At 34.3% G+C, this 111,415-nt stretch overlaps 5 protein-coding genes across 5 annotated transcripts; 2 read left to right on the top strand and 3 right to left on the bottom strand.

Moving 5' to 3' along the window:
* The first annotated feature begins 24,933 nt into the window (after positions 1-24,933).
* On the top strand, positions 24,934-27,504 carry LOC137404755 (receptor-type tyrosine-protein phosphatase mu-like). Its single transcript, XM_068090988.1, has 8 exons — positions 24,934-24,975; positions 25,236-25,384; positions 25,550-25,685; positions 25,918-26,064; positions 26,421-26,576; positions 26,677-26,799; positions 27,109-27,231; positions 27,358-27,504. The coding sequence occupies exons 1-8, from the start codon at positions 24,934-24,936 to the stop codon at positions 27,502-27,504; spliced, it is 1,023 nt and encodes a 340-aa protein (XP_067947089.1).
* A 5,150-nt stretch (positions 27,505-32,654) lies between these two features.
* On the top strand, positions 32,655-55,854 carry LOC137403641 (26S proteasome non-ATPase regulatory subunit 13-like). The gene is made up of 8 exons (XM_068089620.1): positions 32,655-32,837; positions 33,202-33,374; positions 38,818-38,861; positions 42,720-42,806; positions 45,270-45,492; positions 46,873-47,027; positions 53,588-53,731; positions 55,477-55,854. The coding sequence occupies exons 1-8, from the start codon at positions 32,737-32,739 to the stop codon at positions 55,687-55,689; spliced, it is 1,140 nt and encodes a 379-aa protein (XP_067945721.1). The 5' UTR covers positions 32,655-32,736; the 3' UTR covers positions 55,690-55,854.
* Positions 55,828-62,396, bottom strand: LOC137403642 (fibroblast growth factor receptor-like). Its single transcript, XM_068089621.1, has 6 exons — positions 62,327-62,396; positions 61,392-61,534; positions 60,537-60,751; positions 59,766-59,903; positions 57,879-58,010; positions 55,828-55,947 (listed from the first exon to the last, which is right to left on the bottom strand). The coding sequence occupies exons 1-6, from the start codon at positions 62,361-62,363 to the stop codon at positions 55,938-55,940; spliced, it is 675 nt and encodes a 224-aa protein (XP_067945722.1). The 5' UTR covers positions 62,364-62,396; the 3' UTR covers positions 55,828-55,937.
* A 3,243-nt stretch (positions 62,397-65,639) lies between these two features.
* Positions 65,640-76,670, bottom strand: LOC137404756 (uncharacterized). Its single transcript, XM_068090989.1, has 12 exons — positions 76,548-76,670; positions 75,806-75,946; positions 74,879-74,942; positions 72,989-73,170; positions 72,400-72,529; positions 70,889-71,058; positions 70,617-70,791; positions 69,049-69,248; positions 67,785-67,956; positions 67,272-67,384; positions 66,156-66,354; positions 65,640-65,743 (listed from the first exon to the last, which is right to left on the bottom strand). The coding sequence occupies exons 1-12, from the start codon at positions 76,668-76,670 to the stop codon at positions 65,640-65,642; spliced, it is 1,773 nt and encodes a 590-aa protein (XP_067947090.1).
* A 1,505-nt stretch (positions 76,671-78,175) lies between these two features.
* On the bottom strand, positions 78,176-103,791 carry LOC137405513 (solute carrier family 2, facilitated glucose transporter member 1-like). Its single transcript, XM_068091811.1, has 10 exons — positions 103,572-103,791; positions 99,250-99,351; positions 94,867-95,036; positions 91,204-91,328; positions 86,289-86,459; positions 85,112-85,308; positions 84,516-84,614; positions 83,784-83,996; positions 79,372-79,575; positions 78,176-78,793 (listed from the first exon to the last, which is right to left on the bottom strand). Exons 1-10 carry the CDS (start codon positions 103,650-103,652, stop codon positions 78,629-78,631), a joined length of 1,527 nt encoding a protein of 508 aa, XP_067947912.1. The 5' UTR covers positions 103,653-103,791; the 3' UTR covers positions 78,176-78,628.
* Between the last annotated feature and the right edge of the window lie 7,624 nt (positions 103,792-111,415).

Below are 111,415 nucleotides of genomic sequence, written 5' to 3' on the forward strand. Positions count from 1 at the left end.
GACTTTGTGAAGTACATGTATATAAAAAAATTGAAAAATTTATCAGTTTATTTAAATTCTATGACTACAGTTTGATGTGCTGATGTTTGAGCTAATCTATAAATTATTGTTAGCAATTGTTTTTCTGTTACAATTTTTTTCTTTCTTATGTTTTACAGATTGAAGTTTACAGATTTAAAGCAAATAAAATGACTTTACACCTTACACCAACTTATTTAGCAAAGTTATATTTTTAGAACCGGTTTTCTCTAAACCACCTTCTTTTGAAGAGGGATATGATAGCGCAAAGCGCAGAAGACAAGTCATTGTTACAGTTGAGGTGATTATAATTTAATTGTTTTAGTAAAAGAAACAAGCTTTTGATCCGATTACTTACATTTTATCACAGAGTAGTCCAAAAATATGACAGTGTTAGACAGTATTTTTGGCATTATCAGATACTTCAAACTTACTTGATTCAATCAAATTCTACCAAACTGTTACCTTTAGAGACTAGAAGTGTTCAAGGTGGCAGCCAGTTTTTATACGGTTAAAAAGAATACTACTAATGTGAATATTTATATCACGCATTATTGTGGGGCAGGCCATGACTAAACACTGTACAGTATAGTATACCTCTATAAAACGGTGGTTGCACAATCTCTTTAGTCACAAATAAGGTAATTACTTTTGTACAGCATAAATATCATTGCAGAAATACCAGGCTGTGATATTTTCTTATGTATCAGATATCACACAATTTTTTAATACAATTTGATCATATCGTAATCTAATGATGTGTGGATATACCTGTCTAAATGGCTCAAATCTAATGCTAGTATTTTAGCACTGTATGTACATGTAGGTGCTTGTTTAAAATTTCAAATTCTATTTGTGAAAGGTCTTTCTTAGTCAAAGGGATTCGATGTTAGCTCAAAACCTGTACCTATTACAAAATATAATTTTGTTGAACAATTTGTTTAATAAAAATTATGCAATATATTTACCAATGACACTGTATAACACGCTTTGACCCACTTTTAAAGAGTTGTACCACAATGCGCTTTTCCCAAACCTTCAGAGCATAATATATTTACTGATGTGCAATTGAAAACACTGTTATATCTACTTTTAGGGAGTTGTACCACAATGCGCTTCTCTCAACCCTCTGGAGTATAAACTTACTGGTAGAGGTTATTCTACTGACAGGATTATAAGTGACCTGAATGCTCTTACACTCTACAACATTACCATCAGAGCCATTAACAATGACGGTCTCAGAAGTACAAAGTACATCACAGTTACAACTGGTGAACTTGGTAAGTTACTTGTTTAACTTTAGAAATTAGTAATTTTATACTTGGAGTCCCGGGAATATCAACTACCCTACAGGATGAAAATATTCGTTGGTCATAAAAATTCGCGATTTCGCGAGCAGTTAATCCCGCAAATTATTAAATTCAGTGAATAATTAGTTCTATTTTTAATCACAAGAGAGAATAACTCTTGCATCAATTTGAAAACTAGTCGCTAGCCTAGTTTTTAATGTAAATACTAAACGTAATTGAATTCCAAAACATTTTTAAAATCATTGTCTGAGCTTTGAGCTAACACCATTGGCAATGCATCACATTTATTTACAAAATTATTCGAGGTTGTCACAAGATATGCAGAATGGCGTCATCGCGAAAATAGCCGCGAGGCAGAAGTACTAAACGTAGCCGAGTTCCAAAACTTCTTTAAAATCATCGCCAGGCTTCGAGCTTTATTGCCATTGCGTCAAACTTTACAAAATTATTCAAAGTTTTTACAAGTTATTCGGCATGGCTTCAGCATAGCAAAAAAGCTCTCCTAGTCTCTCTACATTAGAATCAACTTCATCAATCTCTAATACCGAAGTCAAGGACGATCATGATTCTGATCTGGATATTATGGTATGTATTTGATTTGCAGTGCAGATACGTTTTTTCATAATCAACTGCATTAGTTAATTCTTTTGTTTAAAAACTGATCGCTTTCATCAAATACTTCAGCTATTGTTTTTGTGCTTCCTCAACACTCGTTAATATTTTTTCTTTTTTGTGTTTACTGCAGATTGAGAATGAAACAACCTACTCCGATTACGAAAACTAGAGACAAGTATTCATCAAGGCAGGAATTTTGGCAGAAAGGCAACCAGTCAACCTAGACCCCTTCATCGACAACTCCTTGATATCGCTGTAGCAAACATGATTAAATTATATATTTTATTTCATGTATAGATTATAATAATGTAATGTAATAATATTATGATTTATTACAAACTTGAGTGTACAAATAAAATATTTCAAATACAAATAAAATTTTACAAATGATGAATGGAGTAAATATAAACAGTTTAGTCCATATGGCGGTTGTCTAGCAATAAAATTAAACTGGTACTCTTGATATGTGAATACTAGCGTGTAATGGTGCTTTCTGACTAGTTATTTTACTAATAGCAGATCTGTCACTGTCTTGGGTAGGTGTTGAAGGCGATTCTCTCGCTACTACATGGCTGGTAAGGAAGTTATCATCAGAACTCTCCTCGTGGCTTACTATTGCAAAGTTCTGCCGGTTGGCCAAAGATTTGTGCTCGTAAAGGCGTTTTTGTTTCTTTTTTAAAACAGATATATTCTCCTCGTAAGTAGCTACGGTCACTTCTACCTCAATTTCCAGACCTCCCTGAATGATTGGTGATCTTCTAAGAATGACATATACCACCCTTGCAGTCATTGTGCTTGCGTGTATGATGAAAAATCTCTCTCTCGCACTAAAACAAATAATGAAGCAGTAGGGACGGAAAAAAATACGGTAGTATTGCGTTTTACCGAAGAACCAAAGTAAAATTCAACTGATTTAGTAAATGTAAAAACTCATTACTTACCACAAGTTGTTGGCTTATCAAAGGCCTCCAAAGCGATGAATATTCGTGAAAACCTCTGGACGCAGCAAAAATTGTTTACCGTAGAATAGCATGATCGCCTCGCAGTTGTAAGCTAATTATAAACCAGAACACGCGGTGTGCGCATGCGTAGTAATAACTAATACTAGCCGAAATAGAGTTAACTTTTCCTAGAGAGCGGCAGTTTTCAGCCGCGAATAAATTCATCCGCGAATATGCATGAAAAGACAATTCTCGCGAAATATAACTCCGCGAATAAATTCATCCTGTAGGGTAATTCATGTTCTCTTTCTAGCAAGTCTCTTCATAATATATTCTCTGACAATGCAAGAAATGTTAATGTTTTAGGAAATGTCGGGAACTCGTTTTTAAAAATGACTTGTGATGCAGTTTCATCATGATTCTAATGGCATAGCTAGCATATAAATTAATTTGACCCCAGCAAGGAAACAGTCCATATTTTACTATTAAACTTATGTTAAAGAACCTTGGAGTATACCAAACCTTACAGACAGTTACTCTGTAAACATGAGTTGTGTTCTTGCTGAATGGAAGGAGCCTCTTCAGCCCAATGGAGTCATCATTAAGTATGAGGTAATATTTTCTTATTCAGGTTTGAACAAATACATATATGAATAAAATAAATTCAGAATTTATAATGAAGAAATTATTAAACAGAAGAATTATCTTTACGATGTTATAAATTGTTAGGTAGCTTTTAATTCCCCCACTTTTACATATTTATATATACATGTATAGTTAAAATTACTTATAGCAAAGTTGTTTGTAGCAATGGTATAAAAATTATTTTAACGACTCTACAGCTGTTTTAATCATGTATGAGGTGAAAATTACTTATATTAATCGGCAAGTTACAAACAAAAACTGTCGATTATATTCTCAACAAAAACATAAACCTAAATTCACTAAGTGTCACATATGTGGAAGTAAATGGTACAGTACTAAGAAAACTTTTTAAGTGGTTTATAGGGGCTGTTAAAACCTGTATTCTCATTCGGTTTATGAATCATTTAACTCTTGTTACGCTATAAGTCTATACAAGTCATTTAACATTAGCTAATTCATTTCTTGATCAAGACATAAGTACATTTTGGTAAAACCTAATATGTGACAAGGGTGCAAATAACTGATTATAACTTGTAATATTAAAAAAATTCATACAAAATTAATCAGCATAAATCTTATGACAGCTGATGCCATAAAAATACTACAGATACTGCGCAGAATGAGTTTAAAAAGTTTTTTTTTCTTTAAAGATCATCAGCATATTTGAGTCAGATTATATAGAATATCATTGCAGTTTACGACATTATTATTACTAATAAAAATAACAACTCCTAATAATACTATTGTTAAAAAATAAAAATCACTAAAAGTATATGACTTAGTAAAAGCACAGTAGCTGTATTGTGTCTGATGTGATCAGTCATCGCTAATCAGAAATTTCAATAAAATACAACATTTTAAAACAGCGAAACTACAATCAGGATGGGTTTTAAAAATATTTCTTATTGGCACAATGCATGGAAATAATTATTAACTTTTGTCTAAGTACAGATGCGATTGGGTAATCAATAAAACGCTATACGCAAACGACACATCTAGCTGTATTACAATGATCATGGTATCAAAAGGGTTAATATAGGAAATTATAATATCTTCTAGTGAAAAATAACTGGTTCTGTTCGAGGTATATTAAAATATCGCATCAAAAACCTTTCCATAGATCGGTAATGATACAATGTTAAATAATACATATCCAAGTACTTTTTGTGAGATTTCTACGGTATTATGTGTTTGGCAGCTAAATTTAATTGTACCTAATGAGTAATCCTGAAATGATTGAAGCGCCATATTATATATTTGTTTAATAGTACTGTTGTGTTAGAGAAGAGGAAGATTACTCACAATGGACATCAACAACAGAGCAAGTCTTAGAGGATTGTGGATATGAACCAGGAAGCATAGTAAAATGCGCAGTACGAGCTTGGACTGCTATCGGATCTGGTCCTGCAAATGAATTCTTTGTTAACATCGAATGTGACGGTATGTACCAAGTATTACATACATGTAGCCATAAGCAAAGCAACTTGAGAGAATAATATTTATAAAGCTAAATATTATTCTCCCTAAATTTTTAAAGTTTTATATTTGCATTTTGGTAGCTGCTTGACTTTAAACATTTACCACAGTGCACCCCCGGGATACAACAACCCTGCTATACAGTTATTTTGCTTTAAAATGTGGAACCTGATTTTTTTGCCCTAGCATATGACATCAACAAAAATTTGTTTGAAAATTCAAATTTAGCAGTCGTTGTGCTAAATACGCTGGAGTAACAAAGACGCTGATATGCTATTTGGCAAAAATCCTAGCACAAAGCCTGAGAGAGATATGATGCTTGTTCATGCTCAGTTCAAAATTATTCTATATGAGATATAGTGAAAATGAAACCGAAAACAACCAAGTGATAAAATTTTAGCCTATGACTAAATCAAAGGTTTGTTTAGAAAAATAAACACTAAAACTGAGCTTTAAATATGTGTTTAATAGGCTAAATAAAAATTCAATTAAGGTAAATTCAAAACTTATGTTATACGTTCATTTCAAAGGTAAGCACTCTCTTTGGTGCATACTACACATAGTGCATTGTAACGTTACTTCTTATTGAAGATCATAACAACTGAATACACTAAGGTTACTGTAGGAAATTATAGTTACTAAAGTTTACATACGATTTTGTAACTAATTTTTAATGTGTACAGTATGTATATAAAACTTTGATGTTTTTTACTAGAAGGTGTTTGCACTGGATAATTTCTACATTTATAATTTCTCTGTAACATCGGAACAAACTAATTTTGTATGTTGGGTATGCACTGTGTAGTTTAGCATTAACCAATATTGTTATGAATAAAACTTCTCTGCAGAAAATGGCAACTGAAACTCTTGCTGCAAAATAAATGCATGCTAAATTTCTATTTGATGCAGTGATTTTATTCAGATAGTATTATTCTGCAAATAAAAGCTTTATTGCATAATTTCGACTAATAACTCATTCAATAAAGTGTCTGCATATTATAATAGACAATTGCATTTACAAATGTCCCAGTATGATATGGCTATAATCTCAATCAATTTTTTGACAGATCCATCTACTCCTTATTTTCTTCTGAACTCTACAAAAGTTTCATCAGAGGAAGCTAGCATTATCATCTACTTGGAAGTAAAGGATGATACACCTATTCATACATTACAAAACATGTTATTTGCAGGAAGTCAATTTATTGAATTTAAAGTGATTTTACTACTCGGTTCATAATTTTAGCATTGAAGTTCTATTGCTATTTTAGATACGTTTTAATTCCTAATGGGTCAACCTTAGTTAAAAAATTTTAAAACCTTGCAAACTCTAACGGGCTGCTGGTATGGTTAAAAATGTATGTGAGAGAAGATTTAGTAAATTTTATAAAAATGTATTGATATTGTTCTATCATTTGAGAATGTTTTTATGGTTAAGGTTATCTGACTGCCTGAAGGTTTCAGGATTAATATGGCCAAAACTTCAATGCTGTTGAAACATAAAGTAAAGAAATATATGTAAATTGACATCACTTTTTGTTATCGTTGCTATAATTGATACGGACAATTGCATTCAAGCTATAGCATTATAGTGTTATAGTTTGTGAATTATAGTGTCTCTATTCTATAAGTTTCTTTGCAACTATAGTTGTCTTAATTGCATTTTCGACCGGAATGAGCATTTTAATTGCAATCAAAATTTATCGATTTTAATCTTGAAACATCCTGGAAACAGATCACCTCAAACATCAAAAACAATTGCAAATGATGGCAAAATGCCGATACTATCTGATAAATCCACTAGAATTTTGTGCAAGTTCTTCCTTCAGTAACTTAAACAGAATATCTTATTAGTTTACTGTAGCAGCTTATTACTTTTACTCTAACAAGCTATAAAGTGTGTAACTAAGAGAGTGGCTTTGTGCAGAGTTTGCTACAAATTACTTTTATTACCAAAACACTTGACGGGTATGTCAACATGAAGTTTAACAAATGAATGAAATATCTGGATGCTGGTTGTTTGTCTTTTTCATTCAATCAGCTCTTATTTTTGTTTCATGGACATCATATAGTTTTTCAATGCAGTAAAAATCATGATGTTTCTCAAAGACATTATTTATTGTTAGATAAAGTTCAAATAATTTTAAATTTTTTAAAAGCTTCAACTTGTCTTTTTAATCTTAATGTAAGTTGTATTGGTCAAAACAGTTTTAACTGAACTTGTAGTAGAGAATTTAGTCATTTAATGTATTAGTGTAATGTTATTATTCATTAATGCTATTTAATGTATTTAAGCTACCAGTTCAGTTGAAACTGTTTTGACCGCTACAACTTACATTAAGATTAAAAAGACAAGTTGAAGCTTTTGAAAAATTTAAAATTATTTGAACTTTATCTAACAATAAATAATGTCTTTGAGATTTATATAGTTCTATATATTTTCTGAGATTTCTGATACCTTACGAGTGTTCTCAATGCTAAGTGATCGGTAACAAAACAAGAATATATCTAAACTCAGAAGTGCCAACAAATTACATGGTACACTATCTGTAATTTTGTAAGTGTTTAACCGTACAGTATTTTTGTTCAGATCTTAAATAGTAGGCAATACAGAACTTTTATATTTTAGGAGTCGCTACACAAATGCAAGTCTCTTAAGAACTATACAGTTCTTATTTATGATCCGGAAGGACAAGTGTTATATTCAGTTACCCTTGCTACAGCTGGTAACATCACTGTTGAGGGAGCACTTCCATTCACTAGATACTCTGTACTCATAGGGGCAATCAATGATGCTGATTTAAGAAGTCAGACAAAGATGTACTTGACTACAGCTGAAACTAGTGAGTTGTACATTCTAAAATATATGGCACATTCCTACTAGGACATACTGTCCAACAAGGTACAATCATTAACATACCTCTTTGATATGGGTATGCTAAACTCCGGATAACTGAGTATTAACTGTGTCAAATGGCTGTTACGATATTAAATTATATCAAGTGTTTAAAGATTTTAATCCCTTTTGAGTGTAGTTTATTAAATTTTGTAATCAGTGACAATAAAAATATTGAAATTTTCATATAACTTCAGGCTTCATGTTTTAATAATTTTTTCATTAAAATCTAAAGCATTAGAATCAATTTGGAGAAACTATACATGTATGTATAGAACTATACAAAGAAACTGGACGTAACATGTACATACCAAATCGTTTAATTAAAAGCTAGGAGGTAAGATGGTACGCAAAGATTTTATATGTCAATCTTAAATTTTCATAAAAACATACAGAAAACTAAAGTTTTATGAAATTTGACCTGAAAAACCACATAGAAATTTTTTTGAACGTATGTAAACAAAATCTTATAAATCCTTTAGAAACTGGTGCATTCCTGTAACAATTAAATGGAGGCAACATAACTGGTAAATCTTTGCTTAATTTATACTTTCAAAATAACTATTTCAAATGATGTTTAGAATGATTCTATATAAATACTCATCCTGCTACTACTGTAACTCTAACTACAAACACCCAACTTTTTGTTTAATTTTATGCATATTATTAACTAGAAGTTAACCTAACGGTTTCCAAGTACAAGTGGGGTCCTCCCATGTTTTGTGACGATTCTGACGACCCGACGACAGGGATATTTAAAAAGTGACAGACGAGATGACCATTTATCAATGTAGGTGACAATGATTGTGTAAGTAGGTTTACTAAAGGTACGGCTACACGTAACGAATTTTTCGTTGGTTCTGAGCTCTGGCCGAAATCACGAAAAACGCAGAATTATTCGGTCAAAATTCACAGAATTATTTGAGCTGTGCATGCCCACCGAGTTCATCGGCGAAACGTTTTTAACGCTTTTACAGATTAAACAAATTGTTAGCGAGCACGACTCTAGCAGCTTTAGCAATTAGTATAGTCCAAGACATGTATCGCGACACACAATAAAAATACCAAAGCAACATAGAACACACGATGTAACTGTTTAAATTGCGCTATTGTTGGTTTAAATTTGCTAGAGCATGACTCTAGCAAATTTTAAGATATATGTAGTCCAAGAACATAATGCCACACTCAAAAAAAATATTACGAAAATTCACCATAGTAAATACGATGCACATGACTTGATTGCGCTAAAGATGGCAACATTTTCTACCACAAAACTTTTGCTGCTAAAAAGGAAATACAATTAAAAAATAAACAGTTTGTAGCTATAGCATCTAAACAATAAATACATACAATAACGCAATCTAAGCAGTTGCATCGTGTGTACTATGTTGAATTGCACTTATATTTTTATTGCGCGTCATTATACGTCTCTTGGACTATACTAATTGCAAAAGCTCCTGGAATCGTGCACGCTAGCACGATTCTCGCAGCGCAGAATATTTCTGTGTGTTTCAATCATAGAGTTATCTCATGGAGATAACTCTATGGTTTCAATCATTTCGTGATTTTTGTTAGAACCAACGAAAAATTTGTTACGTGTAGCCGTACCTTTACTAACTTATTATTTGTCCATAAATCAACACGTTCAACCGAAACTTTACAAGTTTGTGTTTGAAGCATCTGGCCCAGCATTTATAGGCTGCCAAATAATTAAAGTAAACAACAATGAAATGCCACAAAATTGACAGCAAATCCGTTTCCAAGTCTGTGACTGACAGTTATTATTAAAGACAATCTCGGTCTATTTTCAGTACAAGAAATGTAGCCCTAAAAACCCAAGACGGCTGTCACTCTTCGCGGAGTAATCAGCAAGACTCCCAAACATCACTAATAAGTTGGGAGATCGCTGGTTTAGCCATGCTTTTGGTTAGCAGAAGTTCAAACTGAGCAGGTTTCAGGTTTTTAACGCAACCTAGTGCCACCAGAATGGATATTTGTATTAAAATAACGAATGCGAAAAAAGAGGTTGCTTTGGTTACCAACTTAAAAGGTGACAGTGATTTTAAAAGTGACGACAGTGATTTTAAAAGTGACGACAGTGAATTTAAAAGTGACTATTCTGACGACAACTTTGTGTGATAGGACCCCCACAAGTAATAAGTTTAGCAAATAATTTCAGAGAGTTATTCATTGAAATGAATCATTTCATCGAACAAGTATAGTTAAAAATTTCCAAGCTAATGAATTAATTTTAATCCCCTGATGTTTTTTACTAGACAATGTGCTTTGTTCGCCCAAATTACTACCTCAGCGTAAGCAAAACTCCGCCTTGGAAAACACATATTATTATAGCATAACTCAGTATCAAATCCACCTGAGTATTTCTCGCATAATAAATTCCTTATGTGGCAGCCTATACTTGTATGAGTGATATATTTTTTTTTAGTTCCTGTTTGGAATTTGCTTTAAGTTTCCAATTTTTAATGGTCCAAAGGTGGAAATAACACATTGTACATAAAGAGCGTTTAAATGTTACAGCATATCTGATAAACTTAAACTGATTTTGACTTCATTTGTTGTAAACAATGTTGCGTGTGCATGGATAAATAGCTAGTCAAATGACCAGTGCCATAGTATATATACTATATGTACAGTAGCAGTGGTGTAAAAAGTTGGAACACAATTTGATAATACTAAGTTATCTGCACAACTGGCTGCCATCCTGAACATGACTGGTTGCTTGTACTTTAGAGACACCAGAGGAACCTAAAGCCATGATTCAATCTAATACAAGTTGTATTACAGTCAGTTTAGAGAAACCAGATGTACCAAATGGTGTAATTGAAAACTATGAGGTGAGACGGTGCACAAATATGCTATTTAAGTATCAATTTCAACTTTTCTTAAAAACATACGCAAAGCAAAAGTCCCAGAAAATTAGAGCTAAAAAACTTATAAAAGACTGAAGCTGTGTAAACAACAAATTATAAATTATCTAGAAGTTTGCGTATAGTTTGTTACTTTTGAAAATAGTCATTCAAACACTTTTTTGGTGAGGAGTTTTCTCAACTACGCAGTTTTCGTCAAAACTGAAATAAATGTGTTTTTGCGCTCTTAATCAAGTCCTTTATCCCTCTCAATAATTGGTTCTGTTTTACTTTACATCAATGTCATTTGATTCAAAAAATTAAAGTCAATCTTATCTGCCAATTTATTTGTAATTTTAACAACAATAGTTCAGTGACCGAAAAAAAACTATCATTTGTGTGTTAGAAGTAAATATACAGTAGAACATTTAAAATTGCCTAAAATTTAACTTCTCAAACGCCAAATTGTTGCCTTTCTAGCCTTCCTATTTACATATACGTGTTAGCAGGCTCACACAAACACCCTACACAATACACACCACAACATACACCACCTAACACACATCACATACCGCACTACATAACTTTATATTATCCGAATTGCTTCTTATGAAAGATAATCTTATTTTGGCATCCAGGTTTCCTGCAGCTATCCAGAACAAACTGAGATATCGCTAACAATGAAAGCGGATTCAAATGAGTCAGCAAAAGCAGAATTTTGTGCCATCCCATCAGCAACTCTTGTTGAATGCTTCAGTTCAGCTACCAACTCTATTGGAAAAGGAAATGAGACACAAAACAGAATCTATACTCAGCTTAAATGTGAGTTTTGTACACTTCTATGTAGATAATTAACATCACTGAAAAGGAACAGCACAGCATTTAAAAATAAGCCATTGTAAGGCAAAAACAAAAAGGCCCTTTATATCATTTACTGAGTTTCCATGCTTTGATTGTATTAGGAAATTTTTCAACTCCATATTATAGAAGTTGTAAAATCAAATGGATTTGGCGCTGTTTTAATTAGCTAAATTTGTAAGAAGGTATTCATAGTGAAAATGCCATTTGAAATCACAAAAGCGCTCATCACGAACGAATTCGAATCAATCATATCTGAGAAAACTCTCCATAGTAGAGGTAAAAAAGTCATCACATTTCTTCATCATGCGAGTATATTCTAACTACTACCGCCAACGATGTGTTGCTCATACAGCGATGATGAGATAATTATCTTTTCATTAATTTTATTACCTTATTCATTGCTGTACATATTCTCACTTCAATGATGTAGACCTCTTCGTAAGCTTAACTCTTCTATCATGGAAAAAGGTTTTTCACTAAAAGCGACTGTCGTTCATGCAACTTTTGAAGTAATTACTGTATAGCAATTAGTAAACTATGTTGCTGTTTTTTCACATGAAAGGCAGCAATGAAAAGAATAAAAAGAAAACTTCCGATCAGGAATCTGGCTGAGTTAGTACAACAAGTATACGAAGAGTGAATTCAAAAGTAACCGTGACTTAAAAACAAATATGTTTTAACAAGTTCTGGTTTGAGGAGTAGTACATTGCTATTCTAGAAAATTTTGATAAAGTGCTACTCCAAATGGTTAAAATGGCAGGGTGCAAATACATCTGCAGAGGCCAATTTTTAATTCATTCAAAGCATGGACATCTAGTAATAGGAAATACAGTAAATATTGGCGGAGTATTACAAAAGTAATATTAGTGTTTTGTGATCAGTCGTTTTAGGGCTAAATGTTTCCCTTTTTTCATGTTCGATAAAGTTCCATTTTCCCTAGAGCACAGTATAATTAATGACAGAAAAATTGCAAATAGAATTTGGATCACACTTACAGGTATGTTTTTTTATTTTGTATTAATTTTTAATTGTACGTTTCAAATAGCTAATTGGCTAACAGATTAAAAAAATGCAGCATATTGCAGCTAAAACAGAAAAATTATAAAAAATAATGATAGCCAGAAGAGAAATATACAAACAAATTGTTATGCAAACATAATAATAATTTGAGTCCAATGCTATTCAGTTTATCTTACTGTACTGTATTTGATTTATCAGTGAATATAGAGCTGCACTGTTGCACTATTGCACTAATATTGCAATGTTGAATGTGTTGGATAAAATACTGAGATGTTTAATTCTAACTAATATTTCTATATATATATATATTAGTTTTAAACATTGAAAAGCCAATTTTGGAGGAGGCTGAAAACCCACAAAAGGGCACATCTCTCAAGATAAAGATAAAGAAGATCGAAGCAGAAAAAGGAACAATAGGGTGAGACACACATTTATAATGGTTACTATTTGTACACGTACATTGTATACAACTGTATAAACTTATATTTATTCATTTCCATCTGGTAAAATATTTAATAACAATAATAATAATAATGATGGTAATAATAATAATAATCACCTCTACAGTCGTTCGCTCTTCCTCTGTTGTTTGTACGATCAGTTGTTCATTCTCTCGTTGCCTGATATCATCCAAATCCTCGTTCGTAAACAATTATTTGTTCATAACTGCCTTAGCCTGCATTGTTAATTCATTCTCCATAACCTCAAACCCTCCTCGATCATGCCAGATCTTTGTCATCCTTGCTAAGTATTTTCTCCTAGCAAGTTTACTGGAGTAGTAGGATTCCATGATCCTGATGTTAACATCCCTCGAGTAGCCTCATGCGTTGAGCTGCTGTTCTTTCTTTGCCAGTAGTAGGATGACAACTGACCCCTGCCTGATTAACTACAGAAAACCTTCCGGGTGCGGCAGATCGAGCGTTGCTTTCTCTCCTATTCACACCAATTTCTATTTAGTATTGTATTGTTTATATTTATCATAAGGCATGAGTGTAATTTTCTGTCCGGGTTATTTTCCTTAAGTCTAGTGAATCGTCGGGTACCAAGCTGATATTGATTAATTCTTCATAAAAACTCCCCACCGGCACGTAAACAGTGACAGAACTAAGAAAAGACATAAGCAGAGTAATACAAGCAAGTAACAAACCACACAATAACAGATGCAGAAGAAAGATGAAAAGGAAACACAAAATCAAACGAAAAAATTTCCGACTTGTATATAATAGCTGAAAGACGGACTGATAGCGACAGTGGCATAGATAAAAAAATATGATGATAGAGTGAAAGAGTACCAACAGATCAGAATTTTAGAAAACAACTAGAAGAACTTCTTTGATGACATACAGAAAGAAGAGGACAGAGAGAACGAAATACCAAATGGGGATGAATCTAAGGAACTCTGAACAGGAATTTGGGGACATGCCGCCGAACATGACAGAACAGCGCCATCTATTGAGAGATTAAGAAAAAAACTAAGAGGAAAAAACTAAGATAAAATACTATTCACATAGAACACGCTGAAAATTCATTTATGAAACTACCAAACTGGAAAGCTCCAGGCCGAAATTCTGTACTGGTTTCTTGGAACAAAACCTGATAAACCTGCACAGGAAGCTTGTAATATACCTGAATGAGTACCTGGAGATAGCATAGACACTCATTTGGATGACAACGGGAAGAGCTATTCTTATTCAGAAGGATAAGACCAATGGAAAGGCACCAGGAAACTATAGGCCTATTACCTGCTTACTGATTGTTTGGAATCTGTTGATACTCATGGTGACCAAAGAATCTACAGACTTTGTGAGAAAAACAATATTATAGGAGAAGAGCAGAAGAGATGCAGACCGGAATAAAAGGTAACCAAAGACTATTTGATGCTGGACAAAGTGATACAAAAGGATGTAAGAGCTGGAAATTTTGATTAACCGTGGGCTACCAGAAAGTTTATGATATAGTGCGGCATATTAGTGAAGCACTGGGAAAGGCGGGGTACAGAAGAGGACTTAAAAGTTGCTCAAGGAGAGCATGAGCAAGTGGAATACCAACTTATACAATCGCACACTTGCAAATGTAGACTTCAAGAGAGGGATATTTCAGAGAGATTTTTGTCACCATTGCTGTTCATGGTGTGTCCGATTCCTTTAACCGTGATGCAATGGAAGACAAGGCAAGGTTTTTTTGCTAGACCACGGTCAAGTAAGATAAACCACTTGCTCTATATGGATGACCTAAAACTATATGGGAAAAACTAAAATTAGCTGGAGTCACTTGTAAAGACAGTGAGGATTTTTACCCAAGACATGAATGAAGTTCAGAATACAAAAATGGGCGACACTGGTTATGAAAAGAGGTACACGTGAGCAGAATGAGGAATATGGCTACTTAATGGACGGATTATGAAATATCTCAGACAACAAGACTATAAGTATCTAAGGGGTTAGAAACAGATGACATAAAAATGAAAGAAATGAAGGACAAAGTGAGGAAGGAATTCTACTGAAGAACTAGATTACTACAAGAATCTAATCTAAATGTAGAACATGTAATGAGAGCAATCAACACATAGACGGTTGCTGTCCTCAGATTTTCAGGAGGAATACTTTAGTGGACAAAGGACAAATTACAGGCGATTGATAGGAACATAAAAAAATTGATTTCTATGAACAATGCGCTACACTCTAGAGCTTCTGTGACAAGACTGTATTTGACAAGGAGTAAAAGAGGAAAAGGACTAAAAAATGGGGTTGAAACCATCCAAACGGAGGAATATGAATTATCTGACTACGTTAAATGTGAAAACGACGGACTCAACAAATATCTGAAGAGTTTTGAGAAGGAACAAACCAAGCAAGAGTATAAAGACACCAAGGCAGGAGAGAAACAACAAGAATGTACAAACAGAGCACTGCATAGGCAATACACCAAAATTGCAGACAAAACAGACACAAAGAAAACATACAAATGGCTAAAGGATGGACTTATGAAGAAGGAAGCGGAAGGACTACACACTGTGGAACAGGATCGGGCACTACCAACACGATTGAAAAAGGTTCATATCGAGAAACAAGGAAAAACATCATTGTGCAGAATGTGTAACAAAAGGGAAGAGACAGCCTTTCATATACTCGGCGAGTTTTAAAAAATGGCACAGACCGAGTATAAAAAATTACACCACAAGACTGCACAGCTGATTTATTGGCATCTTTGCAAGTGGTATCGTTTAGATCACAAGAGTAATTGGTACGAGGATTAGGCACACACTATGACAGAAATTGACAAAGCAGAGATACTGTGGGACTTTTCTATACAAACATACCAAATCATACCAGCCCACAGATCAGACATTGTTGTGCAAGACAAAGAGATTGACCACACAAGATACAATGATAACAAAAGAGAGAAGGAGAAAGTGGAGAGGTATCAAACCTGGAAAAAGATATAAGAATTAAGAAAACATCAGCGACTGTAGTACCAATGATCGGGGGAGCATTGGGAGCAGTGGGAAACCTGCACGAGCAAATGCTACTGCTGGACATTGAGAAGAACGACTTAAATAGAGTGCAGTTCACTAGGATTGGCGAGGATACTGAGAAAGGTGTTAGATATCCCAGGTTAGGGGACCTAGCCCGACATCAACATATCACCAGCTGAAGAGCTGTGAAAATCAACAAGGACAATACTAATATCGATAACGACAATGGCAATGACAACAATAATGATAACACTAATAATAAAAATAATAATATAAGCAACAATGACAATACAATGATACAAAACAGGAAACTAAATCACTCATTATTACCAATTTAGCTGTCTAAAAGGACAGGAATGACATACAAAACAAAAAAGTAATGCCACGACATACTAAGTGTTGGTCGAAGAGTTGCAGAAAACCTACAAAACTGCTATGACAGATTATATTTCTGTAGTGAGACAATGGGTACACTCTGAAGTCTAAAACAAGAGCTGGGTAAATGAAAATCAAAAATCTGATCTCATCAGACAAATCTGAAAATCAGCAAAATTATCTTAAAATTTAAATTTTTTATGCGTCTCAGCTAGGTTGTACCTATCTGAGATGCATAAGAATTCAATACAATTTAATGTAACTGCCTTCAAAATATTCAATGAAAAAATAGTAAGAAATAATCAGCAGTTACATATCATAACACACTTGACTTTAACCTCAAAACTTATCAGTAGTTCACATAAAAATCCTCAACTTTTTCATTTGAAGGTATCAAATAAGGTTTTCACTTACCATTGGAAAAATGGGAGAAGTTGTTATTTACTTAAATCTTACACATCATCCATCATTAGAGAAAGATAAGTGACAAACAGCTATCATTTAGAGTTTTTGTCTGTTGAAATGTTTGCTAATAGTTTAAGAGTTTTGGTATTTTAACTATGCAACAACCAAAGGGTCATTTCTCTTTATTCTTTCAGATGTGTTCATACATCTAATTCACTGCTAAAACCTTGTAACTTATCACAAACATCCTGTATTCAGATCATATCTAGTGCTGCTATCAAAGCAGAGCAGCGGAAGAGTAACGCGGAGTGTAGCTGACTGTGGATGTACAAAGGAGTCAGTAAACCAAAGGTATATAGATGGAAGAGAGTGCTACTGCTATACAACAGCTGAGTTTACTGCAGGAAAGATTGGAGAAGAGCTGATATTCAATATGGGAGATGGCAAAACTTATGGAGGATTTGCCAATGTTGAGTTGGAGGCACAGGCGCAATACAATGTTTACATTGCTGTAACAGTAGACACTGAGGTATATGTCATATACGATTGATGATATATTTCTTGAATTAGAAGGGATTCCACCTGTAGTGTCTTCAAACAGCTTATGATAGCAACAATGTACTATATCATTGTGTACTGTCAATACATGTCTGTAGGTACATATACCGGTATATTATGTTAGATATACTGCTATGATACTACTCAGATCACCAAGACTGACTCTACTGTATTTTTAAAAACAATCTAGGTATCACATACATTTTCATTGCACTGCGTGGTCAAACAAAATAAGATAAAGCCTAGTTTTTTTAAAAGCATTGTAGCTCCCTGATTTAATATTTGCTCAGATTTATTGATTTAATTTATCAATAGTCAATCAGTTCTTATAGGACATGTGATAAATATTTAAAAATTCCTCTTATTTGTAGGAAGGCTTTGCCCCGCTAATTGAAGTCCATCCTAAATTCATTACCATTGTGGGTGAGTATATGTTTTACATGATCATTGCTTGTGTATCCTAGAACATTCTGGAAATCTCTAAGGCATTGCTTTGCTGCAATCTGCTTTCGGCAACGTTCATGGTCACTTCTATGCTTCGGGTTGCTTCACAAATCCCATAAACTTAATAAGTGCTACTTCTTTATGTAGTAAAACAATCATGAAAGTTTCACTAAAATAAACTTCATTGTAGTTTGTCAAAACTAGTTTTATTTGCACATTTATCTTTTCCCCTTTTTCTTCACAGCTTCAAAGCAGGGATCGGGAGATGGAGTCATAGCTGGAGCAGTTGTGGGTGGCATATTTCTAGCCGCTCTGGTGTTACTGATTATTTTCCTAATATGCAGAAGGTAAACATTCATCTAAGTTCACTAAGTTTGGAGCTTAAGTTAATTAAGTTAAATGGTATTAGTTCCAAAACTTTTAGAATCAATTATATAAATCAAAGCATTCAAAATCTACTTGGAAACAGAATAAGTTACCGCAAATCCTCTATTTGAATGCAATAGCGTTCTGTTTTACAACCCTTCATATAGAGTTGTTTTTTTATCAGAGGCTACGTTCAAATAAAGATTAACATTGTATTTTTCCACAAGCTCCTAAGAATTTTGGAAAGATAAATTTATATTTTATATACGATCAAACCAGTGCTAATGTCGCCTATATTTTGCTCACTTCTTTAGATGAATCAACATTAATGCCGTCAGCCTCACCATTTTAGGTAAATTGTTTTTTGTACGTGTATGTGTCGAAGAATCAGACTGAGTTAAACAAGGAACTGCTTTGGTTATAAAATGATACAGTTATTATTTATTTTGACGATATCCCTTTCAAAGTTTAAAGGAAAAAAACCGTAAAGCCTTGGAGCTAGAAAACTAACATAACTTTTTAATTTGTAAATATGTTCTTAATGTTTTAAAATTAGAATATGCCATCACAATGGCTGCTTTTACGATGTGCGATTTTTCTGAACAGTATTTTTATAGTCCACCAAAATGATATAACATTGTCAGTTGAGATTGGAGTTATATTTTTGATATTCCTATTAACAAACCCATATTTAAAAGTTCTGTAAAGATGAACTAATGATACACCTCAAGCTGTTAAACTAGCTAAAATATTTAAGTTTAGTGACGGCTTAAAAAATAACTATGGGTCCAGCCAGTCATTTAATGATATGTATAAATAATGGCACATCATGGCTTTAAGCAACTGACCATCTATATCGACAGATTTGAGCCTTTTATACAAGCAATCGCCAAAAAACCTGATATTTGTGAATTACTACATTAATATATCATATTAGGTAAAGCAAAATCATTGCTGAGGTTAATAGAGAGCTACTTTCACTTGTATCTCTTTTGATCATTTTTAACAAAAAAGGACTTATTTGACTTTTATAAAATTAAACATTAATTTTTAGCAAAGTGTGAAAAGATTTTTTCGCTGAAGGTTAGATCTTCCAAGGTTCGCAGTAAACTTTATTCGCCCCTATGCAAATGTATCAGGAAAATGATCTGCATTTTAGCATATTCTGCAAACCTACAATTTCTAGTTCAACAATAATTATGAAAGGTCATGGCATTTAGGAACAAAGTATAAGTTTGTAAAAATAATAGCAGAGTCATTTGTAAAATTTTTAAATTCACTTGACAACACTTCAGTTGTTTCGCAGGCACATTATAGCTAGTTACAAGAAATTTAATGTTTCAGATGACTAGAAATGTGGAGATCCTGCTTATATAAAATACACAACTTTAAAACAACATGATACTAGCAGACTTTTTTTACATGACATGGCCTACCAGTACTTCAAAAACAATTCAGCCAGAAAAAGAGACCAACTTCCATTTAACACAAATTGTCAATTTTCTTTGAAGGCTACGCAATCAACCAATTGAGAAAGAAGATCCCCTAGAGCTGTCAAATGAGCCTGCAGCATCAGCATCAGCATCAGATCCACCAGGTAGCACTTCATGACTCTCTCTAGTGACTTTTTGAAATTGCAGAAACTAGGAGTAGCTAATAAAAATGATTAGTTTTCTTTCTGAAAAAAACTACTAAATACAGTTATTTGTTGTTGAGATTAAATGCTACTGAAATATGGCTTTCATTGAAGGTTAAGTTGATAAGAGACCCTAGCTGTTTTATATAAGTTGATTATGAGCCATAGCTAGTTGAACAATAGTACATAGATAATTGTACAATATTTTCTGTTATAGCTTTACTGTTATATCTGATAGCTGCCATCTTGTTCAACTTTGTATGTTCTTTTTTCTTAAACGTTTGGTAATGCAAATCAAAACATGTGTTTAACTAATTTACAATCAATTTACTTTCTTTATCAAGATATAGTTGCATATTTAGTAAAATCTGCTACTTGAAAAAGGTGCATATACATTTTTATCACCTTTCTATAAAACTGTTAGGATACCAAATTATTCAGTGTAAGATACCTCACATCAGCTGATGCCATAAATAATGATACAAATGTGTAGTGGAATGAGCTCAGCATGCAAACTTCTTCAAACATTCTCAACACGACTACAACCACTACCGTGTTAGATGATTCATCAATATTATTAAGGCTTACATAATTATTATTTTCAGTGATAAAAAAAGAAATCACTCAGTAGTACAATTATTCAATAAAAATCACCAAAATTCCAATGATCTAAATTCAACGAAGCCTCCATTGATGTAATGCGTATGACACAACTGGTCACTGCTAAGAAGAAATTGGGAGAAAAAGTAAGATTTTTGCAAAATGACAATACGGTAAGGATGAGTTGCAATCATATTCTAATTGACTCAACGCATCAAAGTAATTGTTTCCTTTCATTTAACTATAGAGATGCAGCAGGCTAATTAACTACTAATCAGAAATATTTTGTTAGGAGCCTACTAAGGTTGCACTATGCAGTTTATAGCCAAAAGCAAATGCTTTGCAGAGTCGTAGCAAGAGGAGTCGCTAGCGAAATAATTACGGTTGATTAGAGTCTAGTCTATCCCATATGATAAATTGTATTTATAGCTGTTTGTGTCAGAGACCCTCAAGAGACCTACCAAAACCTTGATGAAGTTCATCGATCAAGTATATCAGAGTCTATACCAGTTCAGCGACTAGAGTGGTACACAAGGAGTAACAAGGCTGTTATCAGAGAACAGTACCAGGTACATCATAGATAATTACAGCCAACTAAAGCATTGCTAATATCAAAGGTAGCTAATAAAAAACACCATTTAAATCCTCTTAAAAAAAATCATTTTATAATTTTTTGCAATTTTATACAGTTACGGCTTTGAAATAATCATTTTCATAAAACATAATTATGAACAAAAATAATCATTAATAATCATAATAATTTTTGTTAATAGCAATGGCAAACTGACAAACAAACGTGAATAGAGAATAATCTTCTTCAGTAAATGCCTATCAGTATATTACTGCTCTATTCCTGAAACTGTTTTTTACCATTTATGTGTTTTCTACCATTTTCTAGCATGTATGTGTTAATGAACCAAAAAGAACATATTTTATTTTTTTTGAACAGAATACCGATAATTTCGAGGGATAAAACTTTAACAGTAAACAGCAGTTTACTGCTGTTTAAAATATCTCAGCAATACTTTTCAATAACCTAATGAAATAAACAAAAAATGAGTTTATTGTCAAAATTACAGGTGGGTAATAATGTTGAACCTGTTTCACTTCAATGGTATATTGCAAAGTATGCCTCAGTATTTTTTCTATTCATATGAATTATATCTGCTTATTTTTGAAAAGTAGTATGGCAATCTTTGTCTAAGATAATGCAATAAAAAGAAATCTACCAGAGTCAAGTTTCAAGTTCTTGTATAATCAAGCTAAAACTAAATATCTTACTATGTAGTTGAAATGGGAGCTATTCTATCCCGATTGTCTGTGACAACCTGGAAAAATACTGTTAGATAGTGTTAATGCTTCCATCGCTTTAATACTTACTCATTCAACAAATTTTAAAAGTTGTGGCCATATGGAACAAAAAACAATTGTATTATAAAAACAAATTGTTAGTTTATAAATTCTATAACCAAACTGATGGTTTAGTTTACCATGTTGCTTTTCCCAAAAACAAAGGTCCTGGCTGGTTTGCTCAATCATCTTCTCACAGGTGTGAAGCAAGATGCAAAATCCTCCACCAAAAGTAATAATATAATAATACCTTACCCATACATAATCAAAGGTTACATAATCATAAGTACTTATGTAACCTAACATAAGTACTTGATAAACAACAAAGTAATCTAGGAATAAACAAAGTAATCACTGTATAACATCTAACTAAAATATGTTCGAACAATTCTATAGGTTTTTGTTTCAAGAAATCTAGAGCTGTAAAACTGAGAGCTAATTTTTATTATTGACCTTTTTAATATAATCGAGTCAGTTCGATTACTTATGCATTTTTACAATTAGTGTCATTGTGATTTAAGAGAGCGTAGGCTATTTATTCTTTCAAGTATCTTCAAAAGTTGCTAAAATATGCTTAGTGTTCTGGGGCAGGCTTTTTATATCACACTAAATATCAGAATTCATCACTGAATTAATGAGTTTATTATGCCTTGCTGAAATTTAAAATAATAATTTGAGCTTTTTGAAGAACTGCTTGTGCATCAAATGCTTAGTTTGAAGTTGTTTTTGTTTCTCTTTTAGAAACTTAAAGACATACCCGCTCCACAGATGGATGTTGCAAAACAGGCAAAAAACAAGGGAAAGTGTAGATATTTGAAGTTGTACCCAGGTAAGAGTGGTCTAAGCAATAATTGATCGACATATAAATTTCTGTCTAACAAACTATAGAAACCTCCAAAAATTAACCGCTGCACAATTGATGATTATGGCACCTTAAGAACAAGTTTGTATTAACTACTTTTGAAACCATATGAGACATATCTACAACAACTTTACAGGTGATGACCACAGAGTGAAACTTCGTGAAGTCACTGAAGGGCAGACAGATTTTATCAATGCATCATTTCTAAAGGTAATTATCCACATGCAATAAACATAGTAGGACCTTCCAGTGTAGTTGAAAACTGATTCATGATCTGAAAAGGTGGTGTTATTAAAAATTGTTTATTGCATTTTTTTATCCAGTAAAAAATGTAGAACATAATAAATAAAAAAACGTTTGATAAGGTTTTATAGCTATCAAATATGCTTGCAGGGTTATGGAAGAGACAACCAGTATATTGCTGCACAAGGTGAGTCAATTACTGTAATGTCCCTCATACTGTCTGTTCGCTAACTGATAGAATGTTTTAGCTAATTTTGTAGAAGAGGCAAGTATAATTCAGCAAGATGAATATACCTTGGGTAGCATGACCTGTGTCGATTCTCATCAAAGCTATATGACACAGATATGCACAGTAATGAAATAAACATTGGGTTTTTATAGTCAAAACAGCCAACCAAAGTGTCAGATTGCAGCTGGTTTCTCCTTTTTTATTTAATCCTTTTGATAGTCACCTTTCTATTATTTAGATTGATCTCCTTCTTCATACCACATTCAAACTCTTTTTCATTTTGGCTTTCTTTTTTTTCTTGGTTTTATCCCGTTCAATATCTTCACTGTCGTCTTTTGACTTCCTGTTCTCATTCTTCTCTTTCTTTTTGGCCTTTTTTCCCTTCATCTTTTCTTTTTAACTACTTTATTCGTTTTTCCTCCCAACAAGCAATTAATATAGTACCCAGCAGCAGGCCCGTATTCCCTGGGGCGGCTGGGCCGCCCCAACTTTTTAGGAACTTTCCACGGCTAATTACAGTCAACCTCGGATAACTCGCCCTTGGATAAAATGTAACATTTCATCTCAAACACAATTTAACTCGAACGAATTTGTTTGGTCCATTCCCATGCAATAATAAATTGCTTCAGATAGCTTGACCTAAACATCATTTATTCAAAAAGTTATTTGCCCAACGGTTATGGAGACGGTTTTTATTGCTGTAGAATATCACTCTATTCCAAGCCATAGAGACAAACATCAACTTTTAGTAGTTCTTAGGCGTCATTATTATCATAATCAGCGGCAAAATATTCTTGTTAACGACTTTTATAAAGGTTTGCAAAATATCAAGTTTTACCAAACATCTGCTTGGCCATGTCCCACTTAATGAACTTAAAATAAAATCGGCAAAATTGATCTTTGTTAAAACGCTCAAATGAAAAAGATGTCTTTTTTCTGAGCGTTTTAACTGCATACAAGTTTTGCCTATTTTAATTTAAAAACCCCTCGTCAGTCACATCACCTAAAACAAAACAAATCTCAAAAAATAGAAAAATGTTGATACTTTCCGATACAAATTTTTAAAACTTCACATGAGAGGCCCGGCTGAGGCCCTACATAAGAGAAACCTGATGGGGACTTACACCACCCCCTCATTTACATCCCCAGGTTTTCATAACTAGTCGCCTAACATTAGCCACCCCAACTTGCAACCAGTGAATACAGGCCTGCCCAGCAGATGTGCGAAGGCATTTCATGTTAATGTAAATTAAATGTAAATGTAGCAATCATGAAGTGAAGTATAAGAACAGCATCCAGTAGCTATTCATTCCACCAGCTTTGAACACTTTAGGTAAACAAGGTAGCACTGTAGGTTTTTCTATTTGAATTTGAAACGCATATAATGATCTATATTTTATTTTGTTCTCAAGGTCCTTTCACTGATGAAACTGTCAAAGATTTTTGGCAGATGATATGGGAGCAAAGACCAGCTGCTATTGTTATGGTGACTAACACAATAGAAAACCGCAAGGTAAATTGCAGTAATTCGTCAGTTACTATCACACTGTATTGAATTACCCTAAGGTTTAATAACAGTACTTTGATATCAAAACCATTTTCAGTTTAAACCTATGTTAAATCGGCTGGCATGTTCTCATTGTCAATAATTTTGTAGGTTAAATGTATGCAGTACTGGCCTTTGGAGCAAGGAGTCATCCAAAGTTTTGGTAGCTTCAAAGTTTCCCTGAAAAGCACGGATATGTTTTCTGAATTTGCTATAAACCGGTTAGAGGTTACCCAGGTACAGAGTATTTGTTGATACTATATGTGCTTTTGTAATCTGTTGCAAAAATAAACTTAATAACGCTGCCAAAACCAGCATAAAGACAAAAAATAATTTGATAGTCAATCCCTGATGACCTGCTGATACAAACTAACAAAGTCTATAAAATATTAAAAAAACATATTTTGGCCATTTACTAAAGGCGCATTTTATTATAATACTATCAGAAATATGACAAACTTTAGTGGTTGGTAAACATAAACTGCTTGCCTTTTCAGAATGGAGAAACAAGACAAATCCTTCACTTTTACTACTTGTCATGGCCTGACCACGGAGTACCTGATATTGAACTATTTGTATCCTTCCACAGACTAATCAAAGCTTCTATTCATCTCGGCAGAACTCAGCCCTTGCTTGTTCACTGCAGGTAGCTTTCCTGCTATATACAGCTCAAACTTTTTAAACGTTCATATTAATAGAATTAACAACTCAGCTGAAGTCTTTCTTTCATGCTTGAAAACTGTTATAAATATGATCAACAGTTTGAATCGTGCTGGTTTCTTGTCTATTGTCAGTGTGCATTTGATTACAGCGCTGGAGTAGGGAGAACCGGTACTTATGTAGCACTTGACTACCTCTTAGATCAGGCCGAGGCTGAGGGTGTAGTCGATGTGTTTGAGTGTCTAAAGGAGATGAGATCCAGACGACCATGCATGATACAGACTGTGGTAAGAGTTGTTTTGGTATAAATAATTTTAAGTGGTATCGGCAACTTATCAGATCCATCGGCAAAGTCCTATGTGTTCAAATTTTTGATTGATAAAAATTTTAGTTTGGTCTGCACGGGCTTAAAATCTTATTCAAATTTCATTTTATTTCTGCATGACAAGTTGCATAGCTAATTTAAAACTGTTTTAGCATAAAGCTGTAATGTTCAATAACCTATAATTGTAATTACAGGATCAATATGAGCTTCTACACGATGCCTTGAGTGAGGCATTGGCAACACAAAATTTTCCTTGCCAGCCAACTGAAGTTGAGTCCAAAATATCAATGCACAAGCTACAACCTAACAGTGAAGCTGACCTCATTTCAGTTGAGTACCAGGTAAGTAAGTTATTACAATGGTGGAAGATGTCGAGAAAATGCTAGATTAATGCAAAAGTTGTAATCATTAGAGGGTAATACCAGTGGGTCTGAAATGATTACCCACATGCAACTGTCAGCATAGTGCATGTTTAAACAGATAAAATGGAAAAACAATAAGGCTGTCTGGCAATATTTTTCAGCACGCCATTACAAGAGCTGCATCTCTGGATCATTCTTATGCTACAGCAAAAGATGCAAAAAATCAGCACAAAAACCGATTTTCTGAAATTCTCCCAGGTATGGTAGATGTGAGGGCATGTTGCACCTAAAGTTCTGAGGGTTCAAATGTTATTGCAAATGAAATCCAATTATAGAAAGGCATTGCTTCATACACACATATGCATGTCCTAATTTCTACTGATCTGGTAAAAATGGTGATTGCTACTTTCGTTATACTTCTAGCGGAGAGTGCGATGCCTTACCTCATAAATGGAGTGAATGGTAACTACATCAATGCTGTGATTGTGGATGTGAGTATATTTACCAATATGGGTGTTACCCATCTAGAAAAAGGTATTAGGACCCTGTTTACAGCTTGCGGCTCATCTCTGATCTCTTATTTTACTTTAGGGCTACAAGAAGAAAAAACGGTGGATTGCTACCCAACTGCCATTGTCTAACACCATTGCTGATTTCTGGCAGTTGATTTTAGAAAATGACATATCAGTTATTTTCCAGCTGGATACCAGCCCAGTAAGTTGAGTGTTGCCGACTTGAACAATCAGAACTTGTTGTCTTGACATTTACACTTACTTCCTGTAGCAATTGAAACTTTCATTAGTATAGAATTGAACACATAAACAGCAGTCAATAGCTAATTTTTATTTGTTAATGGTTTGAACACTGAGACACGTCCTGAAAGTCTAAAGACTCGATTTAACTTACACCTTATTGGAATCCTAGGCAATAAACTTTGTTACGAGCAAAATAGTTTTGTAACATCACGATGATAACAGAATTACAATGTTTACAACCAATTTCAATACGTAATGTTTGTTGTAGACCTTGTTCTATCCTAACAAGGACTCAATGGTTCTGGAAGTAGAACCATTTCTAATCACCAGAGAAAGAACCGTGATAGAGGGTACTGTAAAAGTCATTAACCTTCAACTGGAAACTGAGAAGGTATAAAGCTGCCAAACTGTGTTTAATAATTGCTAAGAATGAGTTATATGAAACATCTTGACAGCTTTGAGTAGTTATTTCACTCAATACAACAAAGTCTACATAACAAACCTTTGCATTGAACAGAGCAAGATAAGTGTGCAAGTGTTGGTAATGGATGCCTCCTTGGTTGAAGATCTGCCAGACACCAACCACATTCTCTCAGTGCTGAAAACATCAGAAAGGCAGGAAAAAGGAGTGGCTCTCAGGAGAATGTGTGTTACCTGCATGTAAGATTTAGTTAGTAAAAATTAGTTGCATTAAAACAAAAAATAAATGACGTCTAAGAAAATTGTTTAATTTTTATTAAATTATCATGAAAATTCAAATACGTAAATTATTTGCTCAAAAAAGTATGTAAGTTTTTTGAGACAGGATTAAAGAGCGTATCTTAAAACACTATATTTGGGCAGTATTCTAATAAAATCATATACTAAAAAAATTATCATTTTAAAAGTATGCACTAAATCAAATCGAAAGATTATTGCTTTGACTGTGCTTTGACTCAGTGTATTCAATAACTAAATACTAGCTAATGATTACTGTCAAGGCACTATGAGCCTTGACAGTGCACACTCGGTCACAACTCAAATGCTATTGAATATTTTAGATAAGTAGTCTAATATATGCTAGCTCTTATAATGGTGATGGTTGTCTCTGTTGTTTTGTTCTGCTTAATCTGTATTTTTAAAAAATTGGGCTATTAGGTGACCTTGTCTATTGGTAAACCATTACTCGCCACTCTACATTATTTTACAGGTTTTACTTTTTTCCAGCATTATTATAAATATGCATAGTAACCGGCTTTGAATGTTGAGACAATAGGTTGGAGCAACGATTTTGATAGGAATATGTTGTATTTCATTGAATTTGTTCCGCAGCTCAAAAACCTAGCAAACGATATTTCTGATAATTGGGAGCACTATTCAAAAAAATATTCATGTAAAACTAAATTAAAAAACTTCCGGTAATAAACTAAATTAATAGTAAACACTAAATTAATTAATTAAGAAAACCAAAACTTTCATACCCACTTTATACTCATTCTAAGAAAAAGTGCATTGAGGTGCACTGTTTGCAAGTGGCGCAAAAGACAATGCGTATCTGAAAGTCATTTGATACACAATTAGTCTAATTTAGACAACATCAACTTTAATTTAATTGACTATTGTTTTTGTTTACAAATTTGATACCCGATATTATCATTTTTGTAAAGTATTTCATTATTGATTATCTGAACCAGCTTCACTACTTCAACTCATTCTGCCATTTTTGTCTTAATCTTTGGTAGCTGACTTTGTAGAATTTCCTCATGAAATGATCCAAGGATGACTGCTGATGTTTCTATATTATCTGTGGTTTACATGGTAACAAACTGGGCTCAGCCTATTTCCACTAATACTACTCTTACCAATTTTTTTAAATTCATAATTTTAAAATAGAAAAGAACAATATGATGCGTCATTTAATATTGTCAGAGCAATTTACAACAAGACTATGTTTCAAAGTGAATACATACAAAAACTGATTTATTAAAACTTTGGTGTTTTGAGGAACTTCCTACACAATATGTTAATAAGTACTTAGTATGTAGGGACACATTTTAGGTGATCAGAGATTGAGGTTTGACTGCAAGACTTTTTTATCTGTTTTCATAATCAATTTTATACACTGTACATATACATATTAAATTGAAGGGACGGAAGCACAAAGTGTGGAATCTACATCTGTGCATACAATGCTATAGAGAAACTGAAAACAGAGCAGATGGTTGATATTTACATTCCAACAGTGATGGCAAAACTGAGGCGACCTCAATTCATCTCTACTATTGTAAGTGAAGATGAACCCTTCTTCTATTGGTTATAACAATATCTATTTACAACACTTTCCACTTAGATTCGTTCTTAATCATCTCATAGATGTTGTAGTTAAGGTCTATTTCACTATCTCATAGTATTTTAGGTTCCTTATTTGTGTCTATATTAAAAACTGTTAGCAATTTTTCAACCGCGCAGAGCTTGATCACGTCTAAAATTATAATTGTTTTGCTAATTTGGAACCAGCTAAAATTGCAAAGTTAGTGAGCAAAAGAGAGCAACTATTAAACTGTAATGAGTAGCTTGCAATACATGAAGAAAATCGCTTAGACAGAGAATGGAAGGCATTGACAATCAACGCTAGACATTGACAAAGTCTACACAGTTCATAAAAATGATTGTGGGGAAGACAGTTTTGCGAAAATCAAAAGTAATTGCTTTACGAAACAGTATCAAGTAATTTGGTATAAACAAGCACACACTTGCAAAGGCCAATGGTATATACACTTTAAACATTCGCTGGATAGCTAATTATAAACTTATATTATTGGAGCTTAATTGAGACTTGTTTGAAAATCTTTTCATTGTTTGTTTCTTTTTTCACAGGAGCAGTATGAATATCTGTTCCAAGTGCTCAACGACTACTTGTGTGCATTTGGAGAATATGCTAATTTCGGATAGCCTCAGCAAATCTGAAAAATTCAAGTCTGGTGCGGTTTGTGGTCGGCCGTCATAACTGAAGATACTGTCTGATAAGCATTGATATTCTAGACTTGAATTTCATATATTATTTGCTTATTCCCTTAGTGTGATACAATACTTGAACCTGCACAAAATTAATTAGAGTTCATCAGCAAACCCTTCTCTCCTTATCTATCAAATTTTATTGCAGTTTATTTGTTATACACATTATTTTTCTTTAGCTGTTCTTCATTTCTGTGGATTAAAAAAGTTTCTGTTTTTCTGAATTACTTAGCTAAAACATGCTACTGTGCATATACTTTTTATAAGTATACCCAAATTTTTAATATTAAAATTATTCTGCCATAGCTCTTTTTATTTTTTGTTAGAAATTGGTACATTTTTATCTTTATATGATATTTTTGAACACTACTGAGCATTCACCTAACTTCTGTTCTGTTCAACTGGTGCTAGCACCTAAGCACTTGAATATATATAAGCTAAAATACAGTAGTGAGTATACTGTGACACTGTTTTTGCCAACTCATTGATTTTAAAACAGTATATGTTTACTCAAATGTATGGTCACATGAAAAAATGATAATTATGTACTTATATACAGGAATTATCAAGAAATTGAATTTGTAGTTTCAAATTTTACTCAAATGAAAATGAAACTTGTAAAAGATTTGTGTTTTTGTGGTTCTGTTTAATTTTGTGTAAAAGTAGCACTTTTGACTGAATTTCTCCCACAGCTAATAAATATTTCAAACTGGCAAATTGGCTCCTGCCCGGCAAAGAAAATGCTCGCTAAAAATGTTTTCTACTGTCAATTTAATCCAGCGAATTTTTATATGATCTGTCAGATATCTGTAATTCTGACACTATAGTGGTCTTCTCGTGTATATGTATACTTAACACTTAGTTCACTAGTTGTCTTGCCTCACTTGGGGCCAATGTTCATTCTTCAGTAGAATAAATGTTAAGCATTTCTCTATTACTAATGTATAGTCTATCTTGGGCGTCAATTGCGAATTTTGTATGCCATCTCGAATTTCATAGTCGTTATTGCCATCTCAACTATAGATAAGCTTACCTCAGGCTTCAATATAATGTAAATTCGATATATTCAAAACAAACTTTGTTTGGCCATAGAATGAACAAAAAATACTTGTCCAAATAAATCGTAAGATATAATATATTTATATTCGGAAAAAATATAAGAAAAAAGTAAACTTTTAGTAAATGTGCTACAAACTTGTTTCGTGTGACACACACACACAGACAACGATTGCCGTTTACATAGTAGATATATCGGCGTTGTTAATTAGTTACTTTGGCGATATATAAATTATATATATATATATATATATATATCAGTGATATATATGTATATATATGTATATATATATATACCACCAAAGTGATAGCGATCAAGTTTGTCTTTAAAAACAGATTAGCGTAGTAGGAGTACTCAACTAAAACAGCCTATCTGGCCTGTTTTCGCTTTCTCTTCTTGATAAATAGCAGTAAAGGGTTGTAATATTTTACCCATTTGGTCTGCCTTCTGGCCCTCTCCCTCTTCGTCTTATTTTCCCTCTCTCTCCTATTCTCCTTCATCAGGTAAAACCTTCTTACGCCACTATCTCAATTGCCGAAACTCTGTAGTTATCTATGGACTCTTATGGACTGTCGAGACTCACAGTCATAGAGGATTGAGCAAACAAGCATAGAAGACCATTGGAATAAGGATATAACTTTCATAACCTATTTTACCCTTTGTCATTAAAATTATTGTTTTAGAACTTTGTTAGTTGTGTATTTTAACAATTGGACCTATAAAATGAAGAAGCAACTTTTACTGGTAAATATCAGCACTGCTTACAATAGATTAACACCTTCATTAGTACCTGAACCAGTAATAATCAAATTAGCTCCCGCAAGCTAAGCAAAAGTGCACAAACTAAACATAGTCAAAATATGATAAAATGGCAAAGCAATTTCAACATTGATTTTGTGTGTGAGTTCGGATTAGTTATGTATAACATAATTTCTCCACATCCACCTATAACCATACCTGCCAACTCTCACGCATTGGGCGTGAGACTCACGCAATCACCCCAAAGAAATAATGAAAATGCGTGAGATTTTTGCCCCAATTTCCACAATTTTATATATACTATCATTGATATATCAATTGCCCCAAAACCAAATATCACGCATTGCCCGCTTTCGGGTTGGCAGGCCTGCCTATAACACTATTACACACACAGCTCGAATAGGTTCCGACCGTTCCGTAAGTAATCAACTAACAGAGTAAAACTATTTTAAAATTTACCTCAAATTGCAATGTTTAGTTCACAGCTCACTCTTATTCGTGATTATCGCTTCAATAATACTGTCAGCTTTCAGTATCACGGATTGTACGTCTGCTAATCTAGCTGATGTTACGTTATTTTCGAAATTGCTGGGTATGTAATAGTACGTACATGTATTTTATTACGGTCTTCTAAGGTACTGTTCGAGTCACTGATCGAAGGCTAATACAGATTAGCTGTAATTTACTCATTATTTTCCCAAACAATAATTTAAAAAGAGCTTTTTAATCTTTTTAGCTATCTAAAGTTGGGTAAGCGCACCTCTGTGTCTTAAGAGATCGACAATTTATCTAAGGCTAAATAAACATCGTTAGTACACGTACGCGTAATTTGGCTCTATTTATTTTGGAGTAATGCGCTCAATTACGTTTTATGAATCCATTGCGCATGATTAGCTTAAGATATTTTGTATAAGATGTGAACGGGTCGGCCATTGTCGTATCTTGCTCACGCTTCAAAATACAGCCAGCCTACCTAAAGGGTCAAGTTTATGCTTCATTCTTGCCCATTCATATAGAAAGTATAATCGCAAAATAGTTATACCTTATTAAGAACGTAAAATATTAACGTGCGCGGTCCCTGTAGTAATGTCAGCAAAGGTTGCTTCGTATTTATCACGCCAACAAGCTTCGACAGATGAAGCGACTGCAGCTGTGTATAGCAAACTAGAAGACCTATACAATAAAAAGTAAATTATCTTGTTTTGTGTCGTTTCACAACCTTCTTGAAGTCGGAGTTTGTTAGTGTTACGTGGTATAGTTTAAAATATGTTGTAAAACATGTAGTGAAGAAAGCTGTGTTTTGTTTATTATGCAATGAAATAGATTGAATGCGCATTTTTGGCGGTCTGTTAAAAGGGATTGCAGTACCGCAACAAATCAAGTAAAAACGTCTAACGCTAAATAATTTTATATGTAAATGTTTTGCAGATTCGAAACATGTAATTAAAGTTGGAAATTTTATTTTTACTTTGAAATTAAAAAATGGCAAGGTAAGCTATTCATGTTGTTTTTTCTCTAAGCACTGTTTTTATGTGGTGTGCATGTTTGTAGGTTATGGCATCAGCTTACACTAGCAACGTTGGAAGCTGTAAGATTAAGCTATTTTACAGAACAGCCTGGTCGTCTCAAGGATTTGTATGATAATTTCATTTCTGACTTTGAGCACAGAATCAATCCACTGTCTCTTATGGAAATTGCCATGTTTTGTCTTCTTGACTTTGGAGGTGAGTAAATCGATGCCTTTTTTAATTGAATAGTGAAATTATTTAGTAACTGCTAAAATCATTAATTGATGCTATGTCTTAGGCAACTCTGTGCTTTGGCAAAGCTAGACATAAAATTATTTGCTCAGCAAATAGTCTAACTATTAAAGAATACTGTGCATGGGGTAGTTTAACTATTCTAATTAGCAACAATTTTATGCCACTTTTGATGTGTTGTCTGCATTTCCAGTTAAACAGCTTACCTGTGATCAGTGCAAATATGAGCCATTGAGGGTTTTGGCTTAAAGACTGATGTTCTATCATTAGAATGCTCAAGTCGAGCTAGCTAACATCAGGGTGGGGCACGTTGCAACAAAAAATGCATTTTTGGGTATAACGCTTTCTTAAAATATTGGAATATAATGTAGGTAATCACAAATGATGCGGAAATAAGTTTTACATATGTATGCCAATTGCCAATTCCGCTGGTTGTATACTTTGGAAAATATCACAAAAGTACTAAAATTTTGCATAATTGGTGTCTCAACCTGCCCGATAAGGGGCACGCCACTTATCAGACACCAACTATCAGTGTCAATGCATTATCACGTTGACACACCGTTGTCAGTGCTCACCTAGCGAGGCGCACGGCCTCGGTAGGGGCCACGTTGAAACACACTATGGGGCACATTGAAACGTCTTTGATTTTCATAGTAAATTTTAGTTTCAGAATGGTGTTTTTTGAATTTAGTTTCAGCTAAAGAATTCAAATTTCTACCAATTATCTGAGAAAGAAAAACTTAGAGTTTGCTATGAACTTCAAAACACTGTGTACAACAATCACATCAAACAAACTTCCACAGTAAAACAAAACCTATATATATTTCTCGAAGTTTGCATGTGTTTGTGTTTCCAGCTATAGAGCTATTAAAATCTTGGAAATGATATACCGCATTCTGATAGATTTGAACTCACAGAGATTGCTACCGCAAGTTTAAAATCCAAGCGCTCTACCACTAAGCCATACAAGCGTGATGTTTTAAAACTTTTACATTTACCGTATAGCAGAATGTGCAAGCTAATTATTTTTGCAGTGCGTCCACGCGTTACGACGCCCCTGTTGAAAAATACTTTTCGTAGGGCTCAATTACTATATCTGGGGTCAAGGCCAATTATTCTCACGCAGACAATTATATTGTCTTTGTAAGAAGAGCCTCGACATTCTCTTTCCTTTCGGTAAGACAAAGTACGATATCTCAATTTTACATTTGTATCAGTATCGAGAGGTAATAGTATCGTCATATTCAAATTTTTGATGCATATCTTCTGGTGGAACAGCAACTTTTTTATACACACACTTCTATGCACGAATTATAAATTCAACATATTCAGGATTTTTATTTTGTTTTCTCGGTTTGTATTAATTGTATCATTACCGAATCATATTTTATTGTAATTATAGTAAAACAGACTTACTTTAGCTATGACTTGCTAATTATTTTACATTTACATTTAATTCCTTTTATAGTTGTTTTATTTTTTTTTCTCTGCACAAAACATTTTCATCTTGATATGAAGTTTGAAAGTTACAGTTGTTGGACAAAGTTTTAAAACCTTTGCAGTTGTTTGTATTTTCTCTCTTAATTTATTCCAACTACAGAAAACATTTCTAATGACATATAGTTTGAAAGTTAGAATGGCAAATGTTGTGTTATGTTAAATACAACTCAATTTTTTCTCCAGTTGCTTTTTTATTGCCCGGGCAACGCTGGGTAGTACAGCTAGCACTTATATCAGTACAGCTGATATGAAGATGCAACTTTTCTTTCTAAATATTACTATTTGCAGTCATGATATCAATATTGTCCATAAATTTAGGGGTTCATCGTGGGAATTAACTTTTAGCTACGTCATCAAGTTTTGTATCAAACAGCAGATTCAACGCTACTCGAGCTGTTCCCTTTATGAGAATAGAGGGGCAAGTTGCGACATGTTGCAACTTGCCTCTCTATTCTTATCATTAAAACGTGTTGCAACTTGCCCATACCCTTTGTGTTCCAACGTGCCCCACTTGACATTGAGTAACCAAAATGTTCATCCCAACTCAAGATGATGTAAAATCGTTAACTCGGTGGGTGCATTGTGAAGAGAACATGTCTATAGCTGCATCCACTGACTTTTGTTGACATGGGATGATGTACAACAAAGATATGCAATTCTCTAAATTTGGATATGAAAATAGAAGGGCAAAAATAACCAATAAATTTTACAAAATCATGGCTCACCTAATTTGCTGTTGTTTACATTTATTGCAATCAGGATATTTCATAAGATGGCTTAAAAAGCTCTTTAATTCGGGAGTTAACTATTTAAAATGATATAAACAAGCAAGCAATTTTAGTGGGTGTTTCAACAAGGCCCCGCGTTGCAAGCTGCCTCACTCTCCCCTCTATTAATATGTTCTTTACAATGTTTATAATAGCTAGCATTTTCTATTATTCATAATAGTGTTATATAGTGGAACCTCGGTTTTCGAACGACTCGCAGTTCGAACAAATCGGAGTCCGAACAAAAAATTCGAGAAATTCTTGTTTTGTAGTTTGAACAAAAATCGAAGTTCGAACGCCGGTACGACGCGTGAGTGCGTACGTGAGGAAGGAATGGATGAGAAAGAAAGGATGCCCCGACGTCCTAGATTAAACAAATGTGTAGCAAATGGGCCGAGTTACAGAATTTCGTCGAACTCCACCATCCCGATAAAGCTGCAGCCACCAGAATCATCAATGACTTTAACGACACTATCGTGAACCACTTCCGAAAAGTGCTAAAAAGAAGACAGAAGCAAGTGTCATTGGATAGATATTTTAAGAGAAAAGAATATCCTGTATCCTAAAAAATCCTATTCATAGTTCTTTTTTTTATCCTTTTTTTATTTTTACACGTTCATGTTAGCGTAATCTTTCGTATGGAATATTACGATAACGCGAACGTACGATTAGCCTGGGTTATGTTTATGTTATTTGTGTCTTTGCCATTTTGCTTAACATTTTCTGAGATATACATTGCTTTTTATGTGTTGGTCAGCATTTTAGTGTGCTCTTTCATGCATAAAATAATGTATAAAATACTAAAAAGGTAAACATTCAGGGTGTTGGAACGGATTAAAACGATTTACATTATTTGTAATGGGAAAAATGATTTCGGTGTTCAAACAAATCGCTTTTCGACCAGGGTTTTGGAACAGATTCTGGTCGAGAACCAAGGTTTTACTGTATTACGTAAATTATGGTGGAAATATAACAGTGAAAATTAGGCGAGTTTAATTCTGTTCAACCTAATCATTACCCAACTTCTGTGATCAACTATACATATAATATTTGACTAACAACATGATCATTTGAGCATATAATTGTTTCGGCATTCGAGGTGATTTTTGAAATATGTCATTGAAAATTTCTTTGTTCATCGTAAACATTCGTCAAGTCCTTTTAGAAATGGTTTGATTCTGAGCTGTTCGAATAATATAAGCAATGCTTCATATCTCCGCTTTTCAGTTTTAAAATGATATATCCCAAAAAGACTACCATGGCTGATATTAAGCGTCTGAATAGGAAGAAGGCAATGTTTTCCTAGAATTAAAACAAAGGATAGAAAATAAAAGGCATGGACAAACACCCTCAAATAAGCTCCTTCAAAATTTTTTCTGTTCTGTTTCATTATGTTCTTTTTGTGTATTTATTTAGTGTAGTCATTAAAATGCAATTAATTCAAATGTCTTAATCATTAATCTTCTTTGGCCAGAAAATAAATTAAGTAAAAAAAATGATGCCATTCTGTAATATTTTTTACTCCCACATACGTCAGTCTGGACATATGAAACAAATATTGGAGCAGATTAACTTCATATGTGGCAGTTTGGTTTTCCTGCCACATATGAGAAAATGTTTCTTAAAGTGAAAGTACTATATATTCTGCTAATACGCAGTATTAATCTGTTTTTATTGTCAATTTTATTGTAAATACAAGCTTGTTTTCCGCCGTGACTTTAAAGTTGTATATGCCTTGTCGTAGGTTAATAGTGCTACCATATTTACACCCTAGCACACGGGTCAGCAACATGCGGCTCCGGAGCCGCATGTTGCCGACCCCTGCCCTAGCTAAATAGCCATTTGTGTCTCTGATAAGAGATACGATGCTCTCTCTTCACTTTAAAGGTTGACTTGCAACAAAATTCACATTACAGTTATTTGATATGAAAAGATTCCCCATGTCTTACTCTGCTGTGTTGTAGGTGCCAAATATGTGGGAATGTGATTACAAGCTCTTAAAAGCTCTAAAACGAACAGTTAATCGCAGCCACACGAGACCGCCGTAGTTTGGATTCTCCTTCCAAAACGGCTCAAATATGACGTAGCTGCGGTTGATGGTTTCTGTTTACACTTTCATGCAACCTTATTCGTCGAAATATTTCCACTAATATACTTCACGCATTCAATAAAACCATGTCTATTGTTCTTACGCGTCTGTTTTATCGTCATTGTAATGCTGTCACTTTTAGCAGTGGCATCTAATAGCTTACCGTAAAAATTCATTTAATTTTTTAACCTTACCTCGAAGGAGTACATATTATTGTCTGATAATCATGACGAGCCTGTTGGTCATCTGCAATAATCGAAAAGGGCTGCAAACATTATTTTCGAAGTATTGGGTCACATGATCAGATTACAGTTTGACGATTAGTTCAAACTGAAATAAAACTGTAAAGTAGCGAGCATCTATACTTGATACGGGGTCTTCGGTAAAACCCGAAGTGTTTGTCTAAAGAGCATTTTATATAGCATCATATTGAGCTTTTATTGGCCTGTCAATTCACGTGAGAACATCACGTGAGAAGACAATAACCAAATTTCATGACTACGTCAGAGAAATAAAGAGATTCCAATCTACGGCGGCTTTTCGTTTTTGAGCTTTTAAGAGCTTGTGTAATCACATTTCCACCTATTTTGCACCTACAACACAACAGAGTAAGACATGGTGAATCTTTTGATACCAAATAACTGTAATGTGAATTTTGTTGCAAGTCAACCTTTAAAGTTCTTTGTGTTTTGTAAATGCTTGATATTGTGTGAGTAAAATACAAATTAGTGAAAAGTAAGCAGAAGTAAAAATTATTTGTGCACTTTAATGTTTAATATAATACTTATTATAAACAATCTATACGTATATAACTACATATATAACTTCAATTTGTTAGCCATGGGTCCAAAGGCTGATACCGACGTTAAACGAAGAAGTAAAAATTATAATCATAAGCCGATCATGACCACCAAATACACTACAGTTGCCGTAGATAACTATAGTTATTAAGGTTTGTTGCTGTATCTCCTCTGGTTCTTTATTTTTGGAGAGAAGTAAAATGTTTATTTAAACCTTCTATGTTTACTGTTGATCTTTATTTTCCCAGACAAGGACTTGTCAATCAAGTTTGTGGAAAAGATTAAGCTGAAGGTAAGTCAGACATCCCTCTAAGCTTGGGTTTGATAAGTTCGTATTGCTTGTGGAATGATTTTTACCCTTTCACTGCCATGCACAAGTTTATTGAATTCAATGATCAACTGTCGTAGACGCATTTTTGTGAAATTTATTGTGGTTGAGTAGTAACTGAATATTAATGATTCGAAACAACATAACCAGCAATCATTAGTAATTCTAAGGTGTTAAAAGTGTTGTCTAAATGATTCTCTCAGAAATTAGCTTATATTCACGAAGAAAATTATAATCTTTGATCAGGAAGTTCTAAGTCAAAAACAAACTTTTTTGGACGTTCGAACTGTTTAGTTGTAATATTGCTTCCACAAGCACCTTCCTTTGTTAACCCTTTCACTGCCGAGCATGTACAAATTTGGGTATCTGCCAAGTGCCAGCCATCTTACCGAAAATTGCCGATATTGCTTCATGATATGTAAACAGTATTTTTCCAATTTCTCTATTCAGAACAATTCCATTACATATTTTAATTTGCTAACATTTTAGCCATCATTGCTATGCAAAAATTCAACGGATCTATACTTTGTGCGATGATAAAGCTGTGTGATGCTATGATCGATGCGAAGCTAAAACGATCTTCCATGTTTCTTACTCTTACAAAATTATTACTTTCACCACTCTCAGAGACAGTGCTGCTGCTTTAACTATCTGTATAATCACGAAAATCTGAATCTGAAATGGCTATATAGCCATTTGCTCTGATGACATTATATAATGTCATCAACATTACTAATTACCTGTTTTCTGACTCGCGCGCGGTAATTAATGAACTCACACAAAAAATGTTCGTTATTAAATTAGAAATTCTCTAACAAAAGTTTGAAATTGATTCGTTACTTTAGGCTAATTTTATAGACAAATCTTCAGACAACACTGTCAATTTCATAAGTCTTAAAGACCGTGGGTTATGCTGTCAACGAATAATAAAATGAGGTAACTACACAATGGCTGGGAAAGTCGCAATAATGCGTCTACGGCAGTCGTCCCACGAAAACGCATTTATGCGTCTACGGCAGTGAAAGGGTTAAAAACAGAATAGGTTTTGTTGATGATATTATAGCCAGTTCAAAGTTAATTGAATACTCAGATAATGAAAGTGACAGCACCAACTTTAATGGTGATGAAATTAATAGTTTTGCAAGAGTAAGGAATATTGTAGAGGATCGTTGTAGCTTCTTAACGGACGTAGCTTCACATAGATTTATTTCTTTGCATAGCTTTGTATGTTAACATGTTGGCAACATAGAATATGTAACAAAAATGTTCTAGATAGGGTTTGAAATGGAAAAAAATGGCATACGTATCATTCAGTCAAATCGGCAGTTTTCAGTAAAAATGGCGGGCAGAAGGCTGAGAGGTAAATTTGTACATGGATGGCAGTTGAGGGGTTGATGTTTATAAAGAAAGTTTAAAAGGTTTCCTCTCTTGGAAGACTTAATCAACTACCATCCAAGTCGGGAATACGTGTTTATGAGAACTAGAATGTTCTGCCAATTTATGGTTTCTATTTTTAGTATTTCCTTAGTCCACATTACTTTCCTATACTTTGGTGTCAAGGGTTGTTCTCCAAGGCTTACCAAGATTTGGGCTTGTGTACCCGGAATGTGAATCTGAGCAACTTTCAGCTTATGTTGAAGCCGAAATTATTCTAGCATATATATCTTTTCATTTTGCCAATTTTTGTTGATACGAGGATTTTTTTTTCACTAGTATGCCGGCTCCCGTGCACCGTGAGAAATATCCTTGTGTAATAACTAGGTGTCCAATTATTTTTGGAGGGAAAAAGATGGTCTAGTGGCATAGATAATAGTAGGGTTGACTGGGAATTCGAATATGCTCGTGTTGTGCATTCTTTTTTTCCAAAGCTTGGTTGCCATATGTCTCGCAAGAACCGGTGGCAGGACCGCAGGCTATCGGCGGTGAAGTGGCAACCTACTTGCCAAGTACCGCTGCTAGTTGCTAGTGGTCAACTCAAGAGTTTAGCGCTTTTCAACTGTTGCAAGGAGTCACAGGCCTAACCTTCTCGAAAGGCTCTGTACAGGTAAAGGTCAGAACTTTCGAAACGACATGGCGAGTGGCCATTTTAATGCGATCATCAGCGATGCCACTTTATTTGAACATAAGCCGCCTTTCCTAGCACCGAAAAGGTTTTGTTGCATGAGATTACCGCCAGGGTCTCGCAGCCAACATGATAACCTCGCTTTATGCTCTTATTACGAACTGGCACGACTTTTATTATAGTAACGATTTTTTACCTAAAATTTAGTGTGAATATAATAGCAAAAGTTGTCATTTTTCCTCAAGTAAAGGTAGATTGTGTAATAGCAAAAATAGACTAAAGATAACCACATACCAAAGGCTAATAAATGTCAAAATTTGTAGCTATCAGAAAGCAATTATGCGCAACTTGAAAAAGTGTAGTTTAAAATGTATGACTAACAATTCTGCAAAAACGTGTATTACTCACATGAGATCGGGATACATTACAAAATAGACTAAATGATATGGTTCTTTTCTGAGTAACATGTATAAGAATTGAGGGCATTTCATAGTAGTCATTACAAAATAATTGGTTTCTATCATATTCGTTTGGCCCCTAAAAATATGACTCAGAGATGCATCGTGTCATATTGTATATCAGAATAAAAGTAGTAAGTCCAGGGAGCAGTGCAAAACAGTATTTTTAAAAAGCAAATGGAGTAAAATCAAAAGGTAAATTCTACATTGATATTATCCTGACATTTTGACTTGTAAAACTTTACAGCTAGGTTGTATAGAAAATATATTCTGCCATCTTTCGGACAAGCGATTTTGAGGCTGTAGGAATTAGACAGGAGATGATTTCTACTCACTAGTTTTTTAATAACGTATGAGAGCCAGCTGAAGCTAGTATTGTGACTTGTCCAACTTGAAACCAATTACAAAGCATTACTGACACCTACAACTAAAATACAAGGAAGCTTCTCCTCGCGAAAAGGTCTACATACGAAATTTTCAGGTCGCGATATATCTTGGTAGAAATTTTGCTTCAACTCACCAAAGATGTTTCTAAATATGAAGTTCCTTTGGCTTGTTTGTTTTGGCCTCTTTGCTCCCCATGGGTATGACATCCAATATGCTTCTCTAAAGCCTGGTTCCCATATCGATTGCGAGACTCTGGCGGTGACTTGCGCAGCAAAATATTTGCGACGTTAGGCTTGGTGGCATCTGTTCACATATAACGCTGCATCGCTAAACATAATCGCGTAATCAAATAAAATGTACGCTCGCCATGCCGTCTCTAAAATGGTGACCTTCGCCTGTACATTGCGTTTCGGGAAGGTTTTGCCTGCGGCCTTATGCGAAATTTGAACAGCGCTAAAGTATTGCGTTGGTTCCCATTTCACCGCTAATAGCTTGTGGTGCTGTCGCCGGTGCTTTGCGACGTATATGGGAACCAGGCTTTAGTTTAACCTGATAGCTAAATTCAGTTAACAAGTGTTTTGTTTTCCTTTGTTGTATAATTTGGAGTTACATGTATGTATCACATACAGAGTAGGACACTTTTTACTTCTAGCAATTTAAGTTTTATGTTTTGTGTATGATGATATATTTTTCATTTTGTCGGAATTTAAATCAATCTTTCTATTTACATTCATCAAAAGTTATATTCTGAGCAAAACCTAGACAGCAATAAAATACCTGCCAGCCTCTTCTAACCGCCATTCTTCAACTCCCTACGGCCTTTACTCAGGCTTTATTTCTAAGGTTGGGTTTGGTTGCTGAGACTTCAATAGGCTTGGTTCTACCTGGTATTGATTTGATTTGCAACTCATTTAGATAAAAGGCCAAAAGGAGGCAAGCGTACTGGCAGAAACGGCTCTCGGAAATATCTACATAAGGAGTCGTGAGCTCCCTGAGGTTAAGGTAAGTTATATAAAGCACTATTTTCCTTCTTTCTATAAGAATTGTCAGTTATTTCTTCAGAAAAACAGCTGAAAATGGTTTTAATGCAAATAAGACAATTGTAAAATATGCTCATCAACGTGACCCACTGTTCGTTACATTCAATAATTTTTTTTACAGAGTTGAAATGTTAAAAAGCCCTATCTCCATTCTCCGTTTATTTTTTGATAATTTAACAAGAGAAGTTTGGACACGTATGCATCCGTTTCTTTTAAGGTATACTTGCAACAAAATTGACATTACAGTTATTTGGTACCAAAAGATTCACCATGTCTTACTCTGATGTATGTAGGTGCAAAATACAGTCAAACATGGATAACTCGCCCTCGGATAGCTCGAACACATGGTTAACTCGAACGGTTTCTTCGGCCCGTTCTCTCGTAATGATAAATTGCTTTAGATAACTCGACCTCAACTCTGTTAACTCGAACAGTTTTTTGCCCAACGGCTACCGAGACGGTTGCTATCGCTTTAGAAAATCACTTTATTCCAAGCCATAGAGGTAAACCTCAACTTTTCGTAATTCATTGGCCTCGTTATTACTACCATCGGCAAAATATTTTTGTCAACGACTTTTCTAAAGGTTTGGTGAAATTGGATTTGTACCAAACATCCGCTTAGCAATGGCCCTTCGGAAGCAAGGAAAAGTGAGCTAACCTTCGCATAAACTTCAAGAAAAATCGGCAAAATTGATCTTGGTTAAAACGCTCAAAAGAAAAAGATGTATTTTCTTCTGAGCATTTCAACAACGATTGAGTTTTGCCAATTTTAATCTAAAATAACGTCCTAGCAATAACATCACCTCAAACAAGAAACCAATCTCAAGTGATAGAATAATCTCTATACTTTTTGATAAAAAAAGTTTTAAACTTTACATTAGAAGCATTTAATTTGAAACAAGCCATTTATGCTTTTGATTTATATTATAGTTTGTATATGTGCATGAATCTATTAATAAATAAATAAGTACATGGACTTGTGACAGTGCTCTGATAACTTGAACGCTCTGATAACTGGAACACTTTCGCTCGGTCCCGTGAAGTTTGAGTTATCCATGTTTGACTGTATGTGGAAATGTGATTACAAGCTCGTAAAAGCTCAAAAACGAACAATTAATCGCAGCCATCACGGAAAAGCCGTAATTTGGAATCTCTTTATTTCGATGACGTTCTCAAACATTTTGGTTATTGTTTTGACACGTGACATTATCACATGAAATAAAAGGCTCAATTTAAAACGTCTCGTAGCACTAGTTTATGACAAACATTTCGGGGTTTTACCGGAAAGCCTGTATCAAATATAGATGCTCGCTACTTCACAGTTTAGTTTGGGCTTGCTCTAATCGTCCAGCCGTAATCTGATCATGTGACCCATGCTTCCTGCCAAACAGCGCGAATAATTTTTGCAGCATTTTTTGACTATCACATGTGACCAACAGGCTCTTCATGTTTATTAGATGATCTAAAGTTAGACAACTAAACGAATTTTTATGGTAGGTTTTGAGATATCAGTGCTAAAAGTAACAGCATTACAATGATGATGAAATAGATGCGTAAGGACAATAGGCATGGTTTTATTGAATGCGTGAAGTATATTTGTGAAAATATTTCGATGAATGAGGTTGCATGAAAGTGTAAACAGAAGCCATCTTGTTCAGCTACGTCCCATTTGAGCCGTTTTGGAAAGGAATTCCGATGACGGCGTTTTTGTGATGGCTGCGATGAACTGTTCGTTTTTGAGCTTTTAAGAGCTTGTAATCACTTTTCCACATATTTTGCTCCTACAGCACAGCAGAGTAAGAGATGGTGAATCTTTTGATACCAAATAACTGAATGTGAATTTTGTTGCAAGTCAACCTTTAACGTTTTGTATATTGACTTCCTGTGAACTGCACACTTGTTTTTGTCTGTTATCAATAGTCTGGCGCAGCTTACTGAATAATGTTTGTAAACTCTTCATACTTGTTTGGTCTCTCATGTGCATAGTAAACCTCATTTTGAATGAGGTGGATGTGAAGCCCTCAGGTGGATGTTTAAGAGTTTGGTTCTTAGGAACCAGATGGAGTTATGAAACCAAATTTTTTTTTATTCCGCGGAAGGCACAGAGCATATGTGTGTGCCGTTGAGATGAAATCTACTCAAAAATATAGAACGTATAGGGTTTACACGCACTAACAGACACTAACACAGTGACAGTGTGTGATTCGTTAATGTAGATTAGTGGTTGTCCATATAATTTGAGAGTTTTTTAGAGTTTATTTTTAATTTGGAAACTCAAATTATGGTGATGTCATTCAGTAGCGTGAATTTGAAGAAAAAGAGATGACAGTTTTGTTGATACATTGTGTCATGCAGTCCTAATCTTAGTAGTCCAAGCGCAATAAGGCATTTCTGGTTTCTCTACATCCTGAATTGTATTCTGTAGAAAATAATTGAGGCTACTCAGTCTTGTCTAGATGAGTTGGATGGCATAACGACAGTTCACAGCAGGTTCTATGAGCTTTCTAGTGATTATTACAAACTAGAGGGTAACCATGCATGCTACTACCGTGAGACCTTGCGATACCTCGGCTGTATTGACCTCTCTGAGCTGCCTAAAGAGAGACAATATGAGAGAGCCTACAGTCTCAGTCTTGCAGCTCTGTTAGGTAAGAAAGTGCTCAAGTGAGTTGATAGGAATACAACTTTAGTCATTTTGCCTTTTTCTCTCATTATTTGTCTTTAGTTAATTAGCAAAATTTTACCACAAGTATTATAAAGAGTGTTCAATTTTATATTGGTCTAATTTAAATTAACAAGAATTTTGTACTGCTAGTTCAGCATACGTTGTTAGTTGATGCATTATTTTTGCTGAGGCTAAACCAGTTGCTATGTGCTTCAAAAGCTTTTGTTTAATATTTTTGACAGCTTCGGCTCTAAAAATCACGTAAACTTCATATCCTATTGAGCACTATTGGCAGTACGGCAAATAATAGCCTGGCATGGTTGTTTCAAAACAGTGACTGTCACAATGACAAACTAGTCATTTTAAGAAAACAGCCTATTTACAGTTAATGCGAGTTTCTAGAAGCTCATGCTGTGGATTTTAATCGACCCCATGCAGATAATTATTAGCAAATTCATCTTTACTTTTTTGCTTGTCATAAGGTGTCTATGTGTCTATTACTACAGGCTTCCTTGTGGCTTTTAATGCCGGCTTCCTTGATTTAGTGGTTTTTGTTTATCTTCTATGATCTTTGCATTAATTAACTCTTTTGTTAACAAATTAATTTCTTTATTGGATCATAATTACATGTTCGGTGAAGCCTACTATTTAATGAAGGCGTGTATAAATTGTCATAACTTTTGAACTAACAGTTTATAAAAGAAATATTTCGATACCAAGTTAATCAGCATGAGTTTTTATATAAGCTGTAACGATCTTGCAGATTGCGCTCGGACACTTTTTTGACCATTTGTTCTACAACCGTGAGCGTATTTTAGTCGGACAGTTTATCAATATTATTACAGCTTGCAGCATTATTATTAAATGCAAAAAGAAATAACAATAATCACTCTCATCCTAAAGTTTATTGAACCACATTTAGTAAAAGCACCGCAGCTGCAATATGTCTGACGCAGCAGTCATCGATGAAAAAGTTTTTGATAAAAATAGAGTTTTTGGAAAGCGAAACTACACTCAGGATGAGTTGTAAACATGTTTCCTATTGCCTCAACGCATGCAAATATTTGTTTGATTTCGTTTAAAGGCAGATAGGATAGGTGAAATAATTAGCTTCTCACTAATCAGATACGCTTTGCACAGAACCCACAAAAGTCGCACCACGCATGTACGCTTTTTGTCATACGCAAACATTACGCTGACTAGTTTTATACCGCTCGTGGTAGCAAAAGAGGTAGGAACCCATGCTATAGTGAGGGATAGTTGTCTCCGCCCTCGGTTACATCTAAGAAATATTTCAAAACTTGCGGTTTAGGAAAAAAACTGTTGGGAACAAGATGTGTAATCTGTGCTGTTTTTGTACAAGGTGAGGGCATTTACAACTTTGGGGAGTTGCTTGCCCATCCCATCCTTGAGGCTATTAAGAATACAGACAAGCAGTGGATAGTGGATCTCATGTATGCTTTTAATTCTGGAGACATTAGCAAGTTTGAGAGCAGTCAGGACTTGCTCAGCAAGCAGGTGAGAGGAAGTAATAGTGGTGTCATGTTTCCTGCTAGCTGTTATTTTTAGATTTTAGAACAAATGTTGATATTGACCAATCAAAAAAATTTTGATTTATTGTCAATGCATCCAAGTTTGGTTTTCTTATGAATACTTTTTCAACATTTATTCTGTTACGACAACCTATTTAAAATACTTCAGCATGTTTGGTTTCATTTGATTACGAACAATGACCATTTTCACTTTAAAACATGTCAGGCGGTGGTAACATGCTTGACTGAAATTTTACAGTATAAGATCGTGCCGGGATGTCCTTAGGTCAATTTTATTACAAGCAACCATAGCAATTTCTTCCACTTGTTGGTTGCCAATAAATACTTTAGTTACAAGAAATCTTGAACAGCTGTAAACACTCTAAATGCTAGAGGAAACTGTTCAAGATGTGTAATAGTTGGCTCAGTAAAGTTGGCTCAGCGTTTTAATTGGAAGTAGCAGTTTTATGGAGTTTCATTATGTTCAACTCTTTTGCCTACAAATTAACCTCTTGATCGGGACCTAGTTACATATTCCGTAAAACTTAATCTGTGACATGGCTGCTTATAAATCGTCATAACTTTTAAACCACTCTGTCTATCAAAATTGTTTCGATGCAAATTAATCAGCATAAAATCTTACATCTCCTGATCCCATACAAAATCTCACAAATGGGTTGCAGATTGAACTTGGAAACTTTTTTGGCCATTTTAGCAACGACTGTGATCATATCCAAGTCAGACGATTTATCAATATTTTAACAGCTTATGTCATTATTATTACTGATAAAAATAAAATAATCACTCTTAGTAGTAATATTGTTCAATAGAAAACATGCTAAGGTCATAGATCTTAAACTTAATGAACCCTCGATAGGGGTGATGCGTCTGACACGACTAGTCATTGTTTAGAAAAAATCTTGATAAAAGTAAAGTTTGTGTCAAGAGAACTATGCTTAGGATGGCTTGTAAACATATTTTCTTTTCAGCTCACTGCATGCAGATAATTGTTTCCTTACGTTTAATTACAAATACGATAGGTTTATTAATAAACTACTTACTACTGAGAAACATTTTGTATGAAGCCTGCTAAAGCTCACACCATGCGGCTTCTGACAATATGCAAACAGCTTTTGACAATACGCAAACGATTTGTCAAACTGTTCTAGGTGGGCTGGTGGTAACTTGAAAGATTTAATTAAGTGGTACCTATTATTGTCAGCTTTTATCACAGGTTTAATATGAACAGACAACTCTGAATATTTTTGGCCTGCAAATAACAGGTCAGAGTTCAATTCCCAAAAAGGTCACTAGGCAGGAAGGATTCCATGCCTTGATTAGCTATGTCAAATCTCTCTGTCCAATCAACAATGCATGTAGTCCACTTTCTGACATGCGACTGCCTAACTGCCCAAGGAAGAAATTTATGAAAAGGTCTAAGATTTGATTAATTCTTTGCAACTACTAACAATATAAAAGCATGTCACTCTATCAAAACAATATATTGTTGCCGCGTTTCCTTCAAATTAACTTTTCATTTCGTAACCTCAAAACGAATGAGAATATATTGCTTTCATTTGTGTCCTGTTATAATCAAAATAGTTACCTGAAAATAATGTTGATGATGCATATCGGTGGCGTTATTTACCAAAGTGAATGCTGACATTAAAGACCGAATGACCAATTTTTTGTTGGTTTCGACCAAAATCTCGAAATGAATGAAAAGCACGAAATTATTCGGGCAAAATTGTCAGAGGTGTGCATGCACACCGAAATTGTCGACAAAACGCTTCTAACTGGTTGAACAAATGGGTCACTATCTCGGAAACCATGGTTTAGTCGCAAATCACGAAGTGGAGTTATTCTACTTTGAAGCTGCACTAACTGAATTTATAGTATTGATAACGCTTTTTGCAACACGTGCTTCCCGGACCGATCGAAGAGTGATATTTTTGAATCTGAAGTCAGTTAAGCCAATAGAAGTCTCCAACCTTCGGGAAAAGAAACCTCAAAACCGTTGCTACGCTAAACAGGAAGTACCGAAAAATGGCGCCCGATAAAAGTAATTGTTTCTTTTTTGCCGATTAAAAAAAACTCTCACATTTTGGGTACTTTTAAAGAGTACTTGGTATTCCAACTGATGCCAGGAGCAATGAAAGTTAAGGGAATGTCGATAATTTTTTCCTAACGATTCTCATAAGATTTAATGATAAGATTTAATTATAAGAATAATTATTCAATTTTACAAGATCAAAGTATATAGTGTCCGATGGTGTGCAATATTTTACTGTTGTTATTTTTCTAAAGATTTTGTTGGTGATATTTTGGCTGTGTCCTAAATCGCGATACTGCCAAGCCATTTTTAATATCTGCAAAATTAGGAATAAGTAACACATTTTCTAATAAATATACAGCGATTTCTATGACAGCCAGCTAAAATCTGTTTAGATTTTTAAATTCAGCGTAATATTTTGTATACAAATACAGAAATCTCGATAGATATCACAATTTCTTGATATTGGTTGCTATGACGTTTGGAAATGTAAACAACATTCTGCATTGGTTTTCGTTTCTCAAACTTTAACACCAGTTTTCTCAAAACTCTGTTTTGCACTAATGGTGAATGTGCATTCAGTGTATTGACCATAAAATTTGGTGTAATTAAGCTAGATTCCATAAAAAAATTTTGCAAAATAACTGAGAATTTCTCGTTTTGCTAGTTTAGATTTACCTCCAAATCTTACGCACCCGGAATAACCATGGTTTCTGAGATCATGATCCAAATCGTTAGGGAACGTGATTTGGGGAGATTTTGCTATTGGTATACTCCAAGACGCGTATTACAGCACACAATAAAAGTGCCAGCGCAATTCAACATAGTACATACGATGCAACTGCGTAGATTGTTGGTTTTTTATCGTTTGGACATAATGGCTACGAGTCGTTTCTTTTTTAATATTAATATTTTTAGCAGCAAAGTTTCGTTGTAGAAAGAATTGCTATCTCTAGCGCAATCAAATCAGTTGCATCGTATTTTCTATGACGAATTGTGTTAGTATTTATCTTGCCTGTCGCGTTATGTGCCTTGAACTATATACCGTATAACCTCTAATTGCTAATTGAAAGCCATGGCGCTCTATTTTTCAACCTTTCCTCTAGAGTGGCGGTCAATTAGAGGCAGCGTTAAAATAAAGGCTGGCGGTATATTTTTCAAATGGCGCGTCAGAATTTTCGGAAAATAAATTTAGCTCTATTACCGTCGAAGCGAATGGCGCCTATATTTGCTCTCTTTGCCTATTGGAGCAATATTGAACCCTCTGAATGCAATAAATATGCTAACTTACCTCCAACTTGTCAAAGATATCTTAATAAATGTGCATCAAAAAACATAATATAATCGAGAAATATCTCTACTAGTAGATATCTATTGCTTGGGATGATATTATAGCCTCTGTCTTTCTTGCAATTTGTTGGCATTTTTGATTTTTATTTCATTCTGAGTTTGAAGACATTTTTTTATATCTACCCTACAGGATGAAAATATTCGATGGATTTAATAATTCGCGATTTCGCGAACAGACGATTTCGTGAATTCTAAACTTTCGCGAATAATTAGTTCTATTTTTAAACGCAAGAAAGAATAACTACTGCATTAAATTAAAAACTAGTCGCTAGGCAGAAGTAGTAAACGTAGCCGAGTTCTAAATTTTTTTTTTAAATCATCATTGGAGCTTTGAGTTAACCCCATTGCCAATGCATCACACTTTACAAAATTATTCAAGGTTGTCACAACTTATTCGGAATTCGGCACGGCATCATCATCAAAAAAAATCTCCTTCAGTTCTTGACGTTGAAAAATCTCATAACTTACCACAAGTTGTTGGTTCACCAAAGGGGCCTCTAAATCGATGAACATTCATAAAACCTCTGCATGAAACCAAAAATTTATAGCTTAGCATGAATTATGCTTAGCTTATGAATTAGCTTATGTATAAGTATATTATAATTAGTTACAAACTTGTGTGTACAAATACAATATTTTAAATACAAATATAATTTTACAAACAATAAATGGAGTAAATAAAAACGGTTATGCCCATATGGCGATTGTCTAACAATAAAATTAAACTGATACTCTTGATAAGTAAATACTAGCATGTAAGCTTTCTGACTAGTTATTTTGGTAATAGCAGCTTTATATCGCTGTCACTGTTATGGGTAGATGTTAAAGGCGATTCTTTCGCTACTATATGGCTGGTAAGGCAGTTATCATCAGAACTCTCCTCGTGGCTTACTATTCCAACGTTCTGCCGGTTGGCCAAAATTTGTGATCGTAAAGGCGTTCTTGTTCCTTTTTTAAAGCAGATATATTCTCCTCGTTAGCAGCTGCGGTCACTTCTACCTCAACTTCAATACCTCCCTGAATTATTTGTGATCTTCTAGGAATGACATCCACTACCCTTGCAGTCATTGTGCCTCCGGATATGATGAAAAAGCTGCTTACTGTACTTATTTCACGGGGTAGATGACCAACCATTGCGCAGTCTGCATTTATTAGCTTTACTGCAAATGGTTCGTGCAGATTACTGGGCTCCTCTCTCACACTAAAACGAATAATGAAGCGGTAGGGAACGAAAATAAATAATGCGTTTTACCAAAGAACCAAAGTAAAATTCAATTATTAATTTAGTAAATGGTTTTAAAAAACTCATTACTCACCACAAGTGTTTGGTTCATCAAAGGCCTCCAAAGCCATGAATATTCGTAAAAACCTCTGGACGCAGCAAAAAATTTATAGCATGGTATGATCGACTCGTAGTTGTCAGCTAAATAGAAACCTAAACAAGCGGTGTACGCATGCGAAGGGTTAACTCTATTGCTAGCTGCAATAGAGTTAACTCATAATAGTTGGAGTTAACTCCTGATATGTTTGCCATAGTTTGCAGCCAAAACTAGCTTTTTATGAGCAAGAGAATGTGAGTTATGGGCATCGGTTCATTGTGAGCCGTGTTGAGATAGCCGCAAGGATACTATTAACATGCTATAAATCTGCATATTTATAAGTTATACAATAATAATCTATCAAATGATACAAATATATATTCATGAACAAGTGACATACGCGAACCATACTTATATTGCATGCAGAAACAAAAATTAACATTTTCAAAACAAAACTATTTACATCGTTTGCTCGGATAGCTATGTTCCGATTGTTGCTTTCAATGAAAAGAACATCTTCTAGTTGTGCAATACCTTCCACAATATCTTCTGGCCTCAACTCTTCTGCACTGCTGAACTACTCAATATTAGCCTCCAAACGTTTTTTGACAAGGCGCAACTTTCGCGTGCTGCATGTAGCACTAATGCAACACGTAAAAGTTTGCTCGCTAAACGTAACCTTTGGTCCAGACTTGCAAACTGGTTTTATATGCATTCCCTTTAAAGTATTAGGACCGCGTTAAACAAGAAACTACTATTAGCCTGAGACAGTAATTATTTCTATAGCGTTGCTTTGAAAGTTCATTTACTATCGTAAATTGAAGTCGTTTCTGTTTATATATGTGGGCTACTTCGAAATAAAAAGACCGCGTTAAACAGAGAACTACTACTAGCCAGAGATCATTATTGATTATTTCTATGGTGTTGTTTTAAAAGTTTTAACAGAAAAAATGAAAAGCTTTGGAAATTGGACAACGAGAGAATTAATTGTTATTCATATGATTTATTATTACGATTTTGTGGACACTTCTTCTAATCAGTTGATATTATGGGCTTGTAAAGATCAAATAATGTCAAAGTGGCGGTCAAATGGAGGTGACGTTCAATTAGAAAGTTGCTGTCTATTTTTCAACCCTTCCCTCATGGTGGTGATCAATTGGAGGTGGCGTTGTTTTAGAGGTTTTCCGGTAAATCGTGAAAGTTGCTAAAATCGTGCTCGCTTATAATTTGTTTATCTAATTAAAAGTGTTTCATTGACGATTTCGGTGTGCATGTACAGCTCTGACAATTCCGTGAATTTCGGTAGTATGATTCCATGTTTTTCATCCATTTCGTGATTCTTTACTCGTAACAACATGTTCTAAGCTAGTTTACACACTTTTCTCGAATAATTCAAGTTGTGCTTACCTGTACTACATGATCTTCATGATTTATTTCATTGTAAAGTTTGTCTGTTGGTAATTCCACTCGTTGAGTTCTTCCTTATTAATAATAAATGTCAGCGTTCAATCATTCAGTTGCTAGAGGTGCGGAGTAGTTACATCCAGCACAACTTTTAAGGTCACATACGGCAGTTGTTTAGTTGTAGTTGAGTTGATGAGCTAAAACACCTTAACTTTTGCTAATCATTGTGTGAATCTAAGATGTCCCATCATGTCAAATAATTGTTCTGAAACTTCAAAAAATGAAGACCGTGATGTGATCATAAACAATAAAACACTCATTATTTTTACAAAAGCATATTTTTTGGTAAATGTTTAGTGTTATCAAGTGTCTCAAAGCGTTGGTAGATGCTTCAAGCTAAACATGTTTTTGACATTTCAGCCGGACCTAGCAAAGGCCAACCAAAAGCTCAAGATGAAGATTTGTCTGCTTTGCCTTATGGAGATGACATTCAACCGACCTTCAAACAATCGTCGTATCACATTTGAGGAGATTGCAAAAGAGACGAGACTGGAGACTAATGAAGTAAGAGTTTTCGCGTTACAGTTTTATAGAGAGGAGAGGCATATTTTGTGTGTGGTAATTGGAACCGTCTCAATCTCAGTTAGTGCTTTGGCCATATCAGCCTGGAATGACTTTTTGTTCATATCTGGCTACAGCTCGTGAACAAACGGCGAAGATAACGTCTGTCTCTATTAGGCTTGATAATTGCCAAACTATTCTCGAACAAGTAGTTAAACAAATGTTAAGGTTTATACAGTGTGTTCTCGGATTACGATAACCCTCTTATAAATTTGGTTTATTTGCACTGTGATGTAAAACATGCTGATTTTTGCCCTTTTCAAACGAAATATTTTTCGGCTTTGAAATCGACAAAAAATTTTCTCAAGATTCGTTTGTTCTCAAAGTTTGGCAGTTGGTGTGAGGATGACGTGGGAATAATAAATATGCCGATATGCCATTCGCCGAAATCTCTCTAACAACAAATAAAAGAGAAGCGATGCTCAGCATTATTTGTTATTGTGAAAAAAAAAACAGAAACAAATAGGAGATAAAATTTTAGCCATGAAAAAGTTGAAAGTTCAGTAAACTAGTTGAAAATGCTTACTAAAACTCAGCCTAAAGTGTGTGTTTAGTAAGCTAAATTTATTTAAATTAAATTCAACGTTTATGTTATACATCTCCCTCGAAAGTAAGAACTTCCTACGGTACGTACTGCAAAAATTACTTTGTAGCGTTACATTTTCGTGCAGATCATAACCACTGAATACACTAAAGTTACTGGTGGTAACTGTAGTTACTAAGGCTAACATATTATTTTGATATTAATGGTAAATATGTACAGTACCTATTTAAAATTTTGGTAGTTTTTACCAGGGGGTGTGTGCATTAAATGATTACTATGGGTTTCTATTCGCCTTCATGCGACATTTTCGCCCTATGGCGGCAACACTGGAACGAATTGAAATCCTATGAAGAGGGTCCACTGTACTGAATAGTTTATGGTTATGTATCTGATGAAACCCGCAGCACTTTTGAACCCCCCAAGCTTGCTTAGCTAACCCATTGAATTGTTTTTCCTTCATCAGAGTACAAAATTCTTGCTCTTCGCTTGGGTTCTCGGTCAAAAAAGCAGTCATACCAAAATTATAAATTTGGTCATAATAAATTTTACTGGTGAAAGTCTAACGTTTTAGAATTTCCATCAAGTGTAAACCTTGAAGGTTCATGTCAGTCTAAACTTTGATAGCCAAGATATTGCTGTATCTGTTCACAAACAAAAGGCTAAATTTTGGTGACTGGTATTTATATTTACCATTGCTTTAAGTCGTGTACACATTTAGTCACACCTGGTGTTGTCTCCACTTGCATTAGTGAACTACTTGTTAAGGACACTGACTTTCAACCTGATAAAACTTGTGAAAATTTGCTTTCCATATTTTTCTGCATCGGATCTTTGAACAAGTCGAAATCAAGTATTGCAGTTGTGCCTCGTTTATTTGAAAGACCGACACTGAAGCACACCGACACATTTGAAGCATTTAGAGATGTTATAGATTTTTCACAATAGAAAATTTTTTTGGCTTTATTTTATCAAGCAGGATAGCTTTTCTCGTAGAGATACGTGTTTTCAAAAATGCATCAGCAAGAGAATAACGCACCAACATTAATACAACAATAAATAGCACATTGCATTTTATAACTGAATATCAATATTTGTCAGCAGCTTATTTGAACAGTACTAAAAGATGCACATGGCGTCATTGCAGGTGGAGTTGCTTGCGATGAAGGCCCTCAGCTTGGGATTGGTGCGAGGCACAATAGATCAGGTAGACCAGTGCGTGACCATGACTTGGGTCCAGCCACGCGTCCTTGACCTTTCACAGATCGGTACCATGCAGAAGCGGCTAGCGCAGTGGTGTGAGGATGTCAAGCAGATGGAGATGCTTGTAGAGAACAAAGCTCATGACATTCTAACGTGAGATGCGTGTCTGATGTTGTTGTGGTTACACTTTTAATGTTATTCTACCTATCATATGTATGTTACCTCATGTACATAACTACTACTTGTTGAAGTATAAGTCACTGAATGTTGGACCAGTCTTATGTCATGCATTACTCATGTGAATAAAGTGTTATTATAATGGACGGTATTTAGAATTCTGTAGTTGCTGGAGAGGCTTGTTTCTGGTTTGTAATTCTGGAGAGAAAGACCTTTAATACTCCTCATTCACACAGTCCTGCAACACACAATCATTGTAATATATCATTCAGAGCCTGCAACATTGTTTACTGTGATATTAGGGGGAGTCATACCAACTATACCATTGCGTTTGCTATTTCCGATGCCTAACAGCACATAATATACCACCATACTTTTAATCCAATGTATAAGCCGAGCTTTTGGGGGACGATGTTAAGGTAAAATTTTTCGGGTCAACCTATACATTATTAATTCTTATCGACACGTCGCTGTCATATCAAATAGAATGTGACTATGGTGGCGACCCTTTCTATACAAATATTTTTCCAGACGAGCAACAGGATAATGCAATTATTCAAGGTAGTAAAGTGTCATAGCTTGTCTTCTGACAAGTAATAGTATCGACGACAAAGAGAAAACTCTGTTATTATACATACAATATACACATTGAGGTATGAAGTCTCAACAAACTCACATAATAATGGTACTTCATTATACAAATGTTAAAGTTGCGTCACAGGATTACTGGTATTAAATATCGAAAATATGGTATTACTAGGAAACAAGCTTGCGTTGGTAGAATCAATCAACATTGCAACCGCCACTCTTGTCGTGTATTGCCACTTGCAGGTTTTGTATTTAACCAGTAATATATTTGGAAAACCGCTAAGCGAAATATTAGGTTTAGTTCAATTTTCACATTGCAAACAGTTAGGTTTTACTTTTGTGCATTTTCAACGTAGCAATTGTTTTGTAAATGTTAATTCATTCATTAATATCACACAGATTTTTAACGTCATAACTTCACTTGTCACGCATGTTATCGCTTTTTGTTTGTTTACTGCCAACATGTGATTGAGAACAGGCAACGCGTAATCTGCTTTGGAGTGTGCAGTCATTGTGTAAATAGTACCATAATACCACATTCAAAAGATGTCGGAGAATTCTGTTTATTCTATTGAGTAAAATAACTTGAAATTTTGAAACTCACCTTTTTGGATTAGTAAAATTTGATTCACATTTGATATAAATATTACAAAATTTTCGGGAATAGTGATGTTAACCTATGCATGAGTAATACCTATAATTATGCAAATTTTGTCTTCAAATACATGTTGACTTGAACGCAAAAACTAATGTGTGCATGAGTATATACAGTAACTTTTATGTTGTCCTCATGCATACATCAATCAGCTATTACAGGGGTACTGGCATAGCTTGTGATAGAGTTACTTAACCCTTTGGCTGGGTTAAAGCCCTGCGAAAACACCCGAAAGTCGTGTAATTTTCGTTTAATTCAATAAAATCGGTATTTTATGAACATGCATAGCTCAAACTTGAATTTACTTCTATTGAAAAAATATTTTGTACATAAACATTCATTTACATATGTACTACTACAAAAACGCTACAACTATGTACAGTTGTCCCTCTATGAAATGCTTGAAAGCATTCCTTTCGGTAGAGTCCAATGCTACAGGGTAGCCATGCGAGCAACCATAACAATCACTTTTCTCTGTATATTCATAAGTCCTAAAAGTTTACATGACTTCTATCATTTGAATCTTTTTTATACTGTCAGACAAAATATCACCAACAATCGCAAAATCAAATAAATTTATTTTACCGTTTTGAACATCGAGGCGATGTTGACTGGTTTTTCCAACTTCCATTTTTTCCAAGGAGGCACGATTTCTTTAGCTTTTATCACAAGGCAAGCCTCCCAGATAATCGGAGTAATTCAATAATTACAGAGTACTCCAATAATTCATATTGGAGTTTATCGCTAATATCTTGATGTTTAAATTGTACTGGCGTTCAGATCCTTTGTTTAACGTTACTAAGCGACAACTTTATAAATGTCTACCGAAGGTGACATAAAAGCCGTTTTCCCACGCAACCGATAAATGACATTTTTGTCATTTCCCCAGCCAAAGGATTGAGGATTAGGTATGAACTGAAACTTACGTCACAATGGTGCCAGTAAGGGGCAAGTAGTCGGAACTGTCGGTTAATGCCGAGTCGAGTTTCTGTAGCAGTTGGGAAAATGTAGGTCGATGACTTGGTTCCTCTTGCCAGCAGTCTTTCATCATGTCGTACCTGCGGCAGAAGTCAGTTATAGTAAACAGTCTCAGTAAATAGGGCCTAATCCGATTCTAATGTAGCAGTTCCCTTTCTATACAAGTCCTTATCCTGCCGAGTTACAGGATAGCTAATTATTCAAGTTAGTAAAGTGTCGAAGCTTGTCTTGTTACAAGTAAGATTATTAGCCAAAAATATTTCAAAAATGTTTTCGGTATGGTGAATGGCTTCATATTATTTCAAGTCAAATTAGAGGCAACAAGAATCAGCTTATCCGCTCAGTGAGAGTAAAATTCTCACTCCGTAATTGATTGATTTATGGAGAGAGAAAATGCTGACAATCAAAGGCTTCTCAGAGTTGGCTGTGTTGTGATTTACTGTTAACACTCAATGATAAGACATGGGTTTTACATGGTAAGCCTTTAAAGTTGCCTTTACTTGTTTAGCTATTGCACTCATCTGATGCTAGTCGTATGCTTTGCAATGTTTTCTGTGATAACTAAACAGTGTTAAACAAGAATTACTGGGCAGCTGTGTATTGCGATATATACATTCATCATTTTGAGAATAATACTAGGCACACTTCGTATAATTTCCAAGCCATACAGAACTCGCACCATTTTTTCCATCTACTTTTCACCATTTCTGCAGATGTTCTGATCTGGTCAGACAATGTTGTAAAGCCACAGATTGTCTAATCTGAAGAACATGTGTCGGAGACAACAAGTACAACGAATTTCAAAGTAAATAATTTGTTTGTTCATGGTTATTTTTTTCTGTTTTGTAAGACAAACATAAACACATGATAAGGCCTATGCCATATATTTGCAATAAACAGTTTCCCTGTTTAGCTCAGAATTCCACTATAACCTCCATATTAATTTTCCCTTTGCTGTAAAATGAAATTTTTAAAAAGTGTATTTTGAAGGTTTTACTCAAGTTCACAATTGCAGCATATACAGGTGATTGGCAACAGCTAACTCCAGTTTGTTTAGCTTTTTCAACAAAGGGAAGGCAAATCTCAAGTGTCGTATAATTTCACTTGAAACAGTTGGGAACTCTTATGCAAGGCTATTTTTGGAAAACTATTTATTGGTCTTTTTGTATCATGCTTGAGTTGCAGTTGCTCCTCTATAGCTTCCTTCTACTAAACATCAACTGCTTATGTACAAAATATTGTGAATGTTCGGTTCTTACGATTCTTATGAAAAGACACATCATATGTACTGTACATGTGGTAAAAGAATTGTAAATTTGTTGCATTGGTTTTTTATTCCCAAAACTGAGCATAACTTTTTCTTGAACTTATCACTGAGCAAGTAACTTTTGAGTGTTGTTATGTGAAACACTAATGAAGGCCCCTCTAATCATACCATGTGAGACACTGTTCTTATCTTGATTTTCACAAACACTGCTCATCTATAATATTACAGCTAGAATGAGTGTTTTAACCGAAATCTTGTTCAGATAAGGGTGAGTGAGTGCCTTGTATCTTTGTGACAAAAAACAGTTATTTTGTCGAATCGTGTGCCAATCCTAATCATACCATGGTCATACTCATCAGAAAAAGTTGCAAAATAGGACTTAAAATGTGATTATTTTATTCAAATCAACTCATTGTAAGCTGTGACCTTCAACAAATATAGTGAGAACAGCGTGGTTGTTAGATTTATTTTGATTATTAAGGTTTTGTAATTGTTTACTTTAATCTATCTGCTTCCTGGGAGCTATATAAAACGCATGAATAAATGGTTGGAATATTCAAGTACTCACATCAGGATAGAACAACTCTCTGGCTTTTCCATTCGGTAGCCACGCTTCAGTAGACTGGGTAGTTCATATGTACCTAAGCCAGGGTAGGGTGAATTGCCCAACGTCACTATCTCCCAGAGCACCACGCCAAATGACCAGCTAAGGTTATAAATACAAACAGATGTTGACGGGTTTGTCATTTTTAGTTTAGAAATAGTAAGTGATGATCAATGAGATTAACATGTACCAACTGTTAATGACTTTTTAGGTTAGAGCAGAGGCCTCAAAATTTTGGAATCATTCAGTAAGCATTCATTTTTAAAAAAGGCAAATTTCTAAAACATGTTTTACTTTTGCAATGTGGTATCAAAAGAAATCTGGAAAAATACAGTTTATAGCATGTTTCGCTGTAGTTTTCCTACCTAATCACAGTAGCTAGTAGGGATTACATGCATGTCACAATTTCCATTGCCATAATTCAGTTCCATAACATTTCCCTATTACATTTCCATATTATTTCCAAAACATTTCCATAATTCATTTCCATATTATTTCCATTTCCATACAATTTCCATATTTCTAAAATAAAATTTCCATATCCATTTCTATAAAATTATGGAAATATTTATGTTTATGGAAATGGATATGGAAAAGTAAACATTTCCATAATATGTATAGCGATCCCTGGTAAGCTAGTAGTACTGTTCATGTATAACATACATGTGGTTGTTAGAAAAGCCTTACAAGTGTCTTTTTGGATTGATCCTTTTCAGGTAAGAGAAGATAACTTACACATCACTCTGGCTTGTGTAGATCTGATCAAATATGCTTTCTATTGCCATCCATTTAACCGGTAGTTTTCCTCTATTCAGCTTTGTATAGACTGAGTCCTCGTAGACATCTCGACTCAGGCCAAAGTCTGCTATCTTAACAACATTTCCTTCACACACGAGAATATTCCTTGCTGCCAAGTCTCGGTGCACAAACTTCTTTTGCGAAAGAAACTCCTGCAGAAAAGAGAAACAAAGGTTGGTCAACTCGATGCTTGAATCAAGGCAACATTAGCTAATAGTAAGCTTTGGAGCAGTAGAATTGTTGATTATCAGTCATACAGTTCTTTATGAACGCTAGTAATGTACACAGTATGCAGGGTTTTAAATCAAAGCTCAACCATAATCACATAGCGCTTTCAGCAGCTTTAAAAGTAATTTTTTTGTCTGTTCGTCCTTGATTCATCACTAAAAGGTTATTATGGTTCTTTTGGTATTTACTAAAAGTATATGCAGTTTGCTGCTTGATAGGGGTAGCTTGATGTCTGTTTCACCAGACAAATCGAGCAAAACTGGCAACATTTGGTCTTGCATCAAACTTTATATTGGCTCTATTAAACTAGGTGTGGATTTTCGATTTTGTCTGTGATCTACTGTTAAGACATGTCTTGCACTACTTTTACCCTATATCCTTCTGTAGATATATTTCATTTTGCATCAACCCTGGGCATTCATCTAGTATTGCATATAGTTTGGGTAGCGATAAGACTCCTATCTAGGTTACCATCCTGCCTAACATAAAATTGGAACCAGCAAACTTTTTAACTTTATTTCTTAAAAATGTTTGTTGGAAATAGCAATTACTACCTGGACTCACCATGCCAAAGGCTATTTGTCTGGAGAATGACAAAAAGAGCGTTTGAAAATCTATTGCGCTTGCTTCTGATGTGTGGCTTGATGGAGAAATTGGGTGAGGTATGTCAGCGTAACTTCCTGAGGCTGTTTTTACGCTCTCTGAGGCTGTAACAGGTTAATTGTACATTTTACTACAGCCTACTACCTATGCTCAATCAAATTCAAAATGTCTTTCACTCAAAATCATATACAGCGGAAGAGCGAGTCTTGAACAGTTCCGAACTCAAATGAGAAACTTTATAATATTTTGCCACGAAATTCAAACAGCTAAGCAAGCGTTGACTCAGCAAGATTAGTTTCAGTCAGCCTATGAGTGAGGATAGACTTACATTTTGTGTGCTCTCTGAGCATAGTGCAAAAACCTTATTTCACTTTTTGTGACTGATTTTTATTAATCACTGGTCCCAGGAGAACCGGCAGTGCTGGGAAACCAGAATGGACAAATGTGGGAATCGCTATTGAGTTTAAAAATCAAGATAAAAGCAAAGTTACAATTGAAGTTGATTACAAAACAATGAGTATTGAGTTGCAAATGTAACAACCTAAATTGTCCTCTCCTGGACAGTACTGGGGTTGGTCCATCTATAAACATGGGCCAATCATTAGTGAAGGTGATAGTGAATGCTATTACTCTCTGCCCCGATTTCACATGTCCTTATGTCCATCGTAACTTACAACTAAAAAGACAAGTACATTCACAGCTGCTGAGACTCAAGCTTTATGGCAAATTCTTGTATTGCCCTTTTTTATCATTGGCAGAGTTTGACAGAAACTAATTTGCAGTCTGAATTTTTGAGAAATTTTACAAAAAATGGTCCAAATTTATCAAAGCTTAAAAATCGCAGATGTCTATTTGCTACAACTCCGTATACAGAAGTAATAGAACTGTTGAATAACCTTGAAGTGTCCTTGAGTGGTAAGTAAAAGTTGACATTGAGTCTCGATGACTTCTAAGCGATTGGAGGAAAGTTTTGAGGTCACCCTTGGCACAGTAGTTTATAACAATAAAGGGAGGGGCAGGAGAGGAGGCGAGCATGCTCACTATAGCAGGGTGCTGTCCTACATCATTCATCAGTTTCATCTCTCTCATCAGCGCTGCTTTTTCCTCCATGGTGGCATCATCTGTTGGGAGATTAATAGAATTAGTTGATTCTGTGAAAAATGTTAACATCAATGGCACTGAACAAACCATCTTCGTATTAATAGTTTTTTGTTATAATTACCAAACCTGAGCTAATATTGAAATTTATGTCTCATGACCAAGCTGCAGAGAAAGTCTAATTATCATGTATGTGAAAGCGAGAAAACTTGTCTTGGCTTATAAGTTTTCACACTTTTTAACACTTTCAGTTCAAGGTAGATCATCATAGTTTTGTTTTAGCGATAGAATTTTGCAAACATGTATGTATATGGATAGAACATGTATGTATATGGATAGAACATGTATGTATATGGATAGAACATGTATGTATAGGGATAGAACATGTATGTATATGGATAGAACATGTAGGTATATGGATAGAACATGTATGTATATGGATAGAACATGTATGTATATGGATAGAACATGTATGTATATGGATAGAACATGTAGGTATATGGATAGAACATGTATGTATATGGATAGAACATGTATTTATATGGATAGAACATGTATGTATATGGATAGAACATGTATGTATATGGATAAAACATGTATGTATATGGATAGAACATGTATGTATATGGATAGAACATGTATGTATATGGATAGAACATGTATGTGTATGGATAAAACATGTATGTATATAGATAGAACATGTATGTATATGGATAGAACATGTATGTATACGGCTAGAACATGTATGTATATGGATAGAACATGTATGTATATGGATAGAGCATGTATGTATATGGATAGAACATGTATGTATATGGATAGAACATGTATGTATATGGATAGAACATGTATGTATATGGATAGAACATGTATGTATATGGATAGAACATGTAGGTATATGGATAGAACATGTATGTATATGGATAGAACATGTATGTATATGGATAGAACATGTATGTATATGGATAGAACATGTAGGTATATGGATAGAACATGTATGTATATGGATAGAACATGTAGGTATATGGATAGAACATGTAGGTATATGGATAGAACATGTAGGTATATGGATAGAACATGTATGTATATGGATAGAACATGTATGTATATGGATAGAACATGTAGGTATATGGATAGAACATGTAGGTATATGGATAGAACATGTATGTATATGGATAGAACATGTATGTATACGGATAGAACATGTATGTATATGGATAGAACATGTATGTATATGGATAGAACATGTAGGTATATGGATAGAACATGTAGGTATATGGATAGAACATGTATGTATATGGATAGAACATGTATGTATACGGATAGAACATGTATGTATATGGATAGAACATGTATGTATATGGATAGAACATGTAGGTATATGGATAGAACATGTATGTATATGGATAGAACATGTATGTATACGGATAGAACATGTATGTATATGGATAGAACATGTATGTATATGGATAGAACATGTAGGTATATGGATAGAACATGTAGGTATATGGATAGAACATGTAGGTATATGGATAGAACATGTAGGTATATGAATAGAACATGTATGTATACGGATAGAACATGTATGTATATGGATAGAACATGTAGGTATATGGATAGAACATGTATGTATATGGATAGAACATGTAGGTATATGAATAGAACATGTAGGTATATGGATAGAACATGTAGGTATATGGATAGAACATGTAGGTATATGGATAGAACATGTAGGTATATGAATAGAACATGTAGGTATATGAATAGAACATGTATGTATACGGATAGAACATGTATGTATATGGATAGAACATGTAGGTATATGGATAGAACATGTATGTATATGGATAGAACATGTAGGTATATGGATAGAACATGTAGGTATATGAATAGAACATGTAGGTATATGAATAGAACATGTAGGTATATGGATAGAACATGTAGGTATATGGATAGAACATGTAGGTATATGGATAGAACATGTAGGTATATGGATAGAACATGTAGGTATATGAATAGAACTGTCATGCATCATACACTTAGTTTTCAAATTACAATCTTTCTAAAAACATTGATGTCTCATTGATCTTGAAACTGCTTTAAAAATTTTGAAATAAAATCATCAGAGATTTTGACCTGAACAAGTAAATATGGCGTCTCCATTCAAAGTGTTAGGCAGGCATTGTTCTATGCAAACTTGTTTATAAATAGTGTAATAGTATTATGGAATGTATATATTATGTAAATCGTATTAACAGAACTGAATTTCACTTCAACTTCTCTTTCTTTCAACCTCAAATTTTAAGAAGTTTGGTTTATCCAAACACATTCAAAACTTTTTTTTGTAATATTTATAGAGTATATATTTGTATTTCAAATAATCATACCAGCTGGCCAACTTGCAGCAAAAACCTGCGAATAAATAATGGTGGGCTTCATACCCACATGATAGTCAAGCTAGGTAGTATGCATTAACTGAAGACATCACAAATATTTGCGATTCTTTACTTTAGTATCAACCAAATTTATGTCTAGTGAACTTTGACCTAGAAGCAGGTGAAAATTAAATGGTTGATTATGGGTAGTTTTAAAATTATTCGTATTTCTCAAAACTCCAACACTGACAGTAAGGAATTTCTGCTCAATGTAGTTTTACATTATAATATCATAAAATGGTCACTATCTTCTAGCTATTAAAACTTTGGTAAAATCAAGTTTGAAAAAGAACTTGTTAATTGTAGATGGTAGTAGGTTATTAACAGCTATAGTTTTATTTTCATGGACTCAGCTGAGCAAATCAAAAAAGTTATTCTTGGAAATGAGAAAGCTGTTTTAGGTTACACCAAAAATATTTCACATTTTGAAAACGTTGTTTTTACAAAGTACACCAAAAGCATAAAAGCAACAGATGCTTTCCTTTAGTGTTACCTAGTAACTAGCCATCATAAGCTGGCTCAATATGAACCCTATTTAGTTTTCAGCTACTGCAAAGCTACTAAGACGATGAATGTCCTTTCAGCGTTCATCATCGACTATGTAAACAATAAGCCGATGGTACGATAGTGTCGTTTGATAAACGATAAGCTGATATGTCAGAAAATTTTGCAGCTGTCAAACTATCCCAATACTTCGCCGAGCATCAACGATCACCTGTACAATGCGCACCATTTCAGCAATGGTGAGCAATGGTGATTTGCTGTTCCGACTAGCTTGCTCTGTGTGTATTAGTTGTTTCATGACTAGTATTCGATTTCAGCAAGAAAGAGTTTCGTGAACCGTGAACAGTAAAGTGACACAACAATAGTAAAAAATAAGCACATACGCTGACGCAAAGGCAGGAAAGTTTATGATAGCGTGAAAATTGCTATCACTGACGATCCCCAAAATATTTTGGTATCAATAAATTGCTTGGAGATCGCAACATAGTGTGAGCCAGTCTTAGTAAACCCATGAATAAAATATTTTTATTACAGCAATGTAAGGCCCGGTGCATAAGACTTTCAAGTCCGATCACCTTAATAGATATGAATCTCATCTTTTGCCCACACTAAATCGTTTGCTCTGTTTCCATTCTCCTCAGTGTTGATAATGATTAACAGATGAGTGTTTAGTCTGATCTAAACTTACCTTTAAGCACCTTTATAGCTACTACCATGTTTTTATGGAGTGTTGGAGGAAGTTTAGCCTCATCTTTCACTATTGCTTTCATTACTTTACCAAAAGCTCCCGACCCGAGTTCAGAGAGGATTGTGAAAGAACTTAGGCTAACTGCATTCGCTTCATCAGTATAGTCCGATACATATTCCAGATCGATCATTGAAACGTTCTACAACAACGAACAAGCTGCAATTACAAGTGATTATTCTGTAAGGTCAAGTTTACTTGATTAAATACTCCTTATACGAGTTTTGCTCTCACCAAATTTTTTGTGTCCAGAATGTTCTAGGTAAACGGGCTTTGTTACGGTTTTATAACTTAAAAATTGGATTTATTTTTAATATGAAAAATGCCAAAGGCCAATATATTATAAGTATTGTGTTATCCTACTCATTCCCCTAAGTTCTGCATTGTTATATTAGAACTGATAAAAAATGTTTCTGGCAGCTCAGCACTCATCAATTATAACTCGAGAGGAAAAGATAGCTTGACCTCCATAACGTTGCTGCATTTAGTAATGTATATTGTTTAGTTGCAAATATCACCAAGCTTGCAAGATATTTTCATCTTAAATATTTTGAAAATATTTTATGGAAATATATTTTAAGTCATTTAGAGTTCGAAATAACATAGCTGATTCATTATTTTTACAATTATCATTTACAGACCACACCCATTAAATTATGTACCACTTACATTGTCTACCATTTATTTAGTACCAACTTGTAGTAAAAGCAATTTGCAACTATCTTTGACGTGGCGTAAATTATTCACAACTTAGATTCAGATCTGGCGTACAATGATAATTTTATTTTAATTGTTTCTCTTGCAGTAGCTTGTTAAGTTTCAAAGAGAAATTGATAATCAATGCATTGTAAACAAAACTTCGATTGCCAAATTTGAGGAAAAGCAAATTTTCTGTGGAATTACCCAACGGTTAACTCAGTAAAAGAAAAGTGAGTGCATAGTCTGTAAATTCAGTAGATTTCGTGTTTGTTTGAAAGATTTAAGTTTATAAGTTTCTATTACTCAGAAGAAAACAGCTCAGGAATTTTACAGTCTTTTTAATAAATCATGCAGGTTTACCTTAATAGAGAATGACTTCTTTGATTTATACCAACGATAAATCACTGCTGCAATTACAGACAAGACAACTCCTGTAAGAGGTATATAGATAAACCCCTTGTTCCATCTTTTCCCTACAAAATTACAAAACATTGCAGTAGCCTGACAACCACAATTTGTCTACAGATAGAAAATCAATAATAACTTTTAGGTGTATTCCAAATACAGTTTGGGAAATTTTAATATTTTGTCATAGCTGAATGATGCAGGCCATGCCAAACATACTTGCGCGCTGGTTTAGTGATAAGGTTACGGTTAATACCATTTTTTCTCATTCTATTTTCAAGTGTTTTTTAATATTTGGTCGTTCAGTTTCTTTTTTTATTTTTCATTAAATTTGAACTTGTTTATTTTGTTAAAACTGCCATCGTCTCCTCATTATTCTAGTCTCACAAGATGAACCCTCCCACTTTACGTTTCAAATTTATTTATACTTCCCCGTAATTAAAAAAAAAATTTTCTGAGCAAACTTGCCTTTTGTCTGATTTGAAGCATTTTCTGGATACAATTGTACAGGTAGTTTGGTTTCTCCAGTGAACAGCTCCACTACAGCAGGGGTGCTAATACCACCCGATGATTCAGCGGTAAGGTAAAACTTGTACAGCTGGTTAGGCTGCAAGATGCACGCTGTGAAGTTGGTCGTCCCCTAAAACAAATCGCATCAGTTTTATGCATTTTTATCATTATAGAAATTATGTTGGACCGCTACTTATGTGCATTCTATTTCAAATGAAATGTATTTAGATAGAGCTTTTCCACCCAACTCTATTGTCACATTCATTGACTCTATCAAAATAAAAAATATAAATAATGTGTTGTTGCACTTCCATTTGAAATATTTAACATAAATAACAACAAAACTGAAAAGTCAATGGGTGGTTTTTAGCTAAATATCATAAAAGTTAGAGCTGCAGGTTAACACTGTGTAAGTCTAAACGGGAGTAGATAACTCTCAAAATAGAATTTTGATAGCAGTACTGTACTGCTATCAAATTTCCGTTTTGAGAGTTAACAGGGATACTGGAAGTAAATACAAGTGTGTTTTAGGCTGAGTATTTATAAATACTGAACAAAATGACCAAATATAAAATTTGATTAAACAAACTATTTCAAACTGTTAAACAAAGTATTTTTAATTAAATACCATCTTTTCACAAATTAAAACAAAGACCTCACAATTTTATGTGAGAAAGCATTCTTGTCACTATAAATAACTAGTTTTTATATGAGTAACAATCTGTTTAATTACCAAATTTTATTCAAATAATAATGATTCCAATATATTTATAATTTTAACAATATTATTATACTAAATTAAGCATGCCTAGCATGAGAACCATGATATATACATACTTCAAAACTTGATCCTGTCAACTTTCAAGAGCAGGGCTGTTGGTTTATAGAATAAATATTGATATAAAAATATGATGTCACTTTGTAGGCTCTTGTATACATAAATATAGAAAAAAAATTTCGATGTTACTCAAATAACAGAATTATTATAGATTCAAAATAATGTATCGACTGCAAATAATTATTTGAATAACGGTATCAAGGTAACAGCAGCCGTAAATTCAGAAGTGCTGGTTGTGCTCTATTTGTGTTAAACTGCTGAAAAATAATCTATTTTAAATTTTTTAAGCTACTTCTAATTTCCAAAACTTTTTAACCACCTATAATTTACTAAATACACTGCACTTTCAATAACTCATTCAGAGCCACAAATGATTCGACTAACTTGAGGCAGCAGTAGTTCTCCATGGTGAGGTTGCGACTGTTTCCCTTTTAAGACACTAGCAGGGCTCAACTGGTATTCAAGTTTATAAGTAACATTGGCAGCGTACTCTTCAACAATCCATGTCAGCAAGACTGAGTCTGTGCTTGTACTGTTATTAGAGGGCAGACGGAAGGCCTGAAAGCTCTTTGGAGTCGGTGGAGCTGCGGAGATCGCAAACAGATTGAAATCCATTATTTTACACTTCATAAACAGTTTTTTTTCCAACACGACGAGCTAATGCTGAACATAAAATTATAAATATTAATTATAAGTAACTTGAAAAACCAATCAATTTTTTATCAAAAAAGGCATTGGTTGCGTTTAATTATTTGGGATATCTTAACATATTTTTACTTTGACCTCTTACCTCTGAGTTGATTCACAAATCATTCAACTTTGGCTATAGCCACTATTGCCTGTAGTCTTTGGTTTCATGAAGCATTTATTTCCTACTAGCGTTTTCAAACTACAGAAATGGTCCAAGTTGGCTCGCACTAGCCAAGAAAGAAAATTTTAAGTGAAATCACAATTTTCTATATTTTCAAGGACCTTTCCAATTAAATGTTATTATAGATAAGTATTAACTTTATTATCATTTGTCGATATCTTACTGTATAGCAATTGGTGTATCAGAGTATACATTATTAAAATGCTCAGACTATAAGGTATTTCAAACTCCAGTTCTGACACAAGGCATTACTCATTGCCAGTCAGAGTTTTTCAATTGGACAAAATCTTCTCACTAAAGAATTTGTTCTGCCAAGTTTTCGTCCTTCAGCTAAACACAAACTTTAAACAAAGTAAAAGTTCTACTTTGAGATTATAAAAATTTTTATTGTTGCATTGCGCTTTTTATCTCTGTTACTGATACATGTATATAAATTGACTGTAGCCATTGGTAAAACCTTTCTCTAAGTATGATGTTTTGTGATGATGTACGCCGTCATGGTTTCCCTTACTTCACATAACTATGACTTTTTTGGCAAGTTTCAACAGATATTTTTAAGTGCTTTGTGTTGAGTGTTTTTATTGAAACACCATTGACTTGTAACATTAACATTGACAATGTTACAAGTCAATGACGTTGTCAATTGACTTTGAAAACGTCATTGACTTGCAGAGGAGCTCTTTTTAATTTTGTCAGGGGTTGTTTTCATCCCTGCAGGGTTGTTAGCCACCCTCCTCATCTACGCTTGAGCACAAATGGGGGAGCCAGTTTGGTTGCCCACAACTCGACCAGATTTGATACAGGAGCAATTGTGATCGAATGCGTTTCCTAACCCGACCGATAATTCCGATGTAACTTAAACCACTGACCTATTGACTATAAGCCAGCACCCGACCTACTAAATCATGGCTGCTCCAGTGGTAAAACTTACTACTTTTAAAATGAAATGCTTGAAGGTATAGAAATGCATGCGAAGAATTATCAAGCTAATAATTTCAAAGTTTACTGCAACTGTTGCAGTCTAAGCTTTTCTAACTTAGACATATCTTTATAGAACAGCAGAATCTCGTCTTAAACTCACCACAGACAGACAGATTATAATTGAGTGAAGAGAGACAATCAGGGGTTTTATACTGCACTATGGCTGGGAGACTCTCAGTCTTCCTGCTGCTGCTCTCATAGCCATAGATCCTTATGGTGTAGTTCTCGTTGAATAATAGATTAGTTATCTGGTATTTCCACTGTGGTAGGGGTGCCTGTCCATAACAATCAACTGTTTTAAAATATGCTCAGTCGAAAATACGTTCTGGAGAAGCCGATAAAAACCTGGTGAGTTTAGCATGGAAATAGTACCTCAAGATGGACATAGCCTTGGCTCCCACTGATTGTAGACATCCAGTAAATAGAATAGAAGCAACTCATCATTTGGCCTGGTCTCCAGCTGACCACAACATTTACACCTTCAGTGGTGACAAGTCCAGCTTCCACACGCACACCTGCTGGTGGATCAGCGATGTTCTGATCTGTAAAAGGTGTGATGACAAGAGGGCACTTAAATGCCAGTTACAGTCACTTGCATGTTTCAGTCAACCTTCACGACTAGTGAGACAGGTGCTAGACAGGTTCTTCGAAGGCTAGCCGACAGCACTTAATTTTATTGCATAAACACTAGTTCGTGCTCGACTAATATTGTTTGTGTAGTTCAGACAAATTACCAGGTTTGATCAAGACACTCATGAAAATAGACAAAAAATTTGTAATCAGACCTAAACATCTGCGACTATAAATAATTTTATTTATTAGCTATTTAGATCATCAGAAAGTAGTTAATTAAGTTTTCATCTATAAAAACAGAGCATGGCGTATTAGATTTTAAACAAATGGCTTCTAAGCATAGCTAAATATTGTAAATAATTTATTAAATTTCTTATTCGTGTGAAAGATATTTTTTCTAGCGTACTCAACAAGATGAATGCACAGGAGCATATGTGGTTCTGTAACAAATCTAATAAGGTAATGCTGGCTGTATAAATACAGCAGACTTTTTCAGAATTTGAATAATTCGCTTTGAACTTTATTTGTAATTACTTGACATGTTTAGTAACTAAATACATCGCACTGCAACTAGATACAAAAAAATACCAAAACATAAATTTATATTAGTTTGAAACAGTAAGCTGTTCAATCTCAGTAAAACAATACCTAATTTTTGTGAGTAGAGAATTTCTAAAATGATTTGTCGTTACAGAAGTTGTCCTACTTTTGCTAATATCTTTAGAAATTTCTGCAGCTTCAAAATTTTGGTTTTTGGCCTAGTCATCAATAGTAAGCTAAAATTTCACAAAGAAAATAGCTTACTCGTTGAGTCGTGATACCATGCCAGAATCAGACACCAACAACAAGCATGTGACAATATACGCCAGTAGCTGGCCATAGACAATAAATAGCCTTTAGACTACAAGGCATCAGCTATGCTCACTGAGCAAAAAGTTTTTGAGCTATCGGCACCATGGTAACAAAAAAGTGACTGCCTGGGTTGTCTGTAATTATCACTATTATAAAATCATCTTAGCGGTGTAGATAAAGTTTTGCGCACATGAGACCATTTCGTAAATAAATAAAGGTTTGATAACTGACATGATAGTAAAAACATTCAGGAAGTAAAGGTTCATGCATTAAATGTAGTCTGTGTTCTCAAAAACTGATTTTATGACATGATTGTTTCCGGTAGCTGTTTGAGGTGTAAACAGAGAATTTCACTTGTTTTTGCATGTAAAGCTCTGAAATCTACCTGAAGCATGTCTCAAGATGCTTTTCTTGCAATATTTCAACCCTCTACAAGAATAGTGTGTTAGAGCTCATACCTTCAGATATTCTGATCATCTGGCTTGACACCAAGGGAGAGACGATACCATTTTGTGCCACAGCCGTTACTTGCAGTGAGTAGGTTTGGTCAGCAGAGAGATTCATAAAATGTGCCAAGGTTGAAGTTGTCTGTAATATTTGTATCAACTTTGATGAGTTCTATTAGAAGCCAATACATATTGTCAATGGGAGTAATAATACTACATATACATATATGTTTTAGATAGATTTGAACATAAAAATAAAAAGTATAAGTGATAATACAATCTACTGATCAAACCCAACTTAGACAAGAAAAACAAAGGATTGTGTGAGCAGGCAAAGTTTTTTCAAATTTTGATCCTTTTGCAACACTTTATATTAGTGACATACAATTTCTAATTTATAAAAAAATTTATTTTATGATGCAGTTGTCTAGTAAAAATTCTCAAAGATTTTCCATACTATTACTTTGTATTTTAAATTTTGAAAAAAAGAGCCACCGTAGACAGCAGGAGTTAACATAAGAAACACAATGCTATATAACCTACACTAGCTAGTTACTGGTACTAGTTCACAAGGTAAACTATACACAAGTCAGTCTCTCACCAATCCAACAACAAGAAAGTTATTGCTTAGAACGAAAACTAGAGGAAGGTCAGCTGCCTCGCTGCCATTTAAAGCCTCCCAGCTTATATAAGCAAATGTTCTTTCTTGTAACAAGCTATCATCTATGTAACCTTGACAGTAGAGGTCAGGTGCTGTCACTTTTATGCTTTCTGTACTGACATCTAAAACAAGACACGAGCCTGTAAAATTAGAGACATCAAACTCGTTTATTATGATGCGAGATTTATCATACGCTCTAGTGATATTGTGATCTATTATACATGTAGATGTTATAACTAAATGCAAGACCTCCTTGGTTACAACTAAAATAATCTATACTCTATTAACCCATGTGTTCGTCTGTTTGCCTGTTTATCTGACACCATGCTTAAAATGCTAGAAAAACAGATTTTAACACATAGGAATCAAACCATTTGCACCATAGAACCATTATGTCACATACCTGTATGTTTACACATGACAATCATTTGCTAGGCATGGGACTGCCAGCTTACTAGTATATGTATTATATGTACAATATACATGTATGATATTGAACCTAACATATACACATTACATTTATTCAGCTCGGCTAAAGTTAGCTCAAAGAGACTCCAGCTTATGTTCTTATATTACATTCAAATCACTGCAAATAACTGCGGTTCTGTTAAACTATAAGAATGTCTATAGCCCCAGAGCTCATCATATACTCATATTAATAAATTTATACAAAGCATACTTCCCTTTTAGGTTATTACTTAAAGCAGTTCATTCTCACAACTCATCAATCTACACCAGGTAGTATATTACATAACCATGCATTGACTAGCAAGACTGTATTTTGGGGTACTTTGAATGACAATAACATTATTTGATAATAATACTAAAAAGCGCTTTAAACACCTTAAATTTTAAGTTTGGTGGAGAAAATTTTTTTAACAAAAGTTTATTATCTTCAAATCTTTTTAAACAGGTTTTTATTCCAGTTTGTAAGAGTGCCAATAGCAGTAAATAATAATTGTGCTGGTAACAAAATGTTATCAAGCATTACTTCTTCCTATATAAAAAAATTAGCTTTCATGTATCTCTGATGAGTTTTATATTTGCTGTTCAAATTTGACTAGCATTCAAAATAAATACGCCTTCTACCAAATTAAGTGAAATGTTTATATGTTTAAGGTGCTTTCAGAACTTGAAAAATTCTTAATTGAGTTGTGCAATAAAATATTTAAAACAATGCATTCCAATGAATGTTTTCATTGTTTAAATACCGACCATCTCACAATAGTTGAAGTTTTGACTCATGAATCAGCTTGAAATTTGTTTACAGACTTGAATCGACAGTAAAGTGAGTAAAGTAAGGACTCAATCAATCTAAAGCATATTACATTTCATAATTTTACGTTTTTTAATTTTAGAGAACAGCTTGATTTTTGAACATTTTAAACTTAAAATGTACTTACTTACACATACACGGTACGTAGACATACGTCTCTAAGTATTATCCAAGAGGCAATGAGCCAGTTCATTTGAGAGATACTTATTCGAATGTAAGTTAGAAGCAGAGCAAGTATATCTCATTACTGATAATCATAAAACAAATGTGAGACAACGCAAAATACTTGAATGATATAATACTGAGTTATTGAAAACCCTTATATTTGGAAGTTTTATAAAAAAGAAAACTAACCTAAATAATTGAAAGTTATATTACGTTTTAAATGTTTCATTCATTAACATTTTACTCAACGTTCCTAGTGCCCACTTTAAACTTTTTCGAAATTTCTTGTTACAAACTAAACCATAGTCTTGTAATGAGCCGTAATAAATATCAGGCAAAGCTCAGATTCAGGTAAAAAATAAAAAGGCTCCAGTGTTCTATGGACCCACCTGTTTTTGCTGAGGTAAAGAGCTGGCGTAAGTAGGAGCAACTCTCTTTGCAAGAACGCTTTTCCTGATAAAAAAGAAACATTAAGGAAAGAAAAGACTTAACCTTTAACCTAACTATATACACAAGGAAAGAAGCTTCACAGATTTATTTATTATGGCTAGAGGTTTGGCCAGTTAGCAGTTAGTGAGCAGTATTTTAACTATATAATTAGATAGGAACAGATAACTAGAGGACAATTAAAGGACAGATAACTAAATAAGGACAGATAACTAAATAAGGACAGATAACTAAGGACAGATAACTAAATAAGGACAGATAACTAAATAAGGACAGATAACTAAATAAGGACAGATAACTAAATAAGGAGAGATAACTAAGGACAGATAACTAAATAAGGACAGATAACTAAATAAGGACAGATAACTAAATAAGGACAGATAACTAAATAAGGACAGGTAACTAGATAGAGACGTATAACTAGATAACATCAAATAGAGTTATAATATCAGACTTTCAACATCCTGTTATTTGATGTTGTTTTTAATGACAACAGGATATATAATTTTTAGCCTCATTTAACCCTTTGACAATTTTCTTCTTAATGTTGAGTGTTTAAACTCATCAAAAACAGCAAATAACAATTAACAGTAACTTATTTTAGTTTTAGATCTAGTTTCTATCATAGACAGCATGGGTTGTATGTTTAATTAGTTGCGGCTTTTTAAAAAATCTTTGTTATAATAAGAGCCATGTTTATGTTGAAAAATGATTGCAGCGCACGGGGTTCGAACTCACGACATTAAGCTTGATAGACCACCACTCTCACTCCACTCAAAAAATGTTTAGCAACAACTCACTAGTATAAGCTAACAAAGCTTCTCCAGCTTTTGAAAAATCTTCATACAAAACAATTGAGGAAAACTTACACATAGTTCTTCACAATCTTCTACTGTGCTGACTGGTGACTGACACGCTGTCACGCACTGATCACATGCTGTTGACTGACACGAATATGGCTTGTACACCTCCAGCACCTCATATTCCGGCGGTGTTTCTTGGCTTCCATGCTGCAAAGTAATGTAGGTGAACATATAGTCAGTTGATTGAACACAATAACTAATGAGAAAAGTCTAAACAGGGCTGAGCGATCGCATTGCAAATATTTTAATTTCTGATCGTCTTAGCAATTTCAAGTTGTGTCTGGATTGGTTCAATTACGCTTTGTTAGTGCATTTGTCGAGTACATCTAAACTTAATTTAAAATGAATTGGACTAGGCAAATAGTGTCATGATGTTATTAACTGCAAGTAGTAAAGGTATAGACAACCCTGAGTTACTCTGCGTTCTATTCTGTTCTAATTACTATAACAATCTAGAAGCTTTTGTTTTAATTTTCAACAAATTTAAGCATGACAGCAAATAGCAAGACGTATTGCATAAAATGTACAACTTACTTGAGCAGTTGCAAAAAGCTGCATATCATGAAAGAAAGTTCACAGCAGTGTTACAAAACCTTACCTTTTAGATAAAAGTGGACAACACAAATATTTTTATGTTAAAACAGATGATATAGGATATTTCTGTTTCCTTATGCTAGCCGTAACTAAACCATCAGCATCTGTGCTGATTTGTCCTAGCAATACATTTGTTAATATCAAATTTTCCTACCTTGTATAGGCACTTAGCTTGGCATTGGGCTCTCCAGATGGCCTCTTCATATGTTAAGCAGCAAAATGTCGGCAAATACAAGACAAACAAAACTAGAATTTCTCTACTAACAGCTTTGGCCATCTTGCAGAGGAGCTGAGCAAGGAGTGAACAGGCCCCAGTCGTAGTGAGTTAAATAGACCTAGTGATGGGTCAACCAGACTTCAGTAAATCATGAAAGGATTATGATTATGACTTTCAAAGAGATTGTGGAATAACTCTATTGTATTTTAACAAAAGAGTTTCTTGAGGAGTCAATGTATGTCTTCAAGGAAACAATGAGATCTTAACCTAGGCTTGTCTATGACAGAGTGTAAGAGAGCCAGTTTATAAGAACCCAGAGGACGAAGAAAAAATGGCTGAGTGCGTTTAAAGTTTGTGTGTCTGCTCTTTTGGGGCTCACTAATAGGCATACACTTTCCAACTATGTATGTGACCTCTTTGGTTTTTTATGTATCATATAAGCTAACTATCATTCTACTACAAATATTATTGGTGGTACGAGATTGAAATTCCAACGTAACATATGCATCAGGAATCTTAAAACACCCTATGTTTCTGAGCATAGAAGCAATAAAACAATTCCATTCTTCTTCTTATTAGCCAATAGCTTCACTTTAAACTGTTTCCTTTTGGTGTAATGCAACTTTCAGTTTCGACTATTCTCAAGTTAAACAAGTGTTCATCTGCTCTTGTAGTTTGCCTAGCTATTGATAGAAGCATTTGAAGAGATTGGAGATAAGCTCCTCAGCTAGTCAGCTTTTGATTTAAAAAAGCTAAGCTATTTAGTTTTTTTTTCGTGATCTGCAATGTTATGAACTACAAATAAATGTAATTTAAAAAAATTGTTTCTTTGAAAATATCTGTCACGTCAAATACAATTCTAAGCATTGTACAAAACTGCAAACATACTTCACTTATAACAATCCAGTCTCATAAAATTCTGAAAAAAAAAAGTTTTTAAGAATTAAAGTTAGTTTTGAAAAGCCCTTTTTTTAGTTATCAGGCTTTCAGAATTCTGTTTATCTGCCTTTCGTGTTGAGCAGCTGACTCCGAAATCACATGGTAATTTGTAGTTTTATCAGCTTTTACCTGCATAATTGCCTTGAGCAGTCAAATCACTTTCATAAACAGTAGATTGCCTTATTGCTTCAGTTAGCCGGAGGTATCTTCTCTGGGACAAATTGGAGAAGACAACTCTTAACAATCCAAAGTGTCATGCGACATACCGCTATGAATTAAGGAATTAAATTACTAACCCCGATTGTGCATTTAACATCAATTATGCCAGAAAAATTGCATCAAGGTTTGAAGGCAATATTTCAAGAGCCCGTGTACTAAATAACAGTTGATTATTTCAAAAAGTATTTTTAAAGAAAATAATACTTTGTCATGTTTTGAGTTTTTTAGAAATAGCAAAACTTTGACAAAGCAGATAGTGCTGGAACATTATACCATGCCTCAATGTGCTTATTTAGACCTTGATATGGAAGTATCTTGTTGAGTTTCTTGATGTTGGAAAAACTATCACCAAATACATGTAGAAGAGGCAAAAAGAAATCAACAGAAAACAACTGGTTGGCGGCAGATGAAAGAAATTATTTCCATGTATAATAAAGTAGTTAAAGAACTCTTTAAACATTCATAGCATAAAGTAGCTAAAAATAGCTCATATAAATAAACTGTTGTTTATGCAGGTCGTTCAAAGGGTAGAAAACTTCTAACATTTCATAACTAGGCACACTTTTGCTTGGTGAGACACATAAACTCATCCATAGTCAATGTACTGTAGACTTATGAAGTTCTGCATCTGTCATGTATTGAGCTTCAACAAAAACCTTTCTGCATCTATGACAAGTTGCATCTATGACAAGTCAAACATTTCTATTAAAAACTGGGTAAAGTTCCATGAGTTCTACAAAAGTTAAGCTACATCAACCATGCATAGCTGCGACTATTTTACTAACAAAAAACATGTTATTAATTAACTACCCAATTCTAGGCGCAACAGCAGATGCTGTTTCCAGTAATGACATTGCCTGCTAAAGTGGAGACACATCCTCATTGTCGGTTTTGCCTTTTTTGAAAAGGGAGACGATTTCCTCGGTGGACTTGTTCTTCGTCTCGGGGACTTTGAAGAAAGTGAAAAGGACAAAGAGGATGAGGAGGACAATGAAGGGAATAAATACATAATTCCCAATACCTTCCTGAAACACAGCAAATTATGCGTTGTTAGAGAACATGGCAAAAACGTCGCTATGTGTTGCTAAAGATGATTGTAAACAGTTCAAAATTTTTTGCTAGAGTTCATTGAAAGCACATCACTTTGGGTCACTAAGATTATTGTCAGCATTGTGTTGTTAAATAGCATTTTGAACACACCAATGTGTTAGAAATCACTGTAACCACAGTACAGTGCGTTATTGGAGATGATTGTAAAGGCATCACTATGTTTTGCTAGAGATCACTGCAAATATATCAGTGAGATGTTAGAGATCATTGTCAACTGATGAATAAACTACAGCTATGGTTACAGCTCTAAAAACTTGAGAAATTCAACTGTCAGTGACTCTAAATAAAAGTGTTTTCACTAGATATCAGAAAGCAGTCCAAACGCTTCCAATATTTTACCTCTCCTGATGCAAGTATATACCAATGGTCAAATATTTAATTGGAATATTTTTGTGAAACTAGATTTTCATTACAACACCGCATCAGATCATTTATGTTAGCAGTTATGGTAGTGTCACAAGCCATAGTAGCACTGGCTACATTTGTAACTTACCTGCATTAGAGGAAAGAGGAGAGCGCATGAGAAGTTGGCTGTCCAGTTGACAAGAGTCGCCAAGCTGATGGCATATGGGCGAGACGCCTGGTCGAAGAGCTCGGCGGTTATAAACCAAGGTATAGACCCAGGTCCGATAGCGAATGAGATTATGAATAGCACTAAAGCTACGATGCTCATATACTTAGCCCAATCCGCTGAGACCTGTCAGCCAATGAGAGAAAGCAAATGATGCCTGTGGTAAATAAAATAAAGAGAATAAATAGCCAGCTAATAAGAGAGAGAGGCAGCAACTCTGGTTTAAGTGGTGGCGGCTGTCAATAGACTTACATTTGTAGCCTTCGAAATTTTAGTAGCAACCACTTAGGATAATGTGGTTGCTACTAAAATTTCAAATAAAAACTTCTAATAATCTTGGCACTTCTAATTGACTTCTAATTCATATTGACTTCTAATAATCTTCTAATAATCTTGAGAATTATTGAGAAATTATTGTAAAACATAAGTTTGAGATAGTTAAATATTTATTTTATTAATTTTTATTTTTGTTACATATCGCTGTCAAAACCGTTCTACATTCAACACAACCAACTTTCAAACTGTATATTACAATATATTTTACTTTTAATATTGCATTTCAGAGATATAATAAACATATTTCATTATTGCTGTTTTTATTTAAATTACGTACAGTAGTTTAGGTCTACAGCTTGAATTAATATTTATCTTATTGTTGTAAAACATAAGTTTGAGATAATAGTAGATTAGGTCTGATTTTTATACAACCTTTTGTTTTGCATAATTGACCTTTTGAATTTCATTTCAAAACTACTTGACAACTACCATGGACATACAACCTCCCAGAATGTTACGTCGTCGCCTTTTTAGAGTCGTGCTCTCTCAAATTTATTTTATATCTCAAACAAGTCTCATTTACATTATACTCTGTCAATTCCTGCTGAGAACTACTTTTTCAACAACCAACAGTACCCTTTCTTTTTTCCATTATTACTTTGGTCGTGGGCTGTATGACAGTGGAATTTCTAGCAGAATTCTTGAGCAGACTAGAGAGACACTTACTGATGAAATGTGCCGTATGCCTAGCCAGCGCGTTGGCAATGCATTGTCGTGCATCATTTCAATAAACAACGTGTTGATCTAAGTTAAAAACGAAGCCACGTTGGTGGATTGAAATAGTTGATAATAACAATCTCAATGCAATTCTAATCATTTCCGATGTAACCGAGTTGCACTCAAAGTTGGCTTTCAACTGACAATAACATTGAAGCGTCACGTAAATGATTATTCGCACATAGAGAAAGACGTTCTTTTTTGTAACACTCTATGACAGTTTTTATAACAAAATAAAGCATTTTATAAACGTCTCTGCATGGTAATTCTTTTTGCAATTAAGAAAATTCAGCAAGTACGTCATACACTTCACTCTAATGAGGCCGATTTTCACTAGTCAATCTATTTGTCAGTGCGACTCATCGCATCGTTTAGTGTCTTAGTAGTGACGGTGAGTATATCCACAACAAATATCTACGCTGTACGTCTGATATGCATTTCATTTATGTGTAGCCAGTCCTTGAGGCTGACACTTCTTGCAGGCAGCTTAGAGTTAAACGGCAAAAGTAACCAACACCATAGTGTACAAATATACATGATCAAATACCTAAAACGCTGTCGTGTCTGGTTTACACTGATAAACTCTAATGTGTTACAAACTAACACATCAAATCAGGCAGAAAGATGAAATTCTCCAAGCCATATGAACTGTAATTATATACTGTACCTTTGCCTTTAAGTAAGCAAGCACGTTCATATGAATAACATACTCAGAGAGTCAAGCAGTTTCCTAACACGAACAGTAAATTTGGAGTTGGAATGAAGGTTCGTTTTGCAAGTAGAATACAGCCAAACATAGATCTCTGGGTCTAAAAGGTTTTTAATCATCTAACATTGAGTTACGATAATTGAGCTGACAAAAACAAAAACTTTTAAATCATCAGAAAAGCAAACAGAAATGCGATAAATATAATGCTGTTATTATATGTAAAAAAGCTTCTGCATTCAAACTGTTGCGTCCACAAATTTTATATTATGTCTAATAACTTATTCAAATTTAAGAAATTTCTTTTATTTTTTGTGGTATACGTTTCCAATATTATTCCAATGTCTACAATTTATTGGTTCATTAGCTTTTGAAATATTATTTAAATGCTAAAGGAACTTTTGTCCAACAAAGAAATAAAAAATGGCTGCCAAAAAAGCACAGTCAAACATGGATAACTCGAACTTCACGGGACCGAGCGAAAGCGTTCGAATTATCAGAGCGTTCAAGTTATCAGAGCACTGTCACAAGTCCATGTATTTACTTATTTATAAGTAAATACATGTACATATACAAACTATAATATAAATCAAAGCACAAATGGCTTGTTTCAAATTAAATGCTTCTAATGTAAAGTTTAAAACGTTTTTATTAAAAAGTATAGAGATTTTTCTATCACTTGAGATTGGTTTGTTGTTTGAGGTGATGTTATTGCCAGGACGTTTTTTAGATTGACATTGGCAAAATGTCGCAGAGCCACATTTTCTTCTTTTTAGGCTCTGCCCATTTTTGCTCTTACGCAAAAATGGGCAGAGCCTAAAAAGAAGAAAATATATATAAGCTATACGAGCACACTCTGTATAATTGATGTTTGAATGTGGTTCATTGCCTGTCATACATGTATGCTTATGTATATTTTAAACATGAATCAGTACTTAGAAACATAAAAATGTGCAAGATCTGAGATGGAATCTTGATCGTTGTTGAAATGCTCAAAAGAAAAGACATCTTTTTCTTTTGAGCGTTTTACCCACGATCAATTTCCGATTTTTCTTGAAGTTTATGCAAAGATTACCTCACTTTACCTTGCTTCTGAAGGGTGATCGCTAAACGGATGTTTAGTATAAATCAAATTTCACCAAACCTGTAGAAAAGTCGTTGACAAAAATATTTTGCCGATGGCGGTAATAACGACGCTTATGAATTACGAAAAGTTGAGGTTTACCTCTATGGCTTGGAATAAAGTGATTTTCTAAAGCGATAACAACCGTTTCGGTAGCCTTTGGGCAAAAACAGTTCGAGTTAACAGTGTTGAGTTCGAGTTATCTATAGCAATTTATCATGACGTGGGAACGGACCATAGAAACCGTTCGAGTTAACCATGCGTTCGAGCTATCCGTGGGCGAGTTATCCATGTTTGACTGTATTTGTTTTTTCATACATTGGGTTTATGTAGGATTACCAAGTTTTTTGTTTTCTGTGTTTCCAGTCTAATTCCAGAGTTTCAAGTTAATTGGACCATTAGTTCCTAAGATATTGTCAAAATACCAAAATAATAATGAGGGCACTTCTAACTGACCCAGAAATGAAAAATGGCCGCTGATAAAGTACTCGTTTTTAATGACACACTGGTTAAAATTCTTAGTACCGTAAAACGGGGTAACTTTGGCCGTTTTGAACGATAATTTCAATGGTAGAGAAGACCAATTACTATTTGAGTAACTTTTTGATTTTGTAAATAAAGAACCTGATATTTCTTACAGTTACTGCCTATTCAAAACTTCAGATAATGATCCAATTCAGAAATACACAAAAAATATAGGGGTGGCCAAAGTTACCCCACATTCGGAGTAACTTTGGCCATCAATGAGTTTTCAGTATTAAGCCACAGTTGACAGTTTATAGGGCAACTTTGGCAACTCAGAATGTCAGAAAGTAAGAAGCTAATAGTAACAACATAGTTTACAAAATAATTACAGGTAATTATAATAATTAGTTACAATCGTTATAATAATAGTTATGCAATAAAAAAGGATCGACAATATAAAATTAATCAATTGAATTAGTTACATTTGTATTTTAGTAAAAACAAATTAAAGCGGCCAAAGTTACCCCGATCTACGGTAATGAAAATCAAAAAGAGGCAAAGCTAGAAAGATTTTTCTCAGCAACAAGAGGAAATAAGAAAAAAGAAGAAAGAGGAAACTACGCTAAAACTGTTTGTTTTCTATTTATAACAAATATACACTCGGACAGACTCAGTTTGATAGAGTTTTTGAGGGAATGAAAAAAACTATTATACTAGATTTGATTTCTGTTTATTCTATTGAGTTATACAAGTTTGCAGCTTCAATATGATATTGAGTTCAAAAGAAAGTACTCTATTATGAGTACTTTCACAGTTGAATGAAAGTTGTTGACATTGTCTAAGATCAGATACTTGCTTTCGTACACAGCGTTAGGCTTACATTGTAAAGTGGTCGAAGGTTTAGAAATTCTTATTCAGAAGAGATAAAATTACATTTTCTCAGCAGTGCATAATCAACTTTCATAGACATCTGACTTCAAATCTTACCTGTATAAATAAAGCTATAGTAAGTAGAACCATGGTGATTAGACATCCTGACAGACCACCGAGGTGTAACGGCTTTCTGCCGACCTGATCAACAAACAGCACGCCGAGAATAGTCATAGAGACTATAGCTCCCGTCGTGCCTATGGTAGAGTATTGAGCGGAGGTCTCGGCCAGTCCCACACTCTTAAATATACTCGTGGAATAATTGAGAACCTGAGAAAAGATAGATAAAGAAAATAAATGTCTGGCAGCATCTTCTGACATGTAGAACAAGAAATAGTTGTCAGTCACAAACAGTCAAAGTTGGTTAATGACTTTCCTTTTTAGGACAAACAATTGTTGATTTGAACTGTGTGAACGACTATTATCCATGTAAAAATGTCATTTTTTATTCTTATTATTAATAATAAGCAACTATTTACTTAAAATATATACTTCAAATTATATTCCTATGTTATTATCATGGTTCAAACCTTTAAGTACTAGCTAAAGCTTGTGTTACTAGCTTAAATTTCACATCTCGTTGCTCAGCATGATTATTGAGAAATGAGGAGTTGTCAGCTCATTGGAGTTACTTATCAGAGGATTTTATTCTCTTAGTTGTCCACCTTTCACAAATGTGCCCAACAATTGCACAGGGTAGACCGAATCAATTTGACAAGCAGATAGCATTTAAAAATATCACCTGTTTTAACATGTCATGTTCTGGAACCTTAAATAGCTCATACTTACTGCAATGATTCCAGACCATTGTTGAGAAAGCTGCATGACAACTGCTATAATGAGAGGATTGCGCAGGTGCCTAAGTCTGAACATCATTCCAAAGGTAACCTGAAATATTATAGAAGTTGTGCTATCTTGCCTAAAGCTTGCTTTATTTAACAAAGATAGTCTGCAAATAGTCATCTAGAATAGCTATCGTTATGGAGGTCATTGCCTTCTTTTAAAATATTATTGAAACCTTATATTAACAGGCTTGATTACCTAGTTTGGTTGTTAATGGTCAAGCGCACACGCTTCACTTAGAAGCTTTCATAAAAGTCGTAATAAAAAAAACTCTGAAAATGATCATTAATATGTTTACATCAAAAGATGCCTCATTTCAAATGGTTATATTAAAAGATTTTAATGTTTAACAACTAAATATATTAAATATAACAAAATATACTTGAACAAGTGCAGATTTTAGAGATGCATGCATTCAAAATTATTTGCCAGTATTATTTCCTTAGCATTGTTTTAAATACTCTAATTAGTTTTTTTAAAGCAGCAAAAATATATTTAGTGCTCATGTCTCCGGCTTTTTCTAGAAGCTAAGGACTTTCTACCTTTGGTCTGTTTTTCTGTGCATTTACTTCAGCTGCATATAGACTGAGTTGATGCTCTACATCGGCTTTACCCCAGAGAGTGCAAAGGGCCTTCCTACTCTCTTCTACCTTTAGCTTGGTTATGTAGAGCCAAGAGGGAGATTCTGGGCACATTGGCAGAGTGAGGAGCTGCAGAAGACCAGCCACAGCTGGTGTACCTGTTATAAAAATGAAGGCTTACTTTCTGTATTAGTTGAACATTCTAGTGTCAGCTGTTCAAGTTAGTAACTGCTGCCGCATGTCTGTTAATTTGCTACAGCCTTTTTAATGGGCATTCGTTAGAAAAAGATAAGTACTGCCTATAAATATTGAAAGGTTTTTTTCCAGGAATACAAAAACTTAACTGACACTTTATCATGGTTGAGAAACGTGATTGATTGCAACATACATAACATTGCACGCACGCAGACACAATGTGACACCTGCAATGATTACTTGGAAAGTAATCACTTTCTGAATTGAAGCTAAAAATCAGATCAACTCTAAAAACTTGAAACTGCCATCTTGTAGTTTTTAATTGAAACAAAAGTACCAAAGTAACAAAATAGGAGAAGCTGTAAGGAGTTGTTCTCTCAATATATAAAATTTTTGGACAGCTCCAAAACAATATTCATGTTATGTAAAGCCAACACTAGCATCTTGATTATTTTCCATTAAAAACCACCAAAAAAGCTTGCAAATTTTTGCAAATTAACCTAAACTAGCAACTGTTTTATCAATATATCAGTCATATAAGATAATTAACACTTGCAGTATTAACACACATAGATATGTATATCCTAGGAGTTATCTTCTACTCTGCTCATTACAGTTGAGTACTGACCTGACCTATAGGTTAGAATGATATGCTGCCTGATTGGATCAGCTGCACACAAATACCTTTAAAATCTTGGTCAAAGCTAAAAATTGATTTTTGGTTAATGTTTTAAATTAAATGCTATATGCTACAAACTTTAAACAAAGATTCAACGTGCCATAATTATTCAAATTATTCAAGACCGTAATGAAAACTTGTCTCCCCAAAGCAATTAAAAAGACAACTTTGTAAACGGGTAAATCATTGTTAGGGTTGATCAGAAACTATTAGATAAATCAACTGTCGGGCCATTTTGTCTTGCATAAAAAAATTTTAACTAACCAAAAAGTAGGTGGTAGTACTTGACATTGCCAAAAATCTGCTGCAGTCCTAGGATTTGAGAAATAAGGATTCCAAGGGTGACCCCGAGCTGATGCAGGGTTCCCACACCTCCTCGTAGATTCACTGGAGAAATCTCATTCAGGTAGAGTGGAGCTACGACTGTGCTAAACCCTGCAACATAACAAGCATATTCTTCGAATAGAGTTATTTAATAGAGTTATTTAATTAATAGAGTTATTTAGTTTCCACCATTTAGTGATGATTCAATATTATTCCTCAGACTTGCATCACTGGTATGTCACCATTGCAGTAGATTACAAGACTTTGATGATAAACAGGCATGCTGGAAGCAAATAATCACTATTATGAAAATAGTAACTATTTAGTAGCATACGGTAGTGTATTTTTATGACCTATTTTCCTAATATTTTACACCAGGCATTAATAGCCAACTTGAAACATGATATGCTGTGTGGTATAATGATTACAGGCATAAAACCTAGTTGCTTAAATGTACTTATCAATGAACCAGGTCGGCAATCTTACAAAAATTTGATCATTTTTCTTTGAACTTGTTACCATCAGGAACCTATCGCGAGCTGATTATATAAAAGTGACAATATTTTGACTCAAGGTTACCTGCTGCATTTCTGGTCGCAGAAGTGATTTCATAACTGTTACTGCTGCAGCAGAATGTATCATACTATTTAACCTGAATATGGATTAAGTAATTTATCAAGATATCCGTTTGTAAAAATTCACCTTTTCTTTATGCGAAATTGACACTTTTTAAATAAATTTCAGTGAATTAATGTTCAGCAAACCACTCTCAAATCAAAATTATTTGACATTAAATATAGACAATTATTTACAAGACTATAAAGTCCTAGTAATTATACTTGAAGTAAGATCAATCGAACACAGACTCATTCTTCTCCATTCAAATTTGCAATAACCTTTTCTGAAACAATATTCTGAGTTATATCAATTACAGTCTGACTTTGGGTCTCGAAAATCGCAGATCTCGAACATCTTGATGCTTGAACAAAGTACATGGCTTTTGAATAGACTCAAGTTAAAGCAACCTGATAATAATACTTGATTGTTAGCACACTCTCTTTTTTCTCTCTCTCTCTCAAACTCTTTTTTCTTTCTCTCTCTTTCTTTTTTTCTCTCATTCTCTCTTTTTCTTTTTCTCCTTCAATCAGTTATATTTAGTAGTCAATCATTTCATGCAGATATTTTAATTGTGCTTCATAAAATACCGGTTTTTTCATCAACTTTATTTTATTTTATTTCATTTTAATGTAGTGTAATAGTGAGGATAAGGTATGAACTCCTACAGAAATTGCAAATCATTTTACAGCCTTGCCTAGTTTATTAATACAGCTTTTATATATAAGTTAGTATTTTGTATATTTCATACTTTCTTGATATTCAGTTAGTATGATAAAACACAGTAAAATGTTTCAAAGTGCCTTTTTCTGTTTTTTAAATGAAAAAAAGTTTGGAACAGTACTTTAAAAATTATACATAATTGTTTCAGAATTCATACAATTTGTTTTTAAACAGCTTTCCAAAACAAATTGATCTTAAAAGCTAAAGTCAAACTATATTTTTTCAGCCAAACTTTGTAGACCTCAACATGGCAATGATGATATGTCTGGCCAGCAGTCTAACGCCAGTACACGCAGAATAGGTTACTATGACACTAGAAAAATGACTCAGAGAAAATTGAGGTTGTTGGTTATTTAATCCCTGAAGTATTCCTCATTTCTTATTCCTTAGTTCTTATACACCTCTGACTGACATGTTCATGCCAAGCAATTCAGGGCGGAGAACTAGGTCAGCATACACAGTAGGTGCATGTTAAGCTTATAGAGCTCAACATATATTTCTAGTTGACTTGAACGCAATGAATCACATGATTTCATTTACTATTTATGTCTGCTGAAAGAAGGCAGACAAAAATTAACAGCTGTGTCATCTTTACATGACAATCATTCGTGATAACATCAGTTGACCTTTTCATACTCTGATCCTTTATGGTCTTTTCTCCAAAGATTAGATATGTTGAATCAACATTTTTGCCAAAATTGGTATAATGCTAAATTTAGATTCGTAGGGTCTGCTTTTTCATAAAACTGGATCATTTTAATTGCTTCATTACTTTTAATGTAATGCCAAAAAATTCAGTTGAATAGTGAAATCAATAAATTTACGATCACTTAGAGAAAGTCTGGATATTCCTTCAAATGTTATTCCAAAAACATTTTCTTGTAATCTACGTCTAATTCTGTAAACATTGCATTAGTACAAGTCTGATTATATGACAGAACTAAAGGGGTACATACGGTAATGCAGTATATCAGCAATAATTCAAAGCTACATCAGTGATCATCTGCGATAACGTTGTTCACACTACCCCAAACCTATTTGCGTTTACAGCAGTGAATAGTCTGGGGCGTATATTCTCATTATATGAAGCAGTCGCTGAAATGATGAAATACAAGTCCCGCAGCAATAATCGTGAAGGAAAGCATTAATCAATGGCAGCCAATCACCCTTGTCGAAGCAGTACACGTACGTTAGTTTAGTGTACACATTGTACACTAAACTTTCGTGGAAGCTCGGCGAAAGTTCGACTGCTGCAATGTTTCCAGCCATATCTGCATTGCCTCAGTGACGCCATCAATTTATGGTCTAGCAATAATTTCCAAGAGAATAACCTTGTAATATTGAAATACAGAAAGTATTAATTTTTAGAGAACATGTTGCGTAGTATGAGCCGGCTCTGTTTACAGAACAAAGTGACTAGCGGTTCCAGCAATTTGCGGGAGGCCTAATGGCTGGTCATTGAACAGCCCGCAACAACTTCCTAAAATACTCTAGGCTGTCCCGCGTATGAAGTTAGGCTGACCTCACATGAGCTCTTGTTTTGGAAAGATAAGAATGTTGCAACTTGACCAGCGGTGCCTATGTGAGGTGAATTGAGTGTAGAGCAGTTAAAAGCATAAAGTAAAAAACTTATGTCACAGACAAAAAGACACGAATGAAAAAGCTTTGAAAGCACATCAAATTTAAAACTAAAAACTATTTAAAATTGGCTTTTATTAGTGATATGAATGCAAAAGTTACAAAAAACTTTTGAAAATCTAATTTAATTTTGTTTCAAGTAATATACTTTTAAAGATATTTCGCTAGCCGCAATTGCTTATGATAGAAGTGAAAAATTTTGCAAACACAAAAAAAATTAAAACTATTTGCTTTCTTAAATGTATTGATGAAAATGACCAACCACACCATGACTAAAATTATTTATTATATGCTGCCGATAAACTTTGTTGAGCCATGAAAAAACCAAATTGTAAACTTGCTTGAAGTCAGAAGGTCTGCCATAAAAACTATAAGCTGTGTTCGGACTGTGACGCGGACAAGACACAGCTCTATCGGAGCTTCATAATACAAGCAGGCAAGCAAATACATTAAAGTCCATTCAAACCTAAATTTACGGGATGATAAAAAAGTTATGTATCACGGTACTGTTGGCATAACGTCATCAATTATTTTAAAAATGTCGGAATGCACATCTAATCATTGCTGCTGTTGGGATTTGGTTTGTTAGTAACAAAATACTAACATGATAAATTGGAGAGAACACAAATAAGTTATCAAGGTAAATATTATTAGTATTACTAGTAATACTAGTTCAGGTTTGTTTAAGGAGATCTGGGATTGTTTTAAGTAAGGAACATCCGTAAGACATATTCACATATCTTAAGGTAGGGCCACACGTATCGTGTAATTTCAACTAATCTGGGAAATTCCATTCGTACGAAATTTCTGACCTGCCACACGAAGTTTCCCCACCACGGATTCGTACGAAACTAACTTTCAACTAGCCAATCAGAACGCAGTGATAAATTGAAGCCGATTCCGTTTCAATCATTTGCTTCAGTACAAACAGAAAAACCAAAGAAAATGACCTTCAACATTCAACTAACCTTTTCAACCGACCAATCAAACAACGATTCGTAGGAATTTCTGACGTTTCGTCCAATTCAGGATTCGTTCATCGTGCGCTACCAACGATGGATGAATTCGTCCAAATGTCAATTTGTACGAATCGTTTCGTCCAAATTTCGCCGATTTCGTGAGAATTCTGTCTCGTGTGGCCCTACCTTCACTCAAATATCTAAAGAATGTGCTTAAGGCTTGCGCAATTGGGGAAGAATTACTTCAAGTTCATGATGGTATGCAAGAACCTAGTTTTGGACATTGAAAGGTGCATCTTTAATGATGTAGCATGAGATTTTCATCAATAACTAGTGTTTGTAGGCTACAACACCCACCCGCATGCCCACTCTAGAAGCATGTTCAGTGAAGACTAAATTTATCTATTGGACTTGTTCATGATTCACTCATAATCAATTATAGGGCAATTATTAGTCACTAGTGCACTAACAGTCTCGTGCTCAGTCACAGATCATCATACATAATAAGTGCGTGTACAATCATTCCATGATACTGCAAAATGGTCTAGGGGTGCAGTTGGTAGCGAACTTGGCTGAAAAAAAGGAATAGTCCATTTTAATTCCCAGCAATAGTCCATTTTGATTCCCAGCAATAGTCCATTTTAATTCCCGGCAGTGGTCCATTTTGATTACCGGCAATAGTCCATTTTGATTCCCAGCAATAGTCCATTTTAATTCCCGGCAGTGGTCCATTTTGATTACCGGCAATAGTCCATTTTGATTCCCGTGCAAAGCAGGTTAAAACCGGACAACTCTATGTTTACGAGCATGTTTTAGCTCATCACATATCTACTCAATAAAAGATAACATCTATATGCTCCCCAGAGAGGTGTGCGGGGGGGGGGGGGGAGAATATCTATAAGCGCATCATTGAAAATTACCTGAATGTATTCCCAGAATCAGTCGCCCTGTTATTATAAGTTCAAAGAGACGAATGTATCTGGCCATCACCATGAGTGCCACTCCTATCATAAGCACAATATTGTTCAGTAGCATCATCTTCTTCCTGTAAATGAAAAGTCACTATGAGTATGCATATTTTATGTCAACATTTCATATCTTTGAGGCTCGACATTTCGCAATGTGGCATTGTTAATGAATATTGTTGTGCTAGATTTGCTTCTAGCCGATCTATCTATGAAGCTTCTATCTTGTAATTTGTCTTGAAACCATCGAACTGAAGAAACAACGTAGAAAGTAATTAGAGCGCCTCATAAAAGCTGTATTGTATGCTTCTTGAAATTATAGCGCTCAGTCTGGTTGACCGGCACACTAACAAGTGCGCTAATTCAACATCTTCCAATCTATAGTTATAGCCGTGTTCGGTCAATTAAATATTTTACATGGGAGAAAATTTATAAGAGCAAACTCACTAGGAAGGTTTAAGTACAGACTCAATACGGCTCATTTAAGGTAAAAAGCAGGCCTGTGTCGAACTTAATTGTCAATCTTAGAAATTTTGTTTTCCATATATATGTGCCACGACCTATCTGATTGGAAAATCAAAAGTAATGCTCCGTATGTACTAAAGATCATTGCCTCTGATGAAGGTGTTTAATTGCCTCTGATGAACATGGTCATGGATTGTCGTCGTAAAAGCAGTGTAGCAATCCTGAGCAGCACCAGACTTTCTGCTAGTAGAAAATACCATTATATTTAACTACTATTATTAGCAGGGGATGTTTGCTATCACGTTTGCAAGCTTTCACCTTTATCTGGAATTGTAGCAATTCCCTTTTGCATGACAGGAGGGAATGTCAAGCCAGCTGCTGACTGTGTGCCAGTGAGAGGTTTGATATACATGAAAGAAGGAAGTAATGACATTGCTCCCCTGGGGTCAATAATGAGCTCTAACCAATTGAGCGTGTCTTATGTAATGCTTGTTAACAGTTCTCTCAAAGGACTTCAATTATCCAAGTTGTCATGCTCAGAGGCAATTATTGTTGCTTCAATAACCCACTGATTTCAAGGACATTTTGATAATAAGATTTATGTTATACAATTCAGTGTTTTAGATATCTCATGGCTAAAATCTCCCAGGTTCATTGTTGCAGTATTCTTATTACTCTATAGCCTCTGTGCGGATATTGTTATTACATACCGCAAAACCTTTATTTGAACGCCATGGCGTTTAAATAAAGGTTTTGATCGCTATCTTTGAACTCCATCTTTTAACTCTTCCCTTATAGTAGCGTTTTATTAGAAGTCAAGTTCATGTAGATTGTAGAGGGTGGTACTGTATTTTTACTGGTTCGCCAAAATTTTTGGAAGATAAATTTGTTCTTTTTAAGGGCAAAGCAGTGCTAATGTCGCCTATAATTTGCACTCTCCTTTCGGCAGAGTGACATTAATGCTATTAGCCTCAGTATTCTCGCTAAACCTTTTTTGATATACGTCAAAGTATCAGACCAAGGTAAGCATTGAGCTGTTTTGATTACAAAATATCAGTGACATACAGTTGTTAATTATTTTATATCAGTGACATACAGTTGTTAATTATTTTATATCAGTGAGATACAGTTGTTAATTATTTTATATCAGTGACATACAGTTGTTAATTATTTTATATCAGTGACATACAGTTGTTAATTATTTTATATCAGTGAGATACAGTTGTTAATTATTTTATATCAGTGACATACAGTTGTTAATTATTTTATATCAGTGACATACAGTTGTTAATTATTTTATATCAGTGAGATACAGTTGTTAATTATTTTATATCAGTGACATACAGTTGTTAATTATTTTATATCAGTGACATACAGTTGCTAATTATTTTGATGGTGTCACTTTTAAAGTTTTAAATAAAAAAAGTGAAGCTTTGGTATTAGAAAACGGACATATTGTTGTTAGGTTTTGAAAACATTTTTAACTTTTTTAAAGTTAAACTAGGCCAATGCCATAGCAATGGTTGCTATCACAATATACGATGTTTCTGAAGCGTATTCTCATCATTCATCAAAACCCTTGAACGTTTCCATGTCAGATTGTAAACCACATTATGGATGAATCTGAAAACACTGGATATGATTGTAGACCTTACGGACTTTGAATCACAGTATAGTTCTCATGATTGTGACCATTGATCTCTTCAGGTATCTTGACACTAAAACCATGGCAAAAAAAAACAAATCATGCAGCACCAACAAATTAACGGTATTGATGCAACTACCATTATTAGTACTATTTTGTGAACACATTTTTACTGATCCCTTTCTATTAATGGGTTTGTAAAGATCAAAAAAATGTTTAAGTGGCAGGCAAATAGATATGGTATTCAATTGAATGGGGTGATGCTGTATTTGTCAACCGTTCTTTTATAGTAGAGTTCCATTAGAAGAAAGGTTCAAATAAAGGTGGTGTTCAAATCTAAGTTTTAAGGTATATATGTATATATTGTTATATCGTATATATCGTTTAAGGAAGTTGGAAGTATAAAGACATTTTTACTTTCAATTTGCATAGTATTTTATTTTGTTACTTCAAGTAGAAAGAAAATTATTTATTCCAGTATTTTTTTTAAACAAAAAAACAGTTTTTAGTGTCAGTATAACTAGCCAAGCATGTGCGAGTACTTTTCGAAGAAACATGCTCATGCCAGTTTAAGCGTCATCAGAGATTTGCATTTTTATTAACAAATAACAATGACATCAATATTATATAACTAATAGATATAAAAATAATTTAAAAACTGTGTTGTTATTTTCGACCCACATAAAACCACTTTTACAATTTTAAATGCATTATTATATAAACAAATGCAAAGTTAGCCAAAATTGAGTAATTATTTCAAATAGTAGAACAAAAAGCTAACATAATTGAACAAATTTTAAAGCCCAATATGCTAGATTCAGCTAAAAAACCAGAAAAAAAATGCATCAAATAAGCACTATTAGTGCATTTCAATTAATTACAATGATAATTTGAACTTCACAATACTGTTTTGCTAGTGAGGCAGATTGTTTAAGACATTTGTATCTGGAAACGAGTGTCATGCCAAAGCCAATATTTTTTGCCTATTTTTTGTGTATTAATATATAATATCATAATTTGTAATTGGTAATAATTGTATCATAACTTTTTGTGTATTATATGCAATAATTTATATTATACATATAATACTCCTGCTGCTGGAGGATAGATAGGTCCATCATTATTTCTATTTTTATTTCTAGCAAAGCAATTATCTAAATGGCAGTTTTGTAAATTGTTGTAATTTTCCTAAACCCGAGAGACCTTGTGGTTCTGACAGAAATAGCCAATTAGATGTGATGCTGAATGTCGAGTTGATCTCACTAGAAGCCAGAAATAATTTTGAACTTTTTGATATTGACCTTGAAAATTAAAGTTTGTTACAGCTGATATCAAACAAATAAATTCACAAACTGATCTAAGTGCATCATCATGCTGCTGTGGAATGCAGTTTTTGACATCATGGCGAAATATTTTTTCTGATGATTTATTAAGTCATGGAACAAAGTGTAATGCAAATCACAGCTAGCTTATAATGTATTAGAAGTTGTTACTGTCGTTTATCATACCTTCCAAGGGTGGTAGCGAAGTAGCTGCCCGTGAAACCAGCGATCATGCCTCCGACAGCATAGAGTGAGACTGTTAACGACCAGTAGAGAGTTACTTGTTCATCTGTTAACTTAGCCTCAGTACCATTCCTGTCTTTAGCAAACGCATACTGGTACTCGTCTTGCAGTAGCTGGAGAAGAAGACCACATGAAAATAGGTAGCTATGTCTAACATAGTTGCTCAAGGCTTCACTGTTTCAAATGACATCAGTATCAATGAATAAGCTAGGGCACTTGGCTAGTGAAAGATGACATATGTGGCAGCCTTGTTCACACATTCAAGCAATTAAAAAAGGTTTGACTGCAAACATTTATTTGCTATATGCTTTTTTGTCAAGCAATATCAACACAATAATTGGCTCATAGGATTGGTAAAATATCAACCAATCTGAGCACAGGTTACATCAAATCCAGTCTGTCTGAGTGGAATGACAGTATATTTGTTACTTGAAAATAAATTTTAATCATTTAAAATTAATTGAATATGCATGTAGCTGTGAAAATTTTCCAATTATTTTAGCGATTTAAATTTAGCTGTATTTTATCGTGTACCAAAATTTTACAAAAATAGTACAAAAGTCTAGACAGAGTACGGTCTGCAACAGAGTGCATATGGCTAGTTCATATTTTTATAAATATCACGAATATACTTAAAAAAAAGTATCTTCGTTAATAAGTTTCACAGCTGGCATCTTAAATAATACTGTTCATAAAGGTGTCTGTTTTGTCACAAAAGCTGCACCGAGAATCTACAAAGTTCATTTGAAAGCAAAAATTAATTATTCCATTGAACAGCCTGGACCTGGCCAAGTTATTGCGTTAGATGATGTCAAGTTTAGTGCTAATATTGAAAAACTTTTTGTTATGAAAAGTTATAAATTTACATGACTTCCTGATCGAACAGAAAGCAGCATAATTTTCACGCTGTTCAAGCAGTGTTGAATCAAGCTTAAAGACCGGTTCACACTATCGCTTAAATTAACGATGAGCTGTGTGATGGACTACAACAAAGAGCTGCTATGACATCATTTTGCGACCAACGTAATCGATGCTAGCGACTTTCAATAGGTTGAACTTTGACATTGATAGTCGCAACTGTTAGCATCTTGATTGGCTGTTTGTTGACAGCATCGGATCCGATTTCAACAGTTGTGAAGATCGATGCCAATGATATTTAGCAAGCATGGCAAAGAACTATGCCGTGAGCAATGAATAAGATACAATGGACCTTCGCCATACCATTTCAAGTTGCTTAACCGTGTTGGCATCGTAAGGCAAAAATTTTGTTTAGAGTGCAAGATTGTATTAGACATTTACAATGGTATAAAAAACCCATTGTAAATATCTAATGCAAACACCTTAGTAAAAATCATCCAAATTTTGTATACATAGTCTACATGTTGGAAATTAGAAACAAAATACTATGTTAACCTTAGTAACTATAGTTAAGTACAGTAACTTTATTGTATTTAGTGGTTATGATCTGCAATAAAATGTAACATTACAATGTATTATGTGCAGTACGTACCGTAAGGAGTTCTTACTTTCAAGGCAGACATATAAAATAAGTTTAACTCAAATGAATTTGGCTTACTAAACACATACTTTAAGCTAGATTTTAATATGTATTTTTAACTAATTAATGAATTACAACTTTTTCATCGCTAAAATGTAATCATCTATCTGTTTCTAGTTTTTTTTTCACAGTAATTACCAACGAATAGAGCCGAACTGAGTGTGATCGAGCATCATATCTCTTTCATTTATTTTTAGAGAGATTTCGGCGAATAGCATATCCGGCTTACTTGTTATTCCGGCGTAATGAGAACAACTGACTGCCAAATTCGAATTTTGAGAGAATATTTCTACATCTCAGGGCAAAGAAATCCTATAACAGGGATACCAGATGGCGCACTGTAGTTAAAAAATAACAAAAGCACTCGGGATATCAAGAATTCAACTTTGTAATTTCTATTGGTTGTAGGTGAGAGGTTATTGGCGGTTAATAGCTGATAGTTTGCGCACCTTATTGTTGCTGATGACATCAAAACAGCTCATTGTTGTGGGATATCACAAACATAGACATTGATTTGAGGGATAGTGTGCACGGGCCTTTAGAAAGCAGTAAATTGTGTAATAGGAGACCCTAACAGTAGCTTACAAAGAGGGCATAGCATTACTGTTTATAGTAAAAGCTCTGTATAGATCAAATAGGAGTGCTGCCAACAAATATATCTATTGAACTGTTTGCTGTCACTAACAGTCATATAGGTAATGAAAAACAGTCTTGGAGCAAAGTAAGTAACAGTTGCTCTGAACAGAACATCTCATGCCTAAAAGCTGTCAAGCCATAGAGATTCTTAAAACTAGAATGATTATGTAAGGCAGCAATGTACACAACTATAAAATTAAAAACACCTGGCTTACTGATAAAACAAAGTCTGCTTAAACTATGCCCCAGGTTCATATACATTTATAGCACTGAACAGGTGTAATAAATAAATGCCAGACTAAAAATATAAAAATTCTTTCACATGATCCATTAAATTTTTCAAATTGATGTCTCTGAATATTTCAAACAATGCTAAGTGAAAACAGAGCAAATGTGGTGTGTCTGAGTTAGCCTTGTCACTTGTTTCTCACCCCTTCAATGGAGGCCACAAAATCATTACATAATACATTCTCAAGTCCTGAATTTTAATACCCATATTTGGCAGTCATGTGACCAAATATACATCACTCTACCTTATTTGGAACACTCAAAACACAAGTTGCAAACCTCTAGTCAATAGGCTGTAGTAATCATTGGTTGTCTAAGGAAGGAAGAGGTATTTTGTACTTCATTATTATTATTCAATTTTTATTATAGTATTTCAAAAGTATCAAGTTGTACTATTGTTGTATTTCACATGGCTCATCATAATTCAATATGAATGCTTTATTAATAGTTAGTACATAAATTATTAATATCTATTATTAATTTATTATCATGTTATATCATATTACCATATTTCATGTTATACAACCATTTATTATTCTATTATAGACCTACATGCTCATGCCATAGCTGTTTTTACTACAGGTTTCACCGTGTTCCCAGTTTTAAATACTCAAATACACATGAACAGCTGGAACATAGTCACAACCATTTCTACACAATTCATTAGACAGCCCACATGTGCACGGGTTTAGCGGAGTAAAACTCTACAGCAAATGTTTCACAATTCTTTGCGTTTTATCATAAAATGGAGGGAACCCCAGATATACTACCAAAACTGTATTAAGAGCAAGTTTTTTACATCTAAACGCTCATTTCAAGGTGGTAAACTATGGTTTTTATAACTTTATAGACATGGTTGATTGCTACACTGTTGGGCTTTACGTTAGTTTGCTAATACCACATGTGTTTTATGATAGAAAAATGTCCTGAAATTTAATAAGTTAGAAATGGCCAGTTTGAAACTTGTTGAAATTTGTATCTTATATTCCTTTTACTATTTTTGTTTCCTAAGTTTCTGCTGTTAAATACTGGCTCACATTATATCGCCGATAGTCAGCAATCTCCTTTTGGCGGTCATCATCGATTATGTGAACCATGAACCGATGGCATCGATGAAACATCGCGGACACATCAAGAAAGTTTGCAGCTGTCAAAGTTTCTCGATATTTCGCTGAGCATCGACGATCGCTTATTAAAGGTGAACCATTTTGGCGATGGTAATTCGCAGTCGCAGATGGCGTAATTTATTTATATTCGTTTATGATAATAAGACTAATATTTGATTCCAGTACACGAAGACAAAAGGTGTGAAAATATTTCGCAAATAGGTTTGTGATAATGTGAACATCGTTATCATCAAAGATGACTAAAGTACTGTGGCACCAATGCAGAGATACAACGATATAGTGTGAACCAGCCACTTTCCTGCTTTACCACATTTTCAAGAGCAGTCATTTCCACACAAAGAGTTACATCATAGGATGATGAAGTGAGTATTTAAAAAAGGTCAGACAGATTAAGAAGTTTTAAGGTACAGTTCACATCTTTTGCATAATTATTTTAGTCATGTTCAGAGAAACATCATGGTGAATTTCTTCTGCACTGCAATGGAAGAAGCATACACAAGGAGCATCGACATACAATATGGCGTTTTTGTGGATTAATCCATCTTTCAAAATGCACTGGTTTTGTTCTTTTTCAAATAATAGTTTATCTTTAGCTACTAGAGGCTACTACTGTAACAAACTAGAGGCTACTACTGTAACAAACTAGAGGCTACTACTGTAGCAAACTAGAGGCTACTACTGTAACAAACTAGAGGCTAGCAGAAATATATGATCTACCTGCTGTGGGTTGTTCAGAACTCCTGTCTGGAAGCCAAATTGAAAGGAGGATCCGATGACACTGGCAAACACTGAAGTGGCAAGCATGCATGTTAACCTCACCTGTAACGATTCGTTAACAATAAAATAAATGGCTATCAAGTAAAACAAAAAGATCTTTCATACAAACTACAAAGAAATGAAACCTCAATACCTGCATTTTACTTTTTAGAGAGCAAATCAGCTAGGGGTATTTTATATACGTATATTATTAGGAGAAGAGAGAAAACACAGGGAGGGTTCCTGTAGTGCGGGAGAGGTTCAACAACATTGTCCAACAATAACTGTACAGTAATGAATATATACTTGAACAGAGTGCATACAACTCAGTATAAATCTAAAAGAAAATATCAAGCTGTGTTGAGAATAGCATTAGTCTGTCTAGTAAGAATACTTCCTACCATATGAACTTGTCATGACATCTGCTTTGTTGTGAAGTAAGCATTACTTATAGGTATATATTTCTCAAAGTTTGTGTGTATGCGTGTAATTCCAGCTATAGCTATTAAAATCTTGGAATTAATAATCCGGATCGCAGGAGATTTGATCTCGGACCCTCCAGTTCAGCAGTCCGACGCCATACCAATTCAGCCACACAAGCTTGAAAGATTTGTGTGACAATATTTGTCACTATATGGAAGCAAATACGCTACAGCTCTCCGTCAGAAGGCAAAGTGATGGCGTAACGTCATGAGAAGTGGTAGCTCTTATTAGTAAGCTTACTTAAATTATATATTGGCAATGTGCGAGGCTAATAGCAAGTGACAGACAATTCTCATTACCTCTCATTTTTATAGGCTTTTTTTAATACCGAGGCAACCCAGGTAGCACAGCTAGTTCTTTTATAAGTATTGCAATGCCATCATATAGAGCAATTGAAGTACCTTTATTAATGTCTCTAGTATAATTCCAACATTAACAGCCTTAGACTCAGTACTTCCGCTATAAGATTACGGAGAATCAACAAGCTACAATGACAATACAACACAACTGCTTGTTTCTGCTTTTTCATGTTTGTGTACATGTATTTAACTTGTTCATTTTCTGGTTTGTGTTGCTCTTGCGCATAGACCATCTCAGATGTGGTAAGATACTCATGTAAATGTTTTCAAGGAAAAGGCTTTATTTGCAGTGACTCCAACAAACATTAGCAGGTACTGTGCCATTTATTACATCTTTTTTCGTATTCAAGTATATGACATAGAAAAAAAGTTTGCCATGGGTGGAAAATCCAAAAGCATTGACCAAGGTTAACATTGGCCAATGAGATCACGCGACACACTTATCGAAAATTATAGCTTGCAGAAGAGTGCAAATATACGCCGTAGTATTTGCTGATCAAATACGACTCTTGGAAGTATGATTGGCAGACTAAAGTGCGTGCTCCACCGAAAGGATCAATATTATGAATACTACTCATTAAAATCTAACAAATCGCTCAACTTTATTCTAGAGCTGAAAAATGAATTAAACCAGAACTTGAGTTTAAAGATGACGACACTTTTTAGAGTTAATATGCATAAACTGGTGGATACGAGAGAAAAAAGAAAACATCAAAGAATAGCTAAAAGAGTTGATTACCTTAGATTCTTTTTTGTCCTCGTTCCAATCTGAGATTGCTAACCTTTTTTCACTTGCACATGATGACATATTATAGCAGAGCAAGAGGCAATGAACAACATGTGCCAGAATTCAACTACTCAAAGCAACATTGTACCATTCAGAATGATTTTATACAGAAATGGAGAAGGGGTGGGAACAAAGTCTAGCATAAAGAAAGGCAATTCAAGAGGAAAGGTAAACAAGATAAAGGAATAAGTTATAGATAACAGTTATACAACTAGTTTGTGTCCTAGCGTTGACAGACTGACACGTGATTCTTATATAAGACTAATTGTAGTAATTGTGCACTTAGGCAAGGGCTTTAATAGAATAATAAAACAGGGTTGTTATACAGGTCAAACCTGCTCAATGAAAGAATAGTCAATGCGTTCTACACACGCATTCGATGGTATTGTCGCAAGCTGTCATATGTTTGTGTCCGCACGAGGTGATTTGTATCTCTCAAGTAGGGTTAAAAATAGACCTTTCATTTAAGCCAATAATGAGTCAGTGTTTACATGGCAGGGTTTTGCTTGTCACTCAGATAGTCAGTCTCTTATGATCGTTCCACTCATATGTCATTACTGAGTTGCTGAGCTGCGTACCAAATACCATGTTTTAGACACTCCATGAAATCAATAAAAGCTTACATGGTGTGCCCCACATAAATAACTGGAGTTGTCCGTATGGCTAGCATTAAAACTATTCATACTATTTCATAAGTTACATAGGTACCATAAAACCTCTATTTGAACGCCACCTCCAATAGACCGCCACTAGATAGGAAGGGTTGAAAAATATAGCGCCATGGCGTTCAATCAAGGATTTTACGGTATCTGTACATTTCAGGCTGTTTTTGTATGCAAATAAAGTGTAGACTATCATTTTTACTTTTGTAGCTTTTACCTGCTGCAACCAGAAACTCTCTTATTCATTGCTGAGTTTGACAGTGAAAACTATATTTGATTAAGATGCTAGTAGTCTGTGTGACATTAGATATCATCATCTGTAATAAGTATGTGCACAAGTATTCTTAGATTTGATAAGGCAGTCAAGTGGTGTAGCAGTTGCACGCTTGGCTTCAGATCTAAATATCCGTGTTTGATTTCTGTGCTGTGCAATATTTTTTCTAACCATTTTTTAGCATGGCTTTTGATGGACACAGTTAGTATCATATTAAAAATTGCTGTTTGAATATGCAAAAGAAATACAGATCATTTCATTATATGAGCAGGTTTCTGCAGAGTCGCTCAGTTTCTTATTCCAACTTTCAGTAAGTATCCTTCCATATTACAAACAAATCAATTAAGAATTTTAATATTTATTTTTTTGCTTGACATTTGAAACTGTGCTTAGTTTTGCCTATGCATACTCAAAAGAGTAGGCTATATGAGTTTATAGTTGATTGGATGAATCTTCTGTGAGTTATTCATGTTACCTATGTTATATGGCTTTTGAATTGATTGCAAATTCTCACAATCCTTCATTTTTTCGTGATGTCATTTTATTGTTGTCGGCCATAGTTTTAGATATTTTTATCGTTAAAAACACGAAGCTTTTGCAATGAACTTTTGAAAACGCTGCTTTTGTTTACAATTTTTTATTATAGTATCAAAACAACACCAAAAGGTACTATTAAATAAAAGAAAAACGATCGTTTTCTACAAATATGGCGGCTTTTCGTGAACGAGCGCATGTGCAAACGGCTTGATGACGTCAAAAAACAATGGATAAACATATGTCAAGTGCAACTTAAATATCTTATAAGGTTTCAGTTTTATGTCTGGAGTTACACCGAGTTGCTTAAGTTTTTATTCCTACTTTGTTTTGGTAAAAATATTGATAAAAATATTGCAAATGGATTAACTCTTCATGAAGGGTTTTCACTAAAATTAGGTGTACGACATTGTCAGTAACGTAAAGCATGCTGTATATGGTACAGTAGTTGAATGGAACAGCAAGTATAAAACCATTTGACAATGAAGTTTATCAAGCTGGTTATTTGTAGGGGTAGCTAATAAAAGTAGCAATTCATTTTTACAAAGTTGTTTAAATTGAACCATTTAGTAGCAACCATCTGTTTGTGAAATCTCTTTCAAATTGAAATTACGTTAAATTAACTTTTGTTATATTTAAAATTTTAAACAAATTTAAACACTAATATGCATGGCAATCAATGTTTGTAGCAGTTGGTATTGCAAATGTTTGATTCTATGAGTTGAATAAGAAACATGTATCATATGAACAGCTTCCTTTGAAGATCAAAATTTTTATATTTGAGCGCAGTTCTATTTATCGGACAGTTCTACAATTCTACTGCAAAAAGCAGGCAGGCAGTGAGTGTGACCTGACACGTGTTACTTGAACAACTGGACATAGTGTCACATTTATTTGTCCCGCACCCGTTGCATCATGTAGAGTTGTATAAGTGTCCAAGCTAACCATTGAGCTAAGTAATTCTCACAGCCTCATTATCACTATACAAACATGAAAGCCAGGTTACCACTGTCAATGTGGCCACAGATACACATGTATTCAACTCATGAATATATTGAAGGCTTTATGGATCCGGCTTCAGATTTTGAAGGTCAACTGCTACGAGTTCGCCATCTAAAATTCCCATTCGGTGAATCAGTTTATCTAAACTGACCTTGATTGGTAGCTTGGTGATAAGGACTTACCTTAGCTGGTTTGGTAGAAGGGTCGGCCTCTGCATTCAATGACAGCAGTGCCGAACTAGAAGATTTGTGTACTTCTTCCATATCCTTCGGTGAATCAACTCCTAGTTAGTAGGTCTACAGCACATGACTAGCAGCGAGTAAACAATATAGCTAATGCATTTATGCTAGGATGTAGCCCTGGCTTGCTAACTGCGGCTGTCTCAGCTAGCACCAACGAGATTGATTACACAACATCAGTACAGCTGCACTCAAGCATATAATAGAGCGCTTGTGATCCAAGCCTGAACACAAAAATATTCATCATTGTTTGTGTTAAAATTAAGGATTGCCTTCTCGTGGTGGAATACTTATTTAAATTTGTAGATGGATAAATGGTTAAAGAAGACAACTCCGTAGAATAAAAAATGCAAAAACTAGTAATTTTAATTAAAAGCAATACACAATATTGATATCATTTATATGGGTATGCGCGCAAGCAAATGTCAGTCTATATATACTTTACGCGTTCTCATAGTTTCTTTCCAATCTCGTTCAAACTCTACTGGTGACTAAACTCTACACACATTTGTTTGATGCTTTTTTCCAGGTCACTAAAGTTGTTTGTTTTCAACACTTTTCTTGGTTCTTGCGAATTGGCTTGTTAAAACACCCACTCGCAGGCTTTCTGGTTAAAATGACAGAAATCCGAGGTATCACCAGGGTTACTGCTAGTACATACTAATCACAAGGATTTCTACACGGGCACAAGTACCAATGACTCTGCTGTTTATATAAACTCAAAAAAGTTATAGGGTTAACGGAGATCACTTCTTATGAAAAGATTGGAAACAGCCAAATATGGCGCTGTTAGAATCCCTAAGTGAGCTTATAGCGTTAGGCGTGACAAAGGATCAAAAATCATTTATCATAGAACAAGGTACGCAATAAACATGTATTCAGTGTGGTTAGTATTAAAAAAATGGAGTTATCTTCTATATGCCATTTTTTAATATTTGAAGAACAGGATAATTATTCACAAGGAAATTTAAAAAGGTTTCAGCATATACCAAATGTGTTTATTATAAAGCACGTGGTTATGTATTATAACCTATAGACATAAAATGATTTATAAAGATTTCTGACAAAGGCCTTTGCTGAGGCATCACCATGCGTGTTTTATCTACAGTACTGTTAACTAGTTATGACATACTTTCATGTACCTCTATTGATACACAAGTACCTTATTTATTCTATAATTTTGAAAGGTATACAAATGCTATACAAACCATAATCTCCATACTCATATACCAATCACATATTACTCTAAATGAGAGGAGAACCTTAAATCTATAGTCTTTACTATAATAAATTCATTCATCCAACTGTTTAAAACCAGGCTAAGAGCGTTAGGAAAAATGAATTTTTTCACACAGGATTCAAACCCAGGGTACCAGATTTAAAGGCAAGTATGCTACCACTGCACCACTCAGTCATTTTGCATTACAACCAAATAATTACGGATATACTGATCACACACGACAATCTATTACGGCGCACAAGACTAGCGTATTAATTATGTTTTACTGTAAGACTGATAACATATAAAAGCATGTATAACTGTTAGGTATATCTAAAACTGCTTGTTATTCCCATTAATGAGAGCGAGTGACACTCTGGCAATCTGGCATAAGCTTCCTTACCTTTTCAGCAATAGGAAAAATAATGAACTTATAGTTAAATGGGTGAATGTTCAGTGAGTTATTCATGTTACATTTTATATAGCTCTTGAATTGATTGCAAATTTAAACAATAAACATATGTCAAGTGTGACTTAAATACTTTACAAGGTTTTAACTTCATGTCTAGAGTTATACCGAGTTGCTTAAGTTTTTATTCCTACCTTGTTTCGGTAAAAATATTGATAAAAATATTGCAAGTGGAGTAGCTGTTTGTGAAGAGTTTCCACCACAGTTAGATGCATGACACTATCAGTAACTTGAAGCGAGCTAATAATCTAAATAATAATAAATAACATAAAAACAAGATAATAATCTAAAAAGCAAGAGAAGTGAAAGAAAACATAAGCCGTACTAATATATAATTACCGCAATCATCGGACAAAAACTACACTAGCTTGTTTATCAGTTTTAATCATAGCTTTTTGTCTGCAGCTTAGTTTAAAGCAAATTTTCATCATCTTACAAAAGCTTTTTAGTACGGTCACAAGTATCTCCTAGCAGAATTGTAACATGAATTACAGAAGTTATACAAAGTTTAGAATAACATCCAAACTGAGGCTCAGCTATATAAATGACTAAAGAGATGTTATCACTCCAAGATACCTCTATGGATGATACTCTACGTTAGCACTAAGGTTATTACTTGATATGACTAATAAATGAATATGAAAGTTGATTGTTTACTTTCAAAACACAAATCAAAGATGAAAATTTAGCAATATGAAGTGAGTAAAATCAACCAAAAATATTCAAGGAATACCAGAATGTTTTAAGATGAACTTTCACAAAATTTTAGTAGATTTTATCAGAAAGTATTTAATATTTGTCTATCTTTTAAGACTGTTTTTAATGTTTGAGGTGATCTGACTGCCGAATTGTTTCAAGATTAAAATCAAAAATTCTGATCACTTATAAAATGCTCAGGAAAAAATACATCCAAAATGATATCACTAGTTGCTACTGATGCAATAGTGGATAGCAGGTATTGGATTCAAGTTGCAGCATTAAATATCTTTATTCTGTTGGTCTCTTTGCAACTGTAGATTTCATAATCACACTTTCACTTGATTTAAGCGTTTTAGTCATGATCAAGTTCTGTCAATTTTAATCTTAAAACATCCTGGTGGTCAGATCACCTCAAGCATCAAAAACAATTGAAAATGATAAAAATATACCTATTTTTCCGATAAAATCTGCTAAAATTTTGTGCAAATCCATCTTCAACCTATTTCTGTTTGAGTGGTTTTTCACCTTGTAAGATGTGCTGAACCGACCAGTTTCATATACGCTTTTACCAAACCCTTCTTTACGGAAAATTAAAACATGATTTTTTCCACATTCAAGACAGATTCATGTTAGACTGGTACACAGAATGAGCTGTTTTTAACACCTCTGGTTTAAAGAGCAAAACCAATACACTGTACAATCTCACAACGAATTACATGTTTTTTCACAAAACATGACCTTGCAAATCCGTATGATTTCCGCTGTGGCCTTTAAGAGACCTCCACTTTTGTCTGAGACCGACTTACCAAACTCCCTATGGCTCAATCAAACCTACTGTAGGGTTAGAGCTACTGTTCTATTCAAACCTTAGCATCGCATAAAGCATACTGATTATTTTGCACATGGATTAATTCCCAGCTGGGAACGTCCAGAGCTTATCAACAAAACACAGGTATGTAAACCAGCAAATACATATATAGATCTCCTTCACATCATTGTGTTCCACAGTGCTCAAATGCTCCTTGCCACCTTTTTATAGTTTAAAGTTAAATATTTTTAAAGGGTGAGTTTTAGTGGTGATTGCAGGCACAAGAAGAAAGCAATTTTTTTTAGAATTAAATTAGCAAATGGTAAAATTTATGAGTAAGAGTAGTCAGATAAATTCTACGAAAAACTTTTGAAGTCATCTAGTAGTCATCATGGAGACGATTATTAAATTGATAAAAAGGAAAACAAAAGAAAGTGAAACATCTGGATAAGATAATTACTAATTATAAAATTAGTTATGATATCAAAACGAAAAACAAAAAATATATAAATAGATTATGCAAAATTAATGTTCACATAGTTTTTAAGTTAGTTTAGCTCCGTATCTCTATTACCACCTCTACCTATGCATCAACCATAATCTGTACCAGCCAGGCTATAATTTTAATTCTATATCTTCAGTGTATCTAGTTTTTTACATATAATTTAATTTGTTATATTTAAGCTTTCACAGAGTTTTATGTAATGTCTTTGTTTTAAAGCTGCTTATACTTACTTGCAGTATTTATCCTTGCGTTTAATTATTTACTGTAATTTCTTCTCATAAGAATACTTACTCCTACATAGCCTAGTAGTTTTGAAATATAGTTCCCATTCCTATAGTTTTCCTATAGTTTTGAAATACAAAGCAAATACTAACTTTTTATTAAAATATTTGATTGTATATGAATTTCTAATATAGCGATGAGCTGTTGCTCAAAATTTCCTACCGCCTTTGGGTGATTACAACTCAACGTGCTCACTACGCTTATGTTAGAAGACACTACTAGGCACCCTCATTTATCTCAGACAGTCTGCCTAGAACTTTTAATGTTGCAGCTTGCCAACTCTGGGTAGCTCTACTAGATCAAAACTAACCATCTAGACACTATGACCACATATGGCATCACTAGTTCACAACTTGCCAGAGCTGCAGTTGCCTTCTCTAATTCACTGATATGAAGATGAAAGAAAAGATTAAGCAACTCAGTGTAACTCTGCAAATTAAACTACAGTCAAACGCTATATTTTTTGGAATACTTGAGTTGTTCTGGACATAAGTTTAATGATTAACACTCTAGTCACTTTGAGAGCCGTGTAAGTGTAAAGTGTAAAATGAATAACTCACTGAAGATTTACTCATAAAACTAAAAATCTAATATTCTCTGTTTAGAATCCTTAGCTAACACTTAAAGTAGTTTCAACTTGAAAGCCATTCATGAAACATTAAAAATCTTAAATGATGTAATAAAAAGAAAAAAGAACTGAGAAATCGCAAAAAAATACTCCAAACAGTACTTTTGTTTTTTGTTCATTTACTTCTGGCAACGGCCATCTAAACAAGGCAAAGCGAAGATTGCATAGGGAGGGAAGGGGACAGTTGAAGTAAATGGGTGTAATATGGATGTCTTGGTTTCTCAGAATAAATGTTTTAAGAGCGATAAAGTAAATAGATTTATTCACATCAGCGCAAACTGAAAAACTATTGTCATCATAAAGAAAATAGGCGTTCAATGTTTAGAAACTAAAGTTGTCCTACTTTGTACATGAGATAGGATAACTCCAAGTTATACAACATTGGGAGGAGGTAGCCATTGGTTGATTATTAGGAGAAAATTTAATGTGTAGAAATTAACAGTCACATAAATTTCGGAACATACACAGTAAATTCATATGAATACAAACAATAACAGTGAATTTTGCTTCTTTTTTGCTATTCTGTTTTTTAATTTTTGTTTTGCTTTTTAAACAAAAGAAACAAACAGGTCAAAACACAATAAAACCTTCAGTATTTCATATTTAGAAACTTCTATATATATTTTTTTTAAAGTTTGAGTGTGCATTTGTGTATTCTTTGATGTGATTGACCAGATATAGCTATTATTTTAGCATTGCGCCCACCCGTTACGATGCCTCTGTTAATATTGCTCATATATACGAAATATTTGGAGCTTAAGTATATGCAACACAATGCTTCTTTATCTTTTTTCGCTATGGCTAATTTGTTCTACCCCACGATATCAACAATAATGTATCTCGAACTTAAATTTTGGCAATTTGTTTACTGATTGCATACGTTATTAGCGTATTATCAGCGTTATCCGTTATGGTAAAAGCTGATAACACGGAAAAATGATAAAATTTTAGTTAAAAGTTTTAAGTTTATTAAAATACATACTAAAGCTTCCTGAAATCACGTGATTAGTAAGCTAAATTCATTCAAATTAGATTCAGTCTTTATGTTTAAGTCTGTCTCGAAGGTCAAAACTCTCCGCGTAGTACAATGTAATGTTACATGTTTTTGCAGATCATAACCACAAAATACACTAAAGTTATTGTAGGTACCTATAGTTACTAAGGTTAACATATTGCTTTGTTACTATTTTTAATGATGATGATTTTGATTACTTTTACCAGGAAGTGATTACATTAGATAAGGACTGTGGAGACTTTTACGTCCCGCTTATAATTACTTGGGGTTGCTTGAAGAGGGAATAAGTTTCACTGCTAGCCTTGGTTATATTTAGACTACAGTGAAGTCTGTAAAACATAACTTCACATAAACTAGGCAAAAATGTTACATAATACTAATTAATTAATAAAACATAAACTGGACAACACAATAGCGTAAAATAGCACACAGTATATAATATAAAAGTTATGGAACTAATGCTGGTGGCTGCCTAACCTTTTCATTAAAAGTCGTCCAATTGCCAATATTAACTTTGTTGAAACATGTATCTTTACAGCAAATAAAAGGTATTACATCAAAAATACATACATTAGATTTACTGACCTTTGTCTCTTGTTAACGACCTTTGTTTAATAACATTGTTCTGTAGTAAACACTGTTTCCAGTACTAAGGCTTTTAAATTAACTGTTTCCAGTACTAAGGCTTCCAATTAACTGTCTCTAAAATTGGCTGACTTATTTGAATTTAAAGAAATATAAACTAGAGCACCAAAAAGGTCATCAGATTGGTCAATTTCTCTGCGAGTGCACCTGACAGTCCAATCAACGTCAGGACACGCAACGGGCCAACGCAACGGGCCAACGCAACGGGCCAACGCAACGGGCCAACGCAACGGGCCAACGCAACGGGCCAACGCAACGGGCCAACGCAACGGGCCAACGCAACGGGCCAACGCAACGGGCCAACGCAACGGGCCAACGCAACGGGCCAACGCAACGGGCCAACGCAACGGGTCAACGCAACGGGCCAACGCAACGGGCCAACGCAACGGGCCAACGCAACGGGCCAACGCAACGGGCCAACGCAACGGGCCAACGCAACGGGCCAACGCAACGGGCCAACGCAACGGGCCAACGCAACGGGCCAACGCAACGGGCCAACGCACCGGGCCAGCGGTAAAAACATATGGAATTCACCACCAACGCACATAGGTGTGTTTAAAAGGTTTCTAGATCACAACCACAAAATACCCTAAAGTCATTGTAGGTACCTATAGTTACTAAGGTTAACATATTACTTGGTTACTATTTTTAATGATGATGATTTTGATGATTTTTACCAGGAGGTGATTGCATTAGATAATGACTATAATGGGTTTCTATACCACTCTATGTATGCCTATTGCCTACGATATTTTTGCATGCCAACACTGAAACGAACTAAAATCATAATATAATTGTATACGAAATAATTTTTTCTTGTAATCGTAGAAAAACCGACTATATGTAGCCATTACTTGCTAATAATTTCACATTCACATTTCAACACCTTTACATTTTCATTTTTCATTCCAATTTATTTCAATAAAACACTTCTTTCAAGTTATGAAGTTTTAAAGTTACAGTCGTTTGACAAAGTTTGAAAATCTTTACAGTTGTTTTTAATTTTTTTTTTAATTCATTTCAACTACACAAAACACTTTTCTCATGATATGTAGTTTGAACGTTAGATAGAATGGCAAATGTTGATATATGTTAAATGCAAATAAATTTTTTGTGCAGACTTTTTTATTCCTCAGGCGACGTCGGGTACTACAGCTAGTTTTTCATAAATCGAAGCAATATTTGTATGAAGAGACATGTCATAGTTTGAAAATTTTGAATGTAAAATTTTTTTAAGAAGAGTTTTCACTGTATACCAATGATATCCCCCACAAGGATAGGTGACGGGCATCATGTGGGCGGGGCTTGATGATCGAGCTCTGTTGGGATGAACCCGAACACGGCACCTGAACAAATAAGTATGCTGAATAAAACCCCTTGTAAATTTACAAATATTATGAACAATAGTGGTTATTTTACTGATCTGTTGGTTTCATTTTGTTGTCAAATAAATATAGTTGCCTAATATTGTCACTGTTACGATCAGTCAGTTGCCATTTACAAGCATTCGTGATATT

Source organism: Watersipora subatra, chromosome 9, assembly GCF_963576615.1.
Source record: "Watersipora subatra chromosome 9, tzWatSuba1.1, whole genome shotgun sequence".
Lineage (NCBI taxonomy): Eukaryota > Metazoa > Bryozoa > Gymnolaemata > Cheilostomatida > Watersiporidae > Watersipora > Watersipora subatra.

What these genes read in the sequence shown, in the direction of transcription:
- LOC137403641 (XM_068089620.1), top strand. Translation starts at nt 32,737, where the DNA reads ATGTCAGCAAAGGTTGCTTCGTATTTATCACGCCAACAAGCTTCGACA. An exon ending in AGGACTTGCTCAGCAAGCAG is followed by an intron (nt 47,028 to 53,587) that starts GTGAGAGGAAGT and finishes TTGACATTTCAG; the next exon opens with CCGGACCTAGCAAAGGCCAA. An exon ending in CGAGACTGGAGACTAATGAA is followed by an intron (nt 53,732 to 55,476) that starts GTAAGAGTTTTC and finishes GCGTCATTGCAG; the next exon opens with GTGGAGTTGCTTGCGATGAA.
- LOC137403642 (XM_068089621.1), bottom strand. Translation starts at nt 62,363, where the DNA reads ATGTCAACTTTTACTTACCACTCAAGGACACTTCAAG. An exon ending in CCACTCAAGGACACTTCAAG is followed by an intron (nt 61,535 to 62,326) that starts GTTATTCAACAG and finishes AACCTGTTACAG; the next exon opens with CCTCAGAGAGCGTAAAAACA. An exon ending in GACAAATAGCCTTTGGCATG is followed by an intron (nt 60,752 to 61,391) that starts GTGAGTCCAGGT and finishes TCTTTTCTGCAG; the next exon opens with GAGTTTCTTTCGCAAAAGAA.
- LOC137404756 (XM_068090989.1), bottom strand. Translation starts at nt 76,670, where the DNA reads ATGGCCAAAGCTGTTAGTAGAGAAATTCTAGTTTTGTTTGTCTTGTAT. An exon ending in CTTTACCTCAGCAAAAACAG is followed by an intron (nt 73,171 to 74,878) that starts GTGGGTCCATAG and finishes GTCTTGTTTTAG; the next exon opens with ATGTCAGTACAGAAAGCATA. An exon ending in AGAAGTCATTCTCTATTAAG is followed by an intron (nt 66,355 to 67,271) that starts GTAAACCTGCAT and finishes TCGTTGTTGTAG; the next exon opens with AACGTTTCAATGATCGATCT.
- LOC137404755 (XM_068090988.1), top strand. Translation starts at nt 24,934, where the DNA reads ATGTTTTCTGAATTTGCTATAAACCGGTTAGAGGTTACCCAG. An exon ending in CATGCATGATACAGACTGTG is followed by an intron (nt 25,686 to 25,917) that starts GTAAGAGTTGTT and finishes TTGTAATTACAG; the next exon opens with GATCAATATGAGCTTCTACA. An exon ending in TCAATGCTGTGATTGTGGAT is followed by an intron (nt 26,577 to 26,676) that starts GTGAGTATATTT and finishes ATTTTACTTTAG; the next exon opens with GGCTACAAGAAGAAAAAACG.
- LOC137405513 (XM_068091811.1), bottom strand. Translation starts at nt 103,652, where the DNA reads ATGGAAGAAGTACACAAATCTTCTAGTTCGGCACTGCTGTCATTGAAT. An exon ending in TTCGCTACCACCCTTGGAAG is followed by an intron (nt 91,329 to 94,866) that starts GTATGATAAACG and finishes TTTCATTTACAG; the next exon opens with GAAGAAGATGATGCTACTGA. An exon ending in GTACTACCACCTACTTTTTG is followed by an intron (nt 85,309 to 86,288) that starts GTTAGTTAAAAT and finishes TTTTTATAACAG; the next exon opens with GTACACCAGCTGTGGCTGGT.